This window comes from Pangasianodon hypophthalmus, chromosome 6 (assembly GCF_027358585.1).
Source record: "Pangasianodon hypophthalmus isolate fPanHyp1 chromosome 6, fPanHyp1.pri, whole genome shotgun sequence".
In the NCBI taxonomy this organism is placed as follows: domain Eukaryota; kingdom Metazoa; phylum Chordata; class Actinopteri; order Siluriformes; family Pangasiidae; genus Pangasianodon; species Pangasianodon hypophthalmus.
Window position 1 is genome coordinate 9,893,693 of NC_069715.1, and position 144,179 is coordinate 10,037,871.

General features: G+C 38.3%; 1 protein-coding gene across 1 annotated transcript; it reads right to left on the minus strand.

Moving 5' to 3' along the window:
* Positions 1–649: 649 nt before the first annotated feature.
* On the minus strand, positions 650–99,828 carry tmtc2b (transmembrane O-mannosyltransferase targeting cadherins 2b). Its single transcript, XM_026927546.3, has 12 exons — positions 99,387–99,828; positions 47,165–47,741; positions 23,208–24,039; positions 22,543–22,657; positions 21,130–21,215; positions 19,561–19,745; positions 19,292–19,370; positions 15,730–15,851; positions 13,111–13,192; positions 11,022–11,136; positions 7,379–7,442; positions 650–4,655 (listed from the first exon to the last, which is right to left on the minus strand). Exons 1-12 carry the CDS (start codon positions 99,467–99,469, stop codon positions 4,476–4,478), a joined length of 2,520 nt encoding a protein of 839 aa, XP_026783347.1. The 5' UTR covers positions 99,470–99,828; the 3' UTR covers positions 650–4,475.
* Between the last annotated feature and the right edge of the window lie 44,351 nt (positions 99,829–144,179).

Sequence of the window (144,179 nt, forward strand, 5' to 3'; positions counted from 1 at the left end):
AAAAAAAAACCCTGTAATTCAGTGACTCTAGTTTTCTAAGCATGAACCATTGCGGCTTCTGTAGCAGATTCTCTGTTGCGGTTTATCCAATCACATGCATTTATGTAAATTATTTAGCTGAAGGCAGCTCATCGGCACAGAAAGTAGCTACAGGGCTACAGATGTTATCTCAGAAAGGGAAGACTTTTCACTGATTTTTTTATTTCATTTAACCCTCTCTGGTTTGATTAGCAAACTGATGACATTGGTTAAATGAAAGTCGTTGACAAAAAAGACAATTATACAAAGAATTAAATGTTTATACACGCAGCATCAATTTAAAACAGATGTGTCTCATCTGTTCAGAGTCAATGAGAAAAAAAAAAGGTAAGGTGAAGTGCCACTAAGAAACAAAACACAAAAATGTCAAATTGTCTTATTTAGCCATAAACTATTTAATACAGGTTAAGCATTAAAAGAAAACTCTTATCACCATTCAGTCATGTTACTTCCTTAACCAAACCTTTGCAAGCATGGAATTTTATGTAAATGGACCTTCACGAATTTTACTCGAATACCCCTGCCCTAGAACCTTGTGGACAAATGATAAATTTGTGGAAAAAACAAAAACAAAACAAGAATCCATCTCGTGACATGAGCAAAAGTCATATCTGGCACATACTTTATTTTATATTACAAAAAGGGAAGAAAGGAAAGCTACAAATTGATAATTTATACAAATACAACACAGTTTAAAAAAAATAAGAAAACTTCTGAAATTTAGTAAACTCTCAGTGCTCAATAAGCACATCTTCTGCAATGATCCCGCTGACTGAAATCCCTGAGGAAAGACAAACACACGCAAGACTCATGTCTAATGGTTTTCATTTTGTACAAGTGATAAAAACGAGGGAAAAGACGGTGGAAACGATGCACTACTTTCACACATAATGGTGAGTATGGCTACACACTGCATGGTCTGAACGCAATCTTAGACATTTAAATCCATCATGAGCCACGATTCATGGAGGAGAAACAGGCTGTGGTCAGGTCAGCTACAGGGAGAAGCAAAGGAACAATGATAGCGGCACATTGCTTGCATTTTTCATTTATTATAATCCAGTAAGCCTGATTGTGAAATATAATTATGTTATTGAGATTTTGAGTAGGGCAGTTAACAGGTTGGCTATTTTCCCCCTACTATAATCAACAATTTGCTTTCAAAAGTGGCTCTGAAAGAAAGAATAGATGGATGAACTTGTTACATGGTTATACAACACAGTGCCAGCTGGTTTATTTTTATTATTTTTTTTTTGTTTACAAGATACCACAATGGAAATAAATTAAGAATTAAACTCTGCTAAACATCCAATAATATGCCTTTCAAATATAGTGAGCAAACTTAAAGAAATGATCTGAATATTCTTCATGATTTGAAACAAAGAAGAAAAACATGAGCTAGTGGTAGGGTTGACTACAGTACATGAAAGTTAATTACAAGTAATATATTCGCACACAATATGTACAAATATTAACAACTGAACTAAAAACAAAGACAGAAAAAAGATAGGAGAAGTGAACATTAGGATTTAGTGATTTCTGGCTCAACGTTCTTCGCGAAATCTCAGGCTTCTTTTACACAATGGCATATATTAGGTTTACTTTATACACTAAAATTCAGTATGAGTGATACAAAAATCACAAAAATAATACACCCAGATGACATATAAACAATCCCTTACAAACCTATGGCTGTGCATTGTTAGATGAGTGCAATGTGGTTTATATTTGGTTAGGAGACCCTCAAAGCTTTGCATCTGACACAGTTCCGAAGTTCGGCTACAGTTTTGCTGTGAAACTAAGTGAAAGGCAATCAGAAGAACATGGTCATGTAGTAGCTCAAGCGCTTCCTGTTTAGCACTGTTGCATCAACAAATTCTTTTCCAACTGGCGGAGCTTTTAGCTAAAAGTTTGGCTCAGACAAGCAACACAGGCTTTGTTCTGGCAGAGCAAAGGAAAAAAAACTTTAATCCGGGAATATTTGTGTAATTGTTCTGCTGGAGGAACATGAAGGCTGGTGCCAGCTCAGTAATGCATGGGCTTCAGGTGATGCTCTGAGTCTCATACCTAATCATCTTTAAACTGTAAGCTTGAAACATTTACATACAAATTGAAATATATTTCTAGTATTTGATATTGGGCCTCATTTATCACATTGGATACAAATAAATTCATTTGTAAATCATTCCTAGGGGCCTTTAAACAAGAAATTTGGCATTCATGAATGTCCAGTTAGTCCAGGTAAAAAAAAAAAAAAAAAAAGTTCATATTCTATGAGAGTTTGTGCAAAATTATGTATAAGGAGACTTACTAATGTTACTAATGTAATAATTGTTACTGCAATTTTATGTATGGATTACACGGACAACTTTAAATATCTTACTAATTTCAATTGCACACACTAATTTAGTGAACATTGTGTGAAACTGAATTTCAAATGCAATGCAAAACAAATTAATAAATGAAGCCAAATGATACTAGCTATTTAATATGGGGAAAAAGAAATGGCACCCTATAAAAGGAAAACAGTGTTTCTGAAACTTTTGTAAATTTGTTCGGTTTGGCCTGTAAAAACATTTACACACAACTGTAGCAAAAGATTGATAAATGAGGCCCAATGTTTTTTTTTTTTTATTTTACTGGATGGGTTAATAAAAATGACAGACTGTAAATTGTCCCAAATAAATAAATAATATAACACAATCCAAATGAATGCTTTAAAATTAGCGAGGAATCTGATTTTCAGGTTGTGTTACTCATATGGCAGCAAAAGGCAGACTGCAGGCTTCAGCACATATATAGTAGATAAAGCTTTGGGTTGAAATAGTAAAAAATATGATTTGAACAAATTTCTATAAGGCCAAAGTGTAGCACTTTGCGTGTAAAGCCTGTCCAGTTTACACCCAAACTACTACACCATCCATCTATACATTTCTGTACAATGTTTACAACTGACAAAACCCTGTTAGGCAAAAACACAGCGTCAATTGATCTGAGAGTCGTTTAGCTCTGTGTCAATTATAGACTAAATTTCTTCGTTAGCAGAGAACTGAGCAAAGAGCAAAGAAACCATTTGTGCTACAGTACATGTTTTACTTTTTGGAAAAAAAAAAATCCTTCAAGCTACATGTAGCTTATTAACTTCAAGGGCGCACGTCATTTTTTGGCAAAACACTTCAAATGAATCCATCTGTAAAGATGATCACCGTCCATGACACTAATATGCCTAAAATGCCACAAAAGAGCTTATTTCACTATACGAACTTTTCTTATTATTTTCAATATGGCAATTAATCATCTCTTGTCAGCACCTTCAGAGCTTACTCATTATCACTCAATCATTTGACAAATATGTTTGCAGCTGAATTTCATAAAATGAATTACCAAACATTGTGTAAAATATGACACTGGATGGATTAATGTGCATTGGAACTGTTCTCGATAAAAAAATACCAAAAAAAAAAAAAAACAGCTGATTGAGGCTCCTGAATAGCTAAACCGTAAAATGTTCACCCTGGTGTTAGAAGATCGTGAATTTGGATCCTGACACACACAAGTGGCTGGGAATCCATGAGAGAATAATCGGCCCTCCTTTCTGCAATGGAGGGATGGCCATTACTGACCATTATTGGTGGCCATTATTTGTCTCTTTCTGGTAGTTTAGTGCATCACTAGTCAACTGTTTGCAACGGTTAGCTCATGTATACGAATGAGAACAGTTAACACTTTCCTTCATGCATGTTCAGCTGCCATGTGACGATGCAAGAGCAGCAATGTGAAAAGATCATGTCTTGGAAGCTCGCCTTTGCACTCTCTGCTTTATAATTGTAATAAGGGGACTTGGCTAGGTGATAGGAATTAGCAATGGTGCAACATTATTAAAAAAAAAAGTGGAAAATGTGGTAAAAAAAAAAATGGTGCACCATTACAGATGGCTAGAATTTCTTTGTTGACTATGTGACTCCTGTGATCAGCATCAAGAAAGCTTCCTTAAAGATTAGATAATCTAATCATATGAATCAAGGAACCCAATGATATTCAAATGCTCCTTTGTTTCTGAGCACAAAAATTCATTCTTTCCTAATTTTGCACCTCTTCATGTCAAACGCCGCCCTACATATACCATTAGGCATCATTTACCTAATTAATAGCCAAAGTATTGAGAAACTTCAAGTATATACCAACAGCCCACTTCAACTTAAGTGCTCCTGTTGAGAACGCCGAGTCCTGTGCAGCGCAAAAATTCCAGAGAAGTTCTTGCATGTCATAAAGTTGCAGTTCTCAAGCAAGTTCTCCAATGTACCAATTTTGGACCCCAACCTACGAGGGAAACATCTCAGTCTCTCTAAAGATAATTCTGGCTGAACTGCTCAAGATACGGATCACTTAGCATGAGAAAGTATCTTTCACACTGAGCTCCACATAGTGTGTTTGAGTCAAGGGGCCATTGTCCTCAAGCCTTGTTTCTCCATGATGTTCCACAGCTTGCGCAGGTTGGACTGGGTAATGGTATCGTCAGGTTTGAGCTGCAGGGCTCGCAGGTAATTAGCTTCAGCCTCCTGAAGTTTGCCGTTCAGATGAAGGATAGCACCAAGGTTCATCAAGGCTGCAGGGTACTGAAGGACAAAGAAAACGAGATATCACACAAAATTCACAATTAATGGGTTCTACTTGTTTAGAAACGATGTCTAAGGGCAAACTTCATAATGATCCATGTTGTGTCTATAAATGCAAAAATTCGGCCTGAGATGCTGTTATTTCACCGTCCATCATCCTTCTGGACACTCATCATCTATTTTCCTTGTGTCAAGGTCAGATGAATTATGTCTACCCATTTGCAGATTTCAATGGGAACAATATGTCGAGTGCAGTGATTCTTCCAGGAGAAAGGGATTGAAGTAGGTAAATAGATCAAATGTGTCTTGACATAATCTCTGCGTACTGTCGAAGGATTTTCAGGTCCCTATACATTCATAAGAAAACACATTTGCTACAGTGGCTGAAGCCAAAATAAAGGCAAGCCTGGCATGAGCAAAGTTCCCAGCTCACGCTGTGTCCAATATGTTAAAGCATTTAATTGCAAGTGAGTGATCGCGGTTTAATCTTAAACTCATTTCTGGAACCATTTCATGCTTCACTTGGTGTCTCAGAGGAAAGACGGCAATATATATCTGCAACACTCAGGAGACCTCGACCTCAAAGGTTAGTTTAGCAGACAATTTTTGGCAAGCTGCCAGGCCTCAGACTTGCAATATGAAAGAAGGTGGTCATTTTGGTGGCGCATTAAGTAATAAATTACTCAGGTATGCGACCCTACAATAAGAGGTCAAACCACAAAATGAGATCTAGGGACGAACTAAGTGTAGCTTTGGCATTAACTATTCACAGGCAACACATCAGACAGTCAACACATGTTAGAGAGTATTCACAGAGCACATGTATTTTTACACTTAGTCAACTATTTTATTGCCAAATAGACTTCCTGTTTCTATCTCTGGGTGGGAGCATATGTCTCATCACATTTAAAATAAATATTTAAAGTGGTGGTATATCTGTTGCCACATATATAATTATATAAAATACAGTCTCAGTAGAGCCAGTTTTCTGTGCTTAATTGTTTCGAGCTGTTTCCTTAATGAACAAAAGAAATAAACTGCTAAAAAAACTGCGATAAACTGGCTGTAATAATTATCTGTACGCACTGTTATCTAAAGCAGCCCTAAAACTAGCCTTCGCATGGCTCTTCGAGGGGGAAGCAGTGATTTTAACAGCGAAACACAATGAAATAACGTTCAATTCAGGTCTATTCCTCTGAAGACGAGATACTGTCAGTAAGAGTGATGGTCTTGCTCACAGCGACATGCTGGTACTTCAGAATGAAAAACCTGATGGATGTGCTTTCAACATTGCTCCATCAAAGGTTCAAACAACCCACTCCGTTCACCCACACACCCCTCCTTAATCCCCTCCATCCACCCCACTCCAGTCTGCCATTCTCCATTCCTCCCTCCTAAAGCATGCAGAGACAACAGCAGCTCCAGATGTGGGAAGGATCAGATGACCTCAACAGAACCAGCTGTTGAAGAGACAAAATCAGCTGGAGAGCAGAGATGAGCAGGTAACCCAGGGCTGTGAGATTGAAGAGTTTCAATGGAATGTTCCATCTCAAACAAAAACTGTTTGTATAGAATGTATAAGCTGTGAGAAGTTTAAGGCAATAGATATATATTCTATTCTATTCTATTCTATTCTATTCTATTCTATTCTATGGCCTTAAACTTATGTTTGGATTGTTAACTCATTACTTTTTGTAAGTCACATATAGCACATTATACCACAGTGCTGTTCTTGAATTTGATTGGCCAGAAGGTTTAACAGCAGTGCCAACTGTAGTTCAAATCACAAATTTATATTATTCTTATACATTATTGTTTCTATAGTAACAGCTAAGGGACGATGCTCTACAGAATCTAAGGCTAATAATAACGAAATAATTGTTCACATTTATGGAAGGAGTCTCCAGTCTCAGCACTTTATAAAAGTCTTTTCAGGGCAGAGGACTTTGTGCTTTCTGGTTTCTCAGTGACAAGACAAGCTGTGTTTTACTCACTAACTTCAAGTAAGGAAGAAAAAAATGAGAGGCTGATGAGGGAATGTTTATAGCTGCTATATGATAAGTAATAATAGGAACTAACTTAATAAAAGGTATAACAATTTGTTCTTTAATTTTTACCTGATTAAAGGTATAACAATTTGTTCTTTAATTTTTATCTGATTAAAGGTATAACAATTTGTTCTTTAATTTTTATCTGATTAAAGGTATAACAATTTGTTCTTTAATTCTTTAATTTTCATTGACAAATTGCTGGAGGAAGAAAACACTTTGGGACATGCTGCTATAAGAAATTAATTAACTTCAGGGTGATTATTTTCTAACAGCACATCCAGTCATGTTTTATTCCTTACTTAATTTATAACTAATACATGTGCATGCAGGTAGTGAATACAGCAGTTACTTGTAAACATTAGCATCTTATTAGTGCCTTATTTATTTATTTATTTATAAAAATATTTATTTATATTTTTTAGATTTAGTGTTACCTGATCCTGTACTGTTTCTAGAAATATATGCAATCTTTAATGTAAAGTGTTAATAGAAACTAACATTCTTAATGGTTTAAAATATGAACCTGTTTAAATATGACTGCTGCATGGGCTGGTCACTTAAACTAATTTTGCAGATGTCCAGTCAGAACAAAATCACTCTACAGTCAGCCGCATATACGTGATAGTCTAATGTACCGTAAGGAAGAGTAGAGTGCCATGGTTTGCTACTCACGTCAGGTCTCAGGCTAGCTGCTTGTTTGTAGTACTTCTCCGCTGCATCATTGAGGCTGGCTTGTCTGAAAGAGCAAAAACAGTAAATCAACATGGGACAGATTTATCAAAACCTTGGCACTGGCTTCTAGAGCACCTCATAGTACAGAATGTCACCCACATGGTATTTTCTTCATGATGTATTGGATGATCTAGATTGGTTTTAAAAATAAAACCCCACTCTAACCAAATATACCTTCAAATCTGCACCCTGACTAAAAAAGTACAGTGAAACCAGCAGTGAAGAAAAACAACATTTCGGTCCATCCCAGAAGACTAGTGTCTATAGAAGCGACAATAAAAGCGCAAGGCAGGAGTCTTTTCCATATGCTCATCGCTTATAAAACCTACTACCTTTGGATCTTACTACTAGTCTTCATTTCCCCTGAAACCTTTTTTTGCATTTATTAATTTTCCAAAACAGTTTTACAGCATACAGCTGCTTGTACTTTCTGGTAGCAAATGTCTTATTGTTGTTTAGAGACTAGGACAGACAGGGACTGATGGCTGCAGTGGTCTTGGTCATTACAATAATGAAAGAGGCGGGTGGTTGATTTGTTTTAATGAAAAAAAAAGCAGCCCAACCAAAGCTTGCATTCAGTCTTCCTAGGCTTATTAAACTCCTGTCTTCAAAATACAAACACCACTATAGCATTTCAAATGCAAGTGGTCTAGATGTATACCTCAGATAAATCTGAAGAGGGACAAAAGGATTCTTTGGGGGAAAACCCACTAAACAACCTGTTAAAGGTATAAGCGCAGATATATAATATGGGGGGATATTATGTGCTCTGAGGTTTCAGAAAGTAGAGGCAAAAAAGTGCTGAAATGCAAAACTTTATTTGCAGGGATGTCACACATCACCTCCATATACTAAGTTTGGACCAAGTTATCCATCATTCTGTCTCTGGTCGGTGAAAGACTGCAAATATGGGCCACAATGTTTCAGCGGTTTACATTATGAAGAATCATCTGTGGTTAAAGTAGGCTGGAGTGTCCTCAGACCTGAACTTCTGAAAACTAAAAAAAGGCCAGGGGTGGACTGGGAACAAAAATCAGCTTGGCAATGTGCTTTAAAATGGACCTTGCTTATGTCCAAAATGACTCAAATAAAAGTGCAAAATGTTGCGTGACAATCTCGCTCATTTAATTTTAAACAAATACTAAGAAACTAGAAAACAAATCTATTCAGCTCATTTTGTACAGGTTACTTCTTACATAAAGCATCGAGTTGATTGGCAAATTTTTCTGCCGCTAAATGATTTTAATGCAAGGCTCAAAATATTCTTCAGGTTGCACCTGTGCTCGTATTTCAGAAAATGCTAGCTAGTCATCTCTCATCTCTCACCAACCAACGTTTTCTGCTAAGTAGTTTAGAAAACAATGTAGTTCACAGTAGTTCACAATGTAGTTTAAGTAGTTCACAAAACAATGAACACTTTTTTAACACTTTGCTAGATCAGACAGCACAGTTTTTCTTTTCCTGTGCTTTCTCTTTTATTGTTGTCTAGTTTACGTGCGTCGACAGACACGGGAAATTAATAATCAAAAATTAATGGACTGAACCAATCACAAATAGTTTTTTGAACAAATTTCCTGATGACCAGTCAGTCTCTATGTCTATCTATATTATGACCAGCTCTATGGTCTGGTGTCTCCACCACTATAATCCGTGTGATACCATAGCTACACATGAAAAAAGAAATGAAAATCTCAAGGATATTTTGATTAGTCTGATCTGTTCATTGAAAAGAGTAGTAAAATTCTACCCTATATTTCTGACAATTATAAACGCCAGACAAATATTAAAACTTAAAATATACTGTGATGGTAATATGGGTTTAGTATTTAAGCATGTCCATGAGTAATCTACAAGATTTCCTTTTCTTTACAATCTTTGCCAACATGATGAGTCTAGGCCTGCGTTATTTTCCCATTTACATACGCACAGTGAAATGTGGCCTTGGTGCTTTGCCACGCCATTGTACCACCAGTGGGAAAGTGGTCTCCCATGAAAGTGGGATTTAAATGAGTAAATATTTGTGAGATGGGACTGGGTTTGCTCTCAAGACCACAGCTACAAAATTGGAATAAACACTACAACGAAGAGTGATTAGAGGTAGAGAAGCAGGAATATGAAGTGTGTTTATCAGTGGACCTCCATGAATATAAATAGACCTCCATGAACTGGTATTCTCTTTTTTTTCTGTCAGTTATTGCCTTGCCACAAGGTTTATGAGACAGGCACTTTTGGCTTAAAAAAAAAAAAAAAAAACAGAACGGGTGTGGCTGTGCATCATATGATTGGACCACTGTGATGCATTGGATTGGCCCTGGAAATACAGTCGGTAAACTGCTGATGCAGCTCAACTGCTGATGCAGCTCATGGCAGAACACTGATCCAAAAAAAAAATCAAGCATGCTAATTGTTAATTGGACCTAAAAACAACTCTTCAGATGTCTGAGTAAAATACATTCCCCCTGTGATCCAGGAGTCCAGTGTATTTTGCTTAGCCTGCCAGAAATTAATCCTTGCCAGGGTTTCGAATATCCAGTGTTTGTTTGAAGATGACTGAGGAAATGGATAGTTAGGAAGCAAACTTGTCAGAGGAGGAGGGTTCCAGAAAGCAATAAGAGAGAGCTGGACATCTGAAGCCTCCTTCATTATCTCTCCACCCTCTTGCTTCTCACCCCCCCCAAGCTGAGATCCCTCCATGTGTCCTTCCAAAACAAACATCTAAAAGAACATGTGGTCTGAATGAGCATGACCACATGCCAGCAGGACAGCAGGAGGCAAAGCTCAAGACTGTGATTAAAAGCCAAACCCATGTACACCCTCGCCTGAAGACCTGACAAAACTACGGCCCTTCAGTGCTTTAAAACACTGTTGTACTTAATATTAAGTGCAACAAAAAGCCTGTTATCACATGGGAAATACAGAACATGGAATGGTTTTGCTTGTCTTGGATGCCTATAGGCCGGAATGGAAGCCTTAAAAGGTAATGACGCTCGCAAGTTTGAATCCAGAATATGGCACAGCCATCCGTTGCCAGGAGTCAAGAGAGCAAAATTGGCTGTGCTCTCTGGGTGGGAGGGATGCCATTACTCTCTCCCCTGCCAATCACAGCAACACTAGCCAATCATGGGCTCCTGTGAGCTCATGTATGCATAAGAGGGCAGTTAGCCTTTTCCTCTAAGTGTACTATTCTGCGCTGGGATGCAGCACGAACAGTAGTTCAAAACATGCAGAGGTTGACTGCATGTATCTTGGAGGAAGCACATGCTTGCCCTTACCCTCTCCGGTTGGTAGCTGCTGTGTGATAGAAGACAGTTTAATAGTGGGTGGGAATTAGCAAGACCAACTTGGAGAGAGAATGGGGGAAAAGGGTATGATATGCTTTAGTGCTGGCAAATATTTGTGCTTTTGTAGCAGTGAAGAGATTTCTTCTCACAGCAGTAGGGTTACTAATGGACAACTCTGATGCATTCAAAGACAGGCCTCTGATTTTGTTATTCATCATTCATAGGATTTCTTGTGGGAGTGTTTCTTGAGACTCTCATCAATTCATGGAAAGCTGAGAACAAATCTCGGCTAGGAGTCTTACCTGAGCATATGTGCCGCACTGAAAACCACATCAAACTCCTCGCTGTCAAGCTGAGCAGCCTTCTGTGCCATCTCGGCAGCTTCCAGGAGGCGGGACTCCTCCAGCAAAAACTGACCTGAGACAGCAAATGAGAGAGTGAGAGGACATCACATGGTGTTTGGTTTCATAGGGTGAGTGTTGAACTGTGAACCACTTCTTTTGGTTTGGGGTGATGGGTCTGTTTTAGCCCCTCCCAGTTAGTGAGTTTAATACAAGATAGTAAGCCGGCCTTTAAATTCCTATGGCCATGCATGAATGCATGTGCTTTCACATATACAGTGTTTAATCTGTTTGAATCTGTGCGTTTTTTCCCCCTCTGTGTGGTTCATTTGGGCAGAATTGCACCAGGTGAGGACCAAAACAACCAGTTCTCTATTCTCCAATTGAGCTAGTGCGGTTCGATTGCCAAGAGAAAGCGACTCTGAATTGACTCAACTGTAGGAAGTGAACCAAATATGCCATGTATTTTGAGTAATTTGAGAAATGTAATGGGTCCTGGATATATGGACCAAAAAAAGACAAAATAAACACTGGATGCTATACACAAAATGTTTTACATTAGTTATTTATATGTTTATCGATTAATGTAGTGAATGCTAGTACTGTGTGTTCTGATTTTTGCGATTTCTGTGCACACTTGCCAAAGGTTTATTTACTGTTTCCGGTCACCGTATTTCAATCCCATGAATGAAAGAGTAGGTTTTTCAGCTGCACACATCCCTCTGCCAATGTTTTTCACTTTTTTTGCTCATTTAATTATGTGCAGTGAGAACTTAAACTAAAAGTATCACTTTTGCTCTGATTCAGACTTGGCAAATGGACAACCAAACAGGTGTGAAAAGATTTGCTGGTAGGACTACTTCTCAAACTAGTTACATCGGAAGAGCTGTGGGTACTGACTAGGGGAGGAGCTGAGAACCAGGTTCGCACTAGAATAAACACAGTGTTGACTTTGGTAAGCTTCTCCAAAACATCACACTCCCATAATGTCTCGCCAAACCATGCATACTTTCCCAAATAGCTGTGGAGGAAACCTGAACCACTACAAGTGCTCTCCAGCAAATGTCAGTGCTCCACCACCATCACTGATTTGGGCTACATCTGTGGGCTGAAAGGACAAATACGGCTTGCCTTCATTCCCGTCAGCTTTGCAATGCTGGAGAAATGTTTTCCAGTCAAATCCCCATGAGGAAATTATTCAGGTTGAATTAGGATCCACTCTAGCAATCCATACTCAGTATCATTTAAGTAAGAAACACAAGGAGTCATATTCTCTAGTGTGCTGGATGCAGTTTAGAGAAATGTGCAAAGAAATGTGCGAGCCTTCATTTATTGGCCAAACGGCTCCATGTGATCCCTGATCAGACATACAGAACAGTACTATGTAGATTCCTTGGCAGCTAGAACTGCCAGTAGGGCTAGTCAACACTACTTTGATAGAGGTCTGGGCTATACCCAGAAAATTCTCTGTCTGGAGCCCAGTTGGCTATGTGAAAAGTGTGATTTAAAAGGAATCTGTGGAAAATGATGCACAGGTGTTGGCAAGAAAAATATGCCAAGAACCTACCAGTGATAACCAGTGGTAATATTACAACTGATTCCAATACATTTTTCCCTGTTATTTTCATGCTCACTAGAAATGTTTCTCCACAAATTGCATACAGTTGATATCAATTATATTCCTTTATTTTAATCAGGTCTCAGAGGACTTCCCAGAATTTCAAATGGCATGGCACACACATAAACACATGTCAATTCCCTATAGAGATATAACAGAAAATAGTCAATGACAGGTTGGTGTTATCACCAAGTGGTATACTTTTATTCTCTTACATTCTCACTAAAAAATGTTCCTCAAGGTTTTTTTTTTTTTTGGACGATTCTAGCTTTCTAAAGCTACTAAAAGAGAATTAATTGGAAGTTTTTCTGAAAAGGGGAAAAAAACAAACCCTTTAGAGTGCAAGTGTATAAGTGTATATTTATCTAAAAAATATATTTAATAATGCATCTAATACATTTGTTCAACCCTTAAAAATATAACAGTGCTTACCGTAATGCATGTAGCAATTTCCTTTAGTGGGATCAAGTTGAATGGCCTTCATAAAGTACTTCTCTGCTTCAGCTTTCTGACCCTAAATCAAACAAACACATTTTCAAGGAAAAGATTTTCCAAATAATAAAAAAAGTTCAATTTCAAATTCTATGAACAGTGAATGATGAATTACGATTCTAGTCACGGCTTCGCTTCAGTTGACTAGTTCATATGGCATGTTCATTTGAACCTAGAGATCCGAGGGTGTGTTATGAACAGATGTGTGAATATGATGGAATAGTTGATTTGAAAAGAGTCAACACTTAACACCCCTTTGTGTGTGAGAGACATACTTCCGGTATCAGGAGAATTATCATAACACACTTTCACCAAGTGGTAATGTGTGGAAGGGTTCAGCTGCAGAGCAGATGTAAAAGTGATGTATTCATATTTATGTTATATACACAAACAAGTTAAACCCTAAAGCCAGCTGTGCAGGCTTGAATGCATTTCCCTTATCACTAAGTGGTACTGTTTATTGTTAGACATGGATGCATGTCTCCACACAACATGACTAAGATGAGAAGGACAAGTATAAATCAGTGTAGGATCATATGCTTTAGTTCCAATTTCATGAGCTTTGTATATGTTTTTTTTTAATGGCTGCTATATAGGTGAAAGAAAAATAAGATAAGCCAGGTCTCATGTTACTAATTTCAATCCTTTTTTTGCAGCATGTGTTCATATTCAAGTTATCACTCTTAAGCAATATCTTGCCCACACCACCTCCTCACACACACTCCCCACCCTGTTTCCGCTGACCCCCTAATCTGAGCGTGACATCAGACAGACAACAGACAGGCCGCTGTTCTGGCCTCGCCGAGGTGTTTATGAAAAGAGTCTGAATGTGATTAGCTGAGGAAATGACAGAATTCGATAACGTAGTTGAGGAGCCCTCTGACACCCCTGGGGTTCGGCTCAATGACCGTACGGGGTCAGTGTAGAGAGGTCACGCGGGTCAGCTCAGCAGGGGAAGCATCGATTTTCATCACATCACTCTGAGTCGCCCCTTAACCGACTGCCTGCATCCCATCACCTCCTGCTTGCAGATGAACCCTAGACATGACACGTTGACAGGACAAACACTGTGTATGCAAGTGTGCGTGTGTGAGCATGAAAGGTTGATGGATGCTTTTTGCAGTTTTATTTCAAATAACGGATCATGTGTGACAGCTAATGTCAGCTGCACACAGCTGACCCAACCTCTTGTTTTATATAAAAAAAAACAAAGAAAGTAGGAAATCCAAAGGTCAGTCTCACATCTGACTGTTTGGGGTTTTTCATTATTATGAAAAATCCAGTGTTTCAAATCATTCATTTCAGCCATTATATTAAAATCTGACTATATTTTACAATAAGAGTGTTTCCACTTTGACATATGATTCGTCATTTAAAAGAGACATCTGTTTTCATTATGGAAAGCGAAGCAAAAATAAAAGTGGACTACTTTTAATTTTCTACTCAAACAAAAATGTCATGCAAAGAAACCACAATGCTGAAGTCCAACTACTACACGCTTGAGCAGAGGCCTCAAACACATTATAAACGTTTCTCAGTTTCTTCTTGAGTCCTTTTCAAGGTTACTCGACAGTGTCGGGGCGTTTGAGGACTGTGTGGGCCCCCTCATCGCTCACTTTCTCCATATCCAGCTATCAGCAAATAAATGAGGCTGCAAGGTTCAAGCTACATCCCTGCTTCAAAATCAATAGACTGCTAAGACAAGTTTCCTCACTCCAATGGGTTCAAACTCAGTCTGGTGCAGAAAGTGCTCTCTAATGGAATGTGCTTGTTTCTTTATTGCCCAAAGAGCATCATTCAGAAAGTCTGTTGACTGCTTTCTGTCCGCTGTGATACACTGGATGCACTGGAGATCGAAAAACATTAATTGTCAAGGGGATTGTGGAACATCAAGACTACGAATCATTCAGCAAAACAAGTAAGGCCAATATCAGTGAAACACTGAAGCCCAGTCACGACAAATATAGAGCACTACTGTTCTCCTCTTCTAAGCTTATAAAGAGAGTTAAAACCAATGTTTGCCTTTAAGAAAGGAACAAAGTCTGGACTACTATAAATGAGCAGTGTCATTTGTTGGCAGTTTTTCAACTTTAAGGTACATCCTTTCATTTTTAACCAAACCTGACAACTTAATGATGATTTATGATGACGATTTTTGAAATCTGATGTACTCATATTACACATTGGCCAATGCTCCTCAGTTCAGAACAAATACTCATTCAACAAGCTCACTATGCTTGTGCTGAGTTGTGGAAGATGGTAACTGAAAAGGACCACTATTTTCTTTCTTTAGGGAAGGGTCACCAGGCTAAAGCGTGAGACGTATGGTTCTGTATGTTTAGGCTGGAAATGAGAGGAGACAGGAGCAGGAAAGAACCTCACAATGAAAGACACAGAGCCTTCCATTGAAAGTTTTAACATTTGGATTTCTATGAAAAATGTCTATGAAAGACCAACGAAAAAGCAAAAAATACTGCATGTTTAGCAAATTTTTACAAAATTCTGTCCTTAAAGAACCTGAACGTGAATCTGAAGTGGTGTCGTGGTGATTGCTCTTACCGTCATGGCCAGAAGCTTGCCGTAGGTGAGGTGTGCTGGTATATGGTCTGGTTTTGCCCGGAGAGATTCCCTGTACCAGTACTCAGCATCAGCTAACTTGTTCATCCTCATGTAAGCCTCGCCTGTAATGGGTGGAGACAGGGGGCAGGTTGAGAGGTCAGAGGTTATGGAAGCACACATCCCCCTTCCCTTTGTTTTATTACCAGATCCTATAACAGGCAGTCATCTGAAAGTGACCCAAAACAAATCAGACTGTCTCTGAAACCTGATCCGGCACCTTTACGGTCAACTGAATAGTAAAACCTGAACTCGTTCTAGCTGCTGCATTTTTAACTGATGTATATGTAAATTTGAAAGCTATGAACATAATGTTGCTCTTGCTTATTTGCTTCATTTATCAAAAGATATTAATTTCAAACAACAACTACTATGACAACACCACAAACAATCTGATTAAACAATCTGAGAGGGGAATTAAGGAAGACAGGATTTAAGCTAATGGCTGATTTCCTGTATGGCTGACATCAGTGTACCGCTCTGGAACAGAGGCACGACCGGCTCGCCGTTAACCTTTCTCTTGGAAACCAGGCTTAAAGGCTTTTCTCTGCGACTCAAGCTAGACATACACAATCTGAGCCCTCAGACATCATATGACACTAGGCTCAAAGCAGTCCAGCACCTGTAATAATATCCCCCCCTTATACTGTGTGGATTATTACAGGGACCTCGACAGCACAGCTTTTCTAAGTGCCAAGCAATGTTTTTAATATAATTATCGTAAAAAGATAGGGTGACTAAGATGTGACTACGATGGAGTTTCACTTGAACTTGTATCCTGGATTACAAACCAATCCACACCCATGTTCTATTTTGTAGTAATTACTGCACATGTAATTCAAGTGGTATGTTCGAGTTAAAATAACTCAGGCATTATTGCAAAGATAAGCAACTGGAGAGTCTGAGGATAGCTGGAATGATTATGCTTTAACCCTCTTACACTTGCCATAATCACTATAATTTACTATGCAGTATTTAGAGGTGAAAGAATGCATCTGCATCAGTTCCACATACAGTCCCATTATCAGATAATACCTAATTTCACTGAATAGCAATGCTTTTGTAATATTACTTAATGGTCTCTCATTTATTATGTTACAAAAAACGTTTTAATTTTAATAATACATTGGGAACTGTCACAAAAAAAAAAAAAAAACCTTTCCATGACTGTATTCAATCAATTCAATCCTATGAGCAAACCACAGGATACAAACTTGATATCCTACTGAACGTTGGAAATGGAGTTTTTATGCAATCTCAGTCATATTTAGTTGCTATATTAAGACTTTAAAGAGTTGGTGGTTGAGGTTTTAAGTGGCTGCAGTACCCCAATGCATTGGGCTAAAACTGGAGTTCTGCCTCAGTTATATGGCAGGAGAGTTATACTGAGATTCAATTAAAACTGACATAAATTCTATAGTGCTGAAAGGCACATGGTTGTGTGGCGCAAGCTCATTCTGCTGTGCAGCTGACAGAGTGAAAGCTGAAATACAAACTATAAAGCTGAATTTCAAGATCATGCAATAATAGAGTGAATTATACTAGAGATGGGGATAAAAGATACCAATATTTACCATAGGACACTTATCTTGTAAAGTATAGGGACATTAATTTCCAACTTCCTCACATGCAGAAGGCGTCTAAATACTACTAAAAGGTATGGTGGAGAATTTAAAATCCTGATAAGTATACTGAGGCCATAATCTTAACTCGCCTGTCAAGTCACATTTGCCTGGTAAGTGGGTTCTGGGTCTTTCTGGCTTAAGAGTGCCAGATAACAGAGAGATCACATAAGAGAAATGAGCCAGGAATCAAGATAGAAGAGTGAAAGTAAGACCGGGAGAAATAACTAAAGGCTAGATGGATGATGGGGTCACATTTGACATTGAGGTCAGATTTAGAGGGTTAAAAAAAAAACAGGAGTGCAAAAATCAATATATATATGACCTACAGTGCATGGACTACTGCAGGCTATGATTGTAAGTTTAAATTTTACAGCTTGCTTAATATTTTTAATTCCAACTGTCATTTTCTTTCATTTCTCTATGTATCTTACACCCCACTTATTTGTCATTATTATGCTGCATTCTGTCAAATATTCCAGGGTCTAAATTGACATATGCTATAATATATAAGGCTAAATAAGTAATCCTGAAACCTTATGTTCTATTATCAAGTAATTTTACTGTGAGTTGAAGAGTAAGTCTCATATGATCCCTAGAATATCAAATATCAGTATGGTCTTTTGTGGAATAAAAGTTCAGGTTAGGGTCCCTGAGTACCTACGCTATCTAAACATCAACTTTATCACATATAATTGATTATTTTCCAAAAAACAAGCACCAGGTTCCAAGTGTTTTATTCCTCTTACACCACAGCAACTGACAAATTTGATCCATTTACACTTATCTTCAATGTTGTGTATAAGTACGGTATAGCAGTTATCTTTCCCACACCAGCCTCTCTTTGTTCCTCTCTCTTGAAGTTAATAAGACAAAAATGCAGCTTGAAGAATCCAACCTGAAGAATCCAACCTGAAGAATCATGTTGGAAAACTTAAAGCTAGAGCTTTACATGTGACTGTTACAAAAACTGCAGACTCCTTCCAGAAACGTTAAAAAAAATCTCCTCAAAGACAACTTCACCATGTCAACAATTTCATGTGTTTTCTTTTTCCTCTTTTGTGGAACGCCCCCCCATACAAGGCCCGTTTAAGTTGTTAAAATGAAAAGATAACATACTAGAATGAGTGCATTAATATAAATCTGTGATTTGCTCTGCAACACTACGGTCACAGCAGTGTTTTAACAGAAAATTAATCAACTCTTTCCTACCAATCAGAATAACAGCGTTCTGATATACTATAACAAAAATCATGTAAAATATTTAATAATGCACTATTATGTACAATGAATATAATTAGATCTATGATCTAAATCATAGAGTAAAGCCTGAGAACAATGTTAATAAAAAATATGATGATGCAGGAATTGGATTATATAATAAAACTAATTGAGTATATTTTAACATACAATTTGGGAAAATAATCATTAATCACAGTCAACTCAAATATTCCCACTCATCTGAAATCACTGTGAATAGGTGACTGTGTGCCCAAGACTCCTCCTTGCTTTAGTGGATAATGTATAAGTGGATACTGTAGATCTGCACCTAAGACTGCTGCTGTAATCATAAAAACTGTCCTGTGCACATTCCAGAGTTCCCTTTTGAGTCTGGTTTCTCTCAAGGTTTCTTCCTCATATCATGTCATGGAGTTTTTCCTTACCATTGTCACCTCTGTCTTGCTCATTAGGGATCTAAATCTACATCCGTATTTCTATAAAGTTGCTTTGTGGTAATGTCTATTGTTAGCGCTATACAAATAAAACTGAATATGATTATTGTATCCTGCAGAATCGAAGTTAAATACGGAAACACTGGCATACCCCACCTGACATCGTACTGATTTCCATTCACATCAGACAGTAGAATCGCATGCACTCACCCATCATGTTGTAGAGACTCTGAGGGGCAAACTGCTTGGGCATTTTCTGGATAGCTTCTTTATACACAGACAGGGCTTCCTGTGATATGAACGAAAAGCATTCCAATCAACACATCAAGTCTCTACAAGCCCCATCAAGGAAAATCCCAGTGTCTCTGACATGATGTGATTACTGAATCTTTATAATGTCGCAGGGCTTATTAACATACTGAAATTAAAGACAAACAAAATCAACATATTTGGAGCTGCCACTTGAGGCCACAACTCACCTCCTGGTGGCCCTGTTCATGCAACAGCTTGCCTAGGTTATAGAGGCAGCTGGTGACTGAGCTCTTATGTGCATGTGGATCCTTCAGGTTTTCATCAGGGATGTCAGCGCAGGTTAGGAACGTTCTCTTGGCCTCGTCGAAGCGGCCCTGGTTCATCAGGATGATACCCGTGTTCAAGTAGGCAGCTGAGACACAGAGAGAGAGAGAGAAAGAGAGAGAGAAAGAGAGTGAAGTGCGAAAGTCCATTATCATGCAGGGCTTTGGGTAATTAGGTTCTTTGGGACTCAGGGAAGGTCTCCCGCTGATTGTGGCAGATGAATTGGCAGGCTGGGCTGTGGGGTGCCAATACATATTCAACACTCAGGGGGATGCAGTCTAAAGTGAGAATGAGGGGAAATATCGATTTCATCGGCAGGCTAAGATCCGAGGGCCATGATGGACTACCTCTGATTTAGCGTATTTATTTGCTCTGCTAAATAGCTATTTTCTGCAGTGGATCAGATAAATTAGTCATTGTCTATGTGCCTCGAGGGTGCTGATCAATCCTGATCTTTCTTACCTCCTCCCTACCTCCCACACAATGAATAGAAATGAGACTGTGAACTCAGCATGCATTTAATCATAAGACATTACATATGATGCCTTTCATGTTTAAAATAGATAACAGGATATTCCTTAAAATTTGTGCTGCAGTACAAAATAAAATAAAATAATGCACTGTTATAACTATAGCATTAAAGGAAAAGTTCACTCTGAAACACATTAAATATGCTTATATTGACATTTTTGTGATGTGTTTAGTATTTCTGGTGCTAGTTTGTTGGCTCGTGCTGTATTTTTGTATTTTTGTGTAGTTAGTGGTGGTGTGCCGTGCTCACATCACAGGGGCACATTGCTAGCACAGTTACTATGGTGTTTAATAGGAAAAAAAATATTCGACAATCTCAAACATAATGGACAAGGTCAGATTTTGCTGTTAGCTCCTAAAAAAACAAAAGAGCACGATCTTCTTTTCTCACTTACAAAGCAACGTTCATTGTCACATTCATGAGAACTCAAATGATGGAAATGTGGAGAAAACAAATGTTGGACTTTAAACACCAGAATGCAATGCTGCTGAGTTACAGCAGAGACTCGGCTAGGCATCAACAGCGCTATTATCATGAAAGTCGAAGCTTTGTTCCAGCTTCGGAACGTGATCTGATCTGTGAGATGGACAGACTAAAAGCATTAAAGTACTACTGCATCATTCTCTTTAAGTAGAGATGAAGCAAGAGCTAATTCCTACTGGCGTAGGAATCCCACGATACAAGAGAGATGCAGAATCCTAGAAGTAGCACAAAGGAACATCACATCAACTGCACATGTCACATGACACAAACTTGCACAGCAAACTAGTTTGTTGACACTGCAGGATTTCAGGTATCCAGAAACCTGGGTAGTCATAAGCTTGAGTAATAAAAGACACACACACACACACAAGCACATGCAGCGCTAAATCCTCAGTTGCCTTGGCACAATCATGACTGCAGGAGTTGGAAATTGTCAGTAAAATGAAAGCACACTTACAAGCGAGAGTTGGCCTGCTCCCTATGGCCAGCTTATAGTAGTGGAGAGCCTCTGAGAACTTGTTGTTCTCCTGTAGCAGCAGACCCCTGAGAGGAAAAAAAGGAAAACAGTGGTACTCATTAAGATGTCAGCATTCACATGCATTACAGCTTGCTTACTGACCTGTAAAGGAGATGCTCACAAGTGGTGCAAGCCTGGCTGTGCTGTTATTGTGCCAGAAATCACTTGGCCCAACATTAATTAGGATATTAATAGGCTATTAACAAGCAGACACTATTTGCGTGAAAACAGAAATGTTTGGTGTTTGAACCCAATTTATTCCTCCCTCAGTGCCTCCCTGAATAACAGAACAGCCACCAATCTAGCAGCCTACGCACTAAAATCTGCTAATCTGCTACTGGCTTTCCCAATATAATAATGAGCATAATGCTAGCTATAGCTTGCTCTCAACCTTGGCTAGTAGTTTACACAACATAGTAATGAGCCTGATGCTAGCTATTTTGTTAGTGAACCTGGCTAATGATTTAATACATAATAGCTAGCCCAGTGTTAGCTCATTTGATAGTGCTTGATTTTAATTTCATTATATAACAAGCCAAAATGAATTAGCTTTAGTGAACCAGGCTAATGTTTTAATCACACAATCATTAGATTAATATTAGCTAGCTTCTTAATGAACCTGGCTAATGTTTTAATTACATAATGTTAATGCTAGGTAGTTTGATAGCTTTTGGTCTTATTTCATTACATAATAATTAGCCAAACATGAGCTAGCTTGTAATTGAATCTGGCTAATGTTTTTACTTCATAATAGTTAAACTAATGTTAATTAGCTTCTTAGTGAATTGGGCTAATTACATAGTAGTTAGCTTAAATGTTTAGCTTCTTAGTGAGAACTTCTTCTTCTTCTTAGGCTAGAACTTGGCTTAATTTCATTATACAAATAAGGCAAACATTAACTAACATGTTAGTGAACTTGACTATTTACTAAATTTTCACAGCCACTGCTGGAGAGGTAACATTAGTTAAGCAAAATACTTGCCCTGAAACTTTAACACAGTGCTTAGGTAGCTGGCTAGCTTGAGCTTTTTAATAATTCAGTGTATGTTCCCACACCAATAATCAATTTATACTATACATTGTTAGACCATTGTCAGAGTGACTCAAAGATAGTGTCTCAACTACTTTGTTGTCATTATTTTGTGTGCTACAAGACCTTAAGTACAGTGTGTTATGAATTCCAGGTATAAATACACTGACTCCTGGGGTTCATAAGAAAGCTGCAGTCTCCCTGCAGGGGACAGATGGATGATTAATGATAGTACAGTTGGATTTTTTATTTTATTTTTTTTCGAAGAGTCTAGTGTGAGTTTGCCACAGCTGGCCTAAGAGAAAGGATGAGCGCTCACTCACAAGTTGTACAGCATGTCGGCCATGTTCCTCCGGTAGTATAGAGCGTTTCTATAGGCTCGCTCAGCCTCCGCCATCTTCCCCTGGTTCTTCAAGACATTTCCCAGGTTCCCCCAAGCTATAGAGGAAAGAAGAGAGAGACACAGTGTTGGAGAATATTTTTTTTTTTCAGAAATAACAGTTTTAAACAAAACATACTACTGGCTACACACAAATCCCATCAGCCCAGCATATGCCTATAATAGATTCTTGTACTTTTTATAAAGGAAAAAATCTGATCTAAATCACCTTTTTTTTTTTAATATTAATCGTAGTGAACATTTGTTTACAAAAGATCAAGAAAATCACATGTATTTATAAATGCAGGGTGAGCTATTTGTCTTTTACTGTATTTACTTTCGAGTAAATCAGGAAACTGACTTGCAATGAGTAGTTTGAATGTTACAAGACCACATACTAAAGATAGAAAATATGAAATACCTATTAATACCTATAATAGCTATTCCCCCTGTTTTTTTGAATTCAAAGAGTTTGGACTATAGATATCCTCTTGGATCACTGCAGTGAAGTGCCAGTGCTTCACTGTCAATTTAGAGTCAATTGCATTTCCCTAAATGGCCTCACTGAGGCATACAAAAATAAAAAAAGCATATAAATTTTTAACTGACCTTTAGCAGGGTTCACAGTTATCCCTGACTTGTACAGCATCTCCTCATTATGCCAGTCCTGGTTCCTCAGAAATGTCTTAACTCCAAATAGCAGAACCAGAGAAGCACTGCAGGTGAACACCAGAGTCCTGGACGAGTTTGTCCTTAGTCTGATCCAGAGTGCCCTCATCCCCACTGCCACCAGCAGACAAAAGCCCATGCTGGGGATATAGAGGACCCGCTCTGCTACCACGAAACCAACGTAGAAGAAGAGGTTGGTGGCAGGGAGGAAAGGGATGGCCAACAGCCCTAATGAGAAGACCACTACGTTTTCAGTGGTGGGCAAAGAAGTCCTAGTTGTATAGTCCTTTTTTGTCCCATTGGCCCAGTTTGTCTGAACAGAGTCTGAGTCTGGAATGGAGTGTTCATAGTCAGAATGATAACTGTGTCCATTTGTGCTGGACTTTCCGTTTGCTACATGGGCTTTCCCATTTGTCTCCTTCTCCTTGAACGTTCGCGTAAAGAGGCCAAACCATGCTAGTGCCAGCAGCGTGGCGTAAAATACGATGGTATGGAGGTTTCTCCAATCGGTGATGCTCCTCAGAAGAGGTAGCGCGTCCATGGACCAATCAAAGCTCAGCCTGTCTGGGCAAAGGAGGAGCCATACATTCATGGCAGGTAGATAGAAGAAGGTGAGTGCCCTGGTCAGAAAACATGGGCAGTCTGCTGCAGGGTTGTCAGAGTTGGAGAAGTTCGGAGGTTTATTGCCCATCCAGTAGAGGCGGAATCCCAGCAGGAAGAGCCCCCAGGAGCCCAGAAGAAACACACTCAGCAGGAGGCGAATGTTCTTCTTCTAAAGCACAGAGAAAATAGCAATGAAAATCTAAATTTCAACCACAAGGAGAAATATTTACAGAAATGGAGCCAAAGTAGTTTTATGGTTGGTTTCCGAATTTGAAACTAGAGCTTAAATCTTTACCAGATCCTGTCTTTAACCTGACAACTGCTGTAGCTCATGAGTGCAATTTGGAGCACAAGTAGCTTTCATGCACATTTTGTTCAACCATGAGGTACACACTATGTATGATTTCACCATGACATCATTCAGCATTATAAAAAGAAGAAACAGTCCATTTTATTTCTGAGCAAATTGAAAGGATACGCAATCAGTGCTATCAATTTAACATTCTTGGCTGATTATAGAGATCCATGTCTTTTCCCATCTGCTTTATTGGGGTTGAAATTGTAAAATAAAAGATGTGGACGGCTGGTACGTGATTTATCTCATGATAAAAAGACCATGGCACAGTTGTCTTGGCCTACACCTGGATTTCTCTGACTTTACCAAGTAAATGTTAATACCAATACCTATCCATCATACAACAGTGCCAATATTAGACACAGTCCTCCTGCTAACATGGAAATGATTATGGTATTTTTATAGAGTGTTTGATCATTTTATACTATGAGGAAAAAGAGGCCACTTGCATACTGTTCCCTGCTGACTGACTGCTGATCAGCTGGCCTCAGTGTTGATAATGGAGACAAATGATTTTATAACTTCCTGTTCAGAATGTTGCAATAACCTGAGCAAACAAGTGCTAACTAGCCTAATTCTCCACATATCACCTATAAATACAGTTAATGTTCTAAACTTGATCCAAGTGAAAATATGGTTATAGATGAATGAGATATGTGATCACAATGCATTTAGTTTGTATTTGTCTGAGCATCAGTGCATGCTCATTTCATTACCTGATGAGCATATCGGCTGCTCTAAGAAAATGGTATCACATGGGTGGACAAATGATGTATTCATTAGCTAGTGGAAGCTCCAATGTGCTGCCCAGTACCATGTTTGGTTGCCTGGAAACCTAACTGTCAAGGCTAAAAAGTGATAGCTAATGTAAGGTAACAATGTATGGTGAGCTAGTAAGATAGTAAAGTGCACTAATACAGACTAAGGGAAATGAAGTGATCGCAAGGTGACTGCGCTTTGTACTGGCAGGAGAGTTATTTGACAGCTTTTATTAGGGCATGCTAATTAATATGGCTAGTAAAGACGTGCCTTGTGTATAGTACGTGCTATAGTCAGAGCATAAAGGTGCGTTGCAAACAGTGAAACATATTACATATGAACATTTGAACTTTTGTTTTGCAGAAGTCAGTAAGAAGTAGGGTTTATTTTGCTTTTCTGGTTGTTGAACCTTCCAGTCCACAGGGCAACTACGAATTAAAAAGCCCAGACACAAAATCTGCTTGTCCCAGATGCCCAGGCTAGAGATTTGTCCCTCCCGTGTATTGTGATCTACAACCATTTATCCAACTTCCTCATTTATTACTACTGTTTTATTATGTAAACTCTTGTACCATAGACAACTTTGATGAGAATCTTAACAGTGCAAGACAAAGTATTTTCCTGTGTACTTCCCAGTAGCAGTGTGCTGCAGTATTGATTTCCAGCTGTCCTTTTGTCATCTTTGTTTTTATCCATTGTGGACAGGAAAGCCTTCTCAAGGGGAATCTCTTAAAGAGGCCAATTTCTCCTCTAATCTTTCTAATCTTATTATCTAGCCTAGCACTTAGGTAGTGAACATCTCCCTTATGGCAAAACCTCTGCTGCACCCTGATGCACTTATAGCTTTATATAATAGATGTTCCAGTAAAGTGAAAAGCATATACTTCTTCTGTTATTTCACCATTTTTTTCATCCACAATGAGGGCTCCATACGCATCAGGCATATTGATTTGTCATCAGGCCAGGTCAGTATAAAAACAAACCGCCTGAGTGTGCTGCTGATGGCGTGAGTTATAATAATGATACGTCCACAAAATAAGCAGAATTCATCAGCTCTGAGTGACACAATTAATTAAAGAATGTCACATCTAGGGGGATTGATCAGGTTTTTATATCTCAGCCAGGGTTCAGGTGAAGTGTGCAAGCCCCCGAGGACAAAATACACACTGAAGAGAAGAGGACATAAAAGATCCATCCCAGTGGCGTATTTAAGCAGCAGGCTACACAGGCCAAGCGGAACAAACCGACTAAAGACAAACGCAGAACCACTCTCAGTACAGCTGAGAGGAAGTCTGAGTAAAAGTAGAGCACACCAGGACGCAAGCTAAGTGGAAGTCTAAGTAACGATATAAGGCCCAGCACACAGTGTATATGTATATATGGAATATATACAAAGGTTTGAGCTAGGCATGCTCCAGGAAAACACTTCTGCTCCTGTGTGTTTTTCCCCCACAGAATCCAATTACCACTCACTGCCTTTGAGGAAAGATGTGATTAGCACCTGCATGTCTACACAGAGGACATGACATGCTTGCTACTAAATAAACACACATGCTGAATTAATTATCTTTAATATGATAATCTCTGGAGCAAAGGCATGGTATGGGAACGGCACATATCATTGTACAGATTAGGCTTCAAAGAACGACCTGACCTAGCCTATGCTAGGCTATATTAGTATCACTAAGAGGTATTACTATACTATTACTATACTACATTACTAGGTATTACTATATTCGGTAACACACTACTGGTCCAAGATGATTATACAGGACACAGACATGTCCAGGGAGCTCAAATTCCACTGGTCAAATGATTTGCATTAGTGAAAGGTTTCCAGAATTATATCTATAAAAATGAATAAACACTTATAAATGTGTCACAGTTTTCATACAGATTTGTCTGATTTGTCTTCTGACAAAAAAAAAAAACTCCTTTAGTTTTGTTGACTAATAAGTCTACAGTCATAGAAAATAATTTTAAACGTGCATACATTTGTCTAATAGCAACAGAAACTGTAACAGAATTACACAACACAACATTTACACATTGCTGCACCAAGTTAAGTAAGATTTCGTTCATTTTTTTTTTTAAAAAAAGATTTTTATACGGCTAGTAGAGGTAGCCTTTATAAACTCAACATAGATCACATGTAACACAATTAAGTGGAGTGCAAAAGTTTGTATACCATTAAGACAAAATAAAGAGGACAAAAAATTTTACATTAACAGATATTTAGTGTATTAACAGCAACAATAATCACATTTTTGTATTTTATGTTAAATATCATTAAAGGAAAACATGATGAGTTCAAAAGTTTGAATGTGACATAAATTTTCCACATAAATAGATGTATGTCTAACGTTTGCCTTTACAGCTGCCTTGGACCAGTTTCATTACCCCAGAACAGCTTCTGGATCCTTTCAGTTGCATTGTTCATGTAATTACTTTTATCAGACGCTGGCAAGACACTGAGGCTTTTCATGATGAAATGTACATACATACATATAATATGTTACTTTAAAAAAAACATATAAATCCTTATTACATCTATTGTACATATGATGAGGGCTGCAATGACTAAAATCGTATTTTAGGTATAAACATTAAATGTTTGGTAACCTAACGTTTGCTCTTTTCTGCTGATACTTGGTAAAGCAGAGGACATAGAAATCTAAGACAAAACTTATATATATTAAAAAAAAAAAAAGGAGGCTAAGATTTTTGCACAGTACTGTATTTCAGTAGTAGTAGCGGCAGTAGTAGTAGTAGTAGCAGCAGTAGTAGTAGTAGTAGTAGAAGAAGAAGAAGATCAGCTTGTGACCAAAACTGGGTTTTTCTGCCCATAATATACTTTGACGCTTCAACTTTAAGGAAGCATGAAGATATTTCAACAAAACTGTAATATTGTAATAATTGAAATTGTAATACTGCTTAGGCTTTCTTCCTGCAAATATCATGTTGGTTAAAAACCAGAAAGATGTCTAAAAGCTGTCTCAGTGGAACTGGAGTGGAATCTTTAAATGCAATTTTCCCCCCTTTTTTGGGGAACGGAGAATTTAAAATGCTGGATTGAGATACAGAAGAGGAACATATTTCAGTTCTGGAAAGCCTGTAGAACTATACAATAGAAGACGTCACAATCTCAACATGTGAAAGGTTTTCCCAGTCCACAACGCATACAGAGTGTGTCACTACAGAGCTTTTGCTATACTACACACCACATTTCCCAAATAACTGATTTTACTTCACATGATTGTCAGGTGGTGTACTAATCGAGTCGTTTTTTTCATGCAGAAAATCCACTTAGCACATATTAATGCTGCTCTCGCGAAGTGCGAGTGTGGATTTGGGAGAGAACGCTGTTCTTGTGCCAGCGAGGTCATGAGACCGTGTTAATACTCGCATGCCGCTCAGGATCCTTGGCAGATTTACGAGGAGACTATGGGTCTGGGATTGTGTCGGCTCGTGGGGCCCAGCGGGATTTAACACAATGCTTGCACCGTTTAGGCAAAACACACAGATATGGGGATTTGTATGTGTGTGTGAGAGTAGAGATTTGGTCAAATTGGAGGTTTAACAGGTGCACTATATTCCATCACTATTCCTAGATATGTGTTTATGTGATTTTGTGTATGGCTGATAAATAAGTGTAGAGAACAAGATCAGATGCACTAAACATGATTCCTCTTACCACAGTGATTCATCTCCTCTGTAGGGACTTCCGTTAACTTGTGTGTGTGCATGTGTGTGCATGTGTGTGCGTGTGTGCGCGCGTGTGCACTTGCATATCATTTAATTCAAGGTTATGTCCATGTAGGAATCATGATAACCACAGTGGTGGTTACCATCTGATTCTCACACACGGATAAAGACACACGCACGCACACATGCTACTCTTACTATCCTTGTAAAGACCTTCTGCTGATGTAGTTATTAATGCAGCTGATTAATGATGTACATACACTTAAATCTAACCCTAACCCCAGTAACCCCAGTAACCAAAAGAAAACCTTTTGGATCGTTTAGGCTTTTAAATATAAAAGCAGTTTTCCTCGTTGAGACTAGCCAAACTTCCCCACAAGGTCAAAACTGTCATATATTCCTATCCTTGTGGGGACATGTTCCCCAGCAAGATAGAAAAACATGCTCCCACACACACTGGGGGGACAAACAACTGTGTCATTTGCAGTCTGTCTGGTCTCTGGCATACGGAGAACCTCCGCATTGGTAACCACATCCATATGTGTGCTGAAGACTCACTAGTTACATGTCTATACTTAAAGAGCAGACTTGTGCCTCTGAAGTGTATTACACACAAACAGGGCTTCTTTAATAACGGCTCTGCACGCAATGTCCCGCTGAGCACTTAAACGCTCACTTTCCAAAAAAGAACAGGAAGAAAACAGAGAAAAAAGCAGGCAATTAAAAACAAAACAACAACAACAAAAAAAAACATCTGAAAACCCCAAATTTGTCCTGAGCATGTCTGCTGGCCAAGGATGCCGGGGCATGTTGAGTTCAGATCTCAGTGACGATCAACTCCCAAGTAAACAAACTTGAGCATCTCCATAACGAGGACCGGGTTCTTAATGAGAAACTCTTGAAAACACAAGTTGAAGTGTGAGATGTGCAGAGCAAGGCTGCCACGGCGGCCTGCTGAGGAATTCAAGCACTATCCCCTTTGTCTATAATCCAGTTTAGCTTGAAATAAGTGGTTTACCAAAACCCAGTAGGAGGGAGAGAGGCTTTTTCATCCCCCTATTCTCAGCTTTTTGTAATTCAGCCTCAATCAGTTTAAAATGAAACAATTTAGCTTTTATGAAGCAGCCATGTGAGGATAATATCCTTGGAGATGAAGTGCAAAATGGACCAATTAGAAGAAAGGGGGGAAAACCCGCATTTTTTTTTTATTCAGAGAGCATTTTCCTTTCAAACACTGGGGGTGGAAAGTGGTTTGAAAAAAAGAAATTAAATAAAAAACAGAATAATACCACAGCTGGTAAATGCATGGTTTAGCTCATTTGGAAGAGATTTCACAGACAAAGTGAGGCAGTAAAAATTCATATATCAGCACCGCAGCTATTTTCACAGTATTAATCCATCTTTATATAGCTCTAGTACAATTTGATTTTTAAATCTGAAATGAGAAAATGTCAAGCCTCTATATACAAATAAATTGAGTGCGAACTACAAAAGATATACACCAAAGTGACAGAGCGGTGCCCATTGAAAATGCATAATGACAGACCGTCAGTGAAAATGTTCTCACACAAGCAAACACACAAGCGTCGGAAAATTGCATGAACGTTCTCACTGTGCTCATAATTCGGAGGAATGAAGGCAAAGTGCTTGCAGGCAATGCATAGAGTCAGCCATTAAAATGGTGTGCACATCCCTCAATAGCCTGGCAATTAGGCTAAGCATTTCTACAAAGTGAAAATTAACTAGTTAATAGACTTGAAGCCTCGGTCCACTTATTACCTTAATGAAACTCCTTGAATGGTCATCAGAGGAACTCAGTGATAGATCAACTCTTTTATTACTGCTCTGGTTTACAGAACACAAGGATGGAAGCAAGATCTTAGAACAGATTTCGACTGTGGTGAGAAAATATGAATCACTCTTGAAGAAACCAACCCATGCCACTTTTTACATCAGATATCTGGTGTCTAAGGGCGTTTTCACACTTGGCCCGAATACTTGAGGCTGATTCTGGGCTTGTCTGGGGAAGAGGGTCATAATCACAGGTTTGCTTTCACATGGAAGGATTCCTTCAGACCCATGGCTCGAATGCGTAATCCCCTTTCCCCACAATGGTGTAGAATAGTGCTTTTTGGATGCGTGGCATGTCATCGTCAACAAGTAGCAGTTTTTGTATAAGCTTTTTTTTAGCTGAGTGAGCTAGTTACAATGCTCAAGTCCTATGGAAGTCTGGTTTTGTATATCAGGCTTCCCATCTCCTCCGCTGACTATAAAAACCCTTTCCCTGCCATCACGCAACGTGAAACAGGAAGTAAAGGGACAAGCCGAACCAATCCCGTGAAGTGGAGAGCTTCCACACCTTTCTTGGACCGCTCCATGGTCTACAGGCTTTCCATTTGCTTTGACTATATGCATTTATTAAGGGAAAAAAAAAGATCCAGTTATTTTTATTTTATTTGAAATTTGACTAGATTACAGTACAAAAAGTCTGAGTAGCAATTTAAAAAACACAGCATTAGATTTCACTCTTAAATTCTGAAGCCTGTGAGTGGGATGAGAACATGAGGCGGCTTCCTGACAAGTCACAGTTCTCTGCTGCAAAATGTCAATTACACAATGTTTCACACCAATTAACAAAATATATTTGGGTGTCATGGTTGACCCCAGAGGGTTGTGTTGTTAACACGCAAATAGGAGTGTGAACATGCGTGCACTCCAATATAGTCTCATTTGACATCTCATTAATCTGATCCACACATTAAGGATATTAACAGTAAGGGCTGTCAAACTGTCAAGCTTTTTTTTAATGCTTGTATGTTTTGATCCTTCCAACCAGTGTAGAGTTTTCTAGACTAGTTGCTCGCACAGCACAGCTTGCTATTACTGAATGACAGAGAAAACTTTGACTGCTCTAAACGGAGAGTATTGAATGTCATTGAGTACCCATAATTATCCTGGGGTTACAGAGCATTATATTGATGAAAACTGAACACTGACTGAAATGAAAACAAGAGAAGTTCTATGCTGACATATGTGCTGAAGATTCATGAGATGTAGCAAAGCAGTGGGGAAAATAGCAGCGGTTTAAGCATAGATAGTGAATAAATGAATGAAATTACTTCATGATTAGAAAACGCAACACTGCAAAACAAGCCTTACATACAGAAAAAATCAGAGAGGAAATACACAGGAAAGCTGGAGTTTTTTCCCTCCTGTTTCCTTTTGCCATTTCTTTATAAAATGCTGGACATCATCTCACAAGGGCAAGAAACATGACTGCAGTTGCAGGACCACTGCATTTTAAATGTTTACCATGTACTGTACACAATCTCTAATACTCTATTAGACCTGGGACAAGAGCAAGTTGCAATTCCGCTAGGGATTGAGAAATCCCCTCATCTTTAACCTTTAATGAGGAGTGTTTCCGGCCTCCGTTCTGAAATATACTCCATATAACACATTCTAACTCTGCGGATAGCAGATGAGAAGGATGGATTAGCGTATTTAACCCGCAGCACCCAAAAAGTCAGGCTTATCTCTCAGAGCCAAATCCCTCAGCACGAGAGATCACCAACAGCACCTCGGTGGAGGTCCCTGCCAAAACCTAGCAAATGAAGGAGCCAGACAGAAAGCAGAGATGGCCAGGAATTAGTCTCCAATAAACAATGACATTTATTACTGCAGAGGCTGAGATAAGTTAAATTAAACAAATCCCCTGGCTTCCAGAGTCTCAAGTCAGGATCCAGCATTCATGAGAGACGCTTTAGTGAACACACACTCCAAGATTTTTAAACTGGGTCTAATGTGGATAGAAAGCGGCAGTGCAGTGCATAAAGTCATGCAGGTAAAAGCCAAGAGCTGATGTTCACATCAGTCATTAGAATGGGGGAAAAATGTGATCTCGGTGACTTTGACCGTGTCATGGTTGTTGGTACCTAAAGGGCTGGTTTGTGTATTTCTGCTGATCTCCCGACATTTTCACAAACAACATTACGAAGGGCGCAAAAAACATCCAGTGAACGGCAGTTCTCTGGGTGGAAACACTTTGATGAGAGAGGTCTTAGGAGGAAGTCCAGATTGGATGGAGCTGACCAGACAGAAAGGCTACGGTTGCTCAAATAACCACTCTTTACAATCATGGCGAACAGGAAAGCATCTCAGAACATACGACACTCCAAACCTTAAAGTGGATGGGAATCAACAGCATGAATCCATGGACCCAGCCTGCCTTGTGGTGGTATTGTTATGGTGTTGGGTATGTTTTCATGACATACATTGGCACCTTAATATCAACTAAGCCTCGTTTGATTGCCACAGCCTATCTGCTTATTGATAATAGATACCTCAACCATGATAATGCACCATAAAAAACAAAGTCGTCTCAAATTGGCTGCCTGGACATGACAATGAGTTCAGTGTACTTCAGTGGCCTCCCCAGTCACCAGATGTGATCCAATAGAGCACCTCTGGGATGTAGTAAAATGGAAGATTTGCAGCAGCTGACAAATCTGCAACAATTATGTGATGCAATCCTGTCAACATGCATCAGAATCTCAAAGGAATGTTTCTACATTGTGGAAACAATGCTACAAAGAATCAAGGCCGTTGTAAGAGCAGAGAATGGCACTAGTATTTGTTCATGTATAGTGCTCAATAGAGAGTTCAGAAAAGAGAACAACTGTCCAGTTTTTAAATCAGCTACGCAAACTCTCCATGAACCATAATAAGAGAAATATACAGAACTGCACCTTTTCTTCACCATGAAATACAACCAATTAGGCTTGGTTTTATTAGGCTTGGTCCCATTAAATTATTATACTGGCACTCCTCATAGCACAAATCATGGTCACACTGAATGAGCACGTTTTTATTTCTGAAGTCTTACTGGCAGAAGATTTCAAAAGTTTTTCACTTTCAGAAGCTCTGTCAGAGCCATCAGCCTGAGCCATGAGCTTCCTTTGTAAACCTCCAACTACACTCGAAGTGTAGTACTTACAAACAATACCTAGGATTAATATAAATCATGACTGCAGGCAGCTAAAGCAGTCTTGAATAAAGAGATAATAAAAACTCCATGTAGAATATGCCAAACTCGGCTTACTCTCTAATCAGAGACGCTATCCTGGGCCAAGTTCAATATCTAGCAAAAGCAATAGCAAATCCTGCAATTCGGCAGGATGACTGAATTTTCAAAAGAAGAAAATGGAGTTCAATTCCATTCAAGGTGATCAGCGTGTAAGAAACACCATACTTGTAAAACAAACAGCAAAAAAATTATGTTATGAATGTTTGATTTAGCTAAAACCTAGGTGTATGAAACTTTATATTTTATAATAAAGTGGGACATTTACCATCCATCAAGGCGATATGCAAAAGCTCACTGCAGATCAAAAAAGTCAAGAATGAAGGTTGGCAAGCGATTTGCTTATTCTCCAAACTACTCTCCATCCAACAGCTGGGTCAGAAGACCTCAGCCATCACGTTCATATCAGAGACACCTCGAAGTGATTTTTCTACATATATACAAATAATAAGGAGCTTTACAAGGCAGCCAAGAGAAACACCTGCAACTATGCATCATTGTCGACCAAAAAGGTGGAAGAATTCAAATACAAATAAAGTGATGACAGGAAGAAATCTTTATTACCAACAAACTCGAATGCATTTATGGCAAGAACCATGGAAAAACCTTCACGGTCCAATCTCCAACAGCTTCCAGCACTTTTCTCTGTTGGCGTTTATTTAGCCATAAGATTTCTGCTTGGCTGTGCAAGTCCACACCCCAACCTGATGAAAAGAAAGGCTGATTCATACTTTCAGCAGGGAAAATGGAAAGGAACATCATATGTCTACACTTTCAATCGTGGGTTCATCTTATCAAGCAGAACGGCTTGAATATAGAGGTGTAAAAAGACATGATAAGCCCAATCCATTCTTGACAGCTATGACTCAATGAAATGCAGCTATTGCCCTGCTCAAAACATATTACCCAAAATGCTCCAATTATGCGTACTATGAACTGAAAGCATGTACAATCACAGGACAGAGCTGAGGCAAGACTCCAGTTATGGACTGAACTCAGATGTCAGCTGTCGGAAATTCATGATCTGAAATTGCAGTCGCTTTTCTCCAAGAGAGAGACTGATTCCAACGTGTGGTTTATCACATGTTTAGACTTCTTCCCTTTCCACCACATTACTGTGACAGTGCAGGGCTGTTTGTGTTGGCTGCACTTGACCAGTGAGAATAAAGTGTATGCAAGTGAGTGTGATGTGATCAGCTGTGGTATATATCAGCCTGCTGTTTTATGGAACAGTGGTGTGGTCATCTTAGGTTTCTAATAAAAGGCCTAGGAATCACACTGAAGTAACCCAGTCAGAACACTGTCCCGACACACACTTTTATAAGAGCGGAAACCACACCATGCTTTCTACATTTGACCACACAACTGGTGGTTGGATGGAGTGAGCAATTTGGTGCTATAGCACTCAAAACAAAAATAAAATACATTCAAAGAAAAAGTACAATTTAGGATCCAGTTCATGTCTGCTTTGAGTAACGTTCTCATTGCACACTTAGCTTATAAATTACCAGTGGGCTTATATCCATTGTATCTCTAGTAACTGGTTGGCCAAACTCCTAAACAGAGAAGGCTTTGTAATTTGCAAAGGCCCAGCTACATAAAATTCCTTGCTTACAACGATCTGGATAAGCAAACTAACATGACTGAATGGCTACAACAGCTCCCTTTTAACGCTTAACCACTGATGATTAGTTTATGGCTATAAATAAGACAATTCAAAGTGTTTTGTGATGTTACTATTACCACTTTTGACTCATTCTCTGCACTCAGAACAGATAAGACATCCGGTTTGAATTTGACTTGAGGGAAATAAATACATACTTCCATATGTCCATTCATTTTTAAACATCCTATTTTCATCATCGACTTCTTCTAAGCCATGTCGTCAGTTCACTAATCAGAGCAGAGAGGGTAAATAAAGTGGAATATCTCTCTCTTTCTAACCTAATGGCTCTAGCCCTGTAGCTAGTCTCTGGTCTGATGAGCTGCCTTCAGCTAGATAATTTACATAAATGCATGTGATTGGATAACCCACAACAGAGGATCTGCTACAGCTGTGCTGGTTCATGTTTAGGAAACTAGAGTCGCCAAACTATGGCCAGGTTTATTATACACTGATCGACAGTATTTTTTTTAAGCACTCATTTTGGGGCACTAAAATACCTTGCTGGGTCTATAGTACATCTGGACTGAGGACCTGAAATGGGCTAGTGGGCAGGATGCAACTAAACAGACCCCAGTAATGAAAATGCAAAATGAGTCACAATTATTTAAAAAATATATTAAAAATATATTTATTCATTTTACACCTTGGATGGAATCCTTCTTCTCCGTGACTCTGACTAAGCGGTTACTGAAGAATCCTCATGTGAAATACTAGGTTTTTTCAGTTATTAGTTATTGGGAATACCCCAGTATTGGTATTAGGACCAATAATGTTCTAAAATGCTGAATCAGTATTGGCTTGGATTCTGAGGTTTTATGACACCACAGAGCAAACACAAGAATATGGGACAAATCTTTGTCTTAACAGCACGCTGCCATCATGAATGTGATATTTTATATACCCTTGCAACAGAATACTGCAATAAAGGACTTGGCAATATGACATCATCAAAACTGATGCTCTAGAGAATGTTTTCCCTATGTTTTATTGTTAAATAATTTATTTTTACAGACATTAAAAACAAATATTTAAATAAAATGAACAAATTTTTTCACTTTTTTAAAACACAAGACTATTTTGTTGGCAGTTTGTTAGCAAATGTACATATCATGATACAAATTGTGTATCAGAGAAATTTTGTCATATTACCCACCCTTAATCACAAACATGAGTTTAAACTTGATAACAAAAAGAGACTGTGCTTATGTTATCACTGGAGTGCTTTAAGAGCTCAGGAGGTCTTATTTACAATGCTGTAATACTTGTTGGATGAGGGATCTCAGCATCATCATTCATTATTTATAGACGAGATTCTGGCATCCAAAGAGAAAGAGAGATTATGATTATGAGTGTGATTATGTATAATTTTAAAAATGACTTGGGCTTTAATTTGCAGTTAAATTGCTACTGTGAATGTGTGTTTGTGCCCAAGGGTAGTCTTTTCTCGAGAATGTAAAATAAAGCTTATATGCAGTTTACATAATTTCTTGCTTATATAAGAATATGGTTACAGTGAGGATGTCAGTATTGGGTACTGGCTGATACTCAATCTTTGTGTATATAATATATATATATATATATATATATATATATATATACACACACAAAATATATGTGATATATTCTAGCAGGTAACACTCTCAGAGAAAATTCTTTATCATTTATTACTATTATAATTATATAGTTGAAACTATAACGGAACAGAAAAAAAGTATATCGTTTTTCAAATTCACAAATATTAATGAGGTCTTCAACAAAACATGTCTTTAATGTCTCCTGACGATTACCGATAACCTTTTGGACAATACTATGACAAAAAGGCAAGCAGTGGAAAGAAAAAGAAAATGATTTATGATCAACTGTAAATGAAACACATGTGGTTCAGTCTCTGTGCAAAGATGTCTGGGAGGACTAGATAAGGGAGTGTCTCCTGCTTTTGAGCGGAAAAAACGGGAAGCGTGGGTGTTTGTGAATATTTTAATCATGACTCCTTTTCTCGAATTTTAAATGCTGCTTGTTTCACCCATTCCTGTAGTCTTGGCCTCTACTTACAGCATGATGGCTGGTTACATGCTCTGCTAAACAGCATTCTTCTCCATTACAGAATCCTTGGAGAGCAGAGGAATTCCCAGAGGACCTCGCTGGAGTTTCCAAGGTTGACATGAGTATGATTTGTGATCGTCCTAATGCTTCTCTGACCTCTATTGTTTTGGAGGCATGTGGCATCACGGCTGTTATATTGCTTATGAGAAATATGCAGCCATATAAAATCTTAGCCTAGCCTGGTAAAATGATTGAAGTCACAGACTTTTCAAGGCCAAGCTTTATGCAACTCAGCTATTATTTTCATGATCTATATAAAACATGTCCAAGAGGATTATAAAGGAAGCAACTCAGACCGGATCAGCATTTCATCAATACAATAATAAATTATGACATAATGCGCTACAGAATTTTTATTTTTCTTCCTTTTCAGTGTTAAATAATTAGCTTTTTTTTGTAGACATTAAATAAGGAATAAAACACAACAGGGAGGGCTGTTATAGGAAAATAATCAGTGGTTGTGGGTGTAACTATTTCCCACCCCAAAGTTGATTATTTTCTCTTAATTGCATGTCCTAACATTTGTTTTTATTTCTTAAAAGAACGACACACTTTTAAAAAAATTCCATTTAGAGTTAATGTTGTGGAACCTCCAAAAATCAAGTTAGTTCCTCATATGTAGTAATCATTTACATCATAGCAGCTATAAAAACTCATTCCCTCCACTGCCTCTTTTTCCTTTTCTTGAAGCTAATAACACCAAAAAAAAAAAAAATGCTGCTTGTAATGTAACCGAGACACTGAAATGCCCACTGCCCTCAAGACTTTCCTGTTTTGGACAACTTCAAGTTACAGCTTTACCTCTAACTGTTACAAAGCTTTGAAACTGGAGGCTCCTTCCATAAATGCTACATAAACATCTCCTCACAGAAAACTTAACCATATCAACAATTAAACATGTTTATAATCTGGTTATGTGGAGCATCCACCATGCAAATCCACATGCAAATTGGTAATTTGTTACTATGGAAATTATATCAGACATATTAGAATTTGTCTTGCAGCCGTTACTACTGTCAGAGCTGCTGTTGTAGAAAATTAATCAACAGTTTGCTTCTGACCAAGGGCATTTTAATGGAGAATTCAAGTGCTGTGGTATAAATAAAAAGAAAACATAAACGTACACTATTTTACAGTTATCATTACCATATCGTCTAGTATAAGAGTACTGTATATTTTGATTATATCACCCATTCCATGAATTATAACATTTAACTATATATAACTGAAATATAACTGTTCAAGAGCTCCAGTGGTCTTCTTTACAACACAGTTATACTTGTTGTATTAAGCTGCAGCTTAAGCTCTTACCAACTGCACTCCATATATTCAGTACACAACATGAAATTATCACACGTTCTACAAGCGAGAGAAAAACGGAGAGAGGAGGGAGTATGTGGGTGAAAAACAGCTGCAGAATATCACCGATTCTGCTTGAGTCCATTAGCATAAACAGCAGAGTTTTCACATGTATAATCAGAGCTAGGGAGTGGGTGAGATTGTCCAATTATCTGATCATCCACTTAGTCGTCATTAATCATGCTTAAGCTGCCGTGCTTCGTAAAGAATTACTGATAACCATGCGTATAGAAATAGATGATTCAGAAAGGCCTAGGCTAGAGATAAAGTGTGATAATGAATGAGTTTCTTCAGATAAAAAACTTGGACTGAACCCCCCGTTTTTTTTTGTTTTTTTTTTTACTGCTAAACTGTTGAGTGAGCTTCGTTTAGTATAAAGCACCAATGAGGCCAATGCACCAATGAGGTAGGTATATTTCTGTTAAGCTGCTTTGTGACAATGTCCATTGTTAAAAGCGCTATACAAATAAAAGTGAATTGAATTGAATTATATCACAGCAGATTGAAACCTTAATTATCATTTATTTATTTATTCTGAATCCAGCATCCTTCATTATTTATCCATGAAACTCTGGCATCCAAAGAGAAAGAGAGATAAATATGATTACATATCATTTCAAAAACAACTAGGTCTTTAGGAGTTAAGTTGCTACTGTGTGTTTAGGAGCCTGAGGGCAGACTTTTCTAGTGAATGTAACACAAGCCTTGCAGACAATTTAGACACATTCTTGCTTAGATAAGAATATAAACAAGACAATTGCATTTAAAAAGCCTCACTAAAATTAAAACAAAAAATCTTCAGGAACCAACTGACAAGTGTCAGTGTTAAGATAATCGTTGATGCATAAAACTTCTACTCTCACATAAATCTGTCAATAAGTTGACCTTGTGATGTGATACGACATATTGTATATATGAAAGATGAGCAATATGTCAGAAAAGCTTTAGCTAGGCTGGATTAGTTGATTGTATCCTATAGAAAGTATTTAGCTAACGTTAGCTAACATGCACAGTGAGGCAGGTTAACCATACAGAAGCTACTTCCAAGAATTGTCACTGCTTCTGCTAAGTAGCAGCTATATAACATGATAAAATGAAAAATATAGTCTGCACATTAAGAAAAAAAAACGTGTTGAATTTCACCAATTTCAAATTTCAGGTGATTTGAAAGGCAGTGTTGAGAGAGTAGACTGGTTAGCTAAGTAAACTAGCTAGCTTATTGTTTTGCTAGCAACTCTACTGCCCCAGTTTTTATCTTTTCTTAACACCGATCAACTTTTGTACACCGTCAGCTTTTAACTCGGACAGTTTTACATTTAAGAAGTTTCGACAGTGTTGACCACTCTTATAACAGGCTGGCATACAAAACTTAAAATAAGAAAATAAGAAAAATAAGCGAGTCAGCAAGCTGGAAGCTAAACGTTAGGCAGTAATAACTATTAATCAGGAGTAAAAGCAGTGCCACTAGACTCAGCATCTAAAATGACCTTCTCCTTCACCACACACTGAGTACAGACATATAAACTATAATGTAATATGGTATTGCTTGGGGATTTGTACACACCTACCTCTAAAAAGGAGCTACAAAACAACAGGAAACAACATGCTTTCCAACAAAGAATTAACATTTATGTGTGTCAAGCATCCTGTGTGTCTTGTAAAATATTGTAATTCCCAGGAAAACCAGGAAGTTAACCTCTTTTCATAAAAGAAAATAGCACAGCCTAAAGTCATGCAATTGCTCCTATTCAGGAAAGTAATTCATGCAAGGCTCCTATCAGCAGAAAGGTCACGTTTCACTTAATTTTTCATTTTAGACTAAGACAGAATAGGTGACCATGTTATCATTTTAAGAAGATTTCTCAGTTGATTTTTCTGATATAAAATGTTTACTCAAACGCAAAAAAAAAAAAAAACTTCTTCGGCAACACGCCCTGTCAAACTTTCACTTTAAGGGCAAAGCAACATCATAATTTGCATTGTGGAAAAAGGGATTAATTGCCAAGTCCCAGGAAAGCCATTTTACTGCGCATTGCTAATGAACAACAATTCTGAGCTCATACTGAAGAACAACGGTATGCTCGCCAAACTCTGCTACGTGTTCCTGACATCAGTATCTGGTACTGAAAATGAGCCTATTAACCACTTCCACCCAGAAAATGAGCCAATAAATGGCTTTTTTTTCCACATTAAGATAAGCTAACTACACCACGGATATGTAATAGCTGCCAGACATGTTGTACTTTGGTGGTAGAAAGAGTAGAGTATTAGCACAATTGTCCTATACAAGGCATGCCAAAAATCAGCTTTTTTTCAGTAATAGCATGTCCCGAAATGTTTTATTCCTCTTATACCACAGCAATTTGCCAATATTAACAATTTATTTATTAAAGATAGACATCTTTTTTATCTTTTCATGTTCATATTTAATTGTATGGAAACTCAGCAAAACAAGTTCCTGTTGTCAGTTAGATTACAGCAGTATATCAGATAAAAACAGTCGTTCCTTCACCAGCCTCTCTAATTTTCTATTTTATGACCAATCAGATTTGAGAATTCAACAGTGCCGTGGTTTAATAAAGTTATGACATTACTTTTCAATTTTTCTAGTTAAACCCAATTTATAGTCTTAACAAGAATGATAACCATAAGTTCAAATGACAAAAAGTTTGTAGTTGTTTTAGTATGGAGTCTGCAAAAATGAAAAAGTAATTACACAAAAAACCAACAATTAAATATAATAAAATAGCAAACATATGGTGAAAACTCTACATTAATAGTGCTAAAAATGCAATGGATAGCTTTCTCTCTCTCACATTCACTCAATTTCGGTAACCGCTTTAACCGGGTTATGGTCGCGGTGGATCTAGATCCTATCCCAGGAACCCTGGGCGTGAGACGGGAACACATCCTGGATGGGATGCCAGTCTATCGCGGGATAAATTTCTCCCTCTCTTCTATATACATGTATTGAGTATATGAATATAGACTAAATACAACCCCATTTACTGTCAGTATTTATTTATTTTACTATTAATATATTTTCTTAATTACTGATTTCTTTGCTTATTTTCATATACATTTATTTCCTTCTTCATTAATCTCTACATAATTTTTTCTGTTATATATTTTATTTATATCCATTGACACAAAACTCAGTTGTACATGGCTGGTTCCATCACTGGCTGCTTTCACATTCTTACACACATATAGTAATTTGCCATATTTAAAATAATAATGTATTTATTGGGTTTTTTGGTTCTTTTTCATTCAATTTTTATGTAATATTATACATTAATGACCGTATTAAAATGCTTTATATACATAAATAGTATTATACAAGAATAGTGGGACAAAGTAGAAAACATGCAGCCTATGTTGTAATCTAAGCCATTTCATCTGGCAGAACAATAAAAGATTTTTTTTTTCCCTGGATGAGCAATGGCTAGAAGCATTTAAGAGCTCTACTAAGGTCTCCCCTGAGCTGCAGAGCTGCAAACTTGGTACGAGCAAGTCCCCTGACTTTCTGTTAATGCAATATGGCCTAATACATCTGAATATATTTCACATTTATGGCCACAAATAGCAAACTATGCTTTAAATTCTATCAGAAATTACTTTCAAAATTTAAACCTAGCATATACTTATTCGCACTGAGGAAAAACAACAACTGTGTACGAGTTGCTTTGACGCCGCATTGCTGTCAGGCTATCATTATGCCTAGTTAAAAGAGAGAATCCGAAGAATAGGGGACTGGCCATTAAACACCGGCACACACAAAAAGCATTAGCATGTGAAAGCCCGCATGGACAAATTGGCCACAAATTACGCTGGGTTTAGCACGGATTTAGAACAAGACCGTGGGTGGGTTAACAATAACGGCAATGTCGCTAACAAACCAATGCAACAGCACACACTGGTATAGTCCTGGTTTTCACATGTGTGGGACTAACTACTAATAACAAAAATGACCTTTTCTCTTTACTAATGATTACTGGAGTTAAAACAACCCAAAAGTCCCTAATAGTACATCATTCAGACCAAACTGCAAATATTCTTCTAAAACCAGGTCTGATGTGTAATATAGCTGGTCATGGTGTGTCTGAGTGAGTACCAACAAATTCAAGTGTACACTAACACACAGTGCAGCCATTCTTAGCAGCGGCTGGCTAGCTCAGTGCCTTGGCCCAGTGACATTTAGTTAAGCCCTGGAAGTGCTGGGCTACGTTGCTCAGCTCCCATTGACCCCGAGGAAATGGATACAGAAGCTTTCACTGAGATTAATCCCCCTGCGGTGTTTAGCCCAGCAGTAAATGGGGGAAGGTTATATCCTGGATACGGCCCATCAATGGCCTAATAAAAACTCTACACAAGCAGAGGATATTAATTACACTGTTTAAACAAGCACTGTGTATCTCTCTGGCTTAGCTTCAGCAACACGCACCACGTAACAGCCTACACATATACAGTTACAGCGCACGAGTGTATTATACACTTCTATTCAATTCCAACTGAAATATACAAGCCACTCATGACTATAAATTGATTATGAATGACAGTTTAAAAGACTAGTATGAACACTTTTTAAGACATTGGATGAATATTTAGAAGGAGCAGAGACCACATGAACTTAGAACAGCTATTAAGATCTGTGGTTTTCAGAGTGAAGCCTGGAGACCCTTAGACATCTGTAACCTACAGCAATGTGGTCCGTGATGATGATGATGCTGGTGGAAATAACTGCCAACTTCTAACAGTTATTACAGTTAAAGGCCCATCTGAATTACTGTCATGTGACAATAAAGTGTTCTTGAGTAGTTGTTCATTTCCCCATTATAGCTCAATAAGTTCAAAACAAGTATAATGTCAACTTGATTCTAAGATTCTTTTAATGAAACTAGGAAAAGTGCTATTAATATAATACAAAATGATTTGTATTGCTTTGGATCCTTCAGGAATTAAATGCTCATAAGTAAGCAAATTATCAATAATCACAATCTTTTATTAGTTAAAGAATGACATGTCATACCTTTTACCCTTTATAAGTGTTATGGAGCATCTGCATAGCAGGTATAAACAGTCATCTCCTCATTAGCCTTTTTCCTTCCTTATTATTTCTTAAAGTTTTACTGCTATTCATTTTTCCCTTTTCTTTCCTTTTCTCATTCACTCTATACAACACTCTATATCCCTGTTCATTTGATCACTGTTTACACTGTTACCCTGTTGACAATGTTTGCACTGCACTGCCAATTTAATTCCACTCAAGTCTGCTACTTATATCTACAATGTTTACACCCCACTGCACTATCACATCACACTCTTACACTGTATTCTTTTTTTATATATTTATTTTGTTTCATTTATAATGTCAAATTACTTTTAGTATACTTCTAACTCTGTGCGCTGCTGTAATATGTGAATTTCCCTCTGGGATGAATAAAGTGAGTGAGTGAGTGAGTGAGTGTCCATCTGTCTGTCTGTCTGTCCGTCTGTCCGTCTGTCCGTCTAGACCAAAAAACACAGCTTGCTTTTTGTTACCCAGAAACTACAAATCTTTGTCCTAAAAACCAAGCTGAAAAAGTTACAGCTTTACCTCTTGTACAAAGGGCTGATACTGGAGACTCCTTTCAAAAATTAAACAAATGTATCCTCACAGAAAACTTCACCATATCAACAATGTGTCCCTTTTTATATATATATCTGTTTATGTTCAGCGTCCACCATACATTGTTACTTTAATATTAATATAATTATTAAATTATATAAAATTATAATTACTCTCGGAGCCATGCCGTTATAGAAAATTAATCAACACCGAACATATGATGGTACATGATGATAAACATGATGGTGCAAACACTATTAAGGGGGAAAAAAAAGGTTTCTCAATGGATCTTTGAATAGTTTTTTTTTTTTTTTTTGCTTTCTGAAAGGTTCTGCACAGAAGCGTTGGAAACGTTGGTTGACTACTTACACAGATGGGGAACAGCCAGTAATGTGTCCCTCAGTGCTGAGGCCTTTTCAGGCTAGCAGACACACTGCTTTGTAAATAAGATGCAGAAAGACATACGAAAGTGTTTATTATGAACTGCTGACAAGCAGCGACTTAGCACGTCATTGCCTTGTTTTTCGCTTTGATCCAAACATGTTTAGTGCTGCAGGAAGCAGTCTGTCAGCTCTTCAGGTCAGTTTGTCAGGATTTATCACAGAACTGCAGTGTCAAAGATGAAATAAATTTGTCCTTCAGATCGTGGATCAGAGACATTTCACAGAGCTTAAACGTTTCGTTGGTAATTCTGGCAGTTCTCTCCTTTATAGTCAGTCTTCATATGTCAATGTGATGTGGCATGTTCTCAAATGGGAAACCATGGAATTATTTGCCTCCGGGTTGGCGCTAGCCCCGTGAACCGTACCACAGGGTGACAGCTCTGAGAATAGCTGAGTGGAAAAACATGTAGGGTATGTACACAAAGTATGAGTGTTTGATGAATCCAGTGTGCACGGCCCAGACAAACACATAGTAAATCCTGGTTTATACTTCATCAGTACTGCTTCGGAGAAGTGTCCTAAACGGACTTCTGAATGCACAGTGCCTTTATAATCTAAAGAGGATCTTAGAGGCCCCTAAAAAATGGGGCATTTTAGTACATAGAAAGGTGTGATACTGTATGTTAGAGCATACAAATAAAGCGTGGCATGGTGGCGCAGCGGGTAGCACCAGCTTATAGCTCCATGGTTCCTGGTTCGATCCTGAGCTCAGGTTACTGTCAGTGTTTTGGATATTCTCCCACAAGTCTGTGAGGTTTTCCTCCAGGTTCTCTGGTTTCCTCCTATCCCCAAAAACATGCTAGTAGGTAGACTGACTACACTAAATTGTGAATGTCTGCATGTGCCTGGTGTCCTAGACCAGGTGTATTCCTGCATTGTGCCCAGTGTTCCTGGGATCCTGGGAAGAGTGTTCCTGTTGGCATTGAAGCACAACTCAGGCTTAAGGTTTATACTTTAATGACAGGTCTGACTGGGCTTCTGATAGGTCCATATCCAGTCACTGTGATATGCTGTCAGCTGTGAAGCCATGAATATGATGATTGCATCAGAGGCCTCAAACTCTTGCATGAAATGAGAGAGAGAAAACTACAGCCCATGGCAAACAGCTCACAGCATAGAGAACTTATATTAAAGGATAGTGATATATACACACAGATTACACATAGATATGCAGACCTGAAACTGCATCACCACATCCTGAAGTAGCCATGACCTCAAGTCACAGTGGTGCACATGTCATGTTTAATTTGCACAGTCTAACTGGGGGTCGAGGGTAGATGTTACCAGGCCTCATGGGGAGATGTTAAATGTTCCTGACAAGCCACAGCTGAGGCAATGCTGCTCTGATGGTCAGATGCTTGAAAAGAGGGCTTGAGCTAAAGAGAATTGCATCACTATGTGAAATCAGTTTCTTGCCATTGATTTCAGTGAGCTTCAGACACTTTTCTTCCCTCTTTCTGTCTAGCAAACACACACACACACACACACACACACACACATACACACACACATACACACTCTTTCTCTCTCTCTCTCTCTCTCTCTTCCAGCTTATGATTGATCTCCACACTAATTGCTTTCTCATGTAAGAAAAATACTTCCACATCATTATTTGTCCACAAGAGGACCATTCATCTCCATCACTTGCCCTGCATTAATGCATTAATGTGGCAATTAAACCTTTTTGAACACTATCAAGCCATTCTCAAATTTATTAGTTTTATTATTGTGGAAATTTTGTAATTATCACGGGTTCATTAAATTATAGACTGAATCACTGGTGCTTATAGAGCTGGCATTTACAGTGTTCTGAACAAGAGAAAAGCTTTATTGAACCATTACACACTTCCTACATAAAATCACCAAGACAAACTCATTGGCCCGTTGCATTTAAACAAACCGAGCACAAATGTTTCTATTGTTTGCCTCTGCTCTTGTATATTTTTGTAGCACTGTAGAATACAAAGCCCACTCCAGTTCATTTCAGATCATCCAGCTGAATATACACAGAAACTGATTTTCTAATGAAAAGCAAACAGCACACACACATTTACGCCCATCGGCCCCGCACAACGATATTGGCTTTCCACCCGTGGGTCACTGAGCATTCATTGAGGTAGAAGGGAGTGGAGGAAATCACTTACATGTGTCAGAAAAAACCCAGAGCTGACTTGCCAAAAATCACAACAAAAACACAACACAAACTTGTTTACCTTGTAGAAGATTCCAGGGAGCTGCTGCAGCTTCATCCGGTGGAAGACAAACACGTCGTAGACAGCTGCCACGGCGAGCACGGTGATGCCCTGCTCCTTCCACAGCACGCTGCAGGCCGAACAGACCAGGCTGCCCGCGAACCACGCCCAACACTGACGCTGTGCCCCCTCCGCCCGCTGGTCACAGTGCCCCATGTAGCAGAACAGTGCCAGGAGGAAAAACAGCGCAGCACCTACATCAGCCCGGCCCACGATGCCTGCAACAGCCTCAGTGTGAACAGGATGTGAGGCGAAGAGCAGGCCTGCTAGCAGCCTCCAGCAGCCTGTACCCAGCAGCAGGCGTGCCAGGCGCGTGAAGAGTGCCGTTACGGCGCAGTGCAGTGCCACGTTGGCTAAGTGGTAGCCCCATGGCTCTAGGCCACTCAAGGCATAGTTGATGCGAAAGGAGAGTGTACAGAGTGGCCGGTAGGACTTGTGGCTGCCGCTGTGTGTGAGCAGGGTACCCCAGAAATCGTCGTAGAACACATTGGTCCACGGCGTCTCGGGAAGCAGGTCCTGGTTGGTTTTGATAGCACGGCTGAAAAACAAACAGAGAGAGGATTTGTGAAACCTATCAGCACTCTACATGGACTCTACCTGCGCTCACAACAGCATCAAAGCTGCACAACAAAGCAGCCAAAAGTCATTCATTTTCAATGAAAGTCTGAGATTTAAAGCAACAGGAAGCAGAGAAGCTTAAGCGAGGCAAAAGGTTGAGCAGTGTTTATGCTATCGACTATTAATAAGATTGAGTGATTTTTTCACCCCTGTAATAGGTTATCTGTTTTTTTTGCTCTAGATATTTGAAGCAAACACAAGCATTTGGCTCTAGAATTAAATTTTTTAACAAGACTGATTTGTAGTCAACATGGCCAAGACGTCTGATTTATCTGAATATGTGGTTTTTCCAATACATTCTGCAGCTAGCTATGTAGTTTGTCTGGCCACTGCTGTCCAACAAAGAGTGTCCAACAGAGTGCACGGTGAAAAATTGAGTCCACCCCACCTCCCACTTTTTTTTTTTTTTTTTTTTTTTTTTTTTTTTAAAAACACATCTCAATACACGTAGTAAATGTCTCAAACTCAAGGCAAGTGGGCCAAACAATTCGTTCAAGTCTGCACAAACTCACAAAAAGTTATACTGAAATGGCTCAGTAGTTGAGTAATAATACTCTATTACTCAACATTTTCACACTACCTAGAATTCACAGCATAGTGGCTGCCCACGTTCCGCATGCGCCACTGCCACTGTACAGCATGTGGGCTCACACCTTACAGGGACGAAATGCTGCATCAAATAAACACCTCTCTGCTGTGTTTGATGCAAGTCATCCATGTATCACCCACTGTAGAGACGTACAAACGTTGGGAAAAAAGAAAAGTTGATGGAGCATGAAGACAAGAGAGATAGGTGTCTGAGGACACGTACGTTTCTCTCAGCAGAGATGGTGTGAGTTCTTACGTAACCTTTAATCATTTTAATAAATGTTATCACCAAGGCCGTATAGTGCATACAGTTGAATAATGAATGAATATAATCTCTGTTAGGCCTTCTCCTTCCTAGAAACGTCCTAATCTACTTTCAGAGACTAGGTTAATGGTGTTAATCAGTAGTATAGATGATATATGAAAAATGAATAGCCTTAGATTATGGCCCTTCAAGGCTTCATATAAATGGTAATGTGGGCCAGGAAGAATCTGAGTTTGACACGTGTGATCTATAAGTTCCTGCTGAGCAAACAAATCTCAGCTCTCTCTTACAGTGCAGTATACAGGCACATACGGCGCAATACACATATGTGGTACACAAAAAGGATCAGGCCTCCCTACTGACAATAACTGATAAAATCCATACTCTGTATATATTTTAGGTCATTTTGCTTTTTCAACTGAAGCAGAATTTTTTTTTTTTTTTTAAGAATTTCTCTGTGAATTTCACTGTAACAAAACTGTGGTGCACTTATAACCCAAAACCCCATGTATATATTCTGATGATTTATTATCAAACAGGATCATAAACCCATTTTGTATAACAGTAAATATGGAGCACAACTTTCCATTAAGGAGCTCAAGTTCTTTACTGGATACTAGCTTTTAGAAATTTTATCTAAAGTGACCACAGTGAGGCACAGCTGAATCCCAGCACGGAGCTGAGCAGCTGAAGCATAAAAGCCTTATTCAAAGGATTTTGAAAATATTTATCTCACAGTGATCATCTTCAAGAAAAATCAGGACTTTATATATAATAATAATTGCAATCAAGCTAGGTTTGTGTATTAATCCAGCTGATGTTATTGGTTTTAATTTTCTACTCCTCACTCTCTTAACTATATATCTTTCCTATTAGTTATCCTGTAGTTACTGAATTATTCATAGTAATTACTGAATATTTTGCTTTAAGGTGTATAAGTAAATAATAATAATAATAATAATAATAATAATAATAATAATTATTATTATTATTATTATTATTATTATTATTACTTTAAGAGATAAAATTAAAAGATGCTTTGCTTATATTTTCCCAGCAGTTTCATAATGCGTGCTGTGTGACGGTTGGAATAGCAGAGCTCCCTGGTTGCTAAGAAAATTGAACTGAATTGAAACTGCCTGCACATGGACATTGCTTTAGGGAGAAAAGGGCAGAGCTTCTCACATATCTCACCGCCTGCTCAGTGACTGCACGAAGGGCCCCGAGTGGACAGCCGTCGACATTCATCACCTCCTGAGCTGACAAGCCAGCCTTGAAAGATCTCTAAAAGAAGCGGGCTGAACCTCCCAGTCCTGCCAGGAGTGTGTGAAGTGCAGCATGACTGCATGTGTGTGTAATGAGAGGATGAAAGTGTGTGTACTGGATGGTGACAGAGCTATCCAGATTTCTGAAGGTCATTTATCTTTCAGCACCTGTGCCCGGCTTTCACACTTTCACCTTCAAGCTTGAACTGCACTTAAATCCAGTGTCTGTCCTTGGATCAGGATGATGGATAGCGATGGAACTGCCCAAGGCCATATTGATTATATGAGACATTCTCTTCAGCCAAATGATGCTGCACTGTGTGGAGATAAAAACCAATAAAAACCCTGAACGATTTCATAATGATTATGAGTCCATTTGGAGCAGAAATAGGCGAATTAATTAAATTCTAAAAAGCAGCCACCATTAACAGAAAGAATGTATTCATAGTGAGCGCTTTTTATTTAAAATTCATGACATTCTGCCTGGGAATTGTGTGGTGTTTACTAAATAGCTTAATGCTCGCGAAACAAAGACAGCCCAGGAGAGCGTGTATGTGAGGCAGTGACCAGACTAGAGAGACAAAGGCAGAAAATGATTCAGCCTCCTCCTGAAGATTAGGGGATCAAGGACGTGCACCACACCCATGAACCTAAAGAAACAGAACAACGCAAAAAAAAGGAGGGAGTTCCATATTGGCATAAGAAAGCATGGCGAGACCAAGAGTAAAGCCAAGTCAATCAAACTGGTGGGCATGTGGTGGGCAGAGGGGGAAGGGACGAACAGAAAAAGGAGAGAAGATAAGTAAATGACGGAGAGAGACATAAAGAAGGATTTGTTTGTTCTCACCCAGCGGGCAGAGCAACGCGGGGAACATCCAAATTTGTTTGCTAAAGGCATAATAAAACAGCAAAACCGCAGGGCAGAACAGAAAGAGACAGCACCGGATGGATGCCCCGGAGGCCACACACACCCACTGCGGTCCATGCTGTCTGCTCTGGCCCTGACAACACACACGCACACACTCTAACCCATTTATCAGTCATCTATGATGCAGTCTTGGTCGCCCTACAACGTGATGTCTTACTGGGAGTCACACACATACTCTGCCCTTACAGAAGGTGAGTGTGTGTACACAGGGGGAGTGTTGGCAAGCGTCATTAGTCTCCTTTGTAGTGTGTGTGGAAACATACAGGCCTGTAATTAAAATCTGCGATGGATGGAACAAGGCGCATGCGACAACATGCTTTTCTACACCATGCTGCAATCACTCCCCACAGCACTCGTAATTACCGCAGGCAATTAAGACTGCAACAGAAAAACAACAGATGCATGCAGACCCGGGACGCCCATGTCAAAAAGACAAACACTGCGATGGAGAACAGATACGTTGAGATAAACAGATAATAAGGCAAATAGGGCTGTGGTAGGAGAATTTGATCCTGTATAAAATGTATAGTATATACAGATTGAGCACCTAAAAAAAATACACTAACAGCTACAGTATAAAAAAAAATCACAGATCTAGCTGAAAGCTATAGACTATAGAAATATTAATGTATTAAAAACATGCGCATTAATATAAGCCTGTGATCTGAATTACAGCCAGCACTACTGTCTGAGCTGCTGTCATAGAAAATAAATCATCACCTTCTGACCAATCAGATTTGAGAATTCAATATGGTATAATCTCTATAAAATTTTCACACCAGCGCTGTATGGAGCTCAACATTTCATCCTTCGCTGCAGTATTTTGCCTCTTTGATCAGATGCTTATAGCTGGCATGCTGCCTTGTTTTGCTGCCTGTAGTGACCGTATCCACCTGCCACCTCACCGAACAGATGGAGACGAAGAGATTTCAGCACACTGTTCGACACACTGCCAAACACAGCTCTTCGAATACACAGTCTCGGGTCAAGGGCAAAAGGATTGCTTTTCACTGTTTGCAAAACAATACAGAAAGCTCGCTAAGTAAGCAAAGGCTTCGTGAAAACGAATGATCCGTAATCAACGCATTAAAATTCGCTGCACAGTGTAAAAATAATTCCACCCTTCTTTTTGGCAGGCATCTTTTTCCTCCTTTCTGTTTATTCAGGTCCATTTTACTCTCTGTAAACCATTTGTCAAAGGAACTCCTCATCCTGCTGGGAAGAAAGCTAGCGTATGAGTCCCGAGCTCTATGCGTGATTATTTCACCACTACAGGCTTGGAAAAACCAACACCACTCACCAACCCGAGGGCGAAAAAACTAGCTTCTGCCATGCTTTGCTCAGTCAGGGGAGCTCTTTCGTAAAACGATCTTTAGTTTTCATATTCATACATGCTTAAAGTGAGGCACTGATGAGAACTAGGAGTGGGCAATATGATGATGTAATACTACTGTAGTACTAATCATGTCACAGTACACAATATCTTTTTATAAATATGTTTTTTATAACAATCTGTGACATTTGTATTATAATTTTTAAGTCTTAATGGGAGATAGAACCTTTTACTAGTAAGAACATGAATTACAAACTATGGAAGCAGGTGATTTGATGTTAACTTGTTTTACTTATATGAATGTTTAAAATTACAATAAATTTTTTAAAATTTTTTTTTCCAGATTTGTAATTATTTCCCTCCTTTTCAGTGTTATTATTTTTTTATTTATTTTTAAATAAAATCATCATTAAATGATTTCAAACAATGCCACTCTCCTAGCAAACTTATATATCTTGATACATACTGTAAAATATTATGACATATTTTTGTGACCTGTAATGAGAATAAAAGAATGAGAAAGGCAAAAAAAAGAGAACTTTTTAAGGCTTCTTTGAATGTTGAAAATGCTAGCTTTTTTTTTCACCTGCAAGGTCACAGTCGCTTTACAGTCATTCAAGATGAAAGAAAAAAAAAATTCAACCTCAACCAAAGGACAAAACAAACAATCACATCACAACAAACAGTCCGCTAATGTGCAACAAAAGAAAAATTTGCGCTAGAAGCCCCACAACAACCAGTCGAAAATGTTAACCAAATTCCGCAATTTACAATTGCATGCACGTCAGATGAAAAGTAAAACACCCCCACACTCAACACCACAGGAGCAGCACAGCAGCATGGCAAGAATCATGGCAGGGACTCCTACAACCCCGAGCAGAAGCTAAAACATCTAAAGAGGATCCAGACCGTGAGTATAAGTTAAAACTTGGTAATGATAGATAAACGAACAAACATAAAATAATACGAGAAACCTTTAGATGACATTAGCATTAATGGATGAACAAAGCAGAGACAACAATTGTGACACATTGTTCTCTCTATAAAGATTTTGCCTAAAACCACCTGCAAAAGAGAAACTATCTATACATGCAGAGCCAGCGTGATCAGGGTCAGCTCAGGAGTTTAAAGGAAAAGTCCTTCTTGAAACTCATTAAATATGCCTACACTGAAATACACGATATATAATCATTTTAGAAATTCTGGTGCTAATTTGTTGGTTGCTGCTGTATTTTTCCTCTCTTTATTCCCATAAGAACTTAGTGGTTGCGAGCTGCACTGACATCACAGGCGAACATTGCTAGTGCCGTTACAATGCCATTTAATAGAAGAAATAATTTCAAAAATCTTGCCCATAAGGGATAACGTCAGATTCCGCTGTTAGCTCCTTTATCATCTTTTCTTACCATTTTCCACTCATGCTCAAAGTCATATTAATGAGAAATCCAATGTACAAGTAATGGACACAGCAAACATTAGACTTAAAGTTCCACAATGCAATGCAGCTATATGATGAAATTGCACGGAGTAATGGCTTGGCACGGATAATTAGGTATCTATGAGATGACAAGCACGTTGATGTGGTATTAGTATCAAATTTGAAGCTTTGGAACCTTATCTGTTTGAGCAGAATATACAGATGAGGAGGTGAGAGACTAAAAAAACTAAAGCGCTGCTGCATTAGGTTCCAGATGATTCAAGAGCTAATGCCTTCTGGCGCTTTTCATAATCCTCTATCATAGCAAGCCTTGAAAGTAACATGAAACTTTAACCTGGTGCAATATTATTACTATTATTAGTTGAGTAATTCCTGTATCACATTTGTGTAGTAGTGAAAAGGAAAAAAAAAGAAAAAAGGAGGGAACTCTAGAGAGTTCTAGTGATGCCTTTTCCAGTCAGGGGAACATTCTTTGTGAGACCGCACACCTCTGGCCTCTTGAGGGGCCGACGGGATCATGTGACTGCCAACACCAAAAAGTCCACACTGCCTCGGCCAGGGATTCTGAGACGGCTCCTGTCAGAACCTGTTTGCCTATCACGTTCGCCCTGCCGTGAGTAGCGTGGTCTTCCATGCTGGGTCGGAGCTGAGCTAATGAGGAATGATGTCCAAACGGAGCTGCTGTAATCTGGAGCTTGCATTCCCGAGACTAAAGGACAAATTCAGTAAACTCTGTGGCTGACTGTGAAACCCATAGCAGTGTAAATAGCAGTCTGATGTTTCCAGACAAGCGCTGCCTGGCTACATGAAAAACAAAAGGCATGCAATTCGAGCTGAAAACAAAAGACACCATAAAAAGTAATCAAAACATATCTGCAATGCAGATCACGTTTGAATGCCACACTTGAATTGCACTTAATTTAGTGTCTGTAAAGAAAGGATGTAAAACATGATCTCTCACCAGTAAACAATGGGATGCTGTTTGCGGCAGCATTAAGGAAGCGGAAAGCAGCATTGGCAGTTAGGGGACAGTGTTTTTTGCCAAGTATGGGTCATCACCCAGCTTCGGTGTCTGAAAGGGCCACATTCATATTTTGCGAATGCCTATGGGGAGGTCCTCTGCTGCGACCACTCAGCTTTGCTTCCCAAGCCTTTGTCTACAGTTTCTTCCCATGAGAATGCCTGCGGCTCAATAATAGAAAACTTTCTCCTCCCCAGTGGTGCTCGTGAAGAACTCTCAAGAACTGCTGCTTTATTCTCGTAAGAATAATTACTGCTGTTTTTTCAAGGCTAGAAGAATGTCTGTAAAATTGCAGGGCTGTATATGTACTCGACTGCTACCAAATAATAAGAATGAACAAATGTAGGGCATCACAACATCTAGCCATTTGACCATTTCTGTTCATGGCTTATATTCAGAAGTGGTTATATTGTGTCTTGGACAACAAGGGTTCATGACAAAGGAGTTGTCCTTGTGCATTCCAGAGTGCATTTCAGGCTTTAGACGGCAAACATACTCAACAAAAGACAAGTGCTTCTCAGACTTCAGAATACCATCTCTATTTAAGAAAGCAGGACTAGAGGGTAAAGACGTCTCTTGATTGAAGGTCCATTTGTGCACTCCAAGGAAACTCGGATTCCAAAAATGACTATAGTGCGGCTATGAAACCGCAGACTTGCCCGATATAAGGACATTACCATATGCAGATTAGGCAAGATGTCATTCTTCATCATGTGCTCTTTCAATTTGGCAAAGAGAAAAAAAAGCCATTTTGCATATATGAATAATTTATATATAAGCATATTGCTGAGATGAAAAACATAAAGTAAGACAGGTAATTTGGCAAAAAAAAGCAACAGTACAAATCAATTCAGAAGGGCGAGAATGTCCTAATGATCCAGACTCAAATTTATGAACAACCTTAGAATGATACAGCAACTGACAACAGAGAAGGAAATTAACTTCTATTTCATAGTTGCAAATGGTCCCAGTGCATTTTATTTAGCTACAAATGTCATATATTGGTTTGGCAGATAATTAGTCAAAACGTCAGCCTGTAGGTGTAATTGATGTGGAAATAGAGAGAGCGAGAGGAACTTCACCCAGGCCAGAGGCCAATCCAAACACACACAAAGAGAGGGTCAGAAGCTTTGTATTCGGTACAAACCAACTCGGGCTACCATGAAATTAACATTGTCATGGGTGGATGTTTTTCATCTCAATGCAATAAAAGCAACATTAGCAAGCTTGCGGAAACACGCACAAGGGCAGGGTGAGTGTGAAGGCTTGTACAGAACTATAAATACTCCAAAGTGCTCGAGTCACTCATTTCTATTTCCATTTTTTTCCCTTTAGATTTTTCATCACTTCGCAATTTCTTCAGCACGCACACACACACACACACACACACACACACACAAACATGCACACTCCACTTAGCACTTGCTACCAGATTTTCATATACAGTAGTATCCTCGTTTAATGGGAAAATTGATGCAAGTGCAGTGCCTGTTTAAGCTACACTGACAAAAAAGAGAGAAAAATGATCACCGCATTATCTGCGTAATAAATTAGAGCAAGGCTGAGATCAGAACCTCATTTTATCAGACTATGTCACGTCCTCTGGGGATGAGTACCAAGATTTTGGGTCATTACCCCAATTTTTGTTACTTCATGACCAAAAATACCCATCTTTGGATAATGGAAGATGCAAGGTCTGAAAAAGGAAGCTGTATGATCTGTGAGCTGAGAGCTGTTCAGTGTAATAGGTTTGTTGTTATGCTATAAGAAGTATGCAATTTCCACGGTAGGTAAAGAAAGAGAGGCTCACCGAGACCACTACTGCTCTATACCATTACCTGACACTCAATTCTATGACAAATGCCTATTTCCATAATTGCAACATAGGAGCATGTTCTCAAACCATCACCATATGCATCTGAAATTTTTATATTCAAAAATATTTTTCCTGAATGTCATGTTTTTTCCATTTGCTTTGTAGTGGGATCATATTTCACTTTCAGGCTGTAAAGGTAGAATCCAGCTGAGACAGCTACACTACTTGGCTTAGTGGTAGCAAGCATGGACTTCTTCCCTTCAGCGATGTAATGCGAGTTATGTATATTATAAAAGAATGTTGCTGCAGGACACTGCTCTCTCGCACCATTAACATTTCAGTACACAAAACACACCGCTGTGATTGACGGCCGTGTCTCTCCCACCGCTATACATACCAACAAGATTATGACTAATACATGAGATCACAAAAAGGGGTCGCTTTTATGTCCAAGAAACTCGTGCTATCTTGTTAGGTTTGATGCAGTAAAACTGGAAAGAATGTAATGTCAATTCCCAGGTGGTGGATTACATGTACAGGTAAGTTATCACCAATAGCAGGTGTGAGAGCCAATAAAACATCCTGTCTAAGCAAGATGAGTGATATACACCCATGTTACCGCAGCTCATAAATCACCAGCGCAAGGCAGAGTGCTGTCTTACAACCCAAACACAGGATAAAGTCTAGCTGTTTTTAGTGTCTTTGCTCTTTCACCTCAAAAGGCAGATTCATGGAGAATTTCCAAAAGACACGCTATTCGCTATTCGCTTAGCATGCTATGCTGAAAGTGAAAAAAAGGAAACGCAATATAAACAAGCCAGAAGAAAGAAAAGAGAATAGAAGTCTGAGTGTAAGCTTTGGTTTCTAGATCCTGTCAATTTTTATTTATTTATGTTTTAACTCGCAAAGAAAAGCAATTGCAAGAGATTTAGTGTCAGATTCGATCAATGTGTTTTTTATTTAAGATTTTTTTTTATATAAAAAATGAAGCGAACCCTTGTTGAGCCATAGTTTCGCAGGTCAGACGTCTACCTTTTCATCAATAACCATAGTCCATAACTACACTTTAAAAGGAAGAGGCTATTTGACAGACACTGCAAACAACCAGGCACATTGCTTTAGCGGAGCCTGTTTGCAAATTTGCAAGATAAATCACATTTATTCACCACTAACACTTTTCAAACCAAACTTTTTAATGAAAGTATTAATTTTTAAAACTTACATTTTTAAAACTAATCATATTTCATCAAGACTGAAGTTTGCAACCAATAGGTTGTGATATGTATCAGCTTCTCCATGGGTATCTGACACTGAGATTAGATAAACCAACAGCTCTTGGTCACAGAATTACAACAGTCTTGGTAAATGATATGTCTAGAAACACAAGAGTGATTGGAGCTTTGTATTTTTTATGAATAAATTTTTAAATCACAGGTAATGTTGGGAGACATGCAGGATTTGCACCCATACGCTCCATCAGGCAGCAGTGTGAGAGTATGAACTGTAGCGTTTTCCACTGATTGCTGTTAAGTACTCTATTTTTAAACCTAAATATAAAGATCATGCAACTGCATGCTTAAAAAACCCTCCACATCCCGGAACGGAAAGCATTGAAACCTTCATCGCTAAAATCCTATTACCAGCTTTAAAAGCACTCCACAAATGAGCCACATCAACTGCTGCTTATCCTCTGCTTCTGAAAGCGAATGTGAGCCATCCTATCAATTAGCCTAAAAAGCCAAATGCTTCATGCTCTGTGAATCCTCTTGATTGGAACAGAAGCCTTTTTATCCCAGGTTGACCCCGGTCTGAAAGTACATCCCACGCACTGGCCTCTGCACAACAGGGGGTGTTTTGTCATGCTGCATGCCCCTCTGGCCAGGGGACAATAAATCAGCTGGACTTTGTTCCTGCCTGCTATGGAGGTCCTCTTACAGAAAGGGTAGTCAGTCTGTCCGGTTTTGGGTTTGAGGCCCATCCTGGCCACCAGCAAGCTGCTTTATCATTCAGGGTGAAATGAGGAGGCAGACAGCGTATGAATAAGAACAGGCCTGAAGAATGCAGAGGTCTGGCTGAGAGGAACATGTGGTACAGGGATGGGAATGCAAGACCGGAGCTCCAGCACAACTGGGGAGATTGGCATTTTACACAAACACTGAAGAGACATTTTCAGAGAAAATGGCTTTTCTGTTTTCAAGCTGCTGTGTGGGTGACAGTCTTGGTTATTGCCTTTACAGTTGGGTGTCTTGGCTTTCCAGACTGATTCCAACAATCTGCCAGGTTTCTGTTAGCAAAGCTCACAACAGGGCTCTCAGTGTTCACAAACTGTTGTTCTAATACATAGAAAACAAAACCCAGTTGGAATCTGATGAATGTCTTTTTAGGCTGCTTTAGTTGGCTTTACTCTTGCCGCTGAAGCGTACCGACTCCAGCTCTGAAGCCACGTGGCGGATGTTCTGCACTTGCGGCTTGGAGTGCCTGTTTGCACAAGACACGGGAATTATTTATGAGGCATAAACAGGCTGAGCCAGACTATAGAATGGCATATCTTAGCCAAGACTCACTGCAGTTAGGAGCGCAGCATTTAGCAGAGTAAATACCAATTGATCAATAGACCACAGCAAAGCACCTTTGCTGAAATATTAATGATAATGATGCAGAGCTACAACAACCCACACACGCACAGTATCAGAATATGCAAGGGTGAGCACATCGCTATGATTAGGTGTCTGGGCTATCAGTCTTTTGCCTGGCAGACAAACAGGTTCAGACTGCTGATATGGCAGTTACCAGCTTTTTCTTTCCTCCTTGTCCAAAAAAAAACTAAACAAAAAAAAACTCTTTATTGACTTTCCCAAAACATTTTTTTTCATTTGATACATAGGTTTGAATAATGCATTCCAGTGTGATCAAATATTTCTTGGAGATGCAACACACCTCAGTTCTGTAACTCAATGCTACACTACAGACATCGACCCAGGATGTAATGTGGCCATCATTAGAAAGAGCAAAAAAATTAAGATGCTAGACAAACACAACTAAGGTGAGAAGACCCCGGCAAATTGACAAAATGTTTACCAAAGACATTATGAAGAGAATATAGAAACCGAAGCCCTATTCGGAGTGCGTTAGTTTTACATTGGGAGGTGGTAATCTAATAATTACCAGTGTATCTCTTTTTTTTTTAACCTGTTAAACTCATCATGTTAGTAATTTTTTACAGACTGATGATTCTCCAGTCTGGAAATATTATGCATTCTTTTATCTAGCATAAAAGAACCTGTACAAATAACCTGAGGTAATATACTATATATCCTGTCAGAATTTACATGTTGCTAAGGATTGTATCATGTCCTGTGGGTTTCTCACTTTTTCTTCAGTATAGAGACACTCCAGGAAGCGCTTTTTTTATTGTCTCCCACTGAGACCAAACAGAAACCAAGTATTGGCAGAACACTAAAATATCAATGATATTTAAAACATCTTGTCAAAAAATCAATGCACTGAGTTCCTAGCACAGGTATACACTTCATCCACGTTATGGGCACGTGACCTACTAATGATCAAGCGCAACTTGTGCAGCCACAAGACCTAAAACAAGCAGTTATAAGAAATACCAAAACAACCAGTTTGCATTTATAAGAGATATGACATTTATAAGACAATCCCATCCTGGGATTTATACACAAATCTCTTATCCCATGCAAATCATGTCCAAACTGTACTTAAGACTACATATTGTCATTCCCTCTCTGGAAAATTTTAATTAATCAGCCAGTTATTGTTACATCCCTCCTTAGTCTGTGTTACTGAATTTAACGATCTAATTTTACTATCAGGTTACATTACATTACCTGCCACTTTTTAGTCTGTTTAGTTTATTAGGTTTCTGGGCAACCAAAACACGGAACTGGGTAAGCACACTGGAGCTTTCACTTGCCATGTGGGCTAGCTAATAAATTTATGATTTGTCTTCCCATATTGTGGACATGTACATCAGAATATGCTTACTTGCACTGTGTTTTCAGTGCTAAGGTCAATGAAAAATAGGGCTCTGATAAATCCTGACACATTGACCATTCCTCATCATAGAACTGATGCTCTAGACAGGATTCTGATTAGCCAGCCTTTCAGCACAGCACTGTGAAATCCATCATCACAAGAGCCAAGCTAGTAAATCAATGAGTGGGAATGAGATTGCTCCTGAATGACTGTGTGACAAGGGCTGAAATTCATTCTTTCATTTCTCTCCAAGGCATGTGCTCATCTCCCGATAAGTATATTGCTTTCTGAGTGGAAAGGGCGAAGGGTAGAATGGTGAAAGAAAAACATGAGTGGCCAAGCCTGATTGAACATTCCAGGGAAATTGCAACACGGCTTCCTCCCACTCTACGTACTGCGTTGATTTCACAACTCCAAATTCATCATAGTCTTCACACGTACTCACTCCTCCCCATCTGTATATCCTATATGCAAAAACGTTGCATAGTAGCACATACGATTTTCCTGGCAAAGATGATTTCTCCGTCAATTAAGGTTGCTATTGTGCAACTCTTCCTTTGTGCTAATGAGCAAGCTGGAGCCCAAAGCACACTTCCACGTCCACATTAATTATAAAGCATCGCAGGGGATCCTTCACAGCACTGCACAGTGTGATCTCATTAGATAGAATCACATCAGAGTTGCCATCACAGAATGTCTCGTTTACAAGCACACACATTATCCACCTCCCATTAGGTGTCTGGTTCCTAATTGAATTTACATATGTTGCTTTGGTGACCTGGGAGCGAGTCAACATCTGACCCTGCATGGTATGGAGATGAGGAGGCACCAGGTGAATATACTCATTATATTATTCACTGGAGCACTGCAGGCAGAGCCATTTATAATGAGATAGAAACCACGAAAATATTCTTAGGGCATTTTTTTTACACTTGGCCTGAATACTTAGTCAACACTGAGTACTGAATACTGAGTCCTCACCCAGGACTGCTTCTGCGCTCGCCTGGGGGAGGGGCTCGTAATCGCAAATTTGCTTTCACAGAGAATTCCTTCCAAAAGTCAATCGACTGCGTAATTTCAAACATCACGCAAGTTTATAAAATGATAAGGTTCATCCATTTGCTTTTTTTTCCTTTGGTACCAACACTCAAGCGGTGAAGAAGAGCACTTTTTGGATGCATGGCATGACATCGTGTAGGAAAACCAGGAGCCGTTCTTGTATAAGAATATTTTAATCCATGCAGACCGGCACAAGATGTGCATTTTTTGTGATTTCGTCAGTGCAAGCACTTGCGCAACAAATATGCGCTAACTTTAGTGTCCCAGTCCTCTGAAAGTCTGGATTTATATATCAGGAGTTCTGTCTCCTCTGCTGATCACGTAACTTGAAACAAGAAGTAACGTGACAATTACGTTACCCAGCACTGAGAACAGATAGCTGCAATACCTGATGGTTTGGTTGAAGTGAGCCCCAGACCACCGTTTTCAAGAGGACCAGGGATCGTAAACATAGATCTCACAAACGTAGAGTTTATCATCCGGTAGAAATTGCTATTGCTTGTTTATAGAGATTAATTTCCCCTCTGTGCTTACAGCTGTGGAGATGATGACGGTTGATTGCATGTCTTTAAGAAGGCGCCATCTGTGTAACTAAGCAGACATTCCGTAACAATCTGAAATTATACATGAACTAAAAAAAAAAAATGAGAGCACTTGCAAATCTACATTATAATTGTGGCTAGATGAAACAGCAATTAGGCATCCCAAATTACTTAAGAAAAGGCTGGCCGCTGACAATTTAAACTCACAATTCCCCTTAACTAGTGGCTGCAGTGAAAATGAGAGATCATTTTAAAATATGCTCCGGATCAAATCATTCATATTTGCCGGAAGACATGACATTAATTCAAAAGATGCTAAAATATCCTTAGTATTGCTGTTGCGTGAGATGAGGAAGGAGGGTAAAGCCATAAAAATGCTGAAAAAAGAACCCAACTGCCACTTAACTATTTTTAAATGCTTTGTCTTCCACATGGTGTCAATTTGAGTCTTTGCAAAGGAGCTCATTTACGCATTTCTGACTTTATAGGCACTCACAGAAACCACACAGCCATGCAAGTAAGCAGTTGTGCTTTACAGCTTTTTGAATTTGCAACTGATTTTTTTTCCCCAGTGCTGTGAGAGAGTACACAATCAGACAACCTCACATGCATCTCACAAACCAACCATCAATTTACACTCGAGTGAATGATACATGTATTATACATACGTACAATTAGACTGCTAGGAGAATTCTGAGACTTTGAAAAACGTTCTAAGATCTCATTCTTTCACAAACCCCCCTGAAACGATCATACGGTTTCAATAAAGCCGAGCTTCCTGCGCTTGTATGTGCATGCTTGCAGCTGACCACACATAGGGGAACCCTATCAACCGCAGGCTAAAGTCTCCTACTCAGGGCCCGCATCCTCCTTACTGCCTCAGATGGATGTGCCCACATCTCCACCATCTCTGCCGCCTGCATAATGAGCTCCAGACATGCAGCTAGCTCTGAATCCCTGAGGAACAGATGGGCTCGATGGCACACCTTACAGAAGGATGCTCATCAGATACTTCTCAGCATAATGGCATCGTCCTGCACTATATTTGGAAACAGTAACAAAGGAATATAAGGCATATGACTGATCTGTGAGGAGAAATCAAATATGTGCAGGTCAGACTTGGAGAAAAGGTGATAAAAAGCAATTGTCTGAGGAATATCTGCGGCTCAGTCAGCAGGTTTTGGGAAGGATAGGAAATTGCTTAAATTTCTCAGAATGTCCATGCTTTCTACAGAGACTCTATGACAACTGATAAGCCTTAATGTTGGTCGATGCTCAAAAGGGTCTACATAGGGGAGAAAAAAAAAAAATCAAGAATTCTTGAAGGGCTTTACTTTCTTCTGGGAGTAAAAACTAGCCAGAAGGAGGATTTTTTTTTGCCCCACATAATCATTGTTGTCGTTTTTTTTTTTTTTTTCTCCCTGTTTAGCAATAGCCACAAAAGCCCTGATCATATGGAGAACATATGAATTTGGGGGGTGGGGGCATTGGTCTATGGGGGAAGGTCAAATATCTTTCCCAGGCATCTGGGACAAACAGTTTTTCACTCACAGCTGCCCGGCAGACAAGTAGGTTCAGACACTAGTTTTTTTCTTAGTTGACCAACCAGAAAAAAAGACTGACTTTCACAAAACACTTGACGTGCATATTTAAATGCAACATGCTCCAACTGGTTTATAAAAAAACTCTGTGATGGGAATGCTTTTCCGGTTCACAGAGGCACCTGGGACGTGGTCTGGCTGTTGGTAGGGAATTAGCTTTTAACAGACATTAGGTGGCATGGAACCTAGACAAGCTTTCCAAAATCAGGAATACCACTTTCCAAAAATCAGGAATACCAGAATGTCAAAAAAATTGACTAAACTGAGCAAAATACAGTACGGTGCAGCACAAAAAATGGTTTTATTAATGTCTAAAATCAGGATGGCCAACTGATCCAAGGCGCTGTATTAGAATGATTCCATTTTCTAAGCCGCTCTGGATAAGAGAGTTTGCCAAATGCTGTAAATATAATGCTAGCACAACACCCAGTCACCTCGCATGTAAGGTGGTAGCCAGATTCACATAATGTCTTTATGTGCGAGAGATCACCAATGCTCATAGCCAAAATATTAGATAAAGACTTTCTGCCTTTTTGCTGCAGGTGCAAATATGATGCTTCATCAGCAGAAACATTATCAGGAGAGGATAAGGGTTGTAGCTACATAAAGTCGCTGCTCCTAAGGATTCGAGTGCTGAATCATTTTCTTTAATCTGTAATAATTCCCATAATTAGCTGGTCATTTTTTTATGTTAGTTGCATCTTTTTAGTTTAGTTCATTGGGCAACCAAAACTGGGCAAGAACATTGGAGGTTTGATCTGTCTAGTGGACTAGCTAATTCATTTATGATTGTCCATCCCTGCAGATACTTTCAAAAGATATAAACTAACCATTCACACAATATCGACAATCTATAAAACATTTCACAAGGTCTGAAAAAAACCATCCCTGTTAAATCTTTACTACACGTTTACTAAGTATACACCGACTTACATCTGTGGCCTTCAAAAACGTTACCTCATCTTTTTCTACAAATATGATTTATAGGAGTTTAAAAGACTGAGTAATATCCCACGGTAGTGCAGCAGTTTAAGAAATTACCCTGGCCCCCTGCCATCAGCAGACACGGCACACAGAGAAAACGTCTCCAACATGTGGGTGACACATCAAAAGTCATCGTGTTTGAACCCAAAATGGCCAATTATAATCCCTTCACATTGAGCAAGATTTATGGGTCCATGTTAAAAGAATGAAACGGAGACTTGTATATATAATGCTGTAGAATAGAAGGCATGTTTATGCTATAGAAAGCTGAGCTCCTTTCCATTCATGTGGCATTGTAAATAAAGTTCCAGATTCAGCTCCGTGACCCTAATTACGCATTTCTGCGGTTGAAAATACAGTGCTGTGGATTGAAGAAACATGTCAGGCTCGGTGTCACAAATGCACTGTCTTTTAACCGGTCGTTAAATCTTAGCCATAAACATTGCTTCCAAATACTCTTTCCGCTGGCGAACGTGAGAATTTAGACAGAAGAAATTGCGGTTGTCTTCCTGGGGAATCATGGAGATATTCAGCCACATTTACTATTGATAGATGGCTACATTCATCAGGTTGTAAAAAGAAAAAAAAAAAAAACAGGAAAATGTTCGTCTCCAACTGGGAATCATTCTTCAGCGAAATGTGGGATAAAACCTATTGTCCTGGTTGCGTTGCAAAATCCAATTTTCATTCTTTTATTACTCTAATTCACAAAAGGGAAGCTGCATTAACAACATGTCGGAGATATTCACCGGTAGCGTATTGTCACAAGTGGGTGGAGGGGACAAAGACGAAGGGAGGGCCGTACCGGGCCTCTCCCCCAGCGATAAGGACAATGAAACAGGCCCAGCTCTGTCAATATGACAGCTTTGTGAACAAACCACATAAAGGAACAACTGTGGCTCTCCACCAGCTGCAGAGAGGGAGGAGAAGATGAGGTGGTTTGGAGCATAGCAACAGGAGGCTAGCGTGGTCCATGTGTGGTCCATTATCGCACCAGCTAGTGCAGTCACACCCTCAGTCCTTTTTTTTTTTTTTAAAAGATGAGTGGGTCTTGGAGCTTAGAAAAGGCTTGGTTAAAACCAGCTAAATCCATTCATTAGCAGAAAGAGTGCTATTGAGAGCTGAAAGGCAAGGCCACTTAAGCTCAATCAGCAAGATAGAGAAAGAAAAAAAAAAACACTGACAGGTGCTTAATGTAAAAAAAAAAAAAAACAAGGAGAGAAAGGAGAGAAAAAAAGTATTGCGTGTCTGCTAGGGAATCTCAGAGGACTTATTTCCGTCTTTTGTAAGGGAAAGGCTGCTTTGAGCATGCTGTTTAACTTATTTTTACAACAAATTCAAGCTGAGTATGGAATCTGACAGACAACAGAAAAACACCAACAAAAAAAGACCCACATGAACATTGCTAAGATTGGAATCCTCCTTGTGGATTATTGTGATGTTTATAATGTCGTTGTGGTGGCACCGCTCGGAATTCTACTCAAGAAAGTCAAATTGGGATAAGTAAGAAAGGGCGCATAAAAAATGCTAAGTATTTACTTAGAAAAAAACAGTGTCTGGAAAATAAACATTCTCATGAAAGTAAAAAGTACTTTTATTCGTCCCAATTCCCAAGCGAGAAGCAAACATATAGGAACGGATCTTGCACAGATCAAACACTCCAAGCTGTCCTTATTTTCGAAGAGCATCCCGACAGCTGTGCTAACATGCGTCATCAAGTTTTTCCTCCCTGGAGCCAGGTCACGGAGCACAGGGCAGGAAGCCTTCTAGCTATTATATGTGTGCGTGTGTGCGTGTGTTGAGCATCAGGAGATAAGGGGTCATGCAGACAGGAAGGTGAAGAGGGCAGTGACATCACGCTAGCTCTTATACAATGCAGAGCCGAAGCCTGGCAATACACTCATCTCCCCACATTTAAACATTTTCTTTAATCATTCATCCAGAAAAAAAATGGCATTTTTTAGTTAGAAATTCAGACAGATTGCCGTCTCCATGGGCTTCTTGCCGTTTCCTGTACGTGTGACAGGCTCCAGTGAATACAAACCACACACGTCCTCATGTCATCAGACTGTTACCAGTGCTGACAGATGTGTGTGCATGTCTGAGACATTTATAAGTGTGAACAACAGTGTAAAGTCTTTGCTGTTGCGTGTATATTGAGCACACGTCCAACCTCGGCTGCTTCAACTGAGCGCCAACAGAGACGCGAAGACCGAACACGGAAACTGGCTTCCATAGTGAAATGAACACTTCAAGCCGCAGTCGACGTACATCTCAAAGCCGTCTGATGTGGAATGATTGTCTCTGCAACCTAATGTGGAAGCACACACTTGCACCGCTTCCTAAGCACGGAATGATGGCAGTGAGGATTATACTGTGGAGAGATTGATAGATCGGTACTTCATTTTAATAGCGGCGAAGACATGAATCACCTCAACCTCAAAGTCTGCAGCTCCAAATCTTTCCATCACAGCCTCAAATCCAGCAAAACCTGGCCGAGTAGAGATGGCTTACTTTAGCTGCTATTATAAAGCCCTATCATTAGATATAAAATGTCCCATGGTGAAAAATCCATATCGACAATGATGATATTCACACACCGTGTTTTACTCCAAAGAATGTATAACAATAGCAGAAGTAGTGTGCTTGTATAACAAGCAATAAGCAAGCATTAGCAAATATCTCTTTCTACTGGAGGGATCTTAAAACACTTGGACAAGGCTATCAGAGAGACTCAGCCGATTTGTCGAACACTTGAGAAGTTCAGCACGCGTCTGGTTTAGTGGAGGATGAAGGTTACAGATCTTCCCTCTTCTTCCAATACGCATGACTATTCAGTGTCTTGAAAAGCACTTGAGGAAAATGTCAGAGTATAGAAGACAGTGACAATTAAATGATACTCATCTCCTCCATAAAAATAACAACTGATACCAACCAAATCAAGTATTTATTACATATTATCATAGAGCTTCTGAATTCTCAATTCTAATTGGACTGAAGGTGTTGATTAATGCTTTATGTCTAATAAGTTATCATTCCTATAATAACAGCTAATTCACAGGGCTGATAATAAACAGATTTAAAAAAAAATACTGTTATTTGACAAAGAAGGAGTCCCCAATGTTAGAGATTTGTAGCAGTTTATAAGTTTTTCACCAAAGGAATCTTCAGGACAAAGGGATTTGCTGTTTATAGCTGTTATAGCATAAGTGATAACAGTTTAGCGAATGTTCCACAACATTAAATGTAACTTTAAACGCATAGATAGTACGCAATGCTCTTTAATAAAACATGGAATAGTTGCCAAATATCTGTGGTATAAGAGGAATAAAACACATTGGGACACATTATAATAGTAAGAGAAAAGTGCTTTCTAACACTTTCTTTTTCTTTAATTATAATCTATTTGAGACTGTGAGAGAGGTGCAGTCTGGGTCAAATTGAGGTCAAGAGGAAGGCCACTGGGAGTGATAGAAAGTGAAAAATAAAAGACAGGACAAGTCATTGCATCACTGGCTACCCTTCCAGAAAGGGTCTGACAAAAAATGGCACAGTGACCTATAAACCCAAGCAGAAATTATTCAAAGGCTTTCAACGGTTATTGCCTCTCTGAGTCATCTGCTGGAAGAGCCTGAAAAAAGATCTTGTAGGAGAGAGAGAGACAGAGAGAGAGAGAGAGAGAGAGAGAGAGACAGCTATTGCCATTCTCTCCTTCTTCCAGAACCTCTCTTATTCTCTCTGCACACTGCACTGCAAATTCAGACCCCTTCTGTCCAGCATTAATCATCTGAAATGCTTCACTTGTATTGGGAAAACATTTATCAGCAATTTAGTTCAGTGTAATACATCAGTTTGAGGTCTGGGCTGATGACTTTACATAGAATTATAATATTTTACCAAAAAGAATGAACCACACGTCATTTTCTTGCTTTTGTTGTACATTTTTTTGTCAGTTGGGGGTGTTTTTTGTCTTACAATGCGCTTACTGAGTGGAGGCTGGACAACAGCTGGAACTGAACCGTGGCCTCATGCTTGTGCAAAATTGGTGTGAGGAACAAGTGGCTTTATTCTTTCACTGAACTGAATCTGTGCATACCTGAAGCCTCATTTAATTCTGATCTATGCTTTCTTCTGGACAGGTCTCAGAAAGCATCAGAAAGGCATTTGGGAGAATTCAGAGAGCAGCAGTTTATTAAAGTGGCTCTGCAAACCCAAAAGCCAGAACTGGCGACACATTGCCACAGCTCCTGCTCAGTGGCGATGTGTGAAGGGGGTGGAAGCTGCTGGGAGCTCTGACTGTCAGCCATGTTAACTATCCCTAGTGGAAATGGAGCTTTGTCTTATGAAGTCAATGTTTGGGGATTGTTTTCTTGTGGAATAACTTGAAGTTTAGCTATATACATTTTTAAAAGTAATCATATTTGAGCCATATAATAGCTTAACACTTATGTAAAATTTACATTATACGTAGAACTTAATCGGAATGTGCTTTCAAATTGTTTCCCAACAAGTTATTCTGCTTAAAACCTGCAACATTCTTGTCTCGAATGAAGAGTACCGCCAATTTACGTATTTACGTAATTTACTCTGCTTTTATTGTAACTATTCGTGCTTTTCACTAACCTAACCACTTGTTTGATGGACAGCTAAGATCCTCCTCTTCCGAATGACCACGAGCACATAGCGCCTACGTAAGGAGCACTTCTGATAAATCATAAGTTAAGCACGAGATCAAAAAAGAGCTTTACTTGAACATTTTTCCTTTAAAAAACAAATAAAGCAGAAATTCATTAACTAGCACAAGACAAGCATCACTTTCTCAACTAGCATGCACAAATTCACTCTTCCTGTAGATTGTCTCACCATTAATCTTGAAAATGCATGCAACACAAGAGCTGACTTTACAAAAAGGCCAGTTCAGCCCAGTCCTTTTTTGTTTCAGCACAAATAAAACCAAATCATGCTTTCTGGAGTTCTTCAGCTACTTCAAACTGAGGTAAAGGTTTCAGAAGAAAGGAAAGGTTTGGACATCTGTTATTCCGCATAAACTCCTAGTCATGGTGCCAGACGTAAGAATAAAACACACGTAATCTGAGGAAACATCTTTTGCTAACTTATCTGTATTAGGTCATAAAATCTAAAAAATTATGTAGACGTATATGTACAAACATAGTAGATCAATGTATTATATACGACTACTTTTTTTTTCTTCATGTAAGGTTGCTGTTAAAACAAATCCCAGGATATGTTATGCAAAATGAGCCAGAGGTTCAAGCTGCTCTCATACTAGACAATATTTCACTGAGCAGTGCCATGAATGGTGAGAACAACAGACCTGAGAGCAGCTGGAAGGGAACCTACTGGAAGCAATTAATAGCTTTTTATGGCACTTTTCTTTCCAGCTGGGCTGTAGCTATGAGCCACTGTAATACAGGAATGCAAACAATTGGCTTGCCCAGAAACATTCACTAAGGCGTTTGCTATAACATCCTTCAGGATCTACTCTGACCAGCTAGTGTCCTAGTGAAATAGGTGTCTCATGCTGTTCAAGCAAATCATGGCCATGTCTGACATGAGGTGTTGGCGTAGTCTCATAAAATGAACAAAGGAGTGAGACTCACACCAAGGCCATCGAGTAAACCCAAAACAGGAGAGCTTGAGACAATAAAATCGCTCTTGTACACGTGTTTGTGTTCACTTGTCCTCAGGACCACCTGTTTACAGCAGCTCGGGTAAAATGTGAAGCTGGGAGGTCTGGAGCACGACTGGGAACCGAGCAGATTCATCCCATAGGCATCCATGGTAGTAAATCCAAGCTGTAGGATATTACAAATGCAAGCTTGTTAAATAAGGACATAAACTATGAAGGCTTCCCACACTAACAACAAAAACCTGGCAATGCTAGAAGAATGCTAAAGCCGCTATTTGAGAACAGCATGGGCTCAAACATATTTAACTCATTAGTATGGAAGAGTTGCAGCAAGACAGTCGTACATTCATCATGACCAGTATTTCAAACACATTTTAAGATTATACACAGTGGCATGTGGAGCGCATTTGACTAACCGTCAATAAGTACACGTTGCATGGCACCCAGGCCTGCTCTCTGCTGTCTGCACCAGGCTTCATCTTATGAGAACTTTTTCTGTGAAATATATTACTAGAGGTACCAACATTGCTAACAAGAAAATCCTAGCAGGCAGAGAAAAAAAAAAGAATTTTACCACAAAAACCCTAGTGTATGTCAGTAGATGGGATGGTTAACTGAAGAAGTGCATGAAAAAATCTGCGATGTTAATAATAAGCGACTTATTATGTTTTACTGACCAAAGACACCGCAGTCCTGCCTTCTTGTCTATTAAATCACAAGGCAGAGGTTAAAGTAACTGCTAGCAGTAGCAAATGAGTCTTTCACGTCGAGCAGATCAGGAAGTGTCTAGTAAGTAATCAAAAATCATAAATGTTATGGCCTATGAATTTACTCCAGTGGAGTTTTGTACTTGCTGTGGCTTTTGAAATATATATACATACATATATATATATATATATATATATATATATATATATAAATAAAATTTTTCCCACCGCAAACTGGCCTAAATATTTATGCAATCAAGTCAGCGATGATTTTGATTAGCAAGCTCATATGATGACTCCGCCCCCATCCCCATGGCACAAGGACTTACTGAACTGGTTGATGAGGATGAAAATGATGTAATGAGAGATTTCTCCGTAGATTTTGGAGTGACACCACCATCACCAAAACACCAATATCTTTTGAAAGAATGGTGATTTTCCCTGCATTAGAGGTCCACAGACTCGTAGAATCGATGTTAAGTAGGATTGAAGCTGGTTATGACATTGTGACCCAACACATTATGAGAGACACGTTATGTCTGTACTGTTATTTGTAATTTGCTGTTATGTATTTACCTATGAATATATTCTGCTCCAGTACACGCTTAACTCGATCAGAAAGAATAAAAGGGTTAGCCTAACTACATCACTTTTTATAAATATAATATGCACCTTAATGTTTGCTGGCAGTGCATATATGAAAACTAAAATATATACAAAACTGACACTCTGTGCTAAAACACTGCTGAAACATCACAACAGTTACTCGTGTATTATACGAGAGAGCTGCACTACATATGAGTCCTTGAGGCAGATAAAACATTATTAACTATTAAGGGTTCATAATGTGACGCTTATTCTTTATAATGACTCGTTGTTTCCTGACTCAGCTCAATGTTTACAGCACGAGTAAATTAACTACATAACGATCCTTAATATATAATTTGACAAGAATCGAATAATTTGACACCGAATACAAGAACAAGGTATAAAACCATTAATTGAAGTTTGGTGGCTTTGGTTGCAGCCTCCACTGAAACTCAGGTGGTAGATATGAAATCAGGCCATTGTGTCAGTGCGGTTAATACCACAGGTGACAAGTTTATTGGAAAATTTGCTCAACCTACATAGGCTCAGGTGCAGGAACAGAAAGAGACGCACAACATTCAGTGCACGGCAATTCCGCATGTCAGTTTGTATACGGTGCCTTTAATTTACATTGTTATTGTAGGTCTAGACAGTAGCACAGTGCAAATGTGAGGGGCCCCAACAAGACACAAGACAAGGCCCTGCCCATGAGTACGGCTGTCAATCAGAAACTGTAGTGGGGGATGGGTACGACATAGACATGGGTACATCTACAACAAACTGCACACACAAGAACAGACTTAATGCATAGAAATAACACAAACAGTGCAAATTTGTTTTACATTAGAAGAAAACTCCTCTGACTTTCTAAAGTTCACAGTAGTTTGCTTATTGAATACCAAAGCGATAAATACCAAGTATTCACAGATTGGTACTTATCCACATTCACAGATTTAATATCACAAGGAGACAACTCTAACATTCTTTTAAAGGATAAGTGAGAATCAGCACTTTCGATGAAATTCACAACAATGAAACCAAAAAAGAACCCAGAAACAATGAACTTCCACCCATTTTCTTAACTCCAACCCTACTATTAACGCTACTTTTTTCACAAGCACATATTAGAATTCCATTTCTATACATAAATATTTAGCAATATTCACTTTATTGAACATAACTTCATTTGTTTTTCCTACATTTTGTTTTAATTTGCTCAGGTTGAAGTTGATCCAGGTTCTACTTAATAACAAGTATTTTATTCACTGCCAGTGATTTCAATGAACAGAAGTTAAAACCTGGACATTTTAGCAATAACGTGACTTCTTTTGTTGTTTCCGAAACACAAACTGAATAAGGTGATCCATTTCCGTTCAGTCTGATCCACCTAGCTTTACAAAATAGAGGATTTCTTCTGACATTACTGACCAACCGCAAGTCTTCAGTTGATGAAGAAACTGCTCTCAACAGGTATCTACACACCACCAAAGGCAAGTTAAAAGACACGTAATATGCTTTTACTTTTGATAACAAAGATATACACATGAATATTGATGTTTGATTTCTGATAATGACTTTCCACTCCAGGTGCATCAGGGTGCAGCAGCAATGCCGGGGGTTTTAGGTATTAGGTATTCAACAGGAATCTGTCGGCCCTACAATAACTCAAACTATTTGCTTTTGAAACATGGTGTCTAGGCTACTTACTGGCCACTTTGTCTTGTTGGTGCGCCTTACTGTTATACAGTTACACAATAAGTACTCATGTTTTTCCATGCACAGTGCATGTTAATCATTCACTAGTCCTTCATCACTGCGAGTTCCTGACTAGAGGACTGGTGTTAATTGGATGGTTTTGGCTGATGGACTGCTTCACGTCAACCTGGCAGTGATAGTGATGTGTTTAAACGTGACAGTATTTGTACCAGCAAGAAATATACTGCCATGTCAAAGTCTGTGTCACTGCTGCATTGAGAACATCCACCACTAACATAATTTAATTTTTATTTAACATTATTTAATTTTAATTTTAAAAAAAATAAAATTTAAAATTTTTAATTTAGGAAAAATAATGTTTTTAACCTGCGTTCTGTAATAATCATCAAAAAGATCTAAAAGACTGAAAGAATTCAATTTTGTTCATGATGCTGTTACTGCATTCACCAGTATTATTTTACTGATTTTAGAAGAGACAACTCTGTTGATCCAGACCATGTGTCTCACTCCTTTTGTACTCTTGGTGAATCTAATCACCACTTCTGCATCAGTAAGTCGTCTGCCCACGCCTCTGCTGAATAATTCAATCAGAGGGAAAAGAGGCAAAGAGAGACAGAGAGACAGAGAGAGAGAGAGTTTACCACATCTACAGCTCTGGAGAGTGCATTCCTGCAGCTTAACTCTCATTAAAAATTCAAGTCACACAAAGTGGGTTAAAGCCCTCACACAGAAGACATATTCAGCTCGGCTCGCCAGCCGCAGGCACAGACCAACTTCTTGGATCTGTGGCCTAACGTGCATAATCTCAGCACACAATGTCCTGCATCTCGCTGTTCACCCCGTGCCAAATCCATGCTATGGAAACCAGTGGAGGTCAAAAGGACCCAAGTCTTCCACAGCCTTCTGTTCTGAAAATGTAAAACAACCGCCTGTTCAAACAGAATCAATAAAGCTGTTTTTTAAAAAAAAAAAAAAAAAAAAAAGTCATACATAAGCAGGGCAATGTCTTCAGATAAGAGTCTTATAGTATCATACTTCTTCCACAGCAAACAGATCCTTGGCCTTTACTTCTCGAAATGAGGGCTGAAACGTGTGAGAAAGATTTGTGTTCTTGGCTCTTCCCAAACCACTTCAAATAACACTCAGAGAGGATGAGTGGCCTAATGCTTGGGATAAACCTCCTTCATATGTAAGCTCCATTCTTTACGAGGTGCAAAGCAGAGAATTCCTTTTTCACCCTTCTCCCTTCCTCCTTTTTTTCTTTTTGGTCATAAATACTGAAAAACCAAACCAAATACATGTATAGAAGTTTTATAAATTGATAAGTGTCTGTGTAATTTAACAAACTGTGTGCTCTCAGAGTTTTATTGCTTAGAAAAATAAGTTGCCAGGTATACACAGGATAAGTGTATGAAAACAGAAGAATTAGAGTGTTCACCATGCAGAAAATCTGCCATAAAATCACAGATTTATCCACTTTAAAAGTAGAGGAAGTGCTGAAATAAAAACCCTTAGAAATATGAAAATGGTAAGAACAAAGATAGACATGCTGGCTCAGGCGTTGCCCACATTAACAAGGTCTGCTTCAAATGTTGAGGAAGCAGGACAAATCAGGTTGGTTACTGGAACGGACCAAAAAAAGCCATAAATGGCCAAGCTCTGACAGAGCAAAAAAGCCCCTGCAGCAATCCAGCACCTAATAACAGGGTACAAGATGCAGGCAGACGCAGCAGGAATTGAGAGGCTGCACCAAGTGACAAAAAACATATAGAAAACTGATAATAGAGATGCACCAATCTGATCCTAAGTATCTGTATTTGACATATTTTCCAATCCACTCTAATGACATATCGTTATGTTGGGCATAAACAACATTTTCTCCATTTTATTTAATTTTCAGTTTACGAATAGCTGAAAGAAATAATTCAACCATATAACTAAAAGTAAAGTAAGTGAAAGTAAAAGTTTGCAAGTGAAAAATCAATATCGGCTCAGTACGACCACTCTCGATATTGGTGTATTCCCATCTCCAAGGAATACAAATGCGGTCCAAAAAGTCCAAAATAGGAGGAATTTCTGAAAATAGTAGGAACAGCAAAACTAAACCGACCTCCAGATTAACAAATAATAGCTATAACATCGTGATAACATAGTGAGAATAGATAAGGAGCAGAATGTGGAAGGTTGAAACGTTCACGTTGGAAAATTTGGTGCTTGACGTCTCCACTGGAAGTGTAGCTTTGACATCTTTTAGAAATTTAGCAATCCTATTTCAAAACTGGACAAACCATAAAGTCATTAGCTAGCCCACAGGACAAGTGGAAGGTCCAGTGTGTTTCACAGTCTCTGGCTAAAAAATGCTAGCTAACATACACAAGAAAGGATGGCGAGCTAGTTAGCTAGTTAACTACATTAATACAGGCACAATCAGTAAATAAATTCCCACATAGGGAATGACTGCATGTTGTGCTAGCAGGAGAGTTATGATAGCTTTGTGCTGCATTTCATTTTGTCTGTTCATGTTTCTGAAATGGTTGTGGAATGCTAATTAAACAGACTAGTAAAAGCCAATGTATGTGGTGCAGCAGGTGGTGGATTCAGAATGAGTAGTGTGTGCTCTACACAGCATTGAAGCGTGTCGCACCAGGTTTAAACATACAAACATACCAAATGAAGACTATTCATAATATATACTGTTGTTGAATGAGAGAAAGAAAGAAAAAAAAACGCTGGTGACTGCTAGCCTAAATGTCCGCCAGGCAAATACAAATACAAAATGATTAGCCAGACAAGAAATCTTCTTTTCCAAGGAGCCCGGGCTACTAATTTGTCCAGCTCTATGGTTACAGGAAAAAGTCCTCAGATTCGCTGACATTTATACCCCTTTTATTTTATGGCACGAAATGTACGCTCAATTGCAAGTATATAATCTGTCTATAATATTCTGACATTTACATCTATATTGGGTGATTCATATAGAAATCATAGCCTATTTTATACAGTCATTTTCGCAATTTGTCAATGAACTGCTCAGCTATTTCTGCACTATAACATCAACGTGCTGAGGTATTTGGCCAGTGATCAAAAACTGCCACTTTTTATTCCAAATTATGCCCATTTCCTTTCAGACTGCGTTACACATCTTGACATGACAGATAGTTAAAGCTATGCAGAAATATGGGTTTATTATTAATGGTGAGATCTGTAATGCTAACCACAGTGTATGGCCAAGTTTATTTCATCTTAAACAGTTAAACTGTTCATTTTCCTCTCTGCAATCATCTAGTCTGCTCTTGTGGTTCTGTCTCTGATCTGTGGGTTAAAGCTCCATCAAATCAATTATCAGAGCCAGGACACTGTTGGAGGCCAGGATCACTCTGGCCAGTCCAGCTGCTTTTATACTTCATTAAGGGCCACAAACTGTGTAAGCCAGCTTTCTCAAAGAGTATGACTGGAATCATTTGGTTGCAGTTGGATAACTCACAAAAGACATGACGGTGCTGAACATTAAAATCTTTTCTACTACAACTCCTAGTCAAAAATGGGCAGTTTTTAAAGGATTTAAGTACATAATATTATTTTTCTGTTTGCAGATAAAAATAGGTAGGTAAATTGTACCCAAATGTTTTTGAGTTCTTGAGTGAAAGGCTTGTGCAATTTTGTGTATAAGCTCAACAGAAATGGGTGTAAACCAGTGCTAATAGAGCCACGCGGTCAGACAAATTGACCTTAATGTGAAGTATGACTAGTACTGGCATGTTATCTTTTAATAAAAATGGTCTAATAGAAATATTAAATATTATATATAACATAGGAAATTGAAACTCATTCCAATGTGAAACAAACCAACTAAACCAAATGAAAAATATCACAAAAAACAAAAGAACTCCGGTGTGGACTTCAACAAGCGAAAGAGGTGTGGAAACAGCCTAAAAGATACCTAGCTTTAGCTTTAGCCACCATCCACAAAAATTGGAACATTATCAAATGAAGTGATCTCATGTCTTTCTACAAAACAATGGATTTCTTTATTTTCAACATAGAAAATACTGTAGTAGTTTATTTTGTATTATCCTGTTTTTAATGCATACATTGCACTTAATGTAATAATAAAATTACAAGTTAAAAATGGATATGTTGCTAGAAAATATTTAAAAATATTAAAATATAAGGAAAGTCTTTTTTTTTATTTTTTTTACCTGTGTTGAAGACATGGGATGTGAGAGCAGGCAAGGCAGCATTGATGAACATAAATGGGAAAGAAGAGAAAAGCATACAATTAGAAAACCATGCATACAGTTATTTTGTGCATGCTATAGCATGCAAATAATCTCTTTTGAGACTGCCTAGCCTCGCCTTTATAAACTGACTTGAAAAATGTGCTGAAATCAGTCCTAATTAACAGCCTGTCTCCAGTATGGCTGTTGGTGTGTTGGACAAACAGGACTCTTGTCCTCCACCATTTGTGTGCCTTTGTCTCTTTGAGGAATGCTGTCTGAAGACGAGCCAGAAGATGACTAGCCCGAGGCGAGCCAACCCCCATTAAACTGGGTTAAAGCCCAGACGGTCCTTCAGTTCTTCAGCCCGCTGATGGCCTCTGGATCAGTCACGGCGTTTACAATCAGAGCCAATACCAGTGGACAGGACATGAACAAATCGGTCCTGCTGCAGCCCTGTTCCTATTGATTAATTGCTTACAGTTAGGAAATTGAGGACAGCAGATTAAAAGCCTGGACCATAGCGCTGACTGAGGTCAGCACTGGTGATCTATTTTCATCAATACAAAGCGAAGGCCTAAAAAGAAGAATTGCCTATGCATCACTGGCTGTAAGCCAGGTTTTTCGCTAATGGACCTGGCCTTCAACTTCCCTGAATGACCGGACTAGCAGTGACCTCAACACACCATCCAGCTAGAAAAAAAAAAGAAAAAACAACAACAGAAATACACTGAGTACAGCATACCGAGAATAGAAACAAAGTTAAAAACAAACAAAAAGTCCTCAGTGTTCCTTTAACACATGAGAGGACCAAAGATGGTTGTTATAACAGCAACTGAAGCAAAAATAAACCATATCCAGGACAGATCAAGCACAATCAGTAAACAAAAAGATGATTAATGTTAGAGTCTGTGCTAATGCAAAAAAGCTTAGACACTAAAGTCAGCCAGCAACACACACTGGTTTTAGCGACCTTGAACGTTTGTGCTTTGGCATTAAAATCCATGCAAACCAAATTTCAAAGCACGCACTGACCTGCTTTCCAGCTGCTTCCCACAAAGAATAAACACATTATTGCCTCTTCTGTTAAACAACACTCCTATTTTCTACACAGGCTGTTGATTTTACAAAAAATGAATCCAAAAGAAATGCAATTCTCCAAAATAGTTTATTAAGACAAAGGATGTTCTGACAGATTTCCATTTTTATTGCAAAATTCAATATCCAAGTAATGACTTACAATTCACAAATAAAGCACTTGGCTGATTCAGTTAGCTTGCTTGTGAAAAAAAGGGGTTCATCAAGCTTTATGGAGTACGTAGGGAAGAGACATTTGGTGTAAATCATATCCTGTAAATCAAGCATACAGTATGTGCAGACAGGACTTGTATTATAACTGCAATAAATAAATAATTTTGGCAATTAAATGCCAGCAGTAAAAAAGACTGCTCTGCTCTGCTCTGCAATGAAACCTGTCCACACATAATGTACAATAAATTCTACTGGTGCAAATATCAGAAGATGTAAAGTAAGATCTAATGTAAATGTTAGAATCAGTACAAACACTATTCATGCATTCATTTCCATTAATCGCTTTAGCCTGGTCATGGAGGATCCGGAGCCTATCCCGGGAACACTGGGTGTGAGGCAGGGATACACCCCGGATGCGACGCCAGAGCATCGCAGGAGCACCAGCATTAGTAACGGGGAAATAAATCAAACTTGTTTTTCTTTCAAGTCCGATAAGCTTTTCTTTTTGGATTTGAAGGATAGTGTGTGAAGCACTCTGACAGTAACTGAGGAATTCGTAAGTGCCTGTAAGGCTTTCATACAAGGGGCTTGTCAGTTCACGTCCAGCTTCCACAGCTGGAAATGCTTGTGCATGGTCTTAATAAATTCGCTCGCTCTCTCCAAACAAGACCCGGAGAGGGAGTCGGCACTGCCCTTTACAACACCTGTCAGAATGCCTTGTTTTTCTCGCCAAGGCCAATCAGTTATGCCTTGTAAAAGACTGACCCCCTCCATTGAGGACTTTAGAAATCGTTTTTATTCCAGCCTTCTTTCTTCAGCCAGGCTCGTGCTGCAATATGCAGAACTGTCAAATTCAAAGCACCACATCTACAAGAGTTGTATGTGAAGGAAAGTTACTGTGCTTTACTAAAGTCAGTCAAAATCCAGTAAATCATATTTTCACATGTCATGTGGCATGTCAGGCCACTGCTTAGTAATATGATTGCATAACAGGTTTGGGTTGAATCTGGGCCTCATTTCTGTCTGGTGTTCCAGCCCCGGGGCAACGATAAAACAGATGCTTTTTGTGATGTTTGGGTTCGAAATGCAATTACACTATTGCAGACATGCAACCCCCACCCGGAGGAGACAGATATAAATCACAGCAAGGGTTTAGGGATTTCTCCGACTCATCTACGGAGGCTTAACTCATTATGTAGTTCACTGCAAGCAGTAATGCAGGAAGTCAACTGGATGGATGAGTTTCTCAAAAATGTAGTTTTAAAAGAGGTAACCCTACAATCACTTTACACTGCATTTGACATTTTCTACGTACACGTGCAACGCGGAGCCGCAATTTCAGCAAGACAAATGACAAGCAGCACAATTTTCCACTTGCTAGAGTGAGTGTAGAGTAAGAAAATATGCAACAGAAAGTGTCTTATAGCAAAGCAGAAGTTCAATTTCCTTAGCTTTTTGATATTACACAATTAATTCACATGAAATTTAAATCAATCAAAACGTGTTTTCTGCAAGCTTTTTTTTTTTTGACTTGGTGAACAAAGACATAATCTAGTTTGAGAAATATACTTCATCCAAATTGTATTAGTCTTTCAAATTGCATTAACTTATGCAAATGAGACTTTGGGACCATTTAGAGCTCGCACTACAGTCTGTGTCTGGGTATCTGAATACTAAGCGCTCCAGTCTAGTTAGCATATTTACATACTGCGTGGGCAACAAAAACGCTTAGAAATAGCAGGTGTAGAGTGTGGGAAATCAGCCAGCTGTCGACATGGCAGAAAGTTTTCACCATATAACCGGAACTCACTTTAGCAAGTACTTTGCCAAGGAAGGCATCGGCATCAACTTGTCTATTATATGACAACATGAACAACTTAAACAACAACAGAGAGAAGTTCGTTCTTCACTCTGGTTGTTTAGATGTTCTCTAAATTCTGACGTAAACCTGTAGTCAGGCGCTTTCTCTCTACTCAACCTGATGTGATTACACTGTACAGGTGTGAGCGCTAAGGTGCAGGAACAACAACACAACAGAATACGTAATTTTCCTTAGCATTTCCAATCATTATAGCTCACCAGCTTATTATTTATGTCTTAACACCAATCGCCCATGATTTATGTGCACTGTGAAGCATAGTTCATAACATTACATGACTGCGGTCCATGAATAAAGAAACAAACAAATACTTACTAGTAAACATAACACCTGATTACGTTAAAGCTTAGCTAGCTAACCCACACCAGCGATGGACATTTAGCCAGCTAGCACATGAGTGTATTTTTAAACAGGGAATTTACTCACTTGATCATGTGCAACACTGCATTTTGACTTATATAGCTGCTAGGTTGAATGCCTATTCATTTCAATATTAGGACTACATATGTAAAAGAAATGGAAGTAACTGTTTTATTTTGTTTTGTTTTGTTCTTACCAATTTATGAAAGATATGTTGAGGTTGGAATGGAAGAATGGAAATGTAAAAGTATTGGCTCAGCACAGAGTGATTGATTTTCATTCCTTTTCTGAGCACTTCTGAGGTGGCCTGGTTGGTCTGATCACATTCCACTTGCAAAATATCCTCTGTGCAATTTCACCTGTGTTTTTTTTCTCCAGTGTAGGCAAAAGATATCCAACTGTGGCCAAACCAGTGAAACGCATTATTGAAAGGGGTAAATAGATCGGCTTTAGTTAGTGTCAGTACAAAAGGTATAAATTTCATACGATATTTTATCCACAATAAGCTTTAAAAAAATAGTTTTTCATTTGGAGATATAGTGCACAATCTCCGGCATGTGTCCACTTAGTGGATCAGGTTACGTTGTGCAGATGTTGACCAGCCCTTCTGGCAATCCCTGGAGAAAGATCCCAGGGGGAAAAATCCCAGATGATTAAAGTAAGTTAAATGTGGCTGAACTTGTGATGATAACCACTGACAAGCATTCACAATACAGGAAACACAATACTGTGAAAAGCCATGGGGTCCTGTGGCTTCTGAGGATATGCATTTCAAACAGTCATTTTCCGCTATAAATCAGAATCGAGCTAAGAAAGACAAATTTCTCTCAGCGCTACTGATGCAACACAGAAGCAATCCAGAAAGACACTAGATACTTTGCCCTGAATGCGCCTAGATGGAAGGTCGGAGGTCAAGTTTAAGTGTGGAAAAGAGTACAGCAAGCCACCAAAACATACAAATGATCCAATAGTCATGCTTGCTTTGATAAAAACCAAGGGATTCAGAGACGTTGTTGACCTTTCACCAAATAAAAGTGTCTAAGATGTTTCAGATGGCTACATTACACATGCTGTCAAATTCCACAACAGTAAGTAGGTAACAGAAACTTAATAAGGAATACTGTTATAGGAAAATAATCAACAATGGCCTGGTGTGCCACTGAGGCCTTTACCATCCTGAACAGTACAATCTGAAGTGTTTCATTCCTCTTATACAACAGCAATTTGCTGTTGTTTTTATCCATTTATAGTTACAGTTAACGTGTGGAACAATGACCGCAAAACAAGTTCCTTTCATCATTTATGTAATATGCACTAACACTGGAGACTCCTTTCCAAGATGCAAAATAAACACCTCCACTTCACCATAATCAACAATTAAATACAATTTTTTTTAAATCGGTTTATGCGATATAATATGAAATGATAACATATTAGAACAAGCGCATTAGTATAAACCTGTAGGTGGCATTATTGTCAGAGTTGCTGTTATAGAAAATGAATCAACATCTCACATCACATCAATCAGATTTGAGAATTCAGCTGTACCGTAGCATAACAGTAGTTCGTTGTATTTTTCTTTCAAAGGAAAGAAACAACACCGTTAACGTTCCAGCTTGTGGAATGAGGCGTGTCAGTGGTTAAGATCATAAGGTCTGATTAGTTAACAGGAAGCACAACATTCAGAACCGTACCTCGGATTCACTCAGCGAGTGAAAAATAAGGTAGGAGGAACAGCTGCGACAATGACAAATGCGAGTTCAACTAAAGGATGTGTCTTGTGTGAGAGGCATGATAATTTGCAATTGAAACAGTTTCATTCTAAGGCCTTTGTGCTTCATCCCCCTACAAGCATCTCAAAGCTGCCACTTTAAGATTGTTAAGATGTGAATGCTTTTCTGCTCTGTGGGCTAAAAGCTGGCACTTTCACAGCGATGACATCAACAGAGGAACCCGAGGATGCAACTGGGACAAAGCGAAGAATTTGAGGTCGCTGCACTTTGCTTTCTATTTTTTTTTAATGCTTGTACATTGCTACATTACTTATGATGAAAACAGTGCCGGATCACAATGCTCCTTTTCAGGACAAGGGTTATTTTTTTTGGCGAGCTACCTACTAAAACTAAACATGAAATCTGATTTCCTCCAAAGCTTGGGATGGCTAGCCATCTCAGTCTTTTCTCATGACAAGCCATTATCATGCAATTAAAGGCACATTTAACAGGCAAACGTGCGAGTGTGAGGCCCTATCGCTTGCCAATTCATCTGTTTCTACTGACATCCAGTATCAATCACAGACACTGTTTACTTACTCACACGCCCTTCCCAAGATAGAAGAGGCTCAAATGTGTGGTGAAATGCATGCTTTCCTGTAATGTTAACAATAAGCAAGTACTGATTTGAAGTTTAACATACAGACGTTCATGAATACATAAGTGAGAAAGTCAATCATACTGTTAAGTGGAGGGTATTTTGATTATATGATAAGGCCAGATGGCTTAACATCTGGATATTCAAAGAATGACTTTAAATTATCACTGATTACTAATGACCGATTTTCACGAAAGGTACGAGCCAAATCTCATCTTAAAAGATGTGCTCAATTTTGTGTGCGTGTGTGTGCGTGTGCGCGTGCGTGCGCGCATTTTAAAAACACTAATTGACTACAGTTTTAGCATTCCAGCAGTGAAGAGGAGAGCAGTACATCATGATCAACAAAAGTTCACCAAAGTTCATTTCTTCTCCAGCAGCTGCATTCCCCCAAACTCCCATCATGCCAAGTGAAGCCAGATCACTACGTCTGCTAAAATCAAACGGGTCGATCAAAGACAGCGGCAGCAGACCCTCGTTAGAGACCCCACAAGCGTCGAATGAATAAGCGCTGATCAGGGGGTACGACCGCAGCCCTCGGTGCTTCTGAGGGACTCTTTGTTTTAAAAGAATTCGCCCTCTGATGAGAACTGCTTCCAATGAGGCCAAGAGGACCTCAATCTTCTAGCAGTCGCTCTCACAAAACGTGTTGCAGTGGGTCTGCTTCATTTGAACTGGTTCTAATTAGGCAGGATGTTTTCACCATGAGACAGCTGGCTGGTGAACTATAATTGGCTCAGACCTTCTGGGAGGAACCAAACATTCACAGCCATAAGATGATATCGTATCTGCCATCTCCTCAGCCATAAATCTTCATATCTTTGACAGCAGGCCCGGAGAGCTCGCCCATATTATGCACAGTGTAACCTAGAGACTGATTTGGAGATTTCTGCTCTGTAATAAACGTACATTTCTTTTGATTGAAATGTTTGTTATTACATTTCAGACCTACGAAATGAAATGGAATATATATTAACTGACTCGTTCCCACACGGGTTACTAAGCAGGACATGAGAAAATGAAAACGAAAATCAAACGTCGCATGACACCTAAAAATAAACCTCATTTTACTTGTTTGCTCTTCATTCTGGTGAAGACCGCACTAACTCTGTATGATCTCACAGCACATACCCACAACTGCCCAAGTTCAAGAGAAATTCTCTCCAGCTCTCTTCACTCAAAGTCAAAGCTTCTTGAAACTAAGGCAGGAAATCATAAAACAAGCTTTAACATACAAAAACCACACAGAAGTTGCTCAAGTCAGGGCTTGTCTATTAGCCATTACATGCAGCATTACATAGACAACAACATGGTTGAATCCTCAAATCTGATTGGTCAGAAGGTGCTGATTAATTTTCTATAACAACAGCTCTGACAGTAGTTCCAACTGTTAGGGAAATTGTTTGGAGGATGCTCCAAATAAACATATTAAAAAAAAACGTGTAATTGTTGATGTGGCGAAGCTTTGTGTGGGATGATTCTTTTGAATTTTGAATCTGGAATGAGTCTCCAATGTCAGTCAAAATTAAAGCTGTAACTTTAAGCTTTTAACCATGTGAAAGTCATCAGGAAGGAGGGCTTTGTGGCTTGTCAGTAACATTGCCAGATGTATTTTTTTAGTCTCATTAACTTTGAGAAAGGAAAAAAGAGAGCCCTATAACATAAGTGATAAAAGAAACATTCTGTGTTGCTCTTTACTAAACAAAACATTTTAATTGTTGGAAAATTCCTGTGTATAAAAGGAAGAAAAAAACCTTAGGGCATGCTATTATAAAAAAATATCAACTTTTGGGGGGGGTAATGGAGAATCACACCTTCCTGTTGTTGATTATTCCTTGCATATCAACCCCCTAGGACTCAAAAATGAGCAAAAAAAGCTCAACTGGCTTACAACACACGACGCAGCATGAGCTCTTTACCATCTGGAGCCGTGTCAGCTTGTACATCTCTACAGAGGACAAGCGTGCTGTGGATTCAACTTCATCATCCGTGATGATGTCAGGCGTGTGAATGATGTCATGCTGTAGGCATCCAGGTCTGAGGTAAGCATCAACACAGGGAACAGAGCCAGTATAGCACACATGCCTCCCACAGCTGCTGTCCAATATGCCCACCATGGCTAGAGCAGCCAGAGAGTATGGAGAGAGCAAAACAAGGATGAGTCAAGTCAAGAGCGATGACTGAGCCTACAGGCATCTCTGGTTCCATTCCTTCATATGCCACCCAATGCCTGAGAGCCTGCTACACTGAATAGGGTTTAAACTGAAACCTCTTTCACTACAGCTCCAGCCAGACCTGCCCAAGATGAAAGTCAGCAGGACTGTGCAACTAACTGAGGTTCTCACTTTTCTTTCAGAGCCTGGGGGATGGAGACGGTCTGCAGAGAGCAAGGAGACAGTAAATAGCGTTATAAAAGCTTGAAAGAATTTATATGAAAAATAGAGGCTTTGTTATAAACACAAAACAAGTGATTCAATGACCATAGTGAAGAATGACATTTAATAATTAGATAAGACCAAGCCAACCCAGTCTCACAGGAAAAAAAAAAAAAAAAAAAAATGTTGGGATGCACCTTATTTGCAGCACTTTCTATATGATGAATATCAGCATAAGTCATGTGGTAATGCAAGTCACATGGTAACGCAGGTATTTTCAAAATGTCGAAAGTCTCTCTATATCCCAAAGAATACTCTTAAACAATAAGGAATATTAGCTTGGAGTATTCTTTAGGCTACAGACACTACAAAGACTTTCCATGTTTTAAAAAATACACGTATTACCGTACCATGTTATGACACGACTTGCAAACTTGATTGTGTTGCAAAGAAAAGGAGAAGTTGGGCTTATTTCACGAGCCCGTTAAGTCGAATCAAATGTCGTGAAAAGCCCAAAATTAACACATTAAGTGGGCTATGTTAAAAGAAAAGCCTAAATGATTTATTACTTTTTTTTTTTCAAAAAAAGGTAGTGGTAGAGGCGTGCTTGGTTAAATTACGGGGGTACGGTGGAGTTTGATATGCTGATACAGTATGTATCATATGCTTGCGACATAACACTGAGATTCATCATACAGAAGTTGCTATACTATTAAAAATAGCTCTGATTTGTGTAATGCTTTTCTTGGTCACTGAATAATCCCATTATTTTTTCACAGTGTTAATATCTTCATTAGTATTCTAAAATAGTATAAATGAAAACTTTTAGGAGCAGGTGTGCCTAAACTTTTTTCATGTTTAAAGCATCTGTTACTCAACACCACTGGATTATCCACTTATAACAAAACTCCAGTCTCCAGTTGTGTAATCTCAAACTCTGCACAAATATGAAGACTAGACTGCTCATATCCGCTGGATTACTCAGGCTTTTCAGCTTCTGATAAACAAGATAATATGATTATTTTAAAATAAACAACATACCCAAACATTAATTAAAGCTTAACAAACCCTAAAAGTAGTGTTTGTCCAAAAGTGCAGAAGCCTTTTTTTTCTTTCTTTTTTTTGATGCTACATTATTTGCTGACTGTACACATAATTAGACTCGTGCAAACTCGTAATTAAATTTGAGGGGAAACTTTCTTGGACAACTCCGTTGTGTTTTTCACTGTGGTAAGTTTTATAGAAACTTGTAAGAAAGCTATGTAGGATGTTACAAATGTTTTAAGAATACTGCAGAACAAAGAGCAAAGTTTATGGTGAAGCACTTAAAAAAAAAGATTTTGGTACTAGACAACATAAAAGGATGGAGAATACGAGAGCTCAGGATATTGAGGGTCCTGAGTGGACTATTTTCAGAGCCAATACAGTCGGAGTTTAGAAAACAAATAAAACAGAAGCAAATGCAGGTGAAAGACATTAGTTTGTACTTGTTTCTTGGGTACAAAAAACCTCCTCGAGCATCAATAAGAAATGGGCCATTAACAAAGCATGAACAAGGGAAATAAAAAGCCATTCATATGCAGGTGAAGCTGACTCTTCATTGCCAAAGGCTTTTTGTGATCCCGTGGTGGAAAACTTACTGACTGAAAGCACGGACACTGAAGACTCCTTCCATGAAATTTAAATAAACAGAAGCAGAAGGCTTTACCATATCAACAAGTATACATTTTTATTTGTTAAATAACAGCACATATTTTTAATCGGTTTATAATTACTTTTAGATTATGCAAGATCATCTGCCCTACAAGTCCCTATGAGGAGTAGTTACTAAAGAAACATAACATTAGAACGAGTACATTAATATAAACCTGTGATTTAAATTACAGCTGGAACTACTTTCGGAGCTGCTGCTATGGAAAATTAATCAACACTTTCTGAAATCACTGACAATACAACAGCACTGTGGTGTTAAAAACTTATATTGGATAAATGTAAAACTTATACTAGAGGTTTTATTTCCTTTCCCTTTTCCTTCCTTTATTTCAGCCACAAAGGAAGAGTAATATGGCAAACACATGCAGGAACGTACATCCACACAGCGATGATCAGATGGTTTTTGACAGGTTGGTACACACAGGCACTGAAACTTCCCTGTGCTCCAAACCAGAGACACTTCCACCATTGTTCTACGCAGCCATCAGTCAACAAAACATGCTTATTTTTCCCCCCACTGGCAAGTGCTAAAGCTGTACACACTGGCTGTCCAAATGAACACAGACACCACCCAGGACTGCACAAAAGTAAGCGCACTGCCCGGACCACCTCGCAGCGGTCAAAGAGGACATAGCCGGTCAAAGAGGAGAGAGAGAGCCTTTCTTTTCCAAGCTCTACTGCAAAGAAAAAAAAAAAAAAAAAAAAAAGATTTTGTTTAAATGGATCAGATTCTTTACACACTTTAGTCACCATCTTCAGCCTTTCAAATCCCATTAAAAATAAAAGCAGGATAGAAGTGGAATGGTTCTCCAATCCATCAGCACACATTAGTGCTAAATCAGAGCCCTTGTCTAGAGTCATTAGCCACCTAGCGAAAAGGATTTGAGAAGCCTGATGAGGGTGAAACATTACACCAAACTCTTACTGAAAGGCCTCCTTCCAGCATTCTCTTAACAGCAGTGAAATTAATCTGTCCGTCTGCACTGCCAAGTTTTATTGTCTTCTTAAAGAACTGGAGTGATTAATTATATTGAAACGGTAATCTTCATTAGCCACAATACTTACTCTTAATCCGCTGATGCACAGACACGCTTCAGTGATGCTGGATGTACAGGATATGAGCATGACGCTTGTGGCAAAACGATCCACTAATAATTAAAGAGAATCCATCTTAATTATAAGTGGCTAAAGTGATCAGCTTAATACCTGGTGAAACGAACAGAAGAGTGCCCAATAATAATACGATTTGATCAGATAAGCTGTTGGTTTTAATTAAGTAACGGTCACAGAGATGGGAGACAGGAAGGGGAATTGGGAATGGTCCCCTAAAGTTAATCTCCTTTCTCGTCCATTACTGTGCAGCAAACCTGCCCCATTTCTGTCCTCTTGTAAGTACAGTCGCTGCCTGACCTATCCTGTATGATTTGAGGTCCTCTGAAAGCCCATCATCTACAAACAACGGCTCCTTTGAGTGTGTATTGGGCACCCGAACACCAATCATGTGCCCCAGCAATCACAGAACCCATTTACTCCTGGTGGAACATGATACAAGAACCCCCCCTACCCCCCTACCCCCGGCTCTGATAGAGCACCACTTCAGTAATGAAGCTGAGCTGGAGAGGAGCACAGTCCCTGCCACATCCCTGAGACTGACTGATGGTGGAGAGGAAGAGAAGGTAGGATTTTTGTCTAGACATTGTCTAATAATGGTTACTTAGCAAGCAGCATGTCAGAGATTAGATCCCTAGACTGCCAGCACTCCAAAATAAATAAATAAATAAATGAATAAATAAATCTCATGGCACAGTGTTGTCTCGCTTGAGTTTACAAAAAGCTGATGTGCTCGACCCATTTTCATTTATTCTGCCCAAAATCACAATCTGTAATGATTCAGTGATATTTTTAGACGTTAAATTAAAAGGTTTAAATTTGCTGCCAAAATACGCAAGCATTAAAACAAAACAAATGGGCGTGCTGTTAAAGGAAAATAATCAATGGTGAGTTGGTGATTATTCCTCTTATACCACAGCAATTTTTTAATCCAGAGAGCATTTCATTTTCAGACAGAAATTTTCATTTTAGTGCAGCACTAATTATCAACACCTTTACATTTACATTCCAAGAGCTCTGTTTCACATAAGATGGAGGGTCTCCACTCCCCTGTGTACTACCAACTATTTAACCTTTGCACATGGCAGGACACAGTTCACCTCATCAGGTCGTGCTCAAGATGGTCAGCCGCTGGTCAGATTACTTAACGTAAGACCTCTCTCTCTCTCTCTCTCACTCACACACGCACGCACACTCGCTCGCTCCTTCTCCTCCTGTCTCTACAGTAGGTTATGTTTACAGTGTTTATGGTGTCTGAGGGGACCACTGACCCAGAATTTAGGACAATGTGGCAGGAAGTGATACTGGAACAAGGTCTCTCAAATCCATCAAGGGGTGCTAACTAATATATCAAAAATGACAAAATCGAGAGATCCAAATCTACAACAGTTAATCATTTTTGAATTGGAAGGGAGATCATTTTTTTCATAAGAAGTCTAAGATGTGCCTAAATCCAGGAACAGATGTAAAGCAGGGAATCACAAATTACTGCAGCAGATCACTAATATTATTTTTAGCAGCAGATCTTTTAGCAGCTCTTATGTGCTTTCCATACCACAGTTTTGTGGTGTGAAGAAAAGAAAACGCAATCTGGTCTCCCACCTGTGCAACACCAGTTACGAGAAGTGAAAATATTTGTCTCCATATATATGTTAGAGGTGATAATTCCATAATAAAGCCATGGTTCTCAGTTTCAGTCCTGGTTTATTCGTGCACCAATTAGACTGCATTTGAGCTTTGAGTACTAAACCAATCCTTTGTTCGATCCGTAACAGGCTGTAAAGCTTCATACATGCTGGCACATGTCAGTTCTTTCTATTTAATATAATTGTGTGAGGGGAAAAAAAAAAAAAATATATATATATATATATATATATATATATATATATATATATATATATATATATATGTATATATATATATATATATATATATATATATGTATATATATATATATGTATATATATATTTACACACACACACACACACACACACACTTGAAAAACTTTGAAACAACATAGAAATGGTGGTCTTTGTCTTCTACCAGTTCACTGCCCTGATAAAGAACAGTGTGAGAAGAGGATAAATCACCACAAGCAGAAAAAAACAATCATTTATTTTGGTAGCTGTTCCACCATTAATCAATATACTGACAACTAAAAGTACAGTTAGGGCAAATATAGAGACTTTTATCTCTTCTGACCCTTCTTTACTTCTTCAGTTCATACTCTTGTTCACTCTGTGAGTGATTCTTCACTGCCACTCATCACTTGTTAGAAGACAGCATTTGTCTTTGTTCATAATCTTCTATAGAAAATGCAATAGATTTTGTCTGCCTCTAATATTTTCTGATTTCTGACAGACAGATAAAATACTTTATGGGTGATTACATGATTGGAGTTTCATTTGTGTCCTAATGATATTACATTTACAAATATGTATGTAAAGTAAAGCTAAGATAAGCTATAAACTTAGGTAAAGTGACATTTAAAAGTATATGCATATTTCAGATAAATGACTTAAAACATTAATAAAACCTACTTACTGAAATTTTATCAATTTAAAAAATGTCCTTAAATGTCCTCATGCCATTAGTTAACCACACTGTGCGTTACATTAGTGTACATTTTGCTAATTGTATACTAAGAAACCTAACTCTGTTACTCATTAAAGTCCCCATGAAAAGGCTTCTTAGCTGTGATTTGATTCTGTGTGTTGAAAGTATGAAGAACAGCAAAGAGATTACAGAGAGATCTTACCTACTTTTACGGCTGGAGAAGCCCCGAAGGTGTATAAAGACAGAATGGCGTTCTCGCTCAGTCTCAGCAAACGACACACTACAGCACTGAAGAGCCACGAGTTGGTAATTCAGCACAGAAATTGGCTGTCACATAAACACCAACCGACAAATTCCTCCCTCTTTAAAATGAATAAACTCCAACCGTATTTTTCTCAAGGAAGTGATTAGAAAAAGTGAACACAATAAAACAAAAATACATCGACAAACCATGTTGGATGCTAACGAGATAACACTGTAGAGTGACCTGCCTCCGGGAGCAGGACATATATGACTCTTGAGCAGGGGTGTCCAATCTTATCCGGAAAGGGCCGGTGTGAGTGCAAGTTTTCATTCAAGTGATTAAGCAAGTGGAATCATGTGTGACTGCTGCTTGATTGGAATGAAAACCTGCACTCACACTGGCCCTTCGGGGATAAGACTGGATGCCCCTATAATAATAATAATAATAATAATAATAATAATAATAATAATACAATTGCATGTTTCCTTAAATTCTACTTTGAAAATTCTAAAAAAAAAAAAAAAGAGGCTAAGAGGTTAAGAGGCACCACAATCATGGAATCACCCATTTTAACCAATGATATTACACATTGGAGCATATTAACTTGGAAATATATCACGTTCTGTAGGAAAAAATACGTGTTATGACTGTTTAAAATGGATGTGAAGTCCATGTGCTGCATTTCAACAACAGAGCAAAGCGCCAGTCTTAATTACAACAGCCAGCATAACTGAGCACATGATGACAACGGTCAAATGTTTATGAGCATTTACAAATAAATAAATGAACGCTGTGAAATTATTTCCATAAACAAAGTCTCCATGATATTTTCGAAAAAGCTAAGCAATATGTGAGAACAGCTCTTTCTCTTCTCACTTTCACTCCTACATCCGGCTGCTAAATCACAATCTTCTGTAGTGTTGATGTCTGTATCACAACTCAGTAGATTCGTCTCATTACTCACTAAAACAAAAATATATAAATATATTTAAAAAAAAAAACAATCCCACAATGCTTTGCAAAAGCATGGCCATCTGGACGCAGCCGTTGGGGGATTAGAGGAGGCCTCACAGGGTGAGTGAGTCTCTCTCCCTCAGAGAGGGATAATTACAGGGAGATGCTCGGAGTCTGGGTTGCCGCCCTCGGATCTCACCACAGCCGTGGTGTTGGAGCATGAGGGCATTACAGACATACCCATGAAGACACACGCACATACACACAAGCCTATTTCCAGTACACACCAACTCATCACTGAGGTTTGCAACATGGGCCCTGGAAACTCAACCACATGCTAGCGGGTTTAGATTAATGCCCAGGCTCAGCTTTCTGAAATAAACTCTGCAGAATATAATACTTAAAACGTCAAATTTAGGTAAAATTTTGTGCCATTTGTTCAAGAAAGACAAATGGCCAAATGGCCCACTAGGGTTGTCATGGTATCACGGCTTCACAGTTAGTCACAGTGTATGATTGGATGGGTACACCGTTTCTACACGATCAGGTTCCTTAATCCAGTGGTTCTCATAACTTTTGTGTATGGCAGCAGCTGCCCAAATAATTCTTAACCCAATCCCTCTGGACAAGCTCGTACTACAGCAAGCTCCATTTCTCCATGCAGGGGATGCTACTGCACTGAAAACATTTTGGCCATGTAATCCTGTAAAAACATGTTGTTGCCTCTGCTGCCACTGCTAGCATGTTCATAACGCTATCATACTATACATATTATATCAACACACTGTACATTAAAGCAAACGAACAAAAAACAGAAAATCAGGCTTAGAAAATTATGAGTTTTGAATCCAAGGGTGCCCACATTTTATTTCCTTTTGTTTATACAACAAACAAATTGCAACAAGATACCAATAAATACAACTGTCCTAGAGCTGTGTGTTGCAATTCATATTGCTGGACAACAGAAAAATGTCTATTGATAGGTATTTTCCTAGACTGTCTATAACACCAATGTTGCAAAAGCCACTTTTCTGCAGCCAATTTACGTGACTAAGGTTGGAGCTAGGAGCTACTAGCAGCACGCTGTAACAAAAACAAGCATGGAGGCATGTGACACAGAGGGAAACTCCATGTAACACTTCCCAAGTAAAAGATGAGAAACCTGTACCTAAAAAGGGCGGTACCTTTGTTGTTTGAACGTGGTTTGGGTATAACAAATCAGACACTGACCAGAAAAAGGTCAGATATGCAGATATGTAAGATATGTGGCAGACCAGTCATGAATGCATCCAGTTATTTTGTGTAATTATTTTTTCAGCAATTTTAGAGAAAATTGTGATATATAGTCATATCATTTGAATATATGAAATTATCCGTAATGTGATATAAGATTTCCAATATCTTCCAGCCCTAAACTCTCCTATGCCAGTTTGACAATCAAAACAAACATGAAATGATTTTTATATTAAGTTTAACTTACCATATCTCTGTTTCTACATGGTCTATCAACATAATTGCTTTCGACAGAAGTGGGCCATATTGCTCAGAATGACGACATTTGGCGCACCTTAATCAGGCTGGCGTGATCGGCAACCACTGTGTGCTAAACAAAACAAGCATCTATATTTGACTAAGCAGTGCTGCAGACTGCTGCAGACTTTTTTTTTTAAAGACTTTGTTGTCATACCATGAAAATTTCAACCTGTAACACTACTATGGCCCAGAAAAAAGCAGCAACCTTGTTCATCACTTCAGCAAGAACAACAACCCTGAGATGAGCTTGTATATCAGGTTTATGGACAGATTTGTGGCACGTAGCAGAGACCAGGCATATTTTTCCCTTGGCGTTTGTCCATTTGTCCATCTGTAGCCTGGGTGAGGTGTTCACTGCAGCAGAAATATGAAACTTGTAAATAATGGCTCATACTCCTTATCACAGGTGTCAGCTCCAGAGCACTGGGAGTTACAGAGCAAACACAATTCCCCTTCAGGGAGACTGCATCACCCAACCTTAATGAGCAGCTTATTATAAACCACGTGAACCTGGGTGACATGATGTCACCAGCGTGCGATCTGTGCACCAAAGACATTACCGTATCGGAAAGAGAGCTTTGCTTTTATGTTGACATGAATAGCTAATGAGAATTTATGCTTTAACACTGGCTATGATGCTGGCTCCACTTCAGCGAAGGAGAAACAGTACTTTTTCTGCGATTACTTAAGCCAAGACAAAAATGCTTACCATAAAAAGCTTACATAAATATGAGCAAGAATCATAATGCATTATCCTCTGGCATCACTCAGTATGGATGTGTCCAAGAGAGTCTCCATAGACGTCGGGGCTGGACTGCATCACTCTTTAATATTTAACCATTAGCTAAATGGAGAGCTCTGCTTTGATTCACAAATCTCCTTTTCGTTTCACTGTTCATATGTGTAATATAATATAATATATATATATATATATATATATATATATATATATATATATATATATATATATATATATATATATATACACACACACACACACACACACACACACACACACACACATACACACACTTTTTATCCATTTTCTGTGCTGTGTACTATTACTTTTAGCAAGAAAGAAAATATGGGTACCATGGGAGAAATTGATTATTTTTTAAAAATAAAATCATTATGCCAAGCTAATGCTAATTAAGTTAATTAATTTAAGCTATTTGGTATGGACACTTAATAATAAAAATAAGTGCCATAGTCAAGGAACTTAAAAAAAAAAAAAATAAAATACTGATATCATGCTGGTAAGGTAAAAAAAAAACGCAATCAAGATCTATCATTTATTCTGCCTTATTTTGTAGATATTTTACAGATTTTTTTAAAGATTTTGCAAAGCTTTTACATTAGGTATGCTTTGTGCATTACTTTATCAGTCTCAGGCCAGTCTCATGAGTTTTCTGTCTCAGTGTTAAAAACCATTACTCCCCTTCCTTACTCTTACTGCACTTCAAACTCTCATAACAACCTCCCGGTTTTAATAAAGCAGCTACACGACTGGGGTTATCTAAGGGAGTTCTGTTCACTTCAATCTCCACTTGTATGTGAAGTAAAAGCAGTCCATTTCAGCCTGCGTATGGTCGTATACTGCTTTTGAACATTTCCCGCTTACACACGTCTATCACGCTCCGTTTTCCTACAGCGCCACATCTGCTCCTTCTCAACGCAAATGAAAGAATAACGAGGCTGAGCTGTGTAACTCTGGCCAGGGCCAAGCTTTCAACTGATGGGATGCTTTCAACTCCCTTTCCTCACACTACACCACAGGTGAGGCTAAGGGACCGAGGATTATTTCAGTTTGGAATTAAGCCCACTAATTGCGAACCTAAATATATCATGGTCTAAAACAACTGATGGAAACTAACACACATTGCCAAACGTGCACATGGAATTTGGAAATTGGAAAAACATGCTTTACGCATGAGTGACACTGGCGGAAGACACTAAAGCAGGGTTTATCTCACGGATACAAGCCTGCTGTTGTGGGAAGTGTACGAGATCTGTAATCCTCTACAGGTGGTCATGATGTTCTACTAAAACTTCTTGAGGCAAGTAGATTTGTATCTTCATCCCATCCATAAATAAGCACACAGAGAGATGAAATATGGTGCCTTGAGGATCACATCACAACATATAAAGGTTACATGAAGTGTAGGACAAGTCAATGTACAACTCAAGAACCGGTACAGCAGAACACAATAAATGCACGTGGCCACACCATAACTACACAAAACAACGGGCTCAATCAGGAGGCATAAACATGCAGAAAACAGGCTAAGCAAACTGACTGAGAAAATCCCACGACACTGTAAGCTATTGTAACCAGCAGCATATGAGGGTGTAACACTATACAGCAGGGTTGCTCTGCAAAGTACGTCTAATGGACCCTTTTAACTGGAAAACAAATTTCACCCCTTCTCGGTAGAGAATTATTTTATGAGCAAAATACAATTATTTAAATACGTAGAAATATAATTAATAGTTACATATTAAACTCTATAATTCATATAATGTAATTTAATATAAAAAATACAATTTTTTAAAAAGGTGGTGAGTGATTTCCTGTAACCAAAAAACAAACAAGGCCCTATGAAGATCCTTCACATACCCCTGGGGGTCTCTGGATGCCACTTTGAGAACCACTGATATCTTATGTATATTAGTTGATCAGTAAAGTCAGACAATATTAGGATTCCTAACAAATATTCACTATAGGCAGAAATAAATCTGCTGCTTCTTTGAGTTTCATCATTTCAGTGAAACCCTGTTTAACAACTGGTGCATCTTATGTTGTAGCTCCTTAAAACTCAGCATCAGTGACAAATTTGTAATATTTGTTGGCTCCAAGTAATCAAAACTATATAACTATAGTGTGATAAGTATACTCAAGATGACACTGCAAACATAATACACTCATGGCGGGAAGTGGTAGCTCAGTGGTTAAGACGTTAGCTTTCTGATCAGAAGGTTGAGAGTTCAAATCCCAGCACCACCAAGCTGCCACTGCTGGGCCCTTGAGCAAGGCTCTTAACCCTCGACTGCTCAGCTGTATAAATGAGATAATTGTAAGTCGCTCTGGATAAGGGCGTCTGCCAAATGCCATAAATGTAAATGGTGCTCATATCACTCTGATATTAAAAACATATCCTCATATATGTTCTGAAAATCTGCTATTAACGAACCACATGCTTTACATGTTCACCCCCACGTCTTCTTTCAAATGAACACTTCCTTTGTGTCTTCCTTTTTCACACCATCTCTCCAAGCAGAGAGGCCACAGTACACAATCTGGACCATCCCTCCTCTATTTACTCCCATATGGATTATTTCTAGCATGACCACTGCGGTGAATGAGATTATAGGCAGCAGCTAAATCAGCAGGACTACTATTACCTCTGAGCCGGACACTTACTGTAATACTGAGTGAGTATAGTGTTACGCAGCAACACACAAATAGGCGAGTGGAGGATCTAAATCAATTACATTTTATTCATGGAATCACACTCTGTAGGTCAGAAAAAGATAAAGCACAGACCTACTTGTGTTGCTTCTCTAATAAATCTACATGCATTATAATGCATTCCACTACAGCACAAACACAGGCATGAATGAAAAAAAAAAATCTAGGTTTGACCATGTAAAATCTATTTATCCATATCTTTAATTGCTGGTTTAATTGCTGGTTGAATTAGGACTTCTTATCACACCACCACCTTGTTCCTCAAGTAGTCTCCACACTGATCGTTATTCTAGACATGTTGTCTTTCTCAGTGCATTGCAGCTGTTTACAAAGTGGGGTCCGTGCTGCAGAGATGGAAATCACAACCCTTTATTATCATCAGAATCATTATATTTATTCCTATGGGTGTAACGATCCAGCAATTTGGGTCAATCCATGAATTTAAAAGGCAGCAACTGAGCTGAATCGATGCAACAATAATAAATCGATTACTGTCAAATATAACTGATTATAAATTGACTAGAATCAAAATAGGACAAACAACAGGTGTGTAAAAAGGTATTCATATTTTTAAAATGTTTTCATAAATACATTAGCAGGGTGATTTGCCCAGAACTCTGACACTTTTAAAATAGTCCTTCTCTACATTATAATCATTTGCAAATTACATTAAGAGTAAGTCAGTCATATATCGATCAGAGGCTACTAAATTTAATCGTTTCATCAAATAACGAACAGCTGCTTTATGAACCTGACGTTTCACCCCTATTTATTACTGAGATCTTATAGTTATTAGCCTGGTGGTCCCTCAGATCGAGTGGATTTAATTCAAATGTCAGGAAAAAAAAACAACAACTTAAAAACAAGTAATAAATAATGCTTAATTGGACCTAATTGATGGAAATTTCAATAATAATTAAAAAAAAAAACTCTAATGGCTTAAAATAAACAGCCGAAATATGAACGTAGACGTAAATACTGAGCCTAAGTATTTGAATGGAAGGATTATGTTCAGATGGGGTGTCTGAAAAGTTGCTACAAAAAGTTTCTGAACCCATGGTGTGATGATTATTATTATGAAAGCAGGTATACAGCATACATGCACATGGAATCACACCAGAACAGGTCATATTCAGATGAAGATCAAATAGTAGACCACTAATTTGAATATATTATTAGCACTATTATTTATGGATTAATTTGGCAGCATTTTAAATATTTTATCTATTTTATTCTGGCTTCACGTGGCAGTAGTTTATTGTATACCAGGCAACAGTGTTTAGTCTAGTGTTTAGTTTAGTTTGTGTGAAGCTCTTCCACATCCTGCATGTTTCTGATGCCAGGAGATCTGGAATAAACTCTAGCTCTAGATCAAGATCTCTCATTCATCATACAGCACTGGCACAAGTATTAGATCTGTGATGAGAAAATGAGTCTCAGTGCTGTACATGAAACCACTTTAGTGTGGATGATCAACATGTCCAGATGTGATGTAAACAGGTATTTTACATCACATCTGGGTGCACATATATTGTACTTATGTGCATTTGTTTTAGATCAGGAGAGGAAAAGAAATCACTGAAATATGTTAAAGACTTGGCTGGTGCTGTGCATTTCAAATGATCTGAACAAATCCAATCTAATCCAAAAGCTCAAGTTACGCACCACAGCTTTCAATATAAACACACTCCGAGTAGAGGAGAGTAATGAAGACTAGATTTATAGTGATCCGTATGTCAGATCATAGTGAAATGATCGATTTCATGAAGGCTGTGTCGGGTTAGTAATCGATCAGGTGCTGATGAATTAACAGAAACATGGATAAATACTTGAATAATCCCAGATCCGCGGTGCACGGAATTATGACGCAATAATATCATTCCATAGAGAAGCTGAGACGAGCTCAATCACTGAGTTTATGTGTTGCACATAAAGCACTATTAGGCAAGTCGGGGTTCATGGGTCCAGGTATTCATTCATGTGTGTGCGTGTGTGTGTGTGTGTGTGTGTGTGTGTGTGTGTGTGTGTACCTGTCATCGTAGCAGAAATCAGCGCCCAGTGTGTTGATGTACAGGACCAGAGCCACAGCGCTACACACCAAATCTGCAATCATCTCTCCCCAAAACAAGACAAAAAGAACAGCAAGGAGAGCAAACCAAGATACAGATCGAGAGGGTTAACAGATCCCCTCTTTCAATTCACTATTCGCGCTTTCCGTCTTCAGGGAAAAGAAGAGAAATCAAAGCAGAAAATCCGCGTCCCCATGGCTGAAGCGCGTAATCCGGCGCGCTGCTCTTAGCCCATGTTGAGGATGAGCAGCGCGGCGCTGATCCACAGGGCGAGACGCGGATGTGCGCGGTGTTTACAGGAAGCCGAGCTGCTCTCGCGTCTCCTTCCAGCCGGAGTGTTTGTGTAGTGCTGCATGGTGGACGCCGAATAAACGTCGCGACTGAGCCGCGTGTGGTCGGTGTGAGCAGTGCGCATGCGCCAGGCACCTCCCCCGCGCGCCTCTCCCGGGCTGAATTAAAGACAGAAGGCACATTTTCACCAAGCCATGAGTTCCAGCAATCATGTTACTAAACACACAGGAGTGATCAGAAGACATCAAGAGACTCCTTCAGTTACTCAACTTATAACATTTTCTCTTTCTTGTCTGTCTCGCTCTGTGTGTGTGTGTGTGTGTGTGTGTGTGTGGGAAACTATGCTAATAATAAATCTGGACAAAATGCTGGTGTGGTTCTCAGAGCTGGGAAAGATGAACGCAAGTCTTTCAACAGATGTGCAAAGTGTTTCTGCATTCTCAGAAAAAAAGAGTACCACATTTGCTCTTTCCTTGATGGTGGAGTGGTATGCTCAAGGGGTAGCACTGTGTACCTTTTAACCTAGAAAGGTGCATATAGTGTAAGTACTTACTTTCACTCACTTTCAGTAACCAGGGTCTATCTCAGGAACACTGGGCATGAGCTGGGACTATGCCCTGGATGGGACGCCAGTCCATCACAGGGCACCATGCACACACAGGCACACACTCATTCACACCTCGGGGCATTTTAGCACAGCTAATCCACCTACTGGCATGTTTTTGGACTGTGGGAGGAAACCCAGAGAACCCAGAGGAAACCCACACAGACACAGAGAGAACATGAGCAGCTCTGCACAGACAGTAACCTAAGCTCAGGATCAAACCAGGGATCCTGAAGTGCCAATGCTACCGACTGTACCACCAAGAAAGGTGCACATACCGGGTGTCCGAAAAGTCTCTATACATAGGGGAAATTAACAATTTTTAGCAAAATATCTTCCAAAATTTTTCATATTTTTTATATAATGCCTTTGACAAAAGAAGAACATATTGAAATCATTCTCATGGCTGGATCGGGAAGCTGTCACAAGGTTGTGATGGACTTTAACAAGAAACATGGCAAGCACATCACACACGACACTGCTGCCAAACTTATTAACAAATTTGAAAATGACTGGAAGTGTTGCAGATCGGCCGAGAAGTGGACGTCCATGAACATCCACTGACAAAGTCACAACAACGTGGTGCTGGCAAACACAGTCCCCTATGTAAGGAGACTTTTGGGACAGCCTGTATAATGAACATTAAGGCTTTACTCTAAAAGGCAATTATGGTCACATTATGTCATTTTAATCACTTTTAAAGGTACAGTAAATATTTACATTTCTAGGTGAAAGATGCATATTAAAGTTATAAAAGATGTACCACTTCAGCTGCAAGAAAAGGTACACTTTACTAGTATTTGTTTTTGAGGCTGTGAAGCTGTAATAGCTAACCCCAGTTCATATTCACATTTCAAAATGTTTGTGGTTATAATATGCATTCCAAGGGATTTAAAAGTCTCAAGTGACTTTTATGAGTTTAAATTGCTTATATCCATCTATGCAGGTTGTGTGAAAAGTACTAAATTATACTCCAAGTTAATCTAACTTTAATCCAAGGCTTGAGCAATTTTTTTTTATTTAAATACATAGCAAACAAAATCAAGGGGAAAACATCTAAAGTGATTAAAATGAAATTTAGCTGCACTTAAGATCTTATCTAGTTTAAACTCACAACCTGGTGCTTTTCCATACAGACATTTGAACTTGTCAAGTACTAAATTACACTGTAAGTGGGAAGGTTTTGTTCAATACATGTATAAAATAACATCATTATTAGCATGACATGAGCTTGAATACATGAAAATGCATACCCATAGGCTTTAGGTTTTAAATATAATTTGAATAATCCATCCTGCAGTCAAATACTGAAATGTTTGCCTTTTCACACATGCATAAACTGCATATTTGATTTGCAAATAAGTGATATGCAGTGAAGTCAGGTGTTCCCTGTGAAATTGTTATAATAGTATCTAATAATTTAAAGCTTAGTATTCATGTAAAGGCTTTATATAAGCCAGGTTCATAGTTTTGTTTAGACTGTAATCAATGTCCTGGACAAGGTGCATTGCAAAACATCCAGTAGAGGGCCCACTAAAAAGATCACCTTTTCTTTCACAGATTCCAGCTAATAATTTCTGATAGATATAAATTTTCTTCTGTCTTTACCAAAAAAAAAAAGATTAAAAAAGGAAAAACCTTAGAGTTGAAAAAAGAAGGAGGAGAAAATATGGGGAGGAGAAAGATAAAAAGCAAGAGAATTAATCTTGGAGTTGCTACAGAGACAAAGAATGCAGTACGGTCCAGTGAATATTGATGCATTCCTGTTTCAATAGCCCGAGCCAGTCCACTGAAGCAGGCCTCAATGTAGCTATTCACAGGGCAGCAGGACACTATGATGTAATCTATTTGAGCAATTAATTAAAGCGAGCACTGTAACTAGGCCCGATTCCCTGCTTCACTGTAAGCCTTCCATATGTGGATGCCTCCTATAGTGAAATACCCTTCAGGTCTACTCTCAATGCATGGGCCTACTGCAAGAAAAGTGCGTGTTTATTTTCAGTCAGTAAGTAGTGTGTGTGTTTTGCTCCTTCCAGACTGCAAAGCTAAATTTAAAATATATCCAACTGCATGTCTCTGAGGACAGCCTCAAATTCATAAACGAGTGTAATTGTAATTGTTAGGTTGGAATTTCCATAAGAATGTATTTATTTTAACAGTTGCTCAAAATTGCTTTTACTAAAAGAAACATTGCTACTTTAAGTTAAGGCTGCATTGAACTTCCGATGTCTGCAATACGGTGTGCATTACAAGATTAACATTACATGGTATTATAAAATATGCAAAACCAAGAGGCACTTATTTCAGGGAATGAAAGCAGCTTTAATAGTTTTGAGCAAATTATGCCAACCTTCACAAGACATTGAGCTTAGTATGTTACATATTCAATTCGACACTGTAGCAGAATTGAATAAAAACAGAATGATATACAGTTGTAGAATTTAGACATAATATTTACTTTAATTTGCATATAAACATTTTTTAATACAATATGAGAGGGGTTCAATTCACCCTATTTCTTTATTTTGAGGCTGTTATTAAATGATTCCTTATATAAATACATGTATAGGATTTATCAGGTAGTTAAATACCTCAGAAATATGCAATATGTTCTACAGACTAGGTAAATAGTCGGGCCCTTCGGCTGAGGTGTTACTATCCCCTGCTGAGCTCTGCTTTAACTCCACTACTCTTATAGTCTCTGAGTTATGACATTGTTTTCTGTCCTGCTTTTCTCTGGGTGCCGCTCTGGACCAGCTTCACACCCACATTATTGTTCCAGCTCTGACTGAAATCATGTGTTCAGTCAGGGAAATGCACTGTGACATCCACTGTTTTAGAGTTAGGCCTTCGTTTTTTTTTTTCCATCTCAGAGGCAGAGGTATGAGTGCGTTGTGAGTGGGATAATTAATGGTGCAGGTCCATGGCTTGGACTGAGTGTCTGTTGTAAAGAAATAAAGCAGGAGAACTACAAACATAGAAGTGACCTAAAGATGAGGTTGAATTTTTACTACAGTGAGAGATCAGTTTAATACTGACAGTAATCCAAACAGGAATGATCTCTCCCTGTATTGCTAACCTGGCACGGTCATGAAGGTTTCTTTCCAGTCAGTCACTGTCATCTTGAGATTGGACTACTGCAGCTCGCTCCTGGCAGGTCTTCCCCAGCACGCCATCTGACCCATGTAACTGAACCAGAACACAGTTGAATGACTTGTTTTCAATCTTCTCAATTTCTCCCACATCAAACCATTGCCGTGTTCTCTCTACTGGCTTCCTGTAGATTTAAAACACGGATGCTTGCCTCGTAGGAATAGTAACCGAATACAAATACATTACAATGAATGGAATGAACAGATAAGATGTTCTAAACAGATGCAAATACAGATATATATTCTAGATGCACTATTTTTAAAAAAAAAAATTTGACAGAGAGGTTCACAGGAATGAGACTATAGGTGTGCATTGGGACTGTAATCCAATGGGACACAACAAAAAAGCGAACAGTAAGATATGAAGCTTGTGGGACAAAGAAAGACCACACTTTTTAACAGGAGCATGCAATGCTATGTGATGCATTTATAACATTTTAGTTTTTTTCCTGGTCAGGGTTGCAATCGTTTAAATTAGGCTACTAGTTTGTTTATATATTGGGATATAGGACCAAATAAATTCCTGAGGAAATCAGGCAGGTACAAACAAAAATAATAACTGTGAAAGATGGATTAAAATAACAGTTGAAACCAATTATGTACTCAAATGATGTAGCTGAGGTTGAGGAACTGTCAGAGCCAGAATTCACAGACCATGCTGAGAGTGCTGCTGTTTTTCCCCCAGGTTTTTCCAGTGTTTCTGGGGGCATACTTTTAATAAACTTTTAATGGTCTTAACAACAAATCATTGGTCAGAAAATTAACAAGAATTGAACAAATATCTCTCCCTGCTCTATCAATCCTTCGACCATTTATGAGATTGTTATCAGGCTCTTGATGGCCTGCATCAGGTGTGGCAGATAACCAAATAACAACTAATCAAGAAAAAAAAAATCCCAGAAGATATTTTTGGGAAAGCCAGACATGTGCTAGTTTGAATTTTACATCACACATTTTAATCATTATCTTGGTTTTACCTTTGCGTACAAGAAGACGTATATAAATTATATAAGTGAATTTCCCTGTTTCTACTATAGCTTGCTAATTTTCTGACCAATGACTTGTTAAAACCATTAAAAGCTTAATATTTTGCCATTTTGGGCTTGACCCTTTTTTTGCCCTGGAGTATATTTTGAATACAGACACAGATAGTGTGTCTGCCTACAAAGGCAAAGACAATTGCCATCAAACCTGCAACATCACGTTCCCCTAGAGCCTCTAGCATAACTTGACTAGATCCACGATCCCTCAAGACACCAGGAAGACATTCATCAAGATTCTTCTTTGTACTGACACCCAGGTGGTGGAATGAACTTCCCCCGGCTGTCTGAAAAGCTAGGGCACTGTGTTCAAAGACTGAAGACCTATCTCTCCTTGAGCACAAATTAAAAATAAATATCTCAATTAACTCCACTTGTGCTGGTTTTGTTACTAGACTAACTCTTTGTACTAACTCCTCTCTAATTGAGTTTAGTTTGATAAGTATTCCTAGATCCTGATCTATTCACATTAGCATGAGGATATGTTTTTGATGGAGACTACAAAGCACTTCTGTAAGTCTCTCTGGATAAAGATGTCTGCCAAATGCTGTAAATGATCTACTAGTTTGGATTGATCAGCACTGACCAATCGTAAATCTTAGTGTCATATTGTAAAGCAAAGGTTATGGGTCATTTAGAAAACCAACATATGTTCAAGACCTGCGTGTACAAAATAATTTTAAAGATACGAGCCATTTCTGCTTGGGCTTGTTTTGTTGTGGCTAATGGTGAACAGCCGTGAGGGAGGTGACTCTCTCATTTGTCAAATGCATGCAGCTGAAAACAGCTTTCTCAGCAGGTCTGTGTCAGGTGGATGCTATTAAATCCCATTCTCATTTTTTAGAATTGAAGTGGTAATAGAAAAAGACTGGTCACTGATGGATAGATCGAGTGAATAGTTAGAGTAGTGTATTCATCATCATGAGAGTGGGAGCAGTGACACAGTCATTAATAACACTCACACCCTATATATTTCTCCAAAGTGTTGTTGGTGTTACGAGTGCTGGGCTGCTAAATAGGTAACAAAAGAGGTTGTGTGGTTTAGTACAGTCATATTAGCTTCTTACAATCACGCTGAGAGGATTTACAGATTGCATATTGCATTTTAGCACTATATAAACAGACAAGCAATAAACACTCCAAAACCTTAACAGTGCACATTGAAACAGGGCTATGAGAGGAGAATTAAGCAACTTTTTGTAATGATGCCAAAGTTAGCTGAGTGTCTGGCCCCCTTCCAGAGCTAAACGGGAAAAAATGAGGTGACCTTTAAAGAAAAGAGTTTAAGAACTGTGATGATGTTAATGTACAATCCAGTAGTGGGAAAATTTAAAGACACAATTTAAAAGCAAGAAGCTTTCTATTTAATTAAAAAGCACTATTAGAGCTGCCATATATTTGAGCATAGTAGTTCAGTGGACAAAGGGTTACATTTATTTCACTCTAGAAGATCTGCTGTCCTTGTCATCTTGGTGGAGACAGAAATTCAACTCATTCCAGCCTTTCAGACAGAACAACAAATATTATAGTATTGTTCCAAATGGCCACATGGGGATCAGCTCATCATAACCTAAAAAAAAATCAAATTGTGTTGAAAAACAATCATGCTGGAAAGCTCTTGTAATAAATTCTCAAATCAAACCCAAAATGGAATTTGAAATTTTGAAATCCAACCTGGATTCCATGAGTCACAGATAAATAAGCCGAGAATCCACTCTTACTCAGAGAGGAGCAGAAGGTTCACAGCCATCCAATCATCAGGGTCTGTAATGGAGAAGGAGAGAGTTCCCTGTTTGGGCCATATCCATTTGAGTCACTCTCGATTATATGAGCTGAGCCAATGTGTTTCATGCCCATAAAGCTCAAAGAATCGGTATTTTCCGCTTCACTACCTGCACCTGCACACATTTGCTACGCATCACGAGAGGTCAAGGTTGTTTCCAGAAAAGGTGGGAAGCCCTGAAAGCTCTGATTACTCACAGGGGAGAGATGACGAAAAGTAGTACATGGGAAATGGAAGCAACAAAACAGTGAAATCAGATGTTTTGCATAACCTGTATCAGAATGACAAATTTCTTCCCTCAATAGTGTTTAAGACTCTTACTTAAGACTGCAAGAAAAAACATGACCAAGTCTTAAATAAGAGTCATAAACAGATGTTTTACGCTGCTGTTCAGAATAATAGACCTGTTAAAGAAGCAGTTTTATTACAAATAATAATCATGAACTCTTCTAGAAGGTGTAGTTTACATTTCTTTTAAAGGAAATCTTTAAAAATAACTATTGTGCCAGGATCCCTTATACAAAAGATTTTTTTTATGATTCATTTCATGATTTCACTTGTGAATTTTACATGAATCCTTCATTTCCATGATTTTTTTTTCATATGATTCATTTACTTCCACATGAGTTTTTCCCAGATTAATGTATTTTCACATATGATTTTTACTCAATTCATTTATTTGCACATGTGGTTTTTACATGATTCCATTACTTTCATTCGCTTGTAATTTTCCACGTATGATTTTTTTTCAACCTAATTGTTTTTCTGCATGGTTCATTTATTAGTTTATAAGTGGTTTTTACACATGACAAATGATTTTTTCAGGGTATAACATGTTGAAAACTTCATTCATTCATTCGTTCATTCATTCATCTTTAGCAGACACTTTATCCTGGTCAGGTTTGCTGTAGATCCAGATCCTGTTTTCTGTAGAACATTCCCTGGGCGCAAAATGGCTGCGGTTGCACTCATTCACACTTAGGGGCAATTTAGAAACAGCATGTTTATGAGAGGTGGAAGGAAACCAGAGAACCAGATAAAACATTTTTTTTTGCTTAATTCTCTTAGAACAAACCCACACAGACACAAGGACAACATGTGAAACTCTACATAGACAGGATCCAACCAGAGACACTACTCACTGCACCACTGTGCCAACCTTGTGTGCAAACCTACTGCATTCTAAATGATTTTACATTTTGAATGATTCCTTAGATACCTTAGCAATGATAACAAGAAGGCTGGAGCCTGCTGTATTAGCCTTGGCAACAGGATAGTGCTTCATTAATACCCCTGCATGAATAAAACATTATTCTAAATCCAAATGTCTACACTCTCGTTTGTATTTGGAAAACGTTTTCCTTTTTTTTTTTTTTAGGTGAGTTTTATCTGGCACAAGAAGGAGTTCTCGAACAAAAACAAGAGCCTCAAAAGATTCATATACTTAAACTTCTCTTTTAAGTGTGTATTTGGATAAGATGTTAGATTAGATTTAGGAGAAGGCTGTCATCATTCTGAACTGCTTCGTTCATTCATTCCCGTTCCTTCTTTCCCTTCTGGCTTCCTTCCATCGGTCGGCTCTTCATTTGTTTATTTATTTCATTGATTCCTGATACTGTTGTGGATTCACATTCTCTCAATCTCCTGAATATTTTAAGCCTTCTTTCTGTTTATGTTATTCCGAAGCAGGATTGTGGTTTTCTACCCAATCAGTCATAGACAGGACGGGGTCAATAACTGTCATTAGGAGGCTTGGATAGCAGTCTGAATCAGGCTTAGGTTACATCTAGCCACCTCTGCTTACCTAATTTACATAATGTAATGATCTTGCCCAAGAATTTCCACTGCACAGGGAAAGCTTGCTGATTTTAATGCTGCTAAAGATGAACAGTCTAGTCTTACATTGTAAATGTCAACGCAAACATGCATTTATTTAATCCATCCCTATCTATGTTGTTTCAGCAGTTATATAAATGCAATTTGGTCTGCAGTAAATTTCATTTCTTCAGTTCATCGTGAACCTGTGAGTGATGGGCAATCTGTTGCTTATCCCGGTGCTGTGCTCAGCGCTTGTCTGTTCTGAACACGCCGTAATGAAGAATACCACAGACAGCACAAACACTCTATTCTTTAAAAAGCTTTTTAAAGGTTGATAGAAAATGATGGGGTGGTGGCTGGGCTGTTTTCCTAAAAGGCAGCCTGATAACATTTAGTAAAGCATTTAGTAAAACTAACACACTCTCTTGAGTCAGAGACTCTGTGCCCGAAGCAGTTTCTATTTGATGCCGTAGCAGTGTAAATGTAGTTAGTTTAAACATAACCATGTGGATAATCTGCAAGATAAGAGCCACTATTTCTTAATACTCAGTTCTCTTGAGTACACGCTGAGCACTCCTGTGTTGTGAAAGTTTTGCAGGACAGAGATATTTCTGCAACACTCTATTATTCATATCATATTATCCAGCCCAGTTTAGAGCTAAATTGCCTTGAGGAATTTGCACATTATCATGTGTTGGTGAGGGTAAGGTATCATCCTGTGCCTTTTCATACCAGTCAGCCCCAAAAAAGGGTTAGTCATGAAAACTACCACCCAAAAAAGTGATCTGCATTGTTTGCATTATCGACATGCTGCCAAGTCCTGAAATAAAGTACAGTAAAGGCAACTGAACTGTTTCTGGCTTCAGGTCTTTTAATGAAAGTTCCTGCTGTGAGAGATGCAGCCGCATTGGGTTGTGGTACGCTTCGTGCCATTTTGAAGCCGAGAAGCGTGTGATGGGAATCCCAGCTGATTTGAACTAACGCGTCTGGCAGAAAGCTGAATCATCCTTTAAAGCTCAGACACAAGCTGAGGCTTGCCACTCCTCGCAACTCAATACCCACTTACAGCAGACAGCATGTAGGACAGCCATGCAGCCATTCCTAAAACAACAGCGTTTACTCTGAAAGTAGAGTACCTGCCCAAGACTGAGATGTCTAAGAGTTCTGTGAGGTATGAATATATAAAACACCCAGGCAGCCCAATTTATCATATTCTGTACAGCGTAATATTGCAGTATTAAAATCTTACAAATGATCACTGCAGTTGTACTTGTTTTATGACCATGTATCATGCATAAAAACAGTTTGGTTCGTTTTTATTTGTGACAAACTTACTCACAAATGATATTGACACCAGCAATGTTAACTAAGATTTTGTTACGAAAGGCCAGGAAGGAAGCCGGAGATGGAAGTAGTATACATGAACTCCCTGAGACAGGATATGGGAGAATTCTTTAAAGGGATGGAGATTTAGAAGGGGGAGCTTATCGTCTTCAGTTCTACTGCAGGAAGTAGGGTTAGAAGATCAAACGCACACTTGTGTTTTTAGTAGTGCCATAATTTAGAGTACCGTTACCAATTTTTTTTTTTACCATTACCATAAAATACATTTTTAATAAAGCAATATTGAAACCACACACTTTTTCCTAAAAGTTCTTTCTCCTAGGTCCTGAAATGTTCTCATATGCAAATTTCCCCAGGGGGGGACGAATAAAGGATTATCTTATCTTATATTTTTTATAGATTTTGTCTTAAATATAAATCCCTATAAGAATAAGTAAAACAATTCACTGTTGCACAAGAAGTACATTCATACAGTAAAAGTAGTTTACTATTTTTATTTTATATGAATTTACCTAAAAGCTAAGGATAGACTATTTAATCTTTTAATTCACTGCATGCTTTATCACAGCCTACGTACATTCATAATCGACTACACAGTCTGTTGGCTTGCAGCTGCTGATAAATGTAATCTAATGTTTCCATCAACCTCTAGCACGCGAATCCTGTGTTAGCAAGTCAGAAGCTTGTGGACCTAGTTTCAGGCTTCTGTTTACATTTTTCTGGCCCAGAAATAAGCTCTGCCTTGCGAATAAGGTGTGGTACACAAGAAATTACAGAAGGAAAATACATGTAGAGCAAATATGTGCTCTGTTAGTTATCTTTCAGTATGAGCATGAAAATATCAGTCATTTGTAACAGAATGGCAGGAAATGTCAGTGGTGTCTTCAGTAAGGAATAAAACACCACTGTGTGTGCTGTTACAGAAAAATAATCAGTGACAGGGTGGTGTGACAGTGAAGTGTTATGATCCCGAAGTCAATCAGCTTCCAAAAGAAGAGCAGTTTTATTCATCTTACAGCACATCAATTTGCCAAAGCTAACTTTTTTCATTTAATAAACAACCACACATTGTATACTTTTTATCCATTACATGTTACATTTAATGTCAGAGAAACAAGTTAGTTCCAAGTTAGTTCCTGGTGAAGCAACTACAAATAGTCGTTTCCCTCTTCAGTCTCACTTTTTTCTTTCTCTTGGAGTTAAGAAGACAAAAGAATACAGATTTTGATGTTACTGAGAAACCACAAAGGACAAAGTTGTCTCTGGAAACAAAGAAACAGCTTTCACTAAGCGGTGTTTCAAAGCACTGACACTGGAGACCTTCAGCATATCAGGTTGCCCTTATTACCCTTATTACTCTTTCTTGTTTGTTTTTCTTGATTGTGGAGTAATTGTGCGGAGGAATAATAATTATGTAATGAGCTGTGTTGTAGGCTATGTGTGGTATGTTAACCATCCACAAATAAGCATTCGGAATTGGAAAATATTTTGGAGAGGGGAGGTGGGTGTGGGGGGTTAAAAAAATCCAAAATCCACTCCCCCTTACCTATGCTACTTTGTAGAGCATTCACCATAGTAGTTCCTATGTTACTATAGCTGTTACTATTGTATTAATATAAAAGTATGATTTTGCCTTGCAGCTGGACTACTTTCTGAGCCAGACCGTTACAGAAAATTAATCAACACTTTCTGACCAATCAGAATCGAGAACCTGACAGCACTGTGGTATAATAGGAAGTGGAATTATAACAAGCAACAAATGCTCACTGTCAAATTGCATGTTCATGTTGCTGATTATGTATAAGCGTTAAATATCCTTGATGTGAGCTCTGTGTTCTGTCGTAGTTTTTTTTTTCTAACTATAAGAGAGTAAAAGTATTTAACATACATAAAGACTTAATTTAAACACTGTGGATCTAATGACGGGCATACAAAGTAAACCATAGGAATGAGAAGTAGCACAGAGAGACAGCACCAAACAAAGGCTGAGAGACAAAGAGAAAGAGGTGGTTCAATAGGGTTTGCAGGGCCCTGACATTACCAGCAGGTGTTGAAGGTAATGATGTGGTGTTGGAGAGGAGTGAGCTATGTGCCCTGAATCTTAAGATCAGTCTGACACGGCTTGAAGAGACAACACCTAAAATAGTTCTGACATTTCTCTGTTTATTTTTAAAAATAGGTGAATTGGAGAAAACGAGAAAGACAGAGTGAGAAAGACAGAGTGCTGCTTTGCCACAGTAGTAGGAAAAGAGTAAATAGTTACAACAGGAAATGATTAGAGAGTGCACTGTACTTGGGGGAAAAAAAGTTGTTTTAGTTTCTTGTGAATCTATCAAATCAGGTACAGTGCAGCATTAAGCCCCGCTGAAGAAGCCGTACTGAATTACTCCTACAACTGGTGACTTACAAATGACCCTCCTGAGAGCCATCCCGCTAAGAGAATTACGGTACATGAGAAAATAAGTATAGAAGCTTTCCTCTGCCATGTGAGTTTGTTCATACGGATTTTTAAATCATTCTGATGTCACATTTTTACATTGTTTCATATTGATTGCATGCACATACTTATTATTCTTAATTCAGATTTCATACTCTGTGAATGTCCAGATTATTTGTAAACAATGTGTGTAACTGCAATAACTGTGCTGTAGATTCAGTCATTTATTTTTTAGTGTACAGGCAGGAGTGTGGAGGCCAGTTTTACTGTCTGAATTCTAATGGGACAGAGCCATGCCCTGCATATTAATGAGATTTCTCTCTCTTTTTCTGTGTCTCTCTTTCCCCCTGTCTGTCTCTCTCTTCTTCTTCTCCCTCTTTCTTTCTTTTTTCCTCACTTTCTTCCTGCTGTGAAGTGACAACAATGACAGTGGCAGTGACAGTGGGCTTAGTCACTGGTGCACTGAAATACTGTGTGTGTGTGTGTGTGTGTGTGTGTGTGTGTGTGTGTGTGCGTGTGTGTATATATGTGTGCGTGTGTGCGTGTTTGTTGGGGGGTTGATGTGAGTATATATTTATACATATAATGTACATGTAAATGTAGTAAAAGAAGCTGAAGAAGGACCTCTGTCTAAAATGTCATGTTTCTATAGAGATTTGCGCATTTGTGTATTAAGCTTAATACATCTACTATCATTACTGAAGTACATTGCACCACCATAAAGTGTGTTGAGTCACTGCAAGCCTCTATAAACATGTCAGTGCATCTTGGCATCGATGCTATTTACCTGTCACTGGAACTGCACTGGAGGGATGGACAAGATTCTTCCAAAAGATATTCCCTCAGTTGCTGTTTTGATTATCCTGGTGAAGAATGCTGTCTAACGCATTGTTCCAAAATCTCCCATAGGTGTACAGTTGGATTAAGATCTGGTGACTGTCAAGGCCACAGCATATGATTTACATCATTTTCATACTCATTAAACCATTCAGTGAGACCTTGTGCCCTGTGTATGTGGGCAGGGTTAAGCTGGAAGAGACCACTCCCATCATGATAGACATGTTTCATAGGATTAAGGATAAAGATGATCATTCAGAAGAACTTTGTATTGATTTGCAGTAGCCATTCCCTCTGTGCTAGTCTAAACTAAAGCAAGAACATTTGTCTGCTTTGTATCTACTTTGTATCAGAAATTGCAAAGGAATATGTCTAGGTCCATCATGGACATACTGCTTTTAAACATGTCACTTGTTGAGTTCAGTTATGTGTTCTGTAGTGATGTCTTGGTTAAAGAACTGTTCAATGTGGAATTATGTAGACTTTAATTGGATGAATGAACCTTTAATTCTACTTACAGCAGTAAATTCTCAGTAAAGATTATGCATTTATGCGCCTAGTTTTGGGAAATGCACACACTGAATCTGGGCAATGCTGCTCAGGAGATGAAGGTTAATTATAGCCAATAACATTACAGAGATATTTGGCATAAGATTACTGTGTTTAGTCTAAAAAAAATTTGATTGACTCATAATCTTGGACTGTGCTCCCAGTAGAATACCATAAAAACCACACCCTGCTTTAAAACATGATGTGGATTGATGGAGTATTTATGAAACCACATTCAAATCCCTGGATAGAATTCCAGGTTTTTGTGTTTATACATTGCTGTACTACAGTGAAATGGCTTATTGTACCTTTTTTAACACTTGGTTCATGGCCACTGACAGGCAGGCTCTCAAAACGGATTGTAACTTTCAAATAAAATAAAATATTACCTTATTTGTTTTGTCAGCACTGCCTATGTGACACAGTTACAAATAGACATATACGCTTAAAGCTTATTCACACTGAGTGCTTTGGGTTACTGTGGAACTGGTGAACAGAGCGAGGGTGGTCGGTCCATAAATGCATTTAACAAACCAAATACACATCAGAAAACGCAAAAACAAAACCAAAAACGCAACAGCAAATTCGGAAATACATCAACAGAAAAGGGCAGGGCCTTATTGAACACTGCATGCTCGTTTCCAAGTGGCACTGCTTTTGACCATTACAATGAAAATAATTGCTCTTTTTCAGTCTCTTATCTAGTTAGCCTAGGGAAAATGATTTAAAGTGAAATTATGTTATTACAGTGAGGAATAATTCTTTCTTTTGAATAACCCAGCTTCCTTTAGGCAGGTTTCACAGTGAACACATACTCATATTCATGCAGTGCAAAGTCGACAGCATAGCTACAATAACATCATATGAATGCCTTTGATAAAATAATCATGAATAAAAGCATCAGTAGATTCATTTAATGAGCCCTGATATTTCTTCTTAATGTAAACATCCTCCAGCTTTTTTCCCCCATGATCTTTCAGACTCACAGATATTATAGCCAATCAGCAATAAGTAAGGGATCTTCAATAAGGACCTAGCCTCTTCAAAAGTTTGAGTTAACACTGAATTTGCCGTAGTGTTTTTACATTTGTTGTGATGTTATTTTGGTTTTGGCAGTCGTGTTTTGTTGGTTTGTTAATGTGTTTTGCACTTACGGGCCATAGTGGAGGATGGTTAAACGGATAACTAGGCTAACTTCAAATATTGCAAGTTGTACTAGTAAGAAATAAATACTTATTAGCATTATATGCATGTGGGATTACTCTTTCTTTATGTTCACCAATTGTGCATGCCTGCATTTTCTAAATACAGTACATGAAGTCATCTAAGAACATGAAAGTGTTGAAGATATTTTCATGTCTGTATAAAGTATCTTGACATGATATGCCATATGCATTTATTATGTACAGAGCAGCTGTAAGAACAACCTTGATAGAGTTACTGTAATTATTCTTTTGGTATAAAGCTTTCCCTGAAAACCTCTCAGCTGTGAACGGCTGTATGTTTAATAACCTTACAGCATGGGAGAAAGACACTCAAGATAAGAAAGTGTTGAGCTTCAAGCCAGAAAGATTAAATCTCAGGAAATCTCTGGACAGCCATGCACTCTGTCAGAAATAATGGCCACCGAAAAGGCTAAGCCTTCAAGCACAGTCAAACTCTTCGGGTGTTATACTGAAAAGCATGTAATATGTCAAACTGGTTATAATACTATCTGGCCAAACAATCTTCCTCATCCCTGGTTCAGTACTAAATGTAAGCTCTGGTCTATTTGTCCATTTGAAATGGCTTTTGTGTGGGCAGCAGTTCCGCACAGTAGGTATGTCAGCTGATGGACATAAAGCTTGGAATGGAGAACGTGGGGAGAAAATATTTGCGTTGGTCACACTGATTGATAATATTTTGACAGCCTTCAACAACATAATCTCTTTTTCCATAACCCAGGGCCATGGCTGCTTCCACTCTGCACAAGCAAAATACACACAAGCCCACACTGAATCATACATCATAAACATGGTTGAAATATGCTTTTTATTTCCAGTTCCTGTTTTGGTCACCACACAAATTGTGTGTGTATATCCATCTAGTTGCACAGATAGAAACTTTTGACCACTCGTTTGATTCTGTTAGAAAACCATATTGCTGAATATTCACTAAAAGGAACTGTTCAGGCCTTTGACACTGTAAACATATAGACAGTTCTGCCTATCAGACTGACAAACATGAGACTGTGTGAACGCAAACGGCAAATAAACAGTCAGAAAATTTGGTTTCTGTCTCTTTTCTAAGACAGTGATGTGACAACAATGAAAACAGGATGGCAGATCATTTTCAGATGGAAGCAATGACATGACAGTGGTGGCGTGCATGAGCCAGGCCAATGTGAGCCTCGAACAGTGACTTCAAACAGGTTTTCCATGGTGAGGTCATCCTGCCTGGCTACAGGTCAAGACCATGCTTAATAAAGAAATGAAAGACAACCATGTGTTTGCTTTTAATTCCACTTTAAAACTAGAGGTGAACTCTTAGGGCCTTCAAGCACTTTAAGATTTATGGGAATGTGGGTATGTACACATCTTCCAGTTGCATGTCTGTAATTGTTTATTTAATTTTAGTTTCATAGAATTATCATGTCTGTTATATTGAATCTCTGCATGAACTAGTCTTGTTTCTTTTTAGCTGGATGTAAGTGTTTGGGATTTGTGGGTTTAGAAGCCTTCGCTGGTAGAAATATTCCATTCCAAGCTACTTGTCGAAGAATATTTCTTCTTAATCCACCACGAGGCTTAATCTGACAGCTGCAAGTAACAAGTCAATACAAATTCAAGGAAAATTCAAGCCTGTGGCCCAAAGCACATACTACACACCAAACAGTAAATAAAAACAGTATACTGACATTACGAGAATAATAATAATAATAATAATAAAAACTATTCTACATATCAAAGTGACTGTAACATTAATATATTTCACCTTTGATAAGAGCGTGTCTTTTAGCTAGCGAGCTAACATTAGTTGAGTAGCTATCTTACAGAGCTAGATGCCTAGTTAACATTAGCTAGCTACCTAAAAGACAAGCTCTGTTAAAGGGAAAAAGATTTATTTATGCTCAAATTTCTCAGCAAAGCTTATGCAACAGTGTGAGCACTACCAACAGAATCATTCTTCAGTCAGGGCTTCTTCCTAGCTAGCTAGAATACAATCTTCAGAAGCAAAAACATGCTTCTGTTTGCTTTTGGCATTTGTATTTTGATATTCAAGCTTGCCTTTCAGCAAACTAGAAGCTTATCAGAGCAGCATGCCATGATGATGTATCTGAGATGGAATACTGTATGTGCTGAGCTGAATTGTTTATATTAGTGGCTGTCAGTGGAAGCCAGGTATGTGTTACAGCTTATAAATTATATGCTTCTCCTGAGTTGTCAGGTTCAAAGAGATTATGGGAGCTGCGTTTCCTTCAGAGTGCTGTGAGCAGGTTAGCAAGCAGCCACACTATACACTGTTTAGGTAGTCTTTACATATTGCATGTTTATTTGCTACACTGCTTCTACTAATCACTTCATACATGAATGGTAATATTGTTCTTACTCAATTTTTTGTATTTAGTACAGGCTCAATGCTTTTATTTCACCCATTTTTGTCTTGCTATGTCCAACAGCAGAGGCAGGTGGGGAGATGTGCATTACTTTATAACATTCAGTACACAATATGCCTAATGTGACTGTTCCAAGCTTTGCATATGTTGTCCACAATGTGATTCATTAAATTAAAATTGCTGTCCTTGCCACAGAGAATTAACTGAGGGTCACTGATCTACACAGTGACCAGGGGAAATAATTTCTGTCTGATTCTTCAGTATCATGGCACATGCTAGCCTCAGAGACCTGCTCCAGTCTGATGGGATAATTGCGGTCAAAAAGGTGATTGGTACTGTATGCATAATAGGGAAAACCGAATATGAATATATTATTCTGAATGAAGAGATAATGTGTCCTAAACAGATACAAATACTGTAGTATGTTTGTTATAAGAAAGCTTCTGAGAAAGGTTCGCAGACTAGAGGCGTGCTTCAGGAGAAAGGCACACGGGTGGGAGGTTTTTACTTCCGTACGGGCGATCACACAAAGCTCGCAGGGGTGAGTAAGCAGTCAGATGTGAAGCTCACAGGATAAAGAAAGACCACATTCATAAATGTGAACATGAATGATGCATTTATAGTGTTTGTTTATTCATCCTTAGTAACTGCCTGATCAGGATCACGGTGGCTTACAGTAGACTCATAGAATAGTCTGTTTATTTTTTATGAAATAGAACCAACTAAATTTGTTAGAAAATTTCACAGGCAGGTAGAAACAAAACAGATAACTGTGTAAGCAGGATTTATAAAAAACAATCCCACACACAAACAATCCCATAAAAAACATTTAGGCCACACCCACATAGGGGGAAAACCCAAATACAGATACAGATGTGAATATTTGAAACACTAAACAGATACAGATACAGACAGAGGTATTGCATTACCGCCCTCGCACAACTAGCATATTGTCTTTCAGGTAATGATATTTGCATGTTCTCTAAGTGCTTTAAATTGCCATTCTTTCGGTTGTTTACACATTTTATATGTTATTCTGAATAAGAGTGTCTGCTAAATGATTAAACGTAAAGGTAAATGAACATCACATTTGCATTACAGTGCATTAATAGTAATGGTAAAGGTCAGGTGGAGGTGATAGATATCTAATTTAGACATGAATTGTTCATGGATTGTATGTGATATATTTTGCACATTTTATAGAAATAGCTTGAACAGTAATTCTGTTATCCCTGGGTTAAAATGCTGTGCACGTATGTGATCTGGTTATGGGAAAGTTATCACATATTATTACTGAGAGAAAAGGTGAAAGTGTTTTAAATGCATTACTGAACAATTTCATGAATGTTGCGATGGAAGGTGGATGGGATAATTTCAGTCACAGACTCAGGGCTGTAATCGCATGTGCCCATATTGAGATGGTAATTGTGTCTTCTCTCTGGAACCAGTGTGTATGTTATCAGCACAATACCACTACCACTCACCTCTGAGACTGGAGCTGCAGGCTGAATTCTGAATGCACTGAGATTTTCCCCAAGCACACATCCACACAAACGTACATACTTTATTACGGTCTTTGTGGGCCTTTTATATCAAACTATGCATTAGTGCACCAAAAGACTTTTTGAAAGAGACAACTGAGAATAAGCTTTGTGAAGAGTTTTTCAAATAAAAATCATTAGGTGTCATAATGTTCATATTTTCCTATTATTATAAGTACTATCAGACGCAGACATACAGGTCTTAAGAGCACAGAAATATATCAGAGAAATTTAACGCAATAATGTTTTTCCTTCCATCGTCAGTTGTCTAGTTTCAGAGAACCTGTGCCCACTATATTCTTCAGATCCTTGCTCTTGGCTGACAGGTCTGGAACCAAACTCAATGTGTGTTGGTGTATTGTGCATTCTGAGATGCTTTTCTGCTCACCACGCTTGTAAAGTGTGGTTATTTGAGTTACCACAGCCTTCTCTGCTCTGACCTCTCTCATCAAAAAGGTGTTTCTGCTAAACAGAACTGCTGCTCACCAGATGTTTTTGTTTTTTTGCACCATTCTGTATAAACTCTATGGACTTTTGTGCATGAAAATACCAGGAGATCAGCAGTTTCTTAAATACTCAAACCAGCCTGTCAGGCACCAGGAAACGTGCTGTGGTCAAAGTCACTGAGATCACATTTTTCATCTATTCTGATGTTTGAGATGAATACTAACTGAAGCTCTTGACCTGCATGATGTTATGCATTATACTGCTGACATATGATTGGCTGATTGGGTAACTGCATAAATGGACAGGTGTAGAGGTGTTCCTATTAAGGTGGCCAGTGTGTGTATATCACGTTTCATTTTCTCACAGCATCTCAAAGTGTGTCTTTTGTGAAATTTGTACTTTGATTGGACAATGTGTACTTAGTCTATGTACTTTAATTTACTTTTTAGATTAACTATCCACCTTCTTCACATTAATTTCACTTGCGACTGTATTTCATTTGTGCATTCTCTGCTGATGATGTGCTACAGATCTGTCAGTGAAGCAGGCTAAAAAATACACTATGGAGTGTATCATTACATGTGATGGCCGGAAACAACTGTCACTGATAGGCTGCATGAATCTACAGTCTGGGTTAGCTAGAAATCAGCCCCAGCCATGCTTCATCATACCATTCTGTTTCTCATGACCATTGATAGCTCTGTTGTGCTCAGTTTCACAAAACACATAATAATCTCTGCCTTAAGACATTTGTTAAGCAGAACACAGATATGGATGCCAAAAATGAAACCTTATATTGATATATTTTTCTTAAGGGTGGGGGCATCCTTAATTATATATACATATATATATATATATATATATATATATATATATATATATATACATATATTTTTATAGTTAGATTCAGCAGGAAAAAAATCCAAATTCTGTGTGGGCCTAATCAGGAATATGTGGTGGTTTGGAAATCAGGATGTCTGGTCCAGAAGAGCAGTGGAAGCCTGTGTACAAAAATCTAAATCTAGCTGTTGAAATGACATTAATTTAGACTGTAATTTAGGAGTTAGCATTTAGATCAGGCTCCCATGACCTGTCATGCATTGGCTAAGGAAATGGAAACTTTCTCTACTTTTTGTGGGCTCTTTCCTTTTTTTAACTTAAGTGTGAACCATTTTTTTTCTCCTTGGATCAAAGGCTGGGACCACAACACATTCTTCGGCTTGTCTTTTAATTTCCATTTTCTCTGGTCTGTCTACATACAGGTTCACCAAGAATGCGGTAGAAAGCATTGTTTCTCTTCAAGGCTTTGTTTTTGGAGACCATCTTTTACAATATCCTGTGCCCTTTGCTTTTTCCCACATGCTTTGACTTTACAGGAAATCATTCAGTATGTTTACTGCAGTGTGGCATTCAAGACAACAAAGGAAAGAGTCGAGTTTTGTTTACTGTGGACAAATCTAGTGTGTGGTTGTGTACTCAGTGGTGTGCGGAGGTCGCACGTCAGCGGGGGCGGTTGGTGGAACAAACTGCTTCTCTATGTGCCTTAAATGAACACACACACATCTTGAATTGCTTAATCTCATCAGCGCAGTGTTATTTGTATTGCTCTGCACTCTGAAGTGGTGGGCTGGCTGGCTCTGCTCCGCCCCACCCACATATCATAAAGGCCAGACTGATGAGACGCAAGCTTGCTATGGCCCAATTAGTCTCATGCTTCCTCCCCTCATTATGACTGTGCTGTGTTCTCACTGTGCTTAACTAGTGATTACACACTTGCCCTGCCTACAGCCTGCCATGCAATTACTCTATACAAACAGACAGCATAGAACACAGCACGATTAAAAGAGGAAAAAAGTGATCATCTTTAGAAAGGAAAAAAGACACAGCTTAATAAGCCCAATAATCTCTTCTTTAATGAAAAACATAGTCAAGTGCTTGCAGTCTTATTCACTGTACTATTCACTTAACAGATGTGAGTTCAGCAGTGATTATCTGCCAGTTGTAAGTGCATATATTTAATAATATTGATAATATGATAATAGTATATATTAAAATTAATGGGGCAGATATGCCTATATTGGAAGATTGAATAGCTTGAGTTCGTCATTGGAAAGTTTATTAATATTTTCTCTGTATGAGAATTGAAATTTCAAGACCCAGCTATAAATACACAATGAACCAGTGACAAAATCTTGGACAATTTTTTCATATATGACTTATTCCTACATCATGCCCAGTGTTCCCAGGATATACTGACCTGACTAGGATAAAGCCAGAAAAGAATCGCATATCATAAATGAAGCTAACATTGAAGAATGTTTATGTTTATGTAACTTCATTTTCTGCATCGTCTGTTAGAGGATCTTGGTCATATAATCTGACATGGAGAACATGTTATTTGCACAGCTGTTTATAGAATTTGGCTAACATTTTTCTGGGATCATCTCCTACAGTGTGGCAAGTAATAATCTTACAAGACCACTGAAATGGCACAGGCAAAAACCGACTGAAAGCAGTTGCTGAAAAATAAATGAATGAATGAAACTACTTAAACTTCTTTAACCCTCCACCACTCCAAAGTTCCCTTACTACAAATCTGATGCTCACTAAAATGAATATATAATTCTATATTCTATAATATATATAATAATTTTATAATGATTTTTTTCCATTATAGCTAATATCTACTAGCTGCAGATGGAATATTAAAAGAATCCAGTGTTTTGTGATCTAATCTCTACATATTGCAATGTGGATGATGCTGGACAAGAATTTTTACTATATTTCTTGTTGTGAGAAAAGATAGAAAGAAAAAAAAGGTTTTACTCCAATAACACTTATGTATAATGGAAGTCTTAGGGCAGTTGTTGGGGCAATGAATGTTTATGCAAATGAGTATTTTTGTAGAATGCTCTCATGAATCATGAAGATATTTTTAAATTAAATTCCTATCTGAAATAAGACTATTCTTTCAGAGGGAAGACTTTGTATTTATGCATTACCAATATATTTGTGTAGTTCTGAGCATGTATTGATACCATTCATTCATTCATTCATTTATCTTTAGTAACCAGTTTATCCTGGTCAGGGTTTTAGCAGATCTAGAGCCTATCCTGGGAACACTGCGTGCGATGCAGAAATACACACTGGATTGGCCCAGAGTCCATCAGCGGGCATCATGCACACACACATTGACACACTTATTCACACCTAGGGGCAATTTAGAGTCATCCATCCACCTACTAGCAGGTTTTTGGGAGGAGAACCCAGAGGAAACCCACTGGGACACAGGGAGAACATGCAAAATTCTGCAGACAGTAACCAAAAGTTCAGGATCAAACAGCAGACCCTGGAGCGAAGAGGTGGCAATGCTACCTGTTGCAAAAGTGACTTCAACATTGTATTACTCTGGTGCTGGAAACACTGGATAACTGAATAAGAATAACTTTGCGAAGACAGTCTTTCATGTCTTGAGTACTTTTAAAGTTGCATTATGTACTATAGTTGCAATAATTCAACAACTCTATAAGTGAGCTTCACATAAACAGGTTGAAGCAGGGACATGTTTTGAAATTCATGACTGTGGTAATCACACAGATTTTACAGATGTAGAGGATGGATATTAGGTAGAAATATACTGGAGTATTCCTTTAACTGTCAAATAAAGCGTTTGTGAGCTTTGTAATCATTTTACAGTTGTGATAATGAGACTACAATCAGGACAGCATTCAAGCAGATCTTCAAACCATGCATGGAGAAGGTAATTACAGTGAGGCCCAGACCTCCATTATAAGAGAAGAGGTACAGCTCTCTCTCTCTCTCTCTCTCTCTGTGAGCTCTCATCCTACATGTTCACATTACAGAGCCACTGTTAAGTAGCCATAGATCTTTCAGCATCTGGAGTCGATCGTTGTGTACTGACACATGAACTACTCTCAGGCACTGACCTGACCACCAGCGGCCATGTACTCAGTCTGTTTGGACCTTATATCACTCCCTGTGTTTATAGGAAAAGATTTAGCTTCAGGGTGAGATGTTGGAGGGGGGCTGTTTAGAGATAAGAGACCAACCTCCCTTTCGGGAGCGCTTTGGTACTTTAATGAACAGCCGAGCTCAAACATGTCAGAGCTGAATTATGGAGCCTTAAAAAAGCAGGGGACCTGGTCTTTAGTTTTAGTCATGCCCATGAAGCTAAACTCCTGTGCAACGTCATCATGACAGAATCTTAAACTAATTCTGGAAAAACACAAATTTAAAAGCATTAAAAAGAGAATATTATTGTTGTCATCGTAGACCATTTTCGAAGGTGACGTTGTACAACTGCCTGAGTGGTTTAAACTTACTGAAGTTCTTGTAGATCTGAAAACCATGCTAGGGATTCAAAATAGCAATTAAAGCAATGCATACGGTTGCAGTGGGAGTACTTTGTACCCACAACCATGTGGATGAAAGTTGTCCTCGTTTTGCACAAAAAGGGTGAGGTAAGGTAAAGTAAGGTCTGCAGCACTGTGGGATTTAATTCCCCATAATTTTCTCTGACTTCCGTCTGTATTTGACAGGACACTAAGCACTACTCTACACTTTCAGCAGTTTTTAAACTAATGACCATGTTTCACAGAACATGTCATGATGCATTGTTAACTTTCCCAAAATTCCTAGATATTTGCACATGTTGGCTCAGATATTTGTATGCTAGCTGTATTTTATGCTAGCTGTGTAAGATTCTGTTAATAATCAAAAGACATCATTATTGAGTCTGGCAAGAAAAAGATATATTGAAATACTCACAGTTCCTGAGCTGCTGCAACTTGCTCTGATCAGTCATTCACAGTTTAGAGCTATCTGGTCCAACTTGGTGGAAGTTTTTAGACGTAAAGGTCATATGCCATCACAGATACATCATTTACCAACAGTAGCAAGCTATCTGGCTAGTGTTAGCCATCAAGATAGAGGACATGCTGGAAACACAAATTGGAGTGGTGAAGAATATTCACAGACTTGATAACAAAATACATGGTGACCAGAGATCAGATACTGATGATTTTAATTTCATATATATATATAATCTCACAAAGCATTAAATTTTTCATCCAGCAGTTTTTTAATTTATTTAGGTATTTTACTGGTCGCAGTTTGAGTACAATATAGCTGTCTAGTTTGCAGAAACCTTTTCGTGGTTGCATTCATGTTATGTGTCTTATGTGGCTTTTACGATCACCTTGGACATTGATGCTCGAAGTGGGGTATGGGTACACCTTGGGTTCTGTGAAGCATAGTCAGTGGAACTATGATATTTTTCTTAATTTTTATGCTTAATCAAACCTATTTATTGCTGAGTTCTTATAGTTATTATCTAATTTGGCTTGAATTGAATGGGTTGTATCCAAACCTCAATAAGTGAAATATAGGTCAGCCTATAAATAAAGTCAATTTAAACAGAAAAGTTTAGAAAAAACAAACAAAAACCTTATTGCTCTAAGATATTTTTATATGCATTTAAATGATATGCCTAATATTTGAATAGATGGATTATACTCAGAGTAGGTCGGTGAAATTTATTTTACAGTTTGAGAACACGTGACACTTTGACATTAAAGCAGGCGTACTTCCAGTTGGAATTACATCACTGGCAATTTCAGTTAAAATAATAAAGTAAACGTCTATTTTTTTTTTCACTCTTAGGTTGGTACTTTTATTTCCTTAGTATTATTTTGACTTGTCTAATTATTATAAATTGACTGATCTATAGAGTCAGGTTAATGCTTAACAGTTGTTCTAGTTGCTCACATGCACATCAAAAGAAATAATTATGGAAATCTTGCTATTCTCGACAATTCAGTAATTGTGAAAGAAGCTGTTGGCTTTAAAAAGCAGCATATCTCTGACATAATGTCCTGCACTAATGCATTTCTGCAGCAGGTTTTATCTCTTGCTTGCGATTATGCATTATGTTAGAGCTTATCTAGTGTGTCACATTTGCAAATTTGTAACAATTTGCACGATTTAAGGGTTAATGTTTGGGTTAGTGTTCTTTCCTTTTCTTGCAGTTTCATCTTATATCAGCATTTATATTCTCACTGAGAAAACTACACAGGGGTTTCTTTGATGGGGTCTTGTACAACTCTTTCTTCCTGCATCAGAATCTTGGAAAAGTGCCCAAACAGACAACCTGCTTGGTGCAGCCGGTGATGAATGACTGCGATGATGATGGGAGTGTAGGGAGAGCTCAATGTGCTGCTTGACAACAGCAAGCTGCTTCTCAGTGGAAAGCGGGTGCTCAGCCCAATTCCTCATCCCCCTGGCCTGATACTGAGCACCACTGCAGATGCTGGTGCTAACTTGCCAGATCCATCCTCTCTCACCTCTTTCTGCTTTCCATTTACTCTGCACACTCTGGGCATTGATGTAGACCCGTAAACAAATTGGGTCCTTGAACGAGGACCATCTTTGGGAAACAGTTCTGATTGATTTTGCTTCTCACCTCCACGAAAAGGCCATTAAAATCTAAAGGCTGATAATTAGCTGCCGGAGGATAATGCTCTTTTGACGTACACGGCTGTTCTATTGCCTCCATTGTGGAGCTATAATGGGAACTGGCCGTCTCGCATGGTGAATTTCAATGATTGTGAAGGAAGCTGTTGGCTTTGCAAAGCAGCATATCTCTGAGATAATGCCCTGCAGTAATGCATTTCTGCAGCAGGTTTTGTCTCTTGCTTGCGATTATACATTATGTTAGAGCTTATCTATTGTGTGCACCATGTTCGAATAGACACAATGAACAGGAAATAAATAAGACATTAAGCTGTCAAGGACACTGTCTGTGTTCAAGCATGCATAATTAACAAGTAGCCTTGCTTCCTGGGAACACAGCTAACATATAAGGCATAGTCTTACTCGGTGGTTCCATATGATACATAAAGGGAGAATATCTTGCTCATGAATATCTTGCTCATAAATTTGTATTTTTATGAATTGGACAAATTGAATTTTTAAAAGAAATTGTTCTACAATAGCGGGCTATCACTGTACCTATGTTTGAGTTCTGTTGTATGTGTACTTGTTAAAGTAACATGCCAACATATCCACTATTCATAGGGGCAAGACGTTTGATGTGAAACAGTGATGTCAACATTTAATTCAGGTAAATAAAGTAGGTAGACTTTAGATCATTCTTTCCTTTAAGTAAATTTAACCCTGTAACATTTAACAAGAAAGAAATGGAGTAAACCCAATAATTAAGAAGTAATGTAGTGGTGTTACTCAGTGACATGGTGGCATTCAAACAGATTTTGTGAGAGTGCAGACTAACATCTTTGCAAAAACAATATGCCAACAGTTACATACGGTACATACAGATGGGGTGAATAATATGACTTACTATACCACAGCGCTGCTGAAATCAGATTGGGCGGAAGGTGCTAGGATGCAATACAAATCACAGGTTTATATCAATGTGCTTGTTCCAATAAGTTATCCTTTCTATAGTAAAAGCAAGTCTAATAATAAACATTTTTCTTTTTAACTTCAAGTGATGTTATAACTGTTAGAATAAACAGTCATTCCAGTTAGAATGTAAGCGATAACAGGAACTAATATTTTTCACAGATATTCCATATTATTAAATGTAACTGTAGATAGATAAATGCCATGTAGATAAATGTGGCATGTCATTGTTTTAATAATTAATAATCCAATCATTGGAAAATTACTGTGGTATAAGAGGAATAAAACTCTTTTGGAAGTGATACTATGGAAAAATATCCAACTTTGCATTAAACCACACTGTTGTTGATTATTTTCTCATACAAGCACAAGGTTGTATTATTTCTTACCTATTCACAGCCGAAAAAGTTTTCATAAGCCACCTTATAAAATAATTATTCATAAACATAGTGTGTGGGGAAGATGATAAAGTCTGGATGGATCCACAGCTTCACTGTAACTCAGGTGCTCTGTTATGATGAGAAACCTTCATATCATTTCACTGGCTCAGCGATGTGGCTTCCTCTTCAAGGAGTGATACAGGAATATATGAAGAGCATTAATAAGATGAGGGGCCTCTGTTTCTCTCCCAGCAGGACTGAGCAAACTGGAGGTTCAGGTAGGAAGTGTTTATGAACTGCATGTAAAGATGTTGGAAAATTCCCATAGTCTCATAAAGGAGAATCACCCAGAGGCCTGGAGTGATATAAAGTTTTGGCAGGGTACAATAAGCATGGAAAAAGAAAGACCTGTGAAAACATGACACACAAGAGAATACACAAACTTTCTACAGGTCTTACACCATACTCCAGACAAATGTCCTGAGATAATAACAAGAATTGGAAGTAGTCGATGACTACCGCCCACCTCTGATCAAACAAAAGCAGTGTTGTGAAGAAGATACAGTGATGAGAACTACGGATGTAGATTCAGTCATTGGGAAAGACAAAGCCACTGTAGTAAACATAGTGTCATGACTGGAAATCAAGAAGAATTCTTGTATGAAGTTACAAATGGTTAAGATTATGGTAGAGGTTAGGAACCATAGCTTGCAGCCATAATTCAAATGTTGTTCCTCTTTCGGCTGCACCTATTAGGGGTCGCCACAGCAGATCATTGGTCCACGTATCCGATTTGGCACAGTTTTTATGCCAGATGCCCTTCCTGACGCAACCTTCCCCAATTTTTTTTATCCAGGCTTGGGACTGGCACTGAGAGCACACTGTTGCACGTAACGCCAGTGGCTGGGGATGTTTCCCTGGCAGGGAATCGAACCCAGGCTGCAGCGATGAGAGTGATGTGGCCTAACCACTAGTCCTCCAGGGACCCCACTGTTATTATTCAAATAAAATCCAAAATATTTGCCCTTTCTTGACTTTCTACAAATTTTACATCACTTTAGTGTAGAATTATCTCACTTTGTGCACAGGGGCATTGTCATGCTGGAACAGATCTGGGCTTAGCCCTTTAGTTCCACTGAAAAGAAATCTTAAAGCTAAACCATACAAAGACATTATAGACAAATGTGTGCTTCCAACTTTGTGGCAGTTTGGGGAAGACCCACATACGGTATGGCTGTGACGGCCAGGTGTCTAGATACTTTTGGTCATATGGTGTATCATTTTCATATGAGCCCCTGAATCAATAAAAAGCACTATTCAACTCAAAAACAAAGAAGGGCGTCAACACATTGTTAGGCATAAACATGTCACAGCGTTCATATTGCCCACATTATGCTTTTCAAGCCTCGAGCCTCAAAACAAATGTGACATCAGACTTTCAAAGAGTACTGTGGACAAACATATTTTGGATGCGTCTTTCTGAAAATGTCCTTCTTGGATCAGGTTTAGATTAAGTGTAGCCTACAGTAAAACATGTTGGATTTAATGCAAAGCATCAGGGATCTCCATGTGCAGAAACATCTGTGGAAATCTCACAATCTAGAACACGCTTCTCGGCAACCCAAACAAGATTAGCTTCCAAATAGGTTTCTTTACTTATGGGAGTCATAAAAGCTATCTTCCCATTTCCACACATTCCAAATAATAGTTGGAAAGTGTATATTATACTTAAGATGTAACAAACAATTGATGTATACATAGGAATTTCTTTAAAAAAATTGACATATTTCTCCCAATGTTACATTTGCGGTTTAGCCCTGTCCTGGTTTACTACCATCTACCATCTGGTTAAGTAAGGAATAAAACATGACAGGGCATGCTGGGTATGCATCCTGATTAATTTCCACGTCCTGAAGTATTTTATACTTCTTTCCTACCACAGAAATTTGCCAAATTTCTTTTTTTTATTAATTAAAGACACATCATATTTTTTATCCATTTATAGATACATTTAATGTTGTGAGCAGTTAGTTCCTGTTATTGTTTGTCATATTTCACCAGTTGTTTTCTTTTTCTAATACATGCAGCTGGTCATGTTACAGAGAATGCCTTCTGTCCCCGAAAACTTTCCTGTGCCAGAAATCTTAAAGTTATGGTAATATTTGTGACTGTTCAAAGCTGTGACACTGGAGACTCCTTCCATAAAGTCCTTACAAAAAACATTTTTTTAATGTAGAACATCCACCATACAAGTCTGTTTGTAATTTCTATAAGAAACAGTGCTTTAATATAATCCTTGTAGGCGGCACTATTGTCAGAGCTGCTGTTATAGAAAATTAATCACCTTCTGACCAATGAGTAGAGAATTCAGCAGTGCTGTGGTATAATGTGGGAACCAAATCTTTACTCAGTGTAATTTGCATTTTGCACAGATGCATGTTTTCAAATGCCACAAACAGAAATCGTGATGCCTCTTTAAATTTTTTTCCTATAATCACCAGTGTGTCTAGTCAGCTCCTAAACACAGATGTCTAAAGTATCCAGAGATCCCTTCAAATAGTCACCATGTTTATTTCTTTGCTGCTCCATGTTTCTAAGCACACCACTGTGTGTGTCAGCGAAATGTATTTAAAGACATCCTCTAAAGCCACCTTCAAAGCATTTCAGTGAGGCACTGTGTACAGTTAGAGTTTGTTTAGTTTTTGCAAAATGTCTGACTGTCATAGAAGATAAAGTGCTGTTTGGATCATTTTCCCTTCACTTCTGTTTGGGCCTGATTTATTCATTAGAGCATAGACTTACCATTGATTTTTGTCTCTGAAGCTTGAATGGACAAGCAGGCTAATATTATCTGTAATCAAGGAAGTGTTACTACAAAATTACATTATTAATCACAGGATGCCTTGATATGTCAGTTGATTTTGTACAGAACATTACCATCTTGCCCATCTACAGTGCGTGAACTGATCAGTCCAGTCATATTTTATTATAGTTGTATAAAACTGAGGTCTGAGTTCATGGTGAGCTGATCTTAAACTACTGAACATATGAAATGTTACTTAATTGGGTGGTTCTTCTTATATTTTTCCAACATGAATTTCAGACTTGGTAAATCTTCGTGATGAAAGAAAAACAAAAAGGTAAATCTGTATGATGAAAGATGCACAAAGCTCAGCTCAGAGACACACAGGCGGACAGCAGGAATGCTCAGAGATGCTGTTTGTACACTGAGTGAAAGCTGAGTCTAAGAGACTATAGAGTGCAATTGTTTTTTGTTTTTTTTTTGCATTATACCGTATAGGGTTCAAGTACTTGTTGACTGGATTGAGCTGGATTTAATTGGTTTTGGCAATAACACCACAACACCATGCCTCACTTAACTCTCCTCTGTGTAACACTAGCTTTTGACATATGAGCTTTTTCATGGTTGAAAAGGAAATCTGGATATAATGGAGAAGCTGTGGAAACTTTACATTTACTGCGAGAAGATTGTCTTTACAGTAACAGGGGCATCATTCAACCATATGTTTTGTATCATGGTTTAATTCCCGCAGAGTGTTTTTCTTCCCCGTCATATCCATGTAATGACTTGTGCTGCCATGTAGTTCCATTATTCATATGCTTGACCAAATTTCAAGATTGCTCATTTTGCCATATACTGTATATAGGCTGAATATTTAGATGGCAGTTAAACCAGAATATGTTTAATACATCACACAGTGTGTTACATAAATAATCGGTACCACATCACTGGGTTGAAGTCGGAGCTGTTCATTGTTATGTCAATTTGTAATTCCTTACTGATTGCCCTGCTTTTATAGTGGTTATAAAGGCTGGATCATTCCTGCCAACTCTCATCAGTTGCATGTCAGTTAGATTCTCCTTGATCCTGCCATGATCCATTTCCTTCTCTAAGCAGAAAGAAGAATATAAAAATAAGCTTAAATCACAGTGCTGTTGTATTGTCTATTCTGATTGGCCGGAAGGTGCTGGTTAATTTTTCTATAACAGCAGCTCTGACAGTAGTTCCAGCTGCGCTCATTCTAATACATTATCATTTCTATAGTAACTTTCTATAGTGCACAGAGATGAGTATGTCAGGCAGTCCACATAAACTGATTAAAAATGTGTGTAAATGGTGAAGTTTTCTGTGAGGAGACATTTATTTTTGCAAAGTGTCAGCATTTGGTAACTATCAGAGGTAAAACCGTAACTTTTAAGTTTTCCAATATGGGAAAGCCTTCAGGACGGATGGCTGCTCCAACATTAGTTATAAAAGGAACTAACTTGCTTTGCGGATGCTCCACAACATTAAAAATAACTACAAATGGATAAAGCGTATGACATGTTATCATTTAATTAATGAGAGAATTAGCATTGGCAAATTGCTGTGGCATAAGAGGAATAAAACACAAAAATGATGTGGCATAAGTGGAATAAAATTATTAGAAAATAATAACTGCTACATGATTGGCTACATCACAGCAACCTTCATTTGATAATTTTCCTAAAATAGTGATGGAGCATGCTGTTATTTTTGTTACTCTTTTAGAACAGAGACAAAATAATAAGATAGCATTCTCTGTTTTTATTTTTATTGCAACTAATAATAACATTATTAATTAATTATTAAACAAATATTATTATATTATAGTATATAAACTATAGTTTACTGACAACTGCTGCTAAGAAACTTAAGATTTTTGACCCTTTTTTAAGTAATAAGAGGGTAACTTCATCTTCGGATTACACGTTAGCCAGGAAAATATCCTAATCTCATCCTTTTAGGTCTTCAGACCCATCCTTATTTTCCTAGAAGGACTTATGAAAGAAGTTTCCCTATGATAATTTAGGGAGTAATGGAAAAGCGGTCTGAGACTAACCTCTCCTTTAGCTTTTCATCAACGATTATAGCTACACTAAACCCGTCTGACAGTCTGTGTGAAGAAAATTCTCAAAATTTCTCAAAAATCAGAATTTTTACATTTAAAAATTATTTTTTACATCTGATTTTTGCAAAAATATCTCCTCTTATTTTTAAAAGAGCTTGTACCTTAACTTTAATATTTTAATATTAAATTTTCAACAGTCAGAACAACAGATGTGACCTAACAAAAAAAAAAAGTCACTTTTTAATCTCAATAATTCTACGAACATTAGTGACACTTGGAACTGAAGAAGCTGAAACTCACTTTTCAGGCAAGTGAGAGGACATACATGGACCTGAGACCCTCCTTTAACTCAAAAGGTTTTGGAGCTAATTATTGGCACCATTGGACATCTCGTTAGCTAGTTTTAATACAAAGGACATCAGAAACCGTCTCAGCTGAGCTAGTTAAACTGGTAAAATAGTTCAAATAAACTTATTATGGGGCCCTCTGGTGGCTTGGAGGACGTAGCAAGAAACAGGCCTGGCTGTCAGATCTGTCAGACAGTGTCACAATATCATGGACACAAAATCAGCTTCAGAATCTTGTATAACTGTGAGATGCCTCTGTTTTTGACCAACTCTGTACGTTTAACCCCTGTACAACTCTTTGAGAAGGGGTTAAGTCCTTAGTTATGTCTGAGGTTTGAATATTGATGTATGCACAAGTTCAGTAACTCCTGACTATGCTTGCGTAACTCAACTTAGTGACAAGAAAGCATTTATAAGTGGGTGGTTTAAAAGCCCTTTTGTTCTCCAGCTCATGTACTTTCTTTAAAGCACACTGATAATCCTGACAACTCAAAATGGATTCTGGAAAACTGCGGCAGTAATAAACAAATTAGAGAGGAGATCACACTGCATGAGGCTAGTGTATGTGTTGAGGTGAATGATGGTGCTACCTATCACTCCAGTTTTATCTGGCTCTATCTAGATTTATCTGGCAGTGCATATGGAGCCAGTCTCTATAAGTGTGTTCTTGTGTGAGCAAGGAGCAGCTGATAGATCTCTTCCCCAGGATTAGAGCCTCAGAGGTAAACGTTGCAGGTTTCCAAGAGCGTAGCACTGATGTAAGACAGATCCAGCCTCTGTGCTAATCCCTTTATTTACCCAACACGCTTCTGTTACCATAAACACTGGACAGAAAGCACAGGGACACCGATTTGAGCAATCCATCAACCCAAAAGCACTGGAAAGGCCAGTTAATATCTGGCAGGTACAAAGAGGAACACCCATCTTCTATGAGTCGAGATCAGATTTTTCACCCTTTTTTAAGTAATAAGAGGGTAACTTCATCTTCGGATTACACGTTAGCCAGGAAAATATCCTAATCTCATCCTTTTAGGTCTTCAGACCCATCCTTATTTTCCTAGAAGGACTTATGAAAGAAGTTTCCCTATGATAATTTAGGGAGTAATGGAAAAGCGGTCTGAGACTAACCTCTCCTTTAGCTTTTCATCAACGATTATGGCTACACTAAACCCGTCTGACAGTCTGTGTGAAGAAAAGAAAGCCTGTGACCTGGATATTTTTATGTGCAACAAAGAAGATTACTGAGAGCTGAGCATCACATTATAAGATTCAGGGAGGGATAACAAGCTGCTTACCAGCTGTATGCCTAGCCATAATACAGATATGAAATTGTGTCATGTATCCCAAGATTTTGTTCAAGTAGTCTAGATTTGTCAAACATAATCCTACATAGTCATATTTAACTATCAATATTTCTGAGAAATGTTAGTTCCCTACAGCCAGGAACAATAAAAGTATGTTTTGATGGACTACAATAAGACAACAGCATGATGGCAGTGGCTGTGTGTGTGTGGATGAAGTCCAGCCCAAGCACGTCTGGCAGTGGAGACAACAGGAAAAACCACCATAGCCAAACCACTGAGCTTTTTCCATTACAACACTGTGCTAATACTGGTCAGCATTTTCGAGTACTCATGCACAACACATTTTAGCGTTTTCCCTGTCTCTGCTCATAATACATATATGAAGGGCTTGCTAATGAGGTGATGAGTCTCACGCATGGAAATCATAATGAACAGTGAAGATCGGCTAAGAATAGTATAAAGGATGGGGTTATTGTTTATAGCTTTTTTTCATTCATGTGAAGTCTAATAAAATTTCACTTATTTATTCTTATTTAGTTTGTCAGATTGGTTGCTTGAATTGAGGCGGGTGAGTTCAAGCAGGAAAACAGTTTATTGCATTCAAATCTGTATGTAACAAACCACTTTATATTTAGGTTGGCTTAACTATTTACAGCATTACTTAACTTTAAAAAATCAAGTCAATCAAGTCAAATCAAATAAGACACAACAGAACATGCTGCTATAGAAAAATAATTCACGACAGGATGGTGTGATTCTGCCCCGACGTGAAGCGGCATCATTGTTACCACTGTGAAGCTGATTATTTGCCAATAACAGCACTTCACAAAGTGTTTTATTCCTCTTCTACCACTGCAATTTGCCAATGATTACATTTTCTAAAATGAATGAACATCACAATGTTCACAAGAAACTGGAAAGCATGAAGTCCTTTATCCTGAAGACTCCTACGATGGAAAACTTAATGATTGTTATAAAGTACTGACACTGGAGACATGTTACATAAATGTTTAATGAACATCTCATTACAGAAAGCTTCACCATATCAGTGATTATATGTTTTTCTTTTTTATATAGCAACAATACTCTAGAAATAGTAATGCTTTAAAATGAGTGCATTAATATAAACCTGTGATTTGTCTTGCAGATGTGCAGTTAGGGAAAATTAATCGACAATTTTTTTGCAATCAGAATTACGTATTCAACAGTATAATGTAATGTAAAGTCATTTTATCAGCTCTTCTATTACATGATTAATCAATGATTTTTATAAAAATCAAATAAGCTTATAATTAATGTTTAATCCATCCACAATAATAATTAATCTTTAATTAATGTTTTTAGTGGTCAACTGACAAAATTAAAAAGTGTGAATAAATGATGGATTCCACAATTTATACCAAAGGATTGATTGATTTTAGCTGATATTTAGTAATATGCTGTTATTTAATTTATGCTAATTTATATTTAGTCATCAATAGAATAGTGAACTAGTATACTAGTAGTTCCATTTATAATTAGTGAACTTTTTACATCAATTAATACATGAACTTACGTCTTTACCTATGATTTATTAATGAATAAAATTCCACGATTTGATCATCGATGTGAGATTCTTGAGAAGAACCTGCCTTCAGCTCTGTTTACTTCACCACAGTTGAGTAAAACCTATAATATCAATAACATCCTTAAGGCGAGTCAGCATGGAAAAAATCAACACTCTTCCTGGCCTTGGTTTTGAACTTGTGTCATGTTGAGTTGGTGTAATAGGACACAACTGCTGTGTTTTGACATGCATTTTCAGTACTTGTCTAACATTAGCCCTACTCCATCTTTTGATCTTGCAGCTGGATAACACACTGTGAGAGCCAGTGATCACAAAAGCCTGAGAAACTCTTAAATTTGAGTTCATTCCATGTGCCTTGGTGTAATAGCTATAACGAAAGTGTACAGTCTGGCATTGTTGTAGCATACAAATAGAGCCACACAGCCTAAGCCTATGGATCAAACACTTTAGTAATTTAGCACGGATGGGTTCAGGCTGAGATTTGCATAATTAGATCTGGGATCATAGTGAACTTTGTGATTAAAGCATCTTTGTGATTGGTGAGTGATTAAAGACAAGTTGACCTGGACTTCCTATCTTGGACTAATCATTTGTGGATTATTATGCAATTAGTATTACATTTACTATGTAAGGACTAAAACATTACAGGGTGTGCTGTTACAGGAAAATAATTAATAAAAGGATGGTGTGATGACATGAAGCAGAGGGCCATTAGCAATGTGAAGTTTTATTTTCTAAACTGGCATATCCCAAAGTGTTTTATTCCTCTTTATACCACAGGAATTTGCCAATTCTAACAACTATTATTCATTAAAAAATGACACACAATGCAGTTTGCCTCGTGCCTCTGGGGTTGGGGGTTCGATTTCTTGCCTCTGCCCTGTGTGCACGGAGTTTGCATGTTCTCCCTGTTTCAGGTGTTCCCTCCAGGTACTCCGATTTCCTCCCCCAGTTGAAAGACATGTGTTGTAGGCTGATTGGCATTTCCATAGTGTGTGAATGTGTGGGCAATTGTGCCCCACAATGGGTTGGTGCCCCATCCAGGGTGTCCCCAGGTTTGTGCCCCGAGTTCCCTGGGATAGGCTCCACCACGACCTTGTGAAGGACCTTAATCATTTATAGTTATGTATAATGTTGTGCAACATCTGTGAAACATAAATTTATTCTCTTGATGCTAATAAGACAAAAAAATGCAGCTTGTCATGTTGCCAAGAAATTGCAAAGCCCTCTGTCCCAAAGACCTTCCTGTGTTGGAAAACAGCTTTACCGCTGACTTTTACAAAGCACTGACACTGGAGACTCCTTCCAAAAAAGAATCATCACCATATCAAAATGGGACATTTTTAAAACACGTACAACAAGTTGTTGTTATAGAAAACAATAACATTGTCATGTCAGCATCGGTTTCGGCCATGATTATGGTTGCCTTGGACTTCAGTTCCCATCAGTACCTTCAGATTTTAACCAGATTACATGATCCTGTCACATGCTATTCCTCTCCATTTGGTCACAATCATCTGCTTTGTGTTTCGCCCTTGATTAGCGTCCCCATTAAAGTCCCGACATTCCTTTGTCTAGGTGCTAAGTTGCTGTTATATGTGGTGTATTTTACTCCTAGTTCTCGGCTTGCTCAGGTTATGACTCTTGGTTTGACTTTGTATATTTTGTTTGTTTGTTATTTAGTAAATTGCCTGCACTTGCATCCATCTCTTCTACTGCATGACAAACAGAACAGGTGGATTAATATAAACTTTATGCCTTGCACTCAGAACTACTGCCAGAGCTATCCTGTTATAGAAAAATAATCAACACCATCTGAACTGAACAGGGCTGTGGTATAAGAATATCTAACGTGGGTGCAGATGTTGGAATGCATAGTCCAAAGATACTCTGACTTCTTAGTCCTGCTAAAAATACCATCCTGTCAGTCTTATTATAAAGGTCCAGAAATAATATGACAGAAAAAAAGCAACTCAGCAACAGAAAAGCAATGCAGTGAATTGGCTTATATGGAGTTCCCATGATCTAAACTGTGGATTTTTCTGGATGAAAGCTATTGACATCACTTCTTCTTATTATTTTCATTTCCCACTTCTCAGAAAAAGTACAATTGCAGGATTATATTCCATGTGGTATAGTTTTAATCTCCAAACAACGACCACCATTGTATGAATTATGGATTATGGAACAATGAATTAATCTTAGGATTTATTGGATCATAGTTCTTTAAAATCCTCTTTACGCTCCAAATGCTTAAATGCTTCGATGCCCCATATAACTATAAAAGGAGTGACTAGTGCGATATTGCGAGAGGATTTCAAGTCATCATCATACACTATGCATGTGTAATGCGCAGTCAAATTACTACTTTTTTACTGCATTATTTTGCCTGGAGAATGTTACATCATATTGTTATACTGGTTTGATTTATAGTAAGACATAGATTTCCACCCTGTCTTTCCAGACATCATGACTCATAGCAAGCAAATGTCAGAATTAATCAGAATGCACAGTGAAATATTCATAATGCCACAGGGCAAAAGTTCAGACTATAATGTTTTAAATAGCTTGGAACAGTTGTAGAACATTTTTTGTTATTAATTATATTACACTGTAAAAGATGCTGGGTTATTTACATAACCCAGTTGCTAGGTTGAGGGAATGAGTCACTTTGGTGAGTTATTTCCTATTATGTTAATCCAACTTTTGTTAAAGTAGGTAACTTGAATTTGAATGGTCAAAAAGAGTTGATTAATTTTCTACATTTTCTAAAACAGCAGCTCTGACAATAGTCAAATTGGTATGGTGAAGGAGATTTTTAGTATTTATGGAAGAGTCATAATATTTATGACTTTGTGTCAGCACTTTGTACCGGTCATACGTTTTCCACTATAGGAAAGAATTCAGGACATTGCACATCCCAGTTGTTTTTGTTTAAAATTATTTGAGAATTTAAAATTGACTATTGTAATATTTGCAAAAGTGTCTTAGAATACATTTATGATACCTTTTAGAGTGTACCAAATCAAATACTGTGTATATTACATCCTTGAGTTGTGTTCCCATTAACATTACCCAGAACTGCACTAATGTCCAGAGATTAAACAAAACATCTATATTTTGTTCTACTATGATGGTCAAGGCACCCAGAAAAACAGAAAACTTTAAATAAAAATATAAGCTGGCAACAAAAAAAAAAGTGTAAAAAAGTTATTTGAAGTGGGAATGTAATTCTTGACATTAACAAGAACTTCATTAATGCATTAATGTTCAGAGATAAAACATATTTATATACTGTATATGTTTAATATATATATATATATATATATATATATATATATATATATATATATATATATATATATTAGAGTTGTATTATATATTTTACATCCCAACATTCCTTGGCCCAGCGATAAAGGGAGAGAGAGAGGGAGAGAGAGAGATAGGAAGGGTAAAGGGCCTGGGGCCTGAGATCTGTCCTTAGCCAGGTACTGAGCAATTTATAATCCATGTGGTGAACACATGTCTACTGTCCATAGACCAATTGATTCATTCACCCTCACTCAGTTTGACAGGACCTTATCTCTTTTGACATGGTTATTCATTTTCCAAAAGAAATCGTCTAGGAATGTATGAAGAAACTGGAAGATAGTCAATGTGACCTGGTGTGCCCCAAGGATATTGCGTAAATGTATGTGAACTCAAATCTAATCAACAGAACAGCTATTATTCAACGCACCGATCACTGATTTAGTGAATACAAAGTGAAGACACACCTACAATGGAAAGAATAAAATGGGACTAAAAGCATTATAGCACAGCGTTGTCAAATTCTTGAATCTGATTGGTCAGAGAGTTTTGATTAATTTTCCTTAACAGCAGCTCTGACAGTAGTGCCAGCTGCAATTTGAATCAAAGGTGTATATTAATGCACTTGTTCTAATATGTTATTATTTCTATAGCAAGACTTACACAGGGACTTGTAGAGCAGGCATAATCTAAGGCTTATAATAAACTGATTATTAAGTAATATTATTAATAAACTGATTATTATTAAGATTACAAAGTCTAATTGTTGATATGGCAAAGCTTTTTTTGTAAGTAGATGTTTATTTAACATTTATGGAAGGAGTCTCCAGTGTCAGCTCTTTATAACAGTTAATAAGTTTTCCACCACGAGAGAGTATTCAGGAGGGAGGACTTAGTGCTTTACAATTTCACTTTAATGTGACAAACTGTGTTATTTATTTGTTTGTTTGTTTAAATTAACTTCAAAGGAGGTACAAAAGAGGCTGGTGAGAGAACAACCGATAGCTGATACAAATAAGCGATAACAGGAACGACTGTAATTTATTACTGAATGTTACATTGTGCTTTTTAATAGTTTACAGTTACGTAATTAACGTTGCACAACATTAACTATGTAACTATAAACTATTACAAAGCACAATGTAACATTCAGTAATAAATTATGGTTGTAATCATTAGTGAATTGCTGTTGTACATGAGGAATAAAAGGATTGAGAAACTTCAGGATATGCTGTAATTTTTGTGTAGTTTTAAAATTATATTTTAATGTTCACTTATCTCATTAGAAGAAGGAACGGATCTTTGCTTGGGTGAAGAGTACTAGTTGTTCAGAGATCAGAGATGATTTTTCTTTCTCAGGTATCTTGATGCTGATGATGGAGGAAATATGACTTCATGGTAGTGTCTTACACTGACCAGAGGTGCCACTTTAATACTTTAAGTAGATGAAGAGCCTTCATCTCCACAAAAGACCTACAGAAAGTAGTTCCAAATGCAAGCATTTAGGGTGAGCTGATTGAACATGATGATGTTGCCCACAGGAGAGTCTGAGATACAGGCCACACATCTGTTAGGCATATTGCCCTCCACAGTCGTTATACAGGGATCATCAAAGGAAGTTGGAGTGGTGTGGTTTATTTCACACTTTCTTACTTTCTTGCTTTTGATACCAAACATACTTGAACACTTTTACTCTCCAACCTCAGCATACTTGAAGAGCTTCACAGGAAAGCCTGTGAAACTGGACATTAAGAATGAAAACACATTCAGATGGTTTCAGTCAGTAACAACTCTCTATATAGATCATATAAAATAGGACTGTGGTTATTTCCTCTATTGATAACTGTAATTGAGATGAACTTGATATGCAGACATTCTTTCACTCAATCAATCAGAGTAAAAGTGAAATAACATGTAGTGTATCTATTCCTGTGTCCACGTGGTGGTTACTATTGTTCCAGGAACCTCAAATGTGAGACATAAACAAGCAGGTGGTGCAGCTCTTGTCCAAGGTACGTCCTCCAGCAACTCCGATAATGGATCTCTGTTGGAGATTTATTTCCAAAAGGAGTTTATGCATCAGCAGCCAGGGTATGTGTGTTTCCAAAATGTTCCACTCTTTCAGCTCAAGTTGGCCTCGGAATATGTCAGGATCGCAGGCAAGTCTGTACTGTTGCCTGACCTCATGACAAACACAAAGAAAGAGTGAACACGGCTGGGTGTAAGTGTTGCTTTAAACCATATGATACATCCCGGCTTAAATCCAATAACATTCATGACCTTGAACTTTGACTTGAAAGCATTATATATTAAAAGCGTCTGACATGATGTCGTAATGTTTCATTCATTCTAGTTCACAATTGACAATCGCAGGGTCAGGAACTTGTTTTCGAAACCAAGACTGGATCATTTTTTCCATGAATATATAAAAAAATTAAGGATGTAATGAAAGTTTAGACCTCCAAATATCCACAGTTGGCCGTGGCCTAAACCGGAAAGTTTTTATTTTAGTCTCAAACCAATACTCTGTGAACTCTTTCTGGTGTGAATTCTAAAATTCTAAAAAAAGTAAGTAAAAAAAGTAAAAACAAGTATATATGTAGGAACAAATACCTAAGACATCTGAAAGAAATATACAACATGCAAAAGAAAAGTCCTTGCAAGCTTATAAGCCTGTGTGCTTCTAACTCTGTGAGTTTTATATGCAACAGAGGTGCTTTGTTTTGATGTTTAATACCAAATGATGCAACCTTTTGCTCTAAGCTTTTCTTCCAGACTTTTGGCCTCATTATGAGAAAGAGTATTCATGGGAGCATGGGGAAAAACACACACTGCCAAAGCACAATTTTTTGTTATATTGTTGTATTGTTTCATTCATTGATTAATATGTTCATTTACAGTAGGACATTTATCACTGTTGGGCACATTGCCTCAGTTTTCAGAGCTCCAGATCTTAAATTTCATATTGTATAATATATTATCTTTTACTTCCAGCACTTTGCCTAAAACAGAAATTTATATTTCATGTATGATATAAATAATGGCTTGTTTCAAGTATTCATTTAGGTAAATATTAATCCAGGCAGCATGGTGGTACAGCAAGCAGAGTTGTTGCCTCACAGCTCCAGGGAACCTGTTCAATCCTAAGCTTGGGTTCCTGTATTAGCATGTTCTCCCCGTGTCTGTGTGGGTTTCCTCTGGGTTCTCTGTTTTCTTCCCACTTCCCAAAAACATGCTTGTAGGTGGATTATCTACCCTAAATTACCCCAAGGTGTGAATGAGTATGTGAATATGTGTGTGTATGATGCCATGCGATGAACTAGTACGACATCCAGATTGTATTCCTGCCTCATACCCAGTGTTCCCAGGATAGGAACCAGAATTAAGCATCTACTGAAGCTCACTAAAATACATAAAAGTGCTTTGAATTAAAAACTCTTAGAAATAACCTACATGCATGAGCAGCTGGTATAAACAAGTTAACAGGCTGTTTTACAAAGATAAAAAGAAATCAATAAATTAACATTAGTTTATTTGCTGTTATAGCAAATTATTTTGGATTTTTGTGGAACCAAGTGCAACAGCACCACCATTGGTCATTAAAAAAATGCACAGAATAGAATGAAGATGTGACACTGGGGCTGATTTCTTTCTAGCCCAGACTGTAAATTCATGTAGCCTACGGTATCAGTGTGTCAGGTGATTACACACAGTGAAACACATCATAGATATGATCGCCAGTTGGGCTGATATTTTTCAGCCATGTCGCTGACACATCCATAACTCATCATCAGCAGTGATTGAGAAGATGCATGTGATGTACAGTCGGGTGTGTAATGAATGTGAATGAAGTTGAATATTTACTGTGTCAAAAGGAGAGACTATAGTGTATACTGTAGCGATTGTAAGTTTTGCATATTTGGGTTTGAATCAAAGGGTTAAAATTTTTCTTTTTAACATGTTTGATATTCAGAGGAAACACAGCATGAAACAAGTAGAGCATTATGGAGTTTAGTCCTTAATTAGACATCATGAATGCAGATGCCTGACTGTGTGTGTGTGTGTGTGTGAGATAGTACCTTGCCATCAATGAGACCATCAATATACTGCATTGCTCAACCCTGATAGTTTCATTGTCAAAATATTAGGTCTTAGCTCTCACATTTAATATCACGACCAGCCATCACTACCTACACCTATAAACTGTCTCTCAGCTCTAGCACTACAGCATTATTCATGAAAATTCTAATCATATTATACTAAGCAGGAAATAATGTTTAAAACAAAGTAGAAAAAAATGTAGTTTTGTACTATGTTAACATTGGATGCAATGAAACATAGAAAAAAAGCAGATTTTATTTTCTCCGTTAAATCCAAGTTCAAGCTGCAGCTTAAAGATAGGCTTTCATTGTAGTTTACAGCTCCTCTCTGTGCCCTTCTCTGACATTGCAGTAACAGCTGGATGAGATGGCTAACACTACTCAGGAGAATCACTTTGCTCGAGCAAAAGATGTAAAATCACAGTCAATCTCACAGAAAACCGACTGAAAGACACAAAAAAAGATGAGTAAGATTTAACAAAGGAATTCCTTTTATCGCCCTGTTTGTAAAGATATTTTTGTTTATAATGGCTTTGCTACAGATCTTAATTTTTTCATCTCACCACAAGCCTGTTTTGTTTTCTGAAATGATGCCCAGTAAATTGCACCAAATTTACAAAAAATATCAGATTCCAATTTCATCTAGCAATGAATGTTTGTGATGAGCAATCCACTGTGTAGCTTCTTCCAAGCATAATACACACACTGAGATTACATTGATATTTAGCTCCTCGGACAACATTGGTAATTATGTATAAATTGTCCTCCGTGCAGGAGAGAATTAATCATTTCACAGTGTAGTAGGGTAAGGCATAACAGTCTGGGCTGAGATTCCCAAAAGCATCGTAACGTGAAAATCATCTTAACTGTGAGAGAGGGCGTTGAGTGCGATGCTTGCTATGGGCAGTGGTGGCCCAGTGGTTAAGGCTCTGGGTTACTAATCAGAAGGTCAAGGGTCGAGGGTCCCCAACACTACCAAGCTGTCATTGATGGGCCCTTGAGCAAGACCTGTAACCTCATCTGCTCCAGGGGTGCTGTATCATGGCTGATCCTATGCACTGACCCCAACTTCCTAACAAGCTGGGATATGCGAAGAAAAGAATTTTACAGCACTGTAAATGTTTATGTGAAAAAATAAAGGCTTTTTTTCTTTTGTCTAACATTTAACAGTGACCTTTGTGCTGGGATGCTTTTGGGAAATATGGCCCTGTCCTTCTCTGGTATCAAAAACCTTTAGTTTTATTAGGCTGACATCAGACATTCCAGAGAGCACATTTTCATATGATGTTATACATAAGTGGACCTTGGACATACAAGCTTCTATTTGACTAAAAAAAAAAAAAAAAAAAAAAATTAAGAGTGCCTGGCATTCCGACCCCTACAGAAAGGTGTAGTGCATTTTTAATTTTTCCATATGTGATTTTTGGACATGATTCATTTATTTTCACCTTTAATTTTTTTCAGTGTAGGGCATGTGGTTTCATTTTATTTTATTTTTTTTTATTTTTCACATGTGATAACATTATTCACTTGATGTCGCATGGATTTACTTGAGTTCATATATGTGTCAGGGCATAAAATTGCAGAAATACACTTTCAAGTTTTTCACATGATCACACATTACTCACATAAGCACATGTGAAAACCACATGATCTTATGTGAAATGTATGTGATTTTCCATAAAGGCAGGATATGGTCTGAATCCACTGCAATCCTGAATCCCTGACCAGGAGAAAGTGTTTACTGAAGTTGAATGAATGAATGAATATTTTTTACATGCCAATCAATATATGCACGTTTTATACTATATATTGTTCAAAAGTATGAAAAATCATAAAGTATATACAATATAACTTGTATCTGCATTGATCTTATTGATGGTCATAATTTTATTGCTCAATATCTTACAATATCTTGGTTCCCTGGTGGAGTAGTGGCTAGCATGTGGTGCTCTCATTGCTGTAGCCTGGGCT

What these genes read in the sequence shown, in the direction of transcription:
- tmtc2b (XM_026927546.3), bottom strand. Translation starts at nt 99,469, where the DNA reads ATGATTGCAGATTTGGTGTGTAGCGCTGTGGCTCTGGTCCTGTACATC. An exon ending in GCCGACATGCTGTACAACTT is followed by an intron (nt 21,216 to 22,542) that starts GTGAGTGAGCGC and finishes TTTTCCTCTCAG; the next exon opens with GGGTCTGCTGCTACAGGAGA. An exon ending in AGTGCGGCACATATGCTCAG is followed by an intron (nt 7,443 to 11,021) that starts GTAAGACTCCTA and finishes TTGCTCTTTCAG; the next exon opens with ACAAGCCAGCCTCAATGATG.